Raw genomic sequence first — 123,328 nt, 5'->3', positions numbered from 1 at the left:
GAGTTGGTAAATTCAGAAAAGTAGTCGTTTCGTAGGGGATGATGAATTGTGCTCGTAATGTTTAGTAGATTATGGTTCGTTTGTATGAAACAAATCGAGTTGTTATTCTGTGAGGCTGTCGTCTTAGCAAGACTGAGTCATGTCCGTGTCCAGAACAGGGTGCTGAGTTCCAAGTTCCACTCTCCATCGCAGAGGCTGTGGCAGCAACCAACCTTTCTTGTCAAGGCTGCGATGACGGTTGCCAACAAACGCCTCTGCGATGGAGAGTGGATCATAAACAGACTGTCGAGAGCCATCTCATTGGAGCCAGCTCTGTCCTCGTTTCCACGGGACCTGTGCAATTCGGAACTGTAACGATATGGTTACGGATAGGCATCGCATTTCCACAGAGCTGCAAGAAACAGTTCCATTTGAAACTGCTAGCCGTACTTAAATGGGTCTACTTACGAATTAGATCCCAATTGAAACCTTACTCGCAGAAACGAGTAGAACGGTTACAACTTTTTATGGATCGGAAACGAGAATTCTTGAGAACTCTCTCATTCCTCCTCTCTAACTGGATACTGTAGCATAGCGGAATAATCTTTTGATTGGCTGAAGCGCTACAATTTTGAATTTATGCAAATTATTCCCCTAAGCTGGATACTGTTCTATAGACAGTGCAGTCAAGTCTTTTGCAATAAAGAATTGTCTCCCAGTCTTTTCCCTAAGCAAGATTTGCAGCTTTGTAGTCGAGGGGTATTTAAGTGACAGAGCTGTTTCTCCTTCCTTCTAACTACAAAATTTAACTTGGTTTGTTGTGGTGAATGCTTTTCGATTAATTATTTCTCTTGGTCTAAATGAACAAAGCTCAAAGAAAGAATTTGGTGCTCTTCTTCTGCTCCTTTTCTTTTTAAAAAACGCCTGGATAATGTCGCCAGAACCAATTCCAAATGGAGCCGGTCATGTGAGATGTTAACTAAGATATTAACCCCTTTGAGAGACAGGATCTTGGATTTCTAAGCCAGAACTACTTCTCTCGAAGCCTATGTCTTTATCTAACGACAAATTGGCACTGACTGTTAAATAAAACAAACGTCTTCTTTTCTGACGATAGTATCCCAGGTGAAAGTCTGCTTACTATTAAAGCTATGTTCACATTGCTCCGTATTCCTTTTTATCCGTTTTCTTATCGATCCGTTTTACCTGTTCACACTCCTCGGGATACATTGATAACGGCGTGAAAACGATGAAGCGTTCACATTGCTCAGCTCTGGATAAAAAGGGAAACGCCACGAACTGGTTTACAGACCTTGCGACTTCTAATAAGTTTTTTAAACAACCCACTGCCACTAATATTCCTCCAAATAGTGTACTAACTTCGAGTGAATCAGCCATGTTAAGAGAAGTTGTTCAAATTGGCGGGGTCTAAACATCTTGCTGTGTTGTTGTTGTTGTTGTTGTTGTTGTTGTTGTTGTTATCGTTTTCAAAAGTATCCGTTCTCGGTATTCACACTGCGTTTTGCGTCTCTGTTTTCAAAAGTCTCCGTTTTCAAAGTGCGTTTTCAAAAGTCTCCGTTTTCGCAGCGGAGCAGTGTGAACGCAAGGTCAAAACGGATACTTTTTTACCCGTTTTCATTGGAATCCGGAGCAATGTGAACGTCCATTTTACTTGGACGTATAGTGGACGTAAAGTGGACGTAAAGTCCATTTTACATGAACTATAACGAAAAAATGCATTTAAAAATGAAGTAAAAGAGAGGTTTCATAGTTGGCTCCAAAATTGGGTAGCTCATTAATAATAGCCAGAAATTTCGTCAGTACCAAAGCATAACTAGTCCTTCAGACTTGAATCTAAGCCAGTTACATTGTATAAAATGATAGGCTTCTTAACTGTACCTTCATAACCAAACCTAGAACTATCACCACACAGTCTGTCAACCTTTAAGGAGAATCCTTGAAAGAGATTTTATGAAATTTTGGAAAATGTGAACAGTTTTTGTGGAATTTTGTGAAAAAATGTTAAATTTCTGAACTGTCTTAGAATAATTTAAAATGTTAGATTAATTAAAATGTTAGAAAATCTGTGAAGTAAGCGCTTTAAGATACATGGATTTATTTGATGGAAGTAATGAAGTTAAAACATCGATATGATCATGTATTTAGTATACCACGTTTATTGGCTCTTGCAAGCCAGTTCAGGCAATTCTTATTAATACTTCAATACACCGGTAATACGCCGCAAAGCAACGTCATTATGATTCTAAAAGAAAGCATTCTTCGTCAACAACCTGTTCTCGGAGCAAAAAAAGCTCCATCTACTTTGATCGATCAAGTTGAAACCTCTAAAATTTGCCTACCTTAACGTCTTAACGCTCAACTGGAGCCTCTATCATTTGCCTTCACTGGCGACCAAGCTAACAATTCCATCATTTGCCTATGTTAATGACCAAGCTAAAATTTCTTTCATATACCTAAGTTAACGCCCAACTAAAACTGCTATCATTTGCCAGACGTTAACACAAATTCTACTTCACAATATGAGCTTTGCGCCATCAAAAATCAAATGGTAGTATTTAACAGGAAATAAACCCCTTCCTCGCAATCTCTGATACGGCAAGGTGATAAAGCTTCCAAAATGTTAATGATATATTGCAGAAGGAAAGATGATTTTCAAGGGTACTACTTTAAAGAAATGTTGAGTTGAACAAAATACAAAGGTATACCAGCAGAGATAAAGCACGCCCAGCGTCAAGTAAGCCCAACTCTAATGAAAGACAAACCCATTTTAATTATCATCATCAATGATACTGATTCAGATTCATTGTAAGTTATTAGAAACTTGAAAACGACAACAACGTAGCACAAGACAAGACAATAACAAGAAAAAAAAGAGCGATGATCGAAAATCAAAGGAAGAAGAAGGCAAACAGTAAAACAAAGCAAAAACACGCAGGATCAACCCCAGCAAATCCAACAAGATTAAACATAGCAACAAAAGTTAGAGTCAGAACGAGTTGGAATTATGTAATAAAGTAAAGATCACCGACCAGACATAAAATATCAAGGTATTAATTAGTTGGTGATTCTCAACTTCGTATGGTGGATGAATCGAAATTAACAAATACTCAGAAAGACGTGTAGGTAATATTTCAACCATATTAAACAGGCCATCAAAAAGCAGGTAATAGTGATAACAGCGTGATAATATTCCACGCAGCAACCAACTATATCCAGTCAAGTTCTCCTTATCATTTAAGCGATGATATTGAACACCAAAATGATGACATCACAAAAATCTATTTTTCGGATTTTTGAACTTTGATCTTATAACCTGAAAGAGCATTATGAGATACCTCAAAATATGCATAATCAGTTTTATGTATTACGAACTGGCAGATTTATGGCTACCTGAGCATAGGCTATTTTCCCATCAAACCTTTGTAATTTGGACAAGAGCATGTAACTTGGTACTATGAAACTAGCGAACATAGTACAAGTTAATCGCTAATAGACGAAAAGTATGAAACTAGAATTGGTAGATCATTATATGATTTATGCAGTGTGTATGCAGAAAAAAATCCAAATAAAAATTAACACGGAGGCTCAAAAGAAAAAAATCAACACCTATTGAGTCTCGTGCTCCAAGAATCTATTTAACGAAGATTTCCAGAAGGACCTTAAACTAATTGACTGGGCTTCTAAATTCCACTGCCCCTCTAAAGAAAATGAAGGTAAAAAATAAATTGTGCTCCATTACGGTGGCCCACAGGTGCCATGGCAAAACTTTCTTTTACACGGCAAAACTTTGTTATTCACGGCAAAACTTACTTTCTCACGGCAAAATTTTCTTTAGTAAAAAAAGTTTCATCTCAAAGCTCTCCCCGCTTGAGGGACAATAACAACAACAATCCAATTGGTGAGAAAATATGGAGTCTAAAGCATTGATTAGCTCTAAGTATCGCTTACACAAAGTCCGCCTTTGTCATGTTCCTACCATTCTCCATCTTTAAAGGATAAACGAACAAAATGGTTAAAAATATTGATAAAAAATTACCTAGAATCCGATACCACAACGATTTTTGAAATAAAGGACGTTAGGAGCGAAAATCAGTTTTAAGAAAAGCTTAACGAACACTTTGTCAGCGTAAGCTAAAAAAATTTATAGTAAACTAAAAGTTGAGCCTAAGAATGATCTGATTAAATATTTGCACACCCTTGGTGCCAACCAACAATTTTCAGTTAAAATAATGAGCAAAGATGCAATGCTTACTTCTCTAAAAATTCTGAAAAATTGAGTTGCACCCGGTCCAGATGAAGTTCCAACCAATCTTGTAAAAGACGCTGCAACATTTAGTGCCAGGTTATTGATGATGATATTTAATATTTCTTTGAAACAGGGAATATTTCCAATTATCTTGAACCTTGAAAAAATCACACCAGTTTTCAAGTCAGGAGCTTGAAATTAGGGAAAGAGTTACAGGCCCATTTCAGTTCTCCATTTTTTCAAAACTATTTGAAAAATTTGTACATGATCAAATATTGGACTTCTTTCTCTCCACCAGGAAATGATTATGAGCAAATTTGTATATCACAAAATTCATTCTACCATCACATCTCTGATAAGTGTTCAGACTACCTGTATATGAATATGTACAAAAATATGTCAGCTTTGCGATCAATTATTGGACCACCTTCTCTCCACCAGGAAAATGACTATGAGCAATTTTGTGTATCGCAAAATTCATTTGAGCATCACATCTCTGATCAGACTACTTGTAAAAAATATATGCAAAACTTGTAAAAATGTCAGCATTGCGCTTTTTCTTGAACTAAAGAAAGCGTTCAAGACAGTAAACCACGAAATACTAATCAGAAAGCTGCAATTATATTGAGTAGAAGGCTCTGAGGTAAAATTGTTTCGATCATTCCTCCGTAAAAGTCAAGAATACTTCCCATTGAACGGTCACAAGTCGAGCTCCCGGCCAGTTAGATGTGGAATACCACAGGGATCCTGTCTAGGCCTATTGCTTTTTATAATGTACCTTTATGATTTTGAAACTTGCCTAAAATTAAAAAAGCTAACCTGTATGTTTAGATGACAGAGAAGTTTCACCATCGTCGAATGCGCTTGGAGACGTAATACAAACCTTCCAATTTGAATTAGAAAACATTTCCGATTGGATGTGAATAAATTAACTAAGTACACACTCCGAGGACCGAATTCATGGTTATTTACCATCCTAATAGGCAGAAGAAATTGCCAGGGCTACCACAAATCTATTTGGATGGTACTAGAATAAAACAGGCTCATAAAACGAAATACCTATGACTTCCTGTTGACGATAAGTTGTGCTGGGATGAACAAGACTAAATAACACCTTACCGCAATACCAAATGAGTCCTCTCTGATAAAGCACTTTGCAAGAAAATCAGTACAGAGCATTCTATATAACAGAATCTTCGAAAGTAAAGGATGCTTGGAATAAAAAACTCATGAACGTAAATAAAGTGACGATGCTCGACCGAACAGTTATGACATGTTAAACAGCTCTCTTCTGAAGGGCAAAAAAATAATTTCATCAAAAGATCTAGCACACGAAATGAGAGGATCTCCGTACGCAAAACTAACATAACAGTGCAGCAAAAGGGGTTTTTTGCACACTGGTCTGATTGCTTGAAATGATATCTATCGATCCATTAGAGATGTCGATCCCAGTGTAAGATTTAAAAAAGAACTGAGATCTCACCTTTTGTGCTAACTGAAGTCAGCTCGGCACGAATCCATGGAAGATAAGGCAATGTTAATTAATCTCTGAAGCCCCGACCAAACGCTCTCGACATTTCATTCGACAACGCTCGACCTTTTCGCCTTGTCGAGTGCTGTTGAGTTTTATCGAGCAGTGGCGTCACCAGGGGGTTGTCTTGGGTGGACATCTCAACCTTTGGGGGGAGGGGGAGGGGGCTGATCAGATCGGTTTCGATCTTCGCACTAGCAAAAGAAAGTTGCTTGTGAAATATGCAACATCTGAAGTTTGCCAGCCAAAGTTTTTTCGTGATTTCTTTGGATTTCGGATATTTGGCTCAAATAATTTGAAATTGGGAAGTCGCAGTGCATCGACCTTACGTTTGATCAACGTTCAGATTGCAATATACGTAAAGAAATGCTAGCTCTTCAAGCAGCGATGAAGAGGAATTCAAGGGCTTTGAAGACAAAGCCAAGAAAATATTCATGGTTTTAGCAGCAAACAATTAGAATCGCAAGCGAAAAGCCCCTCACTCAGAAGGCAATAGCCTCATCTGTAATAAGTCGAGTGAAAAGTCGAATGAAAGTCGAAAGCGTTTGGCCAACCCTCGCTTGAAGAGCAATACTTTACTCGAGCGTTGACCGAGGGAAATACCGAGAGCGTAACCTTGATAAATTTGCTTGGGCTAGAGTAACCTTGATAAATTATTACAGTAACGTAACTTTTCTTTTTTAGGGGGTTAACAAAGTAACGCTATTTCCACGGAATTTTTATCCCTCAAATATAATATCCATTTTGCTGTCTGAAACTCAAGCTGGCTTGAAATTAGATAAAATATCTAGGAATTCAAGTAAAATCTGCGCAGCAAAAAAAGGTTAACATATCTCCTAACAACACTGAGGAGTCATTTCTTCTAAGAAGCATCAACCAATGCAGCTGTTTGAATTTGCAACGCTTATTCTTTGCCTGCTAGTGTTGCATCAGCTGAAATATCGTTCAAATTTTCCAAAGGAACTGAAATTTCCAAAAAACTTTACTATAGCTCCATAATTGACCCTTTTACAGATGCAAAGACTTAAAAATTGCTTTGTTAACTAACTAGAAAGTTACCTAAAGGTACTAGCTCTGTTTGACAAACATAATGGGGTTTTAATACTGTTGCTGCTTCCACCTTATTTCATTTGAAAGTTTTTTCCTATTAATTTTTTTATTATTGACAAGTTTTGATAATGGAGACGCTGAATTGCTAATTATTAATTGTTTATCAACTGCACTGCTTACAAAGTTAACTATGGGCCCCTAAAGTCATGGGCCCCTAAAGTCATAGGTCCCGGGTCAGTGACTTCCCTGACCCCCCTCTCCTCAGCACTGGGTTTGCGGTGCCGATATCGCTGTTTTTGAATGTTATGGTGTAGGCCTAGTCCCAGGCTGCTTTGTTTAGATATAACCAAAGCTAGTCTCAACTGACGAATCCTGTGTTGAGCACATAGAAAAGCAATATACTGCAGCCAGGAATTAAAACATAACACTAACATTGTGAGTATAAGAAGAACTTTCTGTTTGTATATGGAATTCGAGATTTTGGCACCAACAATTGGCCTCTTAAGGAGAAAGTTTAATTCCTCATATCCGAAATGTGCTTGGTTTTCGGTTCCAGCCGTTTACACTAGACCTAGACGGGAACGGATCCAAGTAAGTACACCTTGGAAAGCGATCCCACACGGGTCCAGATAGCAGACGGGTCCAAATGAGTACGGATCTAGCATGTCTAGTGAAAATTTTGATAACAGCTTGCCCCTTCTGGTTACAGTTTTTCCAAATGATATTTTGAAAATTTGGCATATTTATAATTCCATGACCTTGATTTTGTCTAAATATATCTGTTTGTTATATATCTGTTATCTTGTTTTAATGCCTGCCCCCCTAAGGTATGGCTCTTGCTCGAGTTCCCCCCCCCCTCCCTAGCCGACACCTACAGCTACGTGGTTGCTGATGACGCAGCCATAATATTCTATGCTTCGTGTTAACTGGTGTCGAACACCAGAAAAATTTAAGGCTTTGATTATTCACCTGTGTTTGTAACTGAAAATGTTTTGTCTTGAATTATATCGATCACTTACACACTGAATGCCTAGCCATGCATGTTACATTGAAATTGAGAGCGCTCATACGACAAGCCACCAGAAAACTTGTATCTCCAAGAAACAATTAATTTTTGTGCTATCAATGCAAACACCTTACTTCGCAGTAGGACCAAGATTTGTTTTCTAGTTGGGTTATCATTCTGTCTTCTGCCAAATATTTCTCAACGTCTCAAGGCAAGAAAATTATTGATTGGAAATTTCAAAACTTTTTGAAATTTTTTAATTACGAAACAGTCCTGAAAAAAGTTGTTAAAAGTTCATAGATAAAAAATTGTCTTTAACCTTGACTGATTTTCATTTTGCTGTATTTAATTCAGTTATATTGGAAAACAAATAACACTTATATTGATAAAAATAAGCAATTACTAAGCATATTGTTTCAATAGATCTCCATAGTATTTCAAATAAAACTTTGTCTTTGCAGTATTAGCCAAAAAAAATTTTCTAAACCCGTTTAACTAATAATTGAATACCTAGTTAGTTTAACACCTACTTAATCAACACTGTTAAAGCTAGACTATCCCAGAAATCTCATCGAGCATAGTATTCAGCAAACAAAGAAAATTCCTTTAGAAGAACTTCGAAGCCCAAAGGAGCACAATACCGAAAAACAGCCATTAGCCTTTGTCACTACTTTCAATCCCCGCAACTTCGACATTTTCAAAGTTATAAAGGAAACAATTTCAATGCTTGACGCAAGCCCGAAAATGGAGCGAGCGATGTCTAAATTCAATCTTATTAACAGTAAACGATATCCTGCCAACATCAAAAAGATTCTTTCAAGAGTCATATATTGTGCAAATCAAACAGCAGAAATATCAGCAAGCTTTAATAGTTGGTCACAAATGCGATGAAAAGAGATGTGGTACCTGTGCAATTATCTTGGAATGCAACGAAATTAAGTTTAAAAGATCTCAAGTTCTCTTTAAAATAACATGCAAAATGGACTATACTGTCACAGAATTTATTTATCTCATCAAATTTGGAGGATGTGATAATGAATATAACGGGGAAACCTTAAATTTGAGAGCCAGAATGAGAGTCCACAAGCAACAAACTCTAGATCCACAGCTACGAAAATTATTTGTGAACCATCGTATAGCACACTGCGCTATTGGTAAACCAGCGCTATTTAAAGTTGCGCCATTTTTTCTGTCAACCGTGATGACAAAATGTACCGAGAAAAAATGGAGCAATATTTCATAAGAAGATTTAAGATTTGGTTTTCCTACTGAGCAGCGTGCAATGTGCTGATTAACATAAAGATTTCTCGATCTTGGGTGTAGAGTTTGCTGTTTGTGAATTCTTACTCTAGCACGTAAATCTGATGTTTCACCTATGTATTCCTTGTCACATCCTCCGCATTGTATCAGGTAAATGACATCACCGCATGTACAGTCGAAGTTTCTTTTGATTATATATGGCTTGTTGGCGCTCGTGAAATGAATTTCATTTGTTGTAATTATGAGAAGACACGTTCCGCAGCGTTTGTTGTTACCATTTTTTTACTTTCGTGGTTGGGTTGCATTTGGCTTTGGTGAGAATCTGTTTAATGTTTGATCAGTGGCGTACCCAAGGGGAGGAATAGGGGGGTCCGGACCCCCCCACTTTTTTAAAATATGGTCCTCGAGATTTGTCCAAAACGATGTAAAACTCATTGGGGGGGGGGGGGGGGGCGGGTAGTATACTGTATGCTTGTGTCAATAACAATTGTAAAATACTTTGCTATTTTCCGTAGCTGAAATGAATCAAATAACGGGGGAAAATTTTGCAAAAAGGGCGTTTCCCTGAATTTGCGAGTGTTTGAAGGGCGTGGTCAAAAAAATTGGGGCTAGGCCCCAGACCCCCCCCCCCCCCCACTGCTGCAGCCCTGGGTACGCCACTGTGTTTGATGGTTGTCGTTTGCTGTTGATCAACTTGATATTTGTAAAGATTTTCTTTAGTTTTGGACTTGCGTCTAGAAGCTTGATAGTGTCTTTGATTACAAAGAACATATTTGGGTTCCTTGGGTTGTGGGTAGAAACGAATGCCAGGATCTCTTCACTGCTATTTGTGATTTTCGTTTTACGGAGTTCTGAAAGTGGTATAGTGGAGGCTTTACTTATTCCGTTTTCTATAAGTTGACTTGGGTAGCCTTGCTTTAGTAGGTTTACTTTTAACTGGGGTAGCCAATGGCGGCGCCAGCCACTCAGCTTTAAGCCATGCCCTTTTAACCACCAGAAAACGCCCTTTTACCAACAGGGAGCGCCAATTTTATCCGAAGGTAACGCCTATGACTAACTTTTGTTTTAAAACTGGCAGTTTGAAAATCATAGGATTACATCATAAAAAGTACGGTGCCAAAATAGTACCCCTCCCCCAACATTTTCTCATCAAATTTAGTCTAAATACGTAATCGATTCTGCTGAGAACTGGGGGGGGGGACGTGTCCCCCATGGCGCCGCTAGTTGGGATACCCATGGGATACCTTTTCCACTTTCAGCTCTTCTTCTTCTATAATTGTGCATGTTATTCTTGCTAAATTGAATGGGATGTTTCTTTTGGTATGGGATGGGTGGCATGATTTGAAATAAAAAGAACTGCTGGCTACCTGTTGGTTTCTGGTATTGATCGGTGGATATTTTGTCTTCTTTGGCCAGGATTTTGATGTCAAGGAAGTGAATTCCTTGTTTGCTTCCTTCCTTCGTGAATTGGATACTATGGTGGAGATTCTGTAGAATATCGAATAGTTTTTTTTGTAGAATCTATAGCTTCGTTCCAAATTATAAAGAGGTCGTCTAGATACCGATGCCATCGATTTATAAATTGTATTTTTATTATTTCACCATAGGTTTCTTCAATTTTGCCATAAAGCTTTGTTTCCATGTATCCCATGACAGGCACCGCGGAGCGTTGAGAAAAGTGAGGGGTCTAAAAAAAGTGGGGAGGGGGGGCTAAAACCGTATAAAAAGAGGCTTTTCTGGTAGTTTGATACTTAATATTTGGCATTTTTTGCAAAAAGTGGGGCCCCCAGCCCCCCCCTGCTCCGAGGTGCCTGTCCCATGACTAATGTCGCGTATGTTGGTGCAACCTTGGTGCCCATAGCTGTTCCTCTTATTTGTAGATAGTTTTCACCATCGAAGTCAAAAGTATTATTACGTAGAACAAGCTCTAGTCCTTCCAAAATAAGTTGTTTAGAGATACTGCCTGGTAAATTTTCAGGATGCTTCTCCACCCAAAATCTAATTGCTTCTACTTAAGTACCCTATCGAATAAAACGTGCTCAGATAAAAACATAACCAAGAATTTAACAAAGGAATAATGGAATGGAATTATGGAATTGACAAATAATAAAAACCTCATTATCAAAGAAAGTGACAAAGGAGGAGCATATATATTCATTTGGAGCGTATAATAAGGAATACGAAACATATATGCCAAACAAAAGAACACAAGATAACACATTTTAAAAAGCAAGAAAAATGTGTTATCTTTCTTGTAAAATGCGTTATCTTTTGTTCTTTTGTTTCGTATATATAAATATATTATAATCATAAGGCAAATGCTGACAGGAGGAAAATTCTTTCCACAAGGGTGCTGCCCAATTGTATCGAACTACTCTTGGTCGGAATCGAACTCCAGCTTGCTGCGTCGAAAACCCCCGCTCATTCCACTGAGTATGTATATATAGATCTTCAAAAAAAACTGCCGCCTACTAAAGATAGCCTGCCCATGAGACTTGCATTGCCGCCTACTTTAGCAGCACCTTCTCCTGTGCTTTCTTCTAACCCTCCCATTGAGTTACACTTTTAACAATAACTACTGTAATAGGCAATTTTCCTCCAACCCCCTCGCTGTGTTCACTTTATTGTAACAACTCTATTGTATTAATTCTATTGTATTTATTTTTTATACGTTGGCTCCGTTTGATTTGTTAAGTATTACTGATGAAGACTTCGGTCGAAATGTTTACATGAGAGTGTTTTTCTTGAAAATAAATATTATTTTTATTACACCTGGAGTTAGAGCTTTTGATAGCGTCAAAGAGACAGTTGTTTTGCTTTGGGAGAAAATACAGATTAAGGAAAAAATTTAGTCTTGACGGAGGTTAAAACTTGCATTATTCTTAAATTTTAGCAATTTTGAGCCTCAATATTCTTATATACTTTATTTTTATAGAAAAAGTGTGTAGTTGTGTAGTTCTCCATTCTTTTTGGAACTGCTCTCGCAAAACATCAGATAATGTAAACACCTTGTGTTACCCAGAATGCACCATTTTTTCAAGATATCCACAATGCCTTAAGCCAAGGTAAAATGTAGCAATATCTCCATATCCTTTGTCTGAAAGCGAAGGAACCTCACTGCGACATGGAGACTGGACCTAAGTCGGAGCAGAAATAATGGCCTGGCAAGTGTACGGAGAGAGGATGTGAGTATTGATTAGAAAAGGCATGATTTCACGGCTGTCGAAATGCCCGAAGTCCAAGAAAAGGAAACGAAGAAAAGATCAGATGGCTCAGCAAGCCAAAACAAAGATAGCCTGCAAGCGGAGAAGAAGGAATGGACAGAATTGGAAGTCGTTGGATCTGTGCGAAACGTTAGTCCTAAACTATGGACGTTCACTCATCTCGTTGCTTTGTACCTGAATAATAATATGCTAACGAAAATCCCTCCTGAGATATCAATGCTAAGTAGGTTACAGAAACTAGATTTGTCAAAAAACAAGATAAGAACACTTCCAGTCGAAGTTGGAGACATGATAGAGTTAAGGGAATTGAATCTGAGAGGGAACCTTCTTCGGATATTACCTAATGAAGTAGGCAGGCTATTTCAACTGAAGGCTCTTGGATTGCAAGGAAACCCTTTACCAGCAGAATTTCTGTCAATGGTTGAAGAAGTAAATGGAGTTGAAAAGCTCTTGACGTGGTTGCTCGATAACGTAACGGGTGAGTGTTTCCTGCGTGGATTTGCTTTAGGCCATGTCGTGCATCGGCTTTGTTTGCTCTAAACAAAAGCTTGCCATAATCGCTTGGCGTCCTTCACCGTCATCCTGTAAAAGATGAATGTGAAAGTCACGATATTTGTTTACAAGAAGTATGTTTTGTGTTTTCATTCAGTCTTCAATAATGGTTTTGACTCACGGAGCCAGCAAGAATTTAATTGTTGAAAATTTTTAGGTATTCATGAAAGAAGTGGTCAAGTTGTTTACGACAGAAGAAGATACCTTGTTTACCAAATTCCTTTATGATTAATTGACATGTTGCTTGGGTTTTATAGAATGATCTTTGTTGAGGCAAAACTTCTAATTTTCTTTGTTTCTGGTAATTGCATTGTATAGCTGTCTGTTAATTTTTGAAATAATATCAAAGTTGTTTTGTTGTTTACAAGTTGCTAAAACTTCAGATAAACAGTTACAGATGAGCAAGTTTTCTTGACCAAACACGGTTTCATATTTAGATTTTTGGGCTAAAAGTAACAAAGCACAATAAACTTACATGTACCTCGCTTTGTTGATAAAAATGTTTCATAACAAACATTTGGGAATTTTTTCCCATACTTTATTGTTTGTTTTATGACAAATTGCAAATGCTTGAACATTTTATTGCAAAAGAATTAAACCGATTTTACTGTACAAGTATAACATGTTATTAAAAGTGCTCTGTTGAATGTGTGTGCAACAATTGCAATCATGGTAGAATCCATGTAAACCTTATGCCTGAAGATTATTTTTATCAAATTATGAAGCTGTGCCAAAGGTTTAGCATCTTAATCCTTACAGAAAAATTATATGATGCTCTACTAGAAACTTTAAGTCATCCTTTTTGCAAAAAATAGTGAATATATATGTATGTTTATATATACAAATCATGCATTGCCCTCAACTCAGCAGCCAACTCCTTCACCTTTACAACAGCATTTTATTTTTCTTTGTCATATCCAAGTTTGCAAAGGAAATTATGAAGTCCATGCCAGATATATCTGGTGTAAGTCACATGGATACCACTCTAGACTTGCCAAAACCTGCTAGTGGCTTGATAGTATGAATTCCAATGTATAAACTGAAAAACCACAAAAGCCAATTTAATGATGTCACACAATTTTTGTTTTCAATTTTCTGCATATAAGATTCTATCAATATAGCAAGGATAAATTTTTTTCTTAATCAACATGGTACAGGCACTCTTGATAAAATGTCTAGTTGTCAAGTTAATTCATAATTTTGTTTTCATAGTCAAATCATTTTAATCAAGAGGCCTGAAAATCAAAATTTTGTCCACTCTGTTTTTTTTTAAATATTTGTTAACCATTCTATTTAGACTAAATTTTGAAAACTAGAACAAATTTTGCACCTCCTCCAAGTTGAGAAAGTTTGGCTATGCCTGTATTGGAAGAAAATACTAGGTTTGTTCAAAATTTACTCCAGGGGTGGCACCATAGGGTGGGCTGGGGTGGACATTTTTAAAATAGACATTCTAATTTTTCCAAACTGGATGAAAACATAAAGGGAGGAGGGTGTTAGTTTTCCTTTCTGAGATTGGAACTTTTTTTCATTTTGATGGTCACTTACGGTTCTTTCAGTTGACATACTGTATGCTATTTCATCAGTTCTTAGCTGATCATCATGATCTGTATATAGTGAGAAACTAAAATGAAGATGATCCATCAAACACAGCTTTATTGTTTTGAGCAGTTGGTTCTTAAAGTGTGGTCTTTGCCTTTCTTTCAGTTAAAGTTTTTGGCAAAAATTAACTTTAAAACTTGTACTAAAACTTTTTGATGCTGTAAGGATAGTATAGTTGCAGCTGCATCACCTTTTACCCTCAATGTCAGGCTGGAAAACCTTGTTCAAATTAGCATCAATGGAGAAATGACAGAAAAAATAAACAAAGGAAGCCTTGTTAATATGTTTAAAATCTTTGCTAGCTAAAAAATACCACTCTAAAATAGCTTTTTATGTTATTAGCTGTTATGTGTGTAAACCTTTGCCTATGAAATTTAACTCTTCTATTGAGGGTTTTGAAATTTGTCAAACTTTATTATCAATAATGAGCTGGATTTCCAGTAGGGTATTGCACAGGTTTCTCACCCAGAACCCTTTACCAGCTCCACCTCTTCATTGTACACCCCACTTTTTTGGGGCTTGCGTCACCCCTGATCTGCTCAAACTAGAAGCAAAACAGTTTTTCAAATATCAAGTCATACCTTTAGCTATTATTTGTTACATAAACCTCTATTTGATTTATATGACTTTTGGAAAAAATTTAATATTGGCAATGCTTTGCCAAATACACTTTTCTGTTGTCTATTGTCAATTCAGTGGACAGCAAAAATAGAGCTTGTGCCTAAGCTGTGGTTTCTGTGGAAAAAACCAATCCAAGATAAGATATTGTTGCCTAGTGTTAAATGTTTTCATTTGTAGCACTCAAAGTGTTTTGGTTGTTTCATTTGTAGTATGTCCAAGACCTCCTGATAGACCCTGGGTGCAGTTGGTGCCGGAAATATCAAAAGATGGATGTAAGTTCATGATTTTATGACACAAATTGTGTATTGATAGAGAATTTATGCTCTGTTCTTTGGTCAGCAAATGCTGCAATTTTTCATAATATTGTTGTCAGTTTTTTTAATGTCCCAATTTCCTGTAGAATTTTCAGATAGAAAAATGTTTTAGAAGGAATTTCAGGCATGCAATGTGATGCTGTTGGTAAAGATGTTGAAAATTTTAGTCATACTGTATCAGGCTTGGCGGTTTGAGGCGAGCGATAGCTCGCGCTCGCCTCCACGCTCCCCTCGCAACCTGAGGCGAGCTATGAATTGCTCTCCTAAACAGAACATGAAGGGAGAATCGCTCCCCTAAAATTTCCATTCATTTGCCCTTTTCCTATTCAGAGAACCCTGAAAAGGTACAAGGGTTAATTGGTTTATTTTTGGTAACAGCGATCTCTCCCGTCACTGCATTTTTTGCAGTTAACTTTTTGCTTGTTGGGCGGTTTTTGTTATAATAGGCATGAACTTTGATCTATTTGGAAAAAGGTGGTTAAGCGAAAGGTACGTTTGTAGCGATTAGAACCTTTCAATCTTAATAAAACAGGCATATTTTTGGAAGGAAAGTCGAAGAACTTGGTAGGAACTGTAGATTGGGGGATATAATAAAACACCAGGTCCCTTCCAGCAATAGAAACAAAACTATCCCTCAAAGAGAACAGGGTACTCTGTCTTGCAGATCAAAAGCGACAACCAAAACATGGAATTCCACTATCCAGCGGCATTTACTAAAAAACCCAGATTGGGTGAAAAACTATAACGGCGACATGTTTCGCATTTTGGCAAAGCATGATCATCGTTCCATCTAGCAGTTTGTGAATCTATCTAATATATAAACATGACAGACCGCTTTTGTGTAGACAGAAGGAGTTCGTTTTCACCTTAGGACTCCGTTGGTAACATTTTCAATAGGAAAGCGGCAAAGATTGGACAACCTCAACAGTAATGTGCTCGCGTTTTCTGATTGGCCTACTTCGATCCAAAACTGGGTATTTTAGCGTAGAGTTTTCCATCTATGTTCTGATGTTTTATACTCTGAAGAGTGTTAGAGGTATAACTTAAGTTTGTTTCAAAATTTGTTTTTCAAAGCCATTTTCAAATTCTGTACAACAAAAAGACTGTTTGGCAAGATAAATGTTGTTTTTGTGTTGTGCCAGCTTGACATGAAACTGAAAGAGTCTGTTCTTTTAAATACTTTAAGTAAAGGGGGTGCTTAAGTCATGGTTAAAGCGAATACAAATTGAAAGAAATAAAACAGCATACTCCTGACTGAGGCTATTAAAGGCAACCGACAGATACTAAAGGGGCTTAATTAACTCATCTGTCGATTGTCTTTAAAGTACATTCTATGTGTTACTGATTTAGCTCGCCTCAGCAAATGAGGGGAGCGATTCACAGCTCACCTATAAAAATACAAACGGCCAGGCCTGCTGTATCAATAAGAATTATTTTCGAACAAGATATAAATTGTAGACATGTGCTCACAATTTGTAGATAAACCTATTAGAGGCCACCATTCAAATGTTTCTGTGCTGTGATGCCCTTGCGAGTGTGAAATCCCTTGTCTACTTCCATGCCAAAAATTCAAGCAATTTTAAAATTTGAGTCAAAGGTCTCCCAAAGAAGTTTCACACACTAGAGAAAAAGCATGCCTAGGTCAGTTTGCTAAGCAAAAATCTCCTTGTTTGCACTTATATTTGAAAAGGGACTGACAAGAGATACAAGAAGTCACACTTCTAGGAAAAGGAAGACTTGTGCTAGTGACATTACACCATTCTCAATAAGGTCAATTACTTTTGTAAGCGAATATGGCTGAAAGAGCCTTGTACCAAAACCACTCTGCTTATAAGACATATTGGAAAATTATAGGAACACGTATCATTTAGGGTCCTGTTTGGTTACCAAGATAGACATTGGTTGTGATATAGTTTTTTGTCATTGAATCAAGTCTTTCTCTTTTTCTTTGTATTCATTTTTCTTGGTTTTTGATTAACGAAAACAGAAAAAATATTTAGTTTCTGCTATTCAATTTTATTGCAACCCATCTTCAAGAGAGTTTAGGTTTAGCATTTTAATCCAATTACTCTTTCTTATTTCTTATACTGTCAATCCCCCATTATTTGCTCATTTTGGCTTTGAGCCATCTTCTATCCCCTTTATTTTATTCCTTTTTGTGTACAATTTCTTATCCTGTTCACCCTTCATCCCTTTCTTCTTATGTGTTGTCATCTGCATCCCATATGGTTTTTTCTTTTTGAAATGTGTATCTAATTTTTGCTGTCTAAATTGATGTCAGTCACCAGTCTGTAGAAACTTGCCAGCTGCTAAAACATATCTTTTTTCTTTGATCCATCAAAGCTGCCAAGGAATTTAATTTCAATGTTGCTATAACTGCTATTTTGCCTGTAGAAAAAGGGAATATATATTTCCAATAATTGGTTTATAATCAAGAAGTTGTGTTAACTAAGACCCTTTTTACAAAAAGTGCTAAAACCAAAAAAGAAGCAAGAAATAAGGGATTTAGTTTTGTTAATCTCTAAAATTTCCAGCTTATTTCAGATTTTAGATTCTGCTTCTGATGATTTAATTTTAGTGCTATTATTTTAAGTTTTGGGTAATTTTATCCTGCAGATTATAATTTTATGTATAAGTTCTTGCTGTGCAGATCATATTGATATATCAAAAGTGATTATTTATTGCAGCTTTTTCATTTTTGCAAGTAAATGTACCTTGAATTACATAGCCATGTTTTTGTAGCTTTTGATCTATTGTTTTGATCATTTTTGGTTTTCTAGATAACTTCACAGTGATGTCCTATAACATCTTGTTTGAAAAATATTGTACAAGTCAGCTGTATGGCTATTGTCCTTCATGGGCATTGAGCTGGGATTATAGAAAGGCAGAGATTTTAAAAGAAATTATACAGTATCATGCTGAAATAGTCAGCTTACAGGTGAAGTGTTTTTGTTTACTTCTTTTCCTTAAAAACCAAATTGTACCCAGTTGTCTAACTGGTCACACATTGGTGTCTTTAGTATAAACCATTCTCCACAATGGCGGACACTTGGGGGGTGGGTGGGGGGGCAACCGCTCCCCCAATACTTTAGAGGACAATGGTCTTTTGCTCTAAAACAATGGGAAATGTGAAGTCATCTTATTAAAACAATAATATTCTTCATATCCTGATTCTCCATTAGCCTTTTCATTCTCTCCATGGTGGTGCCAACAAATTTTCAGCGGTGTCAACTGAGACAAAATGTCATTCAGATTTATCATTATTCAACAGGATTGTATTTCTTTTGATAACAATGACTCTGGTGCAAGTTCAAAAGCAAGGGGAGGGACAGATTATTTACAGACTGATTGTAATAATGCAAAAAGTACTTAAGTTCCTTTGGCTGGATGCCTATCAAAAAGTCTGCCTCTATGACATGACTGAATGGGGCTTTACCTTTTTGACCAAAAATCAAACCATTACAATTGGTTTATACTGCTTATACAGCACAGGAGTGCATATAGATCTCCTTTTGATAAAGGCCCAATGGTATCTAGGTTATTTGGTTATATGGGTTAAAGGTTATTTCAATCATTTAAACTTGATTTAACCGAAAAAGGACTTTAGTTATTTAGCAGTCATGTTTTTCAGACTTTATAGGAACTACATATTGTTGAGGAAGTTGAGGTCATTGCCAGTCAGGCTGCATATACAGTCTATGTAATATGAAAAAAGGCCATGTGTGGCGTTTTGCATGTCTTGACTACTTTGCACGTGTGATGGCGTGCAAAGGCATGCAATGTGGACTTCTTTTTTATTGGTCGTTTCTCATTCCTGTTGTCAAGAACTATAGGGTGCTACTTTTAAGAGTCAATAGTTAATAAATTTTCTAGAAGTAATTATAGAATCTCTCAGAGCTTTCTTCAGTTTTCTCCTCTTCCTCTATAGGTTTTATGGCAAATTCTTTGTTTTGCGCCTGCGCATGCGATCGCACACCAAATATTACAAAGACTGCATATAGATAGACACAAAAAGAGTCTAAAGGAAACTTCTAACCAGATTAGGGTTATAGGGTTACTGCATAATAGAGTTACCTTTTTTAGAAATTTTAGAAATTTTTTTAATGATAATTTTTTAGAAATTAAAGAAATGCTAGATGAAGTATAATTGAGTAAAGAATCTTTGTTATGTATTTATATACAATTGTAATTTTTGCAGGAGATAGGCACTGATGCATTCAACACCTTGTTCAAACCTGAACTAAAGAAACACGGCTATGATGGCATTTTCAGTCCAAAGTCTAGAGCTAAAACAATGCCTGAGGAAGACAGAGGCTGGGTTGATGGTTGTGCTATTTTCTGGCATACCAGCAAGTTAGTAGCTTACTGATTTCTGGCATACCAAATTTTTTTAAAGAGCCTTCTTCCCAAACACCCGGCATATGACAGGGTCTATTTTCAGGCATATTGGACAACAGAACAATACATAGCATTTTTATTGAGATTTAAAATTGATTTTAAGTTTCTGACAACCACTTCCAGGTAATTGTTAAGTTTCAAACACTGAAGGATAGTATCTAATTTTAACCCATACCCTGTGAGCAGTAAACATTAGTAATTTTAGAATGGTAAGTTGAATGACTAGAAAGATTAGGGCATATGATGATAATGATGAAACTTTTTTAATGATGATATTTACAACCCTCACTCTTTAGTTTTGGAGTTCAAGGTTTGAAGTTTGGAGACTGTTTCCTCTTTTAGTAGCCTTGCAAACTTTTAATCTTGACACATTTACTGGAATTTCTGTGTGCATTTTCAATGACAGCCCTCCTCTCTATTCAAAAATGTTGTTTGATATGGATTTAAAGGGTCTTTTTGTTCAAGTGGGTTTAGCATTTGTAGGCCTGGTAGCAAGCCGCATAACCAAAATTGTTTGGGCTAAGGTTGGGGGGGGGGGGGGTCAGTGTATGACATCTACTTTAAAGTGTAAGTGTTCTACAAATCCTCATTATAACTACATTATATTTACAATGAGATGAAGACCTGTGTGTGTGGATCAATTAATGCTCAAATATTATTCATCATTTACTAACAGCAATCATTGTCAAGTTGAGAAATTTGAAATTTGGAAGTGATTTCCAGTTTCCATCTACTTTACTGTGTTATCAAGCACCTCTTATGGATTTAAAGACTTATAGAAGAGTATATTTTGTTTTGTTTTAGGTTTCAACTGCTTAAAGAGCATCTAGTTGAATTCAATCAACTAGCTGCAGCACATGCAGAGGGGTCAGAAGACATGTTGAACAGGGTGATGCTGAGGGATAACATCGGAATCATGGCACTTCTTGAAACGATTGAACCGGGTGCAAAGCAGAAATTGATTGTCACAAATGCCCATATTCATTGGGATCCTGAATTTAAAGACGTCAAGCTGATTCAAGTTGTTATGTTAATAAGAGAGCTAACCCGGTTTATGCAAGACATATCGCCTTCATACAACGAGTCTAGCACTGGTTAGTAAATTAAATGCTTGTTTCAAACCACAATTTTGTATTCTGACGAAATAAAAGACTAATATTGCCTTAGCCAGATTTTACATAAACTTTTCAAAGTTTTCCCTCATGGCTACTCTGGATTAAAACATTGCCTACAAAATAACACAATCCCATAAAATACACAATTCCATGTATTGAGCTAGTTAAGAGGCTTTGTCAAGTTTAGTCCTGTAGTTAAATTTTGCTGGGGTTCGAAAAGCTCTTCTATCCTCGAATCTTCTGCGAAAATTCATTCGTCTTTTGTAGTCACCTGGATTTCCCAACTTAATTCCCAACCAAAATAACCTTCGAATTGCAAAACTTCTAAGAGATTGTTCTGCAACAATAAAACAGAGTGAAACTCGCACTTTTGTGTGATATTATCTGCTAAATCCCTTCAAAAGTTTTATATTTAATTACTTCAAAGCATCACTATCACTCCCATTAGCTCAGTATAAGTTCCCTTAGAGGCAATCGACAGATTCACACTAAAGTGGCTTAAGTCATCTGTCATTCAACAATTGGCCAATCAATGGTCGTGTGACTGGTATTGAGCTTGTTGATTGGCCAGTTTGTTTGACAGATGGCTGATGCCAAGTTAGTATCTGTTGACGGCCATTAATCTTAACTTACGTACAATCAGTTTCGGTCAGTTTTGTTTGAAGTTCAGAGATTTTAAATTGAAAAGCAGTTAAGTTCTGTTTGGCTTTGTTTGAATCTTTAATTTATCACGCTGTCGAGTTGCATGATTCAAGATATTGAGCAATGGAAAGAGAACTCCAGACCTGCGATAACCTAAAGCGAAACTCTCGCCCTACATGATGTTCCTGCAAAAATTGACGTAGCGATCAGTTCAGAGGTGGAGGCGCTGATATAAGTAAAAAGGGTCGCCACCTGAAGCTGTAAATTAGTACTTTATCTCTTTCTGAAAAGAAGGGGGCATATGTGCCAGTGAATATTTGCGGTTATGGATTCTGTTCTTTGTGTTTCATCACTAAAACGAATATCAAAACTTCCGCAGTTTAAAGTTAAGCAAAATACATATTGACTGTCATCTATTTGATTAAGTTAAAAGGGGGTTACACCCTTTTGGCAATTCCGGGACATGACCAATTTCTGCTTTTAGCTATTATTTTCTTGAAATACCATGTGAAAAAACTTTTTTTAACTCCACATCCCCGGTGATAGGGTATTTTCAGTTTATAAGGTTTGGAAAGCTTTTTCATCTTGACCAAGGGTTTGAAATTGCAATTTCTGATTGGTTTATATTCACATCACGGTCGTGGGAGTCAAGACTCTTTACTGATGTTCTGAATTTAGGATTTAGGATCATTAAAGTCAATGGTTTCTTGCTTTAACTAAGTGATTTTGATGCACTGTGATGTAATGCATTTTGATTTTTGTTCTTTAAATCTCAGGAAAGAATGGTCTGACAAGCCAGCCACACATCCCATCTCTGATCTGCGCCGATCTGAACTCCTTGCCAGGTTCTGGGGTGATGGAGTTCCTCAACAACAGCAGGATCTCGATCGATCATCCTGATTTCCAGCATATGTCGTACGGTGGGTTTTTATCAAAGTATGCAGGCTGCGATAACGGTATGAAGAACAACGAGCTGAGTCACCTCTACAACTTGAAACGGGCCTATGCAGGAGAGGAAATGAATTTCACCAATTTCACATACCATTTTACCGGCAGGCTCGACTACATTTTCTACACGTCAGATTATTTGCTGCAGTTGGGAGAACTCGGCACCATACCGGAAGAATATTTTAAGAAGAATAAAATCATTGGCTTCCCCCATCCACATTTTCCATCTGATCATCTACCGTTGCTGGTGGAGTTCGAGTTTCTGAACACGCCGCAAGCAACACGAAACGGTCCATCAACATCGTCATCGCAAATCATGTTTCCAAGGTAACTAGACGAAGAGCCTCCGTATTATTAGGAGGCAAACATCTCCCGAGGATATTTGTGTATATGTACATGGAGTAATTTCATTGCAACTGTAGAAAGATAGGACATGTTGTACAGATGTATCTTTCTGGAACAAGACTCGTAAGATTGGATTTTCTTTATAAAGTACACAGTAATATGGAAATGAAAAACACTGGTTTTATCGGCATAGTTTTACTTGTGATTATTCATGTGCAGAGGAGATGTCGATTTTAGTCGTATCAACTTCGTATTCACAGAGTTGCAACAAGTTTCTCGTCTATGAATATAAGATAGAAGATAGAACAGTATAAAACAAAGAAAATGAATGCATTTTCCGTCAACTTTATTAAGCATCTTGCTTTGAAGTGCTTTCAATGAAACATAAATTCTTTAAAAAATTGAACCAGTTTTCACCTGTTTGGCAGGATTTTAAAGGCCGTTAATGCAATAACAACTTTAATTGTATGTCCCTTTTTGGCGCATAGTTCCAGCTAAATTCAAATGTTTTTAGAATACATTTTCTCTCCAATAAACAAAATTACTCTTAGGTGCTTTATACGTTTAGAAGTTTTTGACAAAGGAAGAGCAAATTCTAGAATATCTGTTTAATTTTGGCCTCGGCTGACTGTCCAAGCCTCTTTTGCACTTTGTTTCTGCTTTTTAAATCCTCATTGTGGGAAATGAAGCTTTTAAAACATCTTGGGAGCTTGAATAAATCGTTTTCCAGAGTAAATCAGTTTGTATTGTCTATTGGTTCAGCAATGCTCTTGATTTTGTCGTGTGTCATTGAAAGCTTCAACTTTTCAAACGCGCTTCTGTCAACTCAATATTATTGAAGAAACAAACTTGAAAGCAATGTTTTCTAGACGAAAAGCTTTTTGCAGCTCTGGCCGACAGGTGCTTTTAATGGATGTAGTTCATAGGTTAATTTTTTTTCGTACTCTTCTGATAACTTTTAAACAACTTTTTGGTCTAGCTTGCATAGTAAGAAAACTTTTTTGCTTCGACAAAATTTAAGTTAACGAGTCTGCAAATTGAATTTCATACTATAATGTGATGATCGTGATTTTCGATAGCAATAGAAGCTTTTACTTAAAAACTGGTTTCCTTTTTTTGATTTACCGATTTTCTTTTTGAGCATAACAGGTGCTGAATGTCGGAACTTTTCCAAGCAGTTGAAGTTCGATGATTCATGAATTTTGCTGGGCTCTTACCCTTACTACACCATCGAAATACTCGCGGAAGTATTTGTCACAATTTCAGGGCCATTTATTGTTTTGATAAGACTACGCAAATGACTTCTTCATTCAATATTATAATTTGACATTAAACGATTGCGCCAAGCACACAGGTGTCTTCGTGAAGGAAATCTTTCAACGACAGATTTTTGTAATAGGCTTGACAGATAAATATGCAAATATGCACACGGGTTTACAGGCGTATTTTAATAACATTTTTCACATGTCAGTGTCATGCCAATTTGACTTGACACTGTCTTCATACTGACTATAACAACGGATAGATATTCCATGACACCTTTAGGAAGAGCAGTTTTCCAGGAACGAGCAGTTTTTTCCAGGAACGAACTTGATACCTATCTACAAATCAATGCATAAAACGTGTTTAAACGTTGCAAGATTCAACAATGACAACTGACGTCCGCTCCAACACTCCTTCAAATTCAGTAACTACGATGTATTTTCTGTACCTCCAAAGCCATGAAATTCACTTGTAATACATGCAATTTTTACCTATTGTGGTCTGCTTTAGATTTATTAGACTTTATAACTATTTTGGGTGTTCACAACTGTGAACTCAGGCGAGGTTTATTGTTTTAAAGTATTGGCAACATTGTTAATAACTGTAAAGAGCAATGGCGATAAAATCAGATGGAAAGATCAGCAGTGTAGCAGCACTTGGTAATATCTCCGGGTGTTTATCGCAACCATGGGCAAATTTAATGTCTCGTGCTGTTCGTGGCTTTCTGTAAAGTTTTTAGAGCCGGAAAGTTCGTTCCACAAAAAGTTTTTAGATTTAATAAGAATTTATAAAAAAAACTTTTCGCGATATATGAGCATTACTCGTAAAACCCATATTTCTAATTATCTTGTTTTGATCTAAAAGGGTAATGACAAAAGCAAACATCTGCTTGCTGGAGTCTGTGTTCTTTGTTTCGGTTTTAGGATAACTTTATCGCCATTGCTCTGATTTTAATAGACTGGTGTATCTGGAATAGGCCCGTCTGTTTTGTGTACTTTGTTACGTTAAGGTAAATTCTTTTGTTTTTTGCTCTTGTACACTTAATATTGACATCAGATAGTAGAAGTGTTTCATTAATTATGTTCTCAATTGTAATCTCTATTATTTGGCTATGAAAATGCAATTTTCTCGCTTAACTATACTTTTGTGGTTTTCAAACTCGTGTTGATGACAAAAAGTCACGTGACATCTTCACGAAAAGTGCACAGTGTTCAAGAATATTAACTCGATTGTTTAGCTACTTCCAGGGTGCTGATGAAATGTTTTCCTTTGGGAGTTAACTGTGTTAAGTTTTACTTTATTAAACCAAAGGAACCAGCTTTCTACCCTCTTTGTGGTAGAAGTAAATAACACATTGCAGTTAACACCTTGCTAATGGGATCCTTGAACCAGGAGTTAAACAGCTACCTACAATCACTGGCAAAATGTCTTGAGAGACTAACGTAGGGTTTCAAAGGAAAATTCAGCCACCCCTCCCCCTAGGAACAGTGCTGATTTTCTGTAGAGAAAAGAAAGGGGTTATGGAGTATGCTTTTTCGTGTGGCTTGTTTGATATTTTCTATACTTTCAACATTGTTTTGGGGAGAAAGGGGGACGGAAGTAGTAGTATTCGGGAAAACAAATGAAAAATAGAAAGGCATAGCGCAAAGTGTTGGGTGTTCCAAGTAATTTTGACAGTGATTGTAGTTAAAGTGAAGCAGTCTCCTACACCTCTACAATGTCTACAATCTGAAGTCTAAACGGAGCCCAACTTTTGTCCACTTTGAGAGATTTAGGGTACTAGACGCACATCAACCCATCAAGTATGAAGCACGCATTTATAATTCTAAAGTGTCAGGACATGACCTTGCTTGTTCGCGACCTGGGTCAGGTAGGGGTCCTTTTGCAGGCACTTGAGCTGAAGGAATCGTCAAATTGACAGAAAATTGGGGAAAAGGCAATTTTTTCGTTAATCTTACGCTTAAAACATTAAATGCTTCCATGATCAAATCAGAGTAAAATAGATTCATTGATCAAACCTTTATTTTGGGTACCATGAGCCTCCACGAATCGAGTCGAAGAAACGAGGGCCACTGAATAAACGATATGGCTTATCACTTTCAGATCTCTTTAAAGCAAATACATGCTTTTGTTTCCAAGTTTTTAAAGGTAAATAATGCGGCTATATTCTCCCGGCTTTTATGCTTAGGTCAATTAAATACTTTACTCGTGACACAAAGTTTAACATCTGACTCACCAAATTTTTTGACAAAAATTGCTGACTTAACTTTTTGCGAGTGGCCCGCACCGTCGCTTCCGTCTGCATTTTAAGGACTGGTAACGAGGGTCAGCGGGTCTCGCATTAGTTCCATTTTCGCGGAACGTCGTTTTGACTGGAAAGGAAGTGACTGGAAATTTTCAATATCTGTACTCTGTGAGTATTTCCATTCTGTTATCCAAAATGTTGCCATGAATTAATAATTGCAAAAGTATGTTGTTACTTTCACTGCTACACAGAAGGGTATCACATTAAAACCGCATCCACATTGCAATGTGGTCAGCAACCGACTTTTAAAACAGGCCTAGCCTTAACTTTTGCATTTTTCTTGTCTTGACATTTCTATATAAAAATAAATTTAGCTCCTACCGTACAAGATTAAAACTTCAGCGCATAGCTAACGTCAGAAAGTTATTTGTTGTTAACTAAACTATTTCTTAATTACTTGTTTTGTTTCTTAATAAAAGGCACGTACCTCGTCCTCTCGATCTTTATTGTGTTCCTCCAACCAGGGCCTAATCGAATTCGTATTAAAACTAGATCTGAAGATTAGCCCTAACAAACCTTATGCATTCATTTTTGAAGCATTTCGTACCATATGACTCAAGCCTGTAGTGCTCTGCATATTGCCGCGTTTTAGCATCAATTTGCATCATGCGGTCTACGCCTAACCTTAATAGGGGGCCTATTATAGGGGGTACTGAAGTCGCCAAACCGTGCAAAAAAATCAGCCAAAATCCGCAATCCGCAATGAAATAAAGCGCAAAGACGCGGCCGCGTTGCAAAACGTCCAGAAACGCAAAAAGCCAATTATTTGCTAATAAGAAAATGGATACATTGCTAGAAATCGCTGTTTCTCATGCTATCTCTCCATGGTATGAACACAAATCAAAGTTATTGTTTAGATTTCCTCTCTCTCTTTTGTCCTAACTGACAGTGGCTTGTCCATTTTTACGTTACCCCTAGAGCTCTTTTCAACACCCTTCAGTATGGAGTTATTGCAGCCAGAAGCTGCAACAGCGTCATAAAAGCCGTAAACCGTTGGGAATATACACCGAAAGACGCAAGACGCATCTTTTGCTGAAGCCGCAATCCATAGAAAAATCATACCCAAATCCGAAGGCCGCGCGTAAAAATTGGGTCCAGGCCGCGAAGCTGCAAACCTATAATAGGCTCCCTTAATAAGTCTTATTTTGTAACAACAATACGACATTGACAGGCATGTGGTGGGTAAATTCCGAAATATATACAACTAGAAATAAGAGACAAGAGAGGAGACACACTTGTTTATCCATAATTTGAGAAAGACATGTTTGTATTCCAGCATTTAAAGACAGCATTTAAAGACTACTTTTTGGAAATCCACTGCAGGTGTGCAAAATGTTGGTATTACAAATATACCAGCACTTTAATTGGAAGGGCAAATGCTAAAATAGAGTTTTCTGAAGTAATTGTGTAGTCACCAGGCCATCAAAAGTCTCAAAAGCTATTCAACCTGTGCAAGCAGACTTGTTTAATTACTTTCTTCTAAGATCAAAATGCTGTTCATGACAGTTATTTCAAACCTTAACACAACACAATCTAAAATTCCCTGTGCACCAGCCATGATTATCTTTGCAACAAGGTCAGCCTATTGTTAGAAAATGTATCACAGTGATTCTTGCATGGCAGACTAATTCAATATTATTCAGAACTAACATTCAATATCTTATGGACAGAATAAAGTTGGACTTGATTAATAAGTATTGATTAAAATTTCTTTTTGACTATTATTTATTATATGTTTATAGCTCATTATTTAAATTTTCATAATGGATTTTAATATTTTTTATTTCTTTTAGACTAAATTTTGATTATTTGTTCTTTTGATTTGTGAGCCAAACTAAAACAATTTTTCAATTTCAGTTTGTAATCCACATAGAAGATCATTATACATGCATTCATACATATACATAATTTGCCTTCCTTCAGAACTGGATGGAAGTTTGATGTGTATTTTATCATCATCAACCCTTAAGTTTATTCTTAAAATACAGAACCACAATTGGTAATAGGTGTTTCGACAATAAAAACATAATGACATAATTGTTTTCCATACTTGTAGTCAATATGAGTTATCCTCCAAATTATGGCGGTGGGAACACAATTGGCTTTGAAGGAGTAACAAACAACACTGGCTACCCACAAAATGGACCTGGCTACCCATCTGCAGCACCTAGCCTTGGACCTGGGTATCCAGCCGGGCTTGGCTATCCACCTGCTGGCTCAGCTCCATATCCACCTGTAAGTTGTCAGTTATGATATCAGGGTTTGATCTATAGGCTCAATCAGGGCCATCAAGAAATGGGACAATTTGCAAGTAGAATTGAAGTAGAATTCCATTTAAGAATAGAACAAATCAACTCAACAAGAGTATGCCTACAAAAAACAAGTGGTTTTAAAGGATTGAAAGAGAATGACTGCAAGAAATATTCTGCTATTTTAAGCTAATCTCAGATGCTTGAATGCAAAATTTTTCTGCTCACTCTGCCTGTATGGTGCCTAGCCTCAAATACCTCTCGCCAGCCCTGGGCTGAATTATCTTATTTTGTTGTTTAATGAAAATTCCCAATGAGTAAAATGAGAAAAAAAGAATAACATGATTTTGTGGAAATCTTGGATGATTGAATACTACTAGCCAATTTAAACCAAAATAAATGTCTTAACTTGTTCAAGGAATGCACAGATTTTAAACAACATATCGGCTTTGAAGTCAGTTTATGGAAATAATGTAAAACATGATGTATGGACTTCTTTCTTAGGGTGGAGCTCCTGGAATCCCAGCACACCCATATGCTCCTCCCCCAGCAGCCAACCCATATGGACCCCCAGGACAAGGTAAATGCAGAAATTAGTATTGCTATGTATCAATTAGCAAAGCTTTATGACTGATAATTATTTCAAGTGACCCCTTTGATACTTTTTTAATGTAGAATTCTTTAATTGTGAAGTGCATGACATAAGATAATAACTCATTGTGCCAAAGATTTATCTCTTCATTAGCTGGACAATAGAAAGTCTTTACTTCACTTTAACAGATCAACTTGTAAGTTGCAGATCCTTGGTTAGCTTGACTACAGAGAGAGCTCCTCCTTAAGAAATTCCCTCCACACGATTGATCTTACTTTCTTTGTTTTCCTGAATGTATATGCTAATAATTTCACCTACCGATGATGTTTTCTGTAACTTAGTCTTATTTTCTTGTAGTTTAGCTAATTTATTTGTTGGATTTTCGTGATAAATTGAATGTAGTAGAATTTAAAAATTAAACTGAACTGAACTGAATAATTTTTCAATAATCACCATGAAATGAGAAATAGTACTTGCCTAGATAGGATAAGGCTGATTTCAGCCAGTAAAGTTCTGTTCATAGGGGAGACTGTCTTGAAGATGATTCTCAGTCTCTTTGTAGACTGAGAAAGTGTTTCACAAGCAGCCTCTTGAATTGTTATTCTTACTCCAGTACAATCTCTTAGCTTTAGGACAAATACTGTTTTAAAACAGCTATGGGGAAGATATGTGGGTAAAAGGCAATTTACAAAGGAACTCAGAGGGTTTATAAAATAATCTTTTAAATTTTTGCACATTTCTAGTTCATTGGCACAGTTGAAGTATTTTATAAAATCATGTTGCATGGCTCTGTGTGGTCTCAGATCCTATTGAAAGAAGTATTTAAATTTCATTTCATTTCTGTGATACCAATGGATACATCCTTTCTTTCTTCAACAACAATGTGGATTAACCTCCTTTATTGGAATTGTGACAAATGATGAGAATCCTCATTCAAACTAATGCAAGGAAATATTTGAAAAGCTGCCACTAGTTCCCGGAACTCAAAAGCAAGTGTTTGTTAGATGTCATACAGACTACAGGGAACTAGATAGTCAGCATTGTGGCTGGATCTCTCATTTCTTATGCAATTAAACAATGTTATAAAATTAGAAATCAGGTCCCATCTTCTACCCTTTTCGAACTTTACTACCTAATTACTTATAAATTTTACCAATTTCATGCAGGAAAATATCAACCAATATTTAAACTAGAATATCCGAGATGCAATTAGTGAAAACTCCAAAACATAAATTTTTTTTGATCGGTTCAATAATTATGATGTTGCTACCTGATAATGACTAAATGCTATTATAGGACTTTAACTATTTAATAGAAATGAATACCATAACTCACTTTTTGTAGGCATGTCTCCTTACAGTGTCCCCCCAAGTGCACCAAACTTGAGTTTTCAGGTAGAAATCTTTTTTTCATACAAAATGTATTTAAAAAATGATAAATTGTATTTTTATGTACATTTTTTTTAGTTTTAGCCTATGTTGATGCCTATTTGAAATATCACAAATTTTCTTGTGATTTATGAATTTTTAGAATCAATAAGTATTGATTTGGCATTTGAAAAACTTCAAAAAATGTAAATAGCTTGTTTTCCATTCAAAAGGTTTAAAGAATAGTGTATTGACAATTCTTTGTTCCTTTTTTATCTGTTAACTCTTTTCCACTCTATTCTTAGTTAAAGTTGTCTTTGTAGAAACTGGGGAAGGAATCATGTCCTTTCCTGATGGAAATTACCCATTTTTATACTGTTTATAGTACCATGAACTGTCTGGGAGTAGTTAAACTAGATAATAAGAAAGTCATCAATTACGGGTTTGAAATAGTTCCTTCTAACTGTAGAAGGACCATTCCATTCCTTACAGTCTTTCTAACTGTAGTAGAATATGTCAAGTGTCCAAAACCTATCCTTAATTTTGCTTTCGTATTTTGTAATTGGACCTTAAATGTTCCAATTGAATTAAATCAAAATCGTTTGGATAATGTGATTTTAGGGTGCTGCATATGCTGCAAGTGCTTTTAGGCAACCAGTTGCCCAGAATTATGGCCAACCATTCCAACCACAACCTGGATATGCGCCAAGGACATATGATTATCAAGCAAGTCAGCCACCACCACCTACCCAAAATTATCAACCATCGCCAATGCCTGGGCCTCAACACCAGCCCCCTGCTCCTCAACCATCATATCCTCAAACTCAGGTATTTAATATTACAAAATAAGGTCCAAGTATTCTCCATTAATAATGCAAAGTCTATGATTTTATGTAATTATGAATAAGATACTAAAAGAATTTTAAGTTTATTTTTGTAAAACCACAAGTTCACGCAGTGGTGAAGCATGAATACAACATAAAGCTTGAAAGCATTGCCGGTAGAAAACACATAAAACTTGTTCAACAGAACGTTTTAAAAAGAAATCTTTTTTGTTCTTTCTCCGGTAAATGGAAAAAGCCAAAAATACTCTAAATCAGTTTTGTTGGAATGAAATTCATATTGGGGGGGGGGGGGTGTCTTCCTATTGTATTGCTCCCTATTCAGTACACCATGTAAAGGAAATATAGTACAGTTTGACAATTATTGGGGACTCCATCCCCCAGCCCCCTGCTTACTGACAGCTTTGCAAAACATTGTAAAATGCCTCAAAGATGCACGGAACATGCTGCAAAATGCAACTTTTCATAACTTTAAGCTTAGTGTCCCTTTCAAAACCTTACAGAAATTGATTGAAATTCAATCCATTTTTGGTTGGCCCTAACGTCAGTAATTTTCTTCCAGTCCAAGACTGGTGTTTGTTTTCTGCAAATATATATGTATTGTCCCATAAACAGATTAATACTAAGATACATATAAGAGCTTATATTGAGACCATTCACATGGTTTTAATCTTTCAATTTTAATATTCAAACCAACCCCTGTATTTGTTGCGTTTTAGGCAATTTTGTATGCAGTTTTATTTTAATTTTTTCTTGTCTGTGTGTAATATGTTTATCGAGTTTTGTCAATTTCCCTCTCTAGTCCCCACAACGCCAGCTTCAGAGACATGCAACTCTTCCTTCAAAGCTTGTACGTATTTTTGTTTATTTTCTTTACTTGCATGGCTTTGAGAAGATAAACTCTCGGTCTCATCAAGTTAGGGTTACACAGCACGATTGGTCATATCAATCTTTTTGTATTTTGCATCTGAGCACATTTCAGCGAACAATGGCTAAAGCAGAAATCAGCCTTGTACAGTACAGAAGTTTTATGTTGCGATCTGCTAGCAACTTGTGTCGCAATGCCATTCTCAGAAAAGTTGCAAGAAATTTACAGTGTTTAACGCTAGATATATGTTGTCAATTCTTTTGTTGCCACCACCATCAATTACTGTTTGATAATGCCAATTAATATGTATTGTTTGCCCAGCTGTGAAAGCTTTTTTATGGTAATTATTCGTTTCAGATGAGTTCCCAAGGGACAGTTGTTGATCATTCACCATTTTACCCGCAACAAGATGCAGAGGTGCTTCGGAAGGCAATGAAAGGCTTTGGTGGGTATCGACTTTTGTCCTTCCGATGTCATATGTCTTATTTCGTATGTCATATTTCATATGTCATATTTCATATGTCATATTTCATATGTCATATGTCATATTTCATATGTCATGTCATATTTTTTGTAAAGTGTGATTGATATAAAGTTTCGATGAGCTCGGAAAGAGCCTTATGATTGATTACTGTCCTTTTTTCTCAGGATGTGATCAAAAGGCAATCAGTCATGTTATTTGTTCGCGATCAAATAAGCAGCGACAGCAGATCCTTTTGGAATACAAAACTGCACACGGACGGGTAGGATTTCTTTACAAGTCTCTCTTGGGGTGGAAGCCTTTCTTTTGATACTGATGCTTAACTTGATTGCATCGCCAAGTAATTTTTCAAATGGATAAGACTTCCCAAAATAAAACAGAAAGAGCGTTTAACCTAAGATAGGTACAATACAAGAGATGCTATTAATTTTACTAGCCTGTTTGATGTGTAGCTGTTTCGAAGTTCTTGGAATTTTCTCTTCCGTAAAGCCATTGTAAGTATTTATAAGGTTTGCAGTAACATATAGTTAAGGTAACGGCTGGTTATGGTCAGTTCCCGCTTGGAATTCAATATATATTACTACTCTTTCCATGTGATCATATTGGGGAAAGGTAGTTCACCCATCTGGTTTTGTTTCTTTTTATTTATTACTTTAACTCTCTTTGGTCGTTTATTAATGGTACTGGGAATTTCTGTCCAAGGTGGGACTTTTTGATTCAAAAGCCAGGCAATGGTTGTCACTTTCTTAATGAAGATCAACAGGTTGCTAATATATATCTTGAGAAGAACCTTTGAACGTGTTGCCATCAAACTACAGTATATTTACAATGCCCCTGCTGAGTTTGTTTGTGTATTAATGGACAAAGCTACTTTCCATAGACATATACCAAACTTGGATGGAAACTGAGATGGGGATATTCGTAAAATATAGAAAAGACTTCTATTAGACTTTTCCTAGAATTATCTTAAATATTTTTCTAATTTGCAGGACCTGATAAAAGATTTGAAAAGTGAAATCAGTGGACACTTCCAAGATGTAATATGTGGTTTAATGAGGGCCCCTGCTGAATATGATGCAGTTTGGCTCAGAAAATCAATGAAGGTAAGAGAGGTGGCTTATGGTCTCATATGATTAGGTCTATCTCTAGGGGTCCAAGATACCCAAGAGCTTGGAAATATTATCCAAGGTATTTGAACAGTTTGTATTTCATGTGCTGTAAGTTATCTCCTCACACCTCCCAGTGTGAACAAAAATAACGAGGCGTAGTTAGAAATAACAAGTAAGGGTGCGGATGGACTCTGACTTGTTACTTGTTAAGGAAGGAAGAGTTATAAATGACATAGATGAAGCTGTAAAAAACGATGAAGGGAATGTTCTATTGTATGTGATGCGTGAACATTGGGTATGTCATAGCGATTGCATGCTCAATGAATGAGTGGGAAGTTGTAGAAAATGGCCTTAGTTAAAAGTTAAGATTAGCATATGTCAAGTTGATATTTTCTTACAACGACGTGAATGTTTTTCAAAAGAGCCTACTGTCTATTGATTCGGTAGGGACTGGGTACTGATGAAGACACACTGATAGAAATACTTTGCACCCGTACTAACGCTGAACTCAGGCAGATAAACGATACATACACAAAAAGTAAGTATGTTTTCAAATCTATTTCAAGTTTTTTTTAGCCTTTTATTGGCTTCTTAAGTTTTGAATGTTGGTTGAAGCAAGTAGATTTTAGCCAAGTCCATACATATATGGACCTTTCTCAGTTTATCTAAAAAAGTTCGAATTATACAAATGGCCTAGTACAGTGATAGATCCTAATAATAGAAAACTAAAGAAGCAATAAAAGGTATACAATTCAAACCATTTGTAAGTAATACATGTTCTTTTCTGCATGCTGAAAGCGTCTCTCCCGCATGTCGAAGTTTGGTTTGCATGCACCCTCAAACTTCTATTCACAACCCCCTGCATATTCAGAAGTGTTCCAAAGTCTTGAAGTTTACTTATCGACATTAAAGCTTTAATGATGGATTTTTTATTATAGTGTTCAGTCGCAACCTTGAAAAAGACATCCATTCGGAAACGTCGGGACATTTCAGACGACTCTTAATTGCGCAAGTCCAGGTCAGCATTTGAATTATTGACATGAAATACTTGGGTCGAAATGTCGTGAGTCGAGAGTTGCCTATATGGAAAAACTGTTAACGTCATAGCAACGTGCAGGCCCTGATTCTTTTCCTTTTAGTATGTTCGACTTATCGGACTCGAGTCGGACTTGTCTCAGACTAGACACAGACTTGAGTCCGACTTGAATCTGTGGCTTTAATCGAAAAAACGCTTATGTCGAAATAGAATGTACGTCAGGATTTTTCTATGCGTCTTTATAACTTAATGGACTCACGTGGAACATGAGTCGAATATTTCCAAAGTCAAAAAATCGCTTATTTTTTTTTAAATTTAATTTACATTAATTTACACCATGTCTTTATTATGCGTATGTTCGACTTCTGGGCCTGTGAGTAAATTCACTTTATATATAAAGCAGTATTTGTCACAACTGTTTTGATTTATACAGATTTCTTTGTTTTTGAAATTAATAGCTTGATTTTATCATTTCATAGAAACCCCATACTTTGCACAGTTGTGAAGAATTTATTTTTCTTTGAAGCAAAAAGTACTGTCTTTTTGTGATGAAAGTTTTATTATTCACGACTCTGTTAAATTTCCTTTGGTCAAACCAAAATCTCTATTTATTTTCAATTGTGGAAAAATATAGACCTCAAAGATAAGAAGAGTAGTATGAAATAAGAGAGAAGATTTAATAAGGGCTCGAATCGAAATTTAGATCCTCTAACACTTTTGCTCATTTTTATCTTTTATTTCAAAATTTCTTTAATAGTGTACCGATTTTCAAAAAGGTACTTCAAGGTAGCTCATTTCTATCAGCTCAACTCATGTACATCCATCCGATAGTAAGATATCGTTAGTCGATTTGACCAAAATGAACTATGCTGCTTCAAATCCTTTGATAGAACGATTTTTAAATGAATTTTAGGGTGGAAGAGATGAATCTCCCACTGTCGATCAAAGGAAAGCACAACAAGATGCACAAGTAAGTTATTTGTAGAGTTGGCTGATCTGTCTATCATATTAAAGAACGAGTAAATAAAAATAATAATAATAATAATAATAATAATAATAATAATAATAATAATAATAATAAGACCATATTTATACAGGTAAACTTGTTCAGCAAAAATGAGTTTGCTGCTATCAATCAAGGACCTGTGAAACTAATCTACCTAATGATAAAAATGTTACAACAATATAGTTTAAAAAAGTTTTTACAATAATTAAATCTAGAGAAAAAGTTAAAAATCAAAGTCGATATCCTTGCAGCAACTCTTGAACTTTAGTATAGATGCTTAGGCTGCATCTTGTAGCTACAGCAGGAAATGGATAGGCCATCTATGGATACCAGCTCTACAAGAGGACTTGGTTTAGCCAATTATTTAAAAATCTTTTTGGTGATTTCAGTTAGGTCCTAGCCATCTTTCACCAGTAGTCGTTACGCAATGCATTGCTTTTCACACTAGAGTCAAATCTTTCTTTGTTCCTAGCAATAAAAATTTTATATATATGTATACTTCTTTCTTCTAAGGAATTGTATAGAGCAGGCGAAGGAAGGCTTGGGACAGATGAATCAAGGTATATGATTTTTCCTGTGTAATCTTTGTCATTGATTGCTCCAGAGGTCGGATTGAACACAATTAATCACTGGTCGTCCTGATTGCCTAAACTCGGAACACTTTTCTATAAGGACAATCGTGATCACCAAAATCATCTTTATCATTGATCGCCTCAAACATTGTTGAACTGATTGAGATGATAAGGTGATTAGGCGATCAATTAGTTACCATATTTAGACAGAATGGCTCCAGAAATCAACTGACAATCATGGGTTAATCATGGATCACTTCGGTCATCTTCATTGAGTCGTATTTCTCGCGAGTAATTTCATAAAATCGTAATTTTCAAGATGGATGATACGTTGAAGAGTAGATATATATCTATAAAACATCGCTATCAAGTGAACAACAAATTACAGCCATGCAGTTTTCTGAAATGGATTAAAAAGAACTCCACATTACAATCCGATCTTCAATATGACGCCTTTAGTGAGTCTCTTGTTGATACAACTAATAATATGTATACTTAAAGGCATTTGACACAGATCAAAGTGGCTGACAGCCACTCTCGACCACGAGAGGTTGACCAATCAAATTGCGCACAGAAAAAAACATGTGAACAGTTTCCGCCTTGTGGTTTCACGTAAACAGTTTCCAGTTCCTTTCTTGGGCGCGTGCTCTGATCAATTTGGCCTAAGTTATTTTTCGATTCGCTGTACTTATGCATGTCAAATGCCTTTAATGTACAAAAATGGTATAGGTTTCCTTGCAATCCTAAGTTTTAATTTATGCGAGGATCATTTGAAATTTGAAATGATTACTATTTGTTAAATTCAAATACACCAAAGCTGTTGGAATTCGCCGTTCACGATCGCGATGTTTGAAGCCACCTGTGTATGCAATTTGATTTGGTTATCTTAACAACAACTCTTTCGTAGATTTAATGTCATATTATCGTCAAGAAGTTTCCCGCAACTTCGTGCTACCTTTGAGGAATATAAGAAGGTAAGATGTCATTCAAATTTTGTAAGAGGCTCGAGAACCTTCGTTAATCCCGCTGTCCTGTGTCATTATAATCTTTCCCAAGAACCTTCCTCCGGATAAACACTACTTCTCAAAGTTTTTTCTTGTGGTTATGTATGTAAAACTTTAAGCATTTCGCAGAAAAACAACTTGGTTATATTTTCATTATATTTTCAGATATGTAAATACCCTATCGAAGCTTCAATAGAAAGAGAAATGTCAGGTGACTTGAAGGATGGAATGCTCACAATAGGTGAGATAGATACCGTAGTGTTTTAATGATTTGAACTTAAGAACCATGACATTTATGTTGTATCGAGTTAGTGCTCAGGTCTCTTTTAATTGAATATATAGGCCTTCCTCGTAGTGTGTATAGATTTTATTGCTCAGTTCTTTGTGTTTACGAAGTGTGTATTTTACTTTTTGTTTGCAGATCATACTTTTTGCTTATCGTTTATTTCTCCTTTATTCTTCGCACTTTTCCCTTCCTATCATTTTCTCTTTTTATGATTCTTAAATTCAATCTTTTTTCTCCAATGCCCTCGTCGTTTTTTTTAATTCCATTTTGTGAATTGTATTTTCTCCATCCACATAATTTGTATTTTTCTTTCTATAATTTAACAAATACATTCCTTCAAGTTCAGGCTGTTGAAAATGTTTCGGCATTAAAAGACCATTAATTAATGATTGTCTACTTAGAATTTGTGTATTTACCTATCTCTACTAAATTCGATGCTATTTGTTTATTCAGTGAAATGTGTCAAGAATACCCCAGCATTCTTTGCGGAGATGCTTTACAAATCTATGAAGGTGTGCTATTTAGTTTTTAATAGAACCGACTTTATATGATGTCGCTTTTTTAAAAGAATCTAGCTTTACTTTTTCTCACTTTTTAAGAACTTGGAATGTCTCCTAGTTAATCTATTTATTTTTCTAGGTTATTATTGTTCTAAGTATGATCATAGATTGCAGCTTACTGGAGGGTCCTTTCTAGTTTGTTTCAAGCTGTGAACGGACCTTTAAATCGAAATAAATGTTCTAATTTCGTTAAAGGGCCTGGGTACTGATGACGACAAACTAATCCGAGTTTGCATCTCAAGATCGGAAGTTGATATGGTTCAGATTAAACAGGAGTTTGCGAATATGTACGGGAAGACCCTTGGAAGATTTATATCGGTAAGTGGCTACTGCTTTATTTTCTTTTGGCTACTCATATATAATTGACAATTTTCGCGGGACTACTGAAGTTCGTAGTCAATGCAGCACGCTTCATAATTCAAAATATTGTTGTCTGCTTATAAATACTTTGGTATTTTTTATTGTTTAGATAATCTAATGGTCTTCAAAGTGCCGGATGTTGGTTTCTGGACTTAATCATCTATAACAAACTTTGACCCATTGTTTATTATCATACGTGTGTCGTTGTGAATTAAGCTCTTTTTTTCCGACATGTCTCCAATCATTACTCATAGAATCTCAGGCATTTAAAGAAACATTGTGAGTCAAGAGCGATTTAGACGGACGTCTAAATTGGCATCTTTTATTTTCGTTGATTAACACATTAAAGCTAAAAACCAGTGACGTCAGAAGCTTTGCCAAGGTTGGAGGGGCACATTCACTAAAGAGACATAATATCTGAAATGGAGGCATTTTCTACAAATTTTAAGATGGGAACTTATAAGCAAAACAGCATTTTTCCACAAGTTGGGACACTATTTCTGGCTATCCTTACTAGTTCTGAGGTCTCTGAAACGCTGACCAAAAATCGACAATATATTTTTCTTTTCGGCCATACCCACATGATATTATGTTGAATTATGCAATAAATCATAGTAATTGGTTTCTTTCTTATTAGGACGATACCTCTGGTGATTATAAAAGATCGCTATTGGAATTGGTCGGTGGCCTGAAGTAGATCAACTTTCACAACTGGCTTCTTCTTGTAGATTTTGTAGCTTTGTAGTTCTACGGGAGAATGATATCTTATTAAATTATGCCATAGAAGTATATTTTGATACATAACATTTAAGGGTTTTATTTAGTTATTTTGATTATGGTTCCTTCTTGCTCTCCTTCATTCTTGCTCCCATAGATTTTCTAGAATAAAGTGCTATTCAAAAAAGGAGCCTTTTGGATCCCAATGTGGGTCGTAGCCAGGAAGTAGAGTAATTCAGTAAAAAGAAATTTCCTTGTGAGATAATTTTCATTGTGTGAGAGTCTTCTCTCCTAACGATCTTTTGTGTCCCTGCTAAAAGAACTTTTTTAAGAGTCAGATTTTTATCCGTTTGTTTTGAAGTTGAATATGAGATTGTGACGTTGAATGCATTTGCATTAGGTTCTGATCTAGAAGTGTGTTTTGATGAAGAATTGGGTCAGTGGTACCTAGCTGCCGTGTTGTCTCCGTGTGACAACAAATAAATGGTTCAGAAAATAATGAAAACCTTATGATTTGTCAGGCCCTAGTAGTTACCCAAACACTAAATAATTGATCGAAGAACGACAGCCAAAAATCTCTCTTATTTTTAGGTATTTGCAGGGAATCACTGTAATCTGATACTGAAATGTTATTCTCTTCATTTGCCTTTAAAGTTAGCTGTTAGCAAAATATTTCCAGAAATGCTTTAAAATATTCGGTCAATTTTGGTACAAACGAATGTTTGTATAAATCAGGTAGAAGCATATATCCGATTATAAATATCAGTTATCAGAACCAGAACAGTTAAGAAAAATATAAACGAATGATGTGGGCCAAGCCATATTCTACCAGTTGGTAGTTTCATTTCCAAACTCTGATGATATTTATACCCAGAGCGTTATAAAATCATATTGTTTTAATTGTTTGTGCATTTTACATAACAATGTAATCAACAAATTATGTCTGCATCCTTTTTACCATGTTAAGCAGTTTCGTCAAGGTACCTCCAACGTATTTTCATGAAGCATACGGCTGTACTTAACCATACGAACGGTTAACAGCTGTATGCAAATATGAAACGAACACTATTTCACAGATTAATATTGCCAATATTTTATCAATTTTACGATTATTTTTACCGCGTGAAGTTTTTTTAACATTTATTCTCATATGAATATAACACGACTTTAATTCTGTTTCTATCAGTGTGTTATGATTTTGTGGAAGTATATTTGCAGTTTTAATTGATACTGATCGTCTTTATTAACCTATATTGTAACTGTATTTATTTGTGTAATATTAAGTGCTTGTGTACCATTGTCGATTGATTATCAATTCTCCTACTATATTGTCTTTTTATGAAGCAATGCTTCATAAAATTAACATCAAAATAATATCAAAGATGAACGTTAAATGATTTCTGGGCTTCATTAGATATTTAATTTATGGTATGAAATCAGGTAATATGAAAATTAGGATTTAAGCATGGGGGCTTTTTGAGGCTAGTGGCTTTTTACCGATTTGCATTTCCTGGATGGGCACTACTTCTCGGAAAAGGGATTAAGGGTTGCTTTTTCAAATGGGTAAGAAAGAAAAACGAGTATCTAGGTGTACTTTTATTTTTTTTCTTGAAGATTTCTTGGCAATCCTTGATGTTTCTCCATAGTGAATGGTTAAAGTATTTGATGATTTTTGAAAATTTCCTTCCTTGAAAAGTTCTTGGTGTACCTTCTACAAGTAGAAATAAATTAATAACAGTTGAGGAACTGTATTTAATGGATTTGTCAAGGATAAAAAGGTATGACACGATAATGTTATTCATCGTTCTGACTATAAATAGATAGAAAATTTTAATAATAATGAGAAATTGATAATGGTAAATACAAACGTCGTTAAAGGGGCAGTTTGTTTGATTTCTGAATATCGTCAAAATTTTAGCCTTAGGTGCAACAGCTCCAATGGTGGTTTTAGTGGTCCCGGGGGCTCTTACATATATATGGTAGCCAAAAGGGCCCCGCGCCTAAACAAAATTAGAAACTGTGAAAAACAAAGAACCTGCATACTTTGCTTGCCACGGAGTCTCTAGAACGGCTGCTGAATAGCTCGTGTTTTCAATGTCCAACCTTCAAAGGCAAACTTTAGGATCAAACAATATGCAAGAAGATAATTTTTTAATTAATTAAAAGCAGTTTTAATTGTCATAGTAATTGAATGTTTTTAACTTTGCTTTTACAACCATTCGGTTTTAGTGAACATGAAAAACGTTTTGGCTTTATAGTGTCAGAACATTGCTTTCCTTTCTTGCTCTTTCGGAACCTTATTCTGACGTTTTATACTCTGAGGAATGGGTGACAAAAGAGCTGTCAGTATTGTAATAGGGTTTTTTGCAAATGAATGCATCATCGAGACAAACTGGTCCTTTGATGAGAATTGAGACAAAGATACAAAATCATAATGTTCCAACGTCTATCTTCCGATCATGTTATCTTCCCGCGAATAAGGTTAATAAAAAGTTCTATGCTTCTTTATGGTTGTCCCGTAACGTCGAATCGTTCTCGTAAAATCGGGCACAGTCTTTCACAATCACTGTCCTCGCAAATACATCAAATCGTTCAGAATTATCCCAATCGTCACGCGCGATTCTATAAACAACAATATGTATCCTACAAAAACCATAGTTCGTGTCGACAAGGTCTTTCACAAGCGTCTTGCCACATAACATAAGTAAATCATCGAGAACCTAAAAATACATATAGTCAAATCTTAACCCTATGGCTCTTAACCATAACTCCAACTCCAACTAACTCTGTCAAATAACACGCCCTAAATATAACATAAAATAAACAAGAACTAATTGAAATACTACGTAGCTACGTATTTACATAATAACATAAGAAATACATAAGAAATAAATAATGAATCTAAAGGTGCAATTAGATAACAAAAGGAATCATAAACAATCAAATGTACAAAAGTTGATAAATTACTATAGTAACAAGTAACAAAATAAACGAAATCTAGACTGGCACTATTACAGTATGTTGTACAATGTTTACTTTTTTCAAAGCAATTTTGAAGCATTGCTTTTGTCAGAGTTTTAAATGCAATGCTTTTGCTTGCTGTTGAGGTTAACATATCTTTTTTGCACTCTTGCACTCCTTTTGCTAAAAGGAATGAGGAAATGGTGGTTGCCCACACTCACGTTCTCTTAGTGGGTGGGAACGCACAACCGCAACACAACAACAACGCTGGTCCATGTTGCTGGTCAGCATTTTCTGCCGTCCTGCCTTTGTGCTGCAACTTGTCACTGTTTACGAAGGGCCAAATCTCTTTACCTGACTCACTGGGAAGCTTGACGCATCGTTTGAGAGGTAAGCATACTCGTGTTTAGATAAGCTAACTTAATTCTTTTTTGTCGAATTTACAATTCTAGAACTCCGGCTAGAGTCATACAATTGTCTTTATCCTTTTATTAAACTGATAAGAGAGCAACGCCCATGACAAAGTTTGGCCTAAATTGATGCGCAATTCTGGCAATGTAAACTACACAATTTTTCACAACTTAGCATTATGCAGCATGTAATTAACACGTTTTAGGTGTTCTTGTTCGAGTTTCAAACAGCTCGATACAATGCCATGGATCATGTAAATTCTTCCTTCTTGACATAGACGTAGCATTTACCTGAATTTATGCTCACCTTCAATTCCTTCCAGAACTACCGAAAAAATGGCATATCCTCCTCCAGGCGGCGGCTATGGCTACCCTCCTGGTGGTGGAGGGTACCCTCCCTCAGATCCTGTAAGTATTCAATAAAACCTTTATTTTATTTTAACTGTTAGATATTAAAGTGGAATAAAGGATATTATCTGTAAAGCCAACTCTCGAATCAATCTCTTGATTATGAATTCGTATTAAAATTCTATCAAGACAATTTCATCTGAAAGATTGACTGTCTTTAAAATATTATTTTTAAATTGAAATGTCTTTAGAATTTAAATACGAATTCATTATCAAGAGATTAATACAAGTGTTGGCCTTTTTATTCCATTATAATATCCAACGGTTAAGAGAAAATCTTTACTCAAAATTATTCTAAATTTGAAAGAGGTTGACTAAGTTCAGGGACTTATACCATTGAGAGATTAAAACAGAAAACGAGAGAATAAAGCAGCAAGTTTATTTTAGAAATCTTGACACTACAACCAAATTTTAGGGCTTGATATTTGAAATTGCTCAAACTGTTTGGCTACAAAACATAACTTATTGAATTAAACTTGCCTAAAGACACTTAAATGTATGATAGACATAGATGCATTGTCCTTGCTGTATATGCCATGTGACACCATTTATAGGAATGCTTGTTGATTGATCCCTATATTTGTTTGGGAGACAAATCTAGATTCCTATTGTTTATCTAATTGTTCTTTCCATTTTTCTAAACCAATTAGAAATAGCATCATATGGACATGTACAATTGGCTGAAGGCAAAATTTACAGATGTTTATGTTATTCAATCAAAACTATTATTTATCATGGTTGCATCTAATTAGCAAAATTTTGTTCTTACTCTTCTCATAACATCTTTTTCTCCAAATTTCCTTTGGCTTTTGATTCCCATATTCCCATGATTCCCAGGCAAATTCCCATATTGCCACAAATGTTTGCAGTGTGAAAACAATGACATTGCCTTTAACTGCTCATATGTATTTGATGCAATGTTTTGACTAGCTGATGACATCATTCAGACAAATGCTGGTTCCCCTCCCCACCAAATATTAGTTTTTTTCTTTATTTTAAGTTGGTACAGTTTCTAGCTATGCATACTAAGCTAATTAAAAACAACTATACCTTTAAAGCCTCTGCCAAACTAACTGAACCTTTCATTGAGCAACGCTCAACATGCCTGCCCAGTGAGAAGTTTGGTTCATTTGACCACTTGCCCGGCTTTGCTCAGCCCTGCTCAGTCCTGCTCAGAAATGTTTGACAGTGATAAAAAATGTTGAGAAAGCTATTAAAACATTTCTTGCGTTGTCATTAAACAACTCCTGCTTACCTTGCACCAAGAAGACCTTGAGAGTCTTTGTTGATATTATGCTCACTAAAAGGTTTAATTGTGTCATGAAAGCTCTGCATTATGACAACATAAAGAAGGTATTTTGATTTGCAATAGTTTTGCAATAAATTTTTATTTCTCATTGCGGAGGCACTGGCATAAATCATTCTTTGTTCATAGAATTGTTGGGTGCAATGTTCAGTTCGTTTGTTGCAGAGCAGAGCCGAGTAGATTTGCAAATGTTTAATGTTGCTCAGTGTGATTTTCAGTTCGTTTGACTGGCTTAAACTGAGGGGACACTACAAAGTGTTGTTGATTAGGTTTCTGTGGATACAAAGACAATGCTAGATGTAAATGACAGAGATCCAATGAGGAACATGATTACAATTCGACAATGGTACTTACAGGCTAACCATGTTTGTTATTTTCAGATGTATCCCCCAGGTGGAGGTGCGTACCCACCAGTTGGCGGAGCCTACCCTCCTGGAGGACCAGCATATCCCCCTACTGGAGGGGCATACCCACCAGCTGGAGGTATGCCTCCTGGTGCACCTAACTATGGTGCCCCACCAGGAGCAGGTTATCCTCAGCCTGGCTATGGTGGACCACCTCCAGCAGGTAAATTTCCTTTGTTGGCATCTAATGTTACACTCAAAAACGTTTTCTGTCAAATTCTCATTGCATTGAGATTCAATGTTGGTTGCTTTGACAATTTGAAATGCAATTATTAATAAATTAGGAAATATGTATATGTTTAAAAGAAATTATAGTTTCTTTCATCTTGCATCATCAGTCTAAACATATCTGTTCTTTTATTCCTTTTTTGACATTGTTATGTGTTAGTTAAACCCATAAGTACAAAAAAATATGGCTATTATACTCATTGCTATAACTCCTCCACAGCGGCAAAATTATTGAATGGACCTCCATATATAAACATTTGGAGTGACCCCCCTGGGGTACAAGCATATCAGTTATGAGCATGGCTTTTGTCACTTTTGCCCCTACTATAAACAGCTCATTTTTTTTCTAAACATTTTTGTGGTCAGAGCAAACAAGTGTTTTCATACTTTGCCTAACAGCGGAGGCAAGAAATTAACTTCTCACCTCCTAAAAGATATTGGTATTTTGGTGGAATAAAAACTATTCATGGTGTAGATTCTTTTTTTAAAATAATGAAATAATTAGGGTGTCATTGGTTCCCAGAATTGTAGTTTTCCAAACTCAAAATTTTGTCTTTATTCAATGTTTGATTTTTCTGTTTAAACATGCTCACAGATTCAGAAATTTCTTACTCATGATTATTTACTCTCAAGTTCCTAATTGTAGGGGAGTCTAATAAGGAGGGGGTTGGCATTTTTTTACAAAAGCCCTTAAATGGGGGAGGAGTAATAATAGATTAGGAGTGGTGTTGATAAATGGAAATGGACATGCAAAATTTCTGAAAAATAGAGTTTACCCACCTCCCCTACAATTAAGAACTTGAGAGTAACTCAAATCAAGCCACGATGCTTTGTTTTTATCAACACAGTTGCCCCACCCATTATAACTTGAATAAATACAGGTTTTATAGGTAGAAAATGTGAAATGATGACATAAAGATGCAGGAATTGGTTTTACTGATTTTAATTTGCAGCAAGATTTTACAATTTTTAAAGCTTAACCAAAGTTATTATGTTGTTTTGTAAACTTAAACTGACCAAATTTGCAACATTTACAAAACCTTTAGCTTCAGAACCTTGTGCTAGCATCATTTTGATTCCCCAATAGGTAAATGTATGATCAATCACATGGTATCCTTGTGTGATGGCAACAGGTTGGCTCAATTCGGAGATTCTTAAAAGTTATTCAACCCCTCAACCCCCTCCTTACAATATTATGTTAAGAAAACAAACATTAGGCAGAATTTCAGATTCTTTAAATATGCCAGGGCTAATTTTCTCCTACTGTACCTTGAGACTTTACTATGCTATAATTTATTGAACTTTTGCACAAGACCAAAGAACTTCTGATTCAACTCTTTTTTATTTTTGTTAGGAAATAAAAATATCCCACTTGTTTTTGCACATCAAAATTCCTGATTTCTTATTGTCAAGAAGCATGCATCATATCTGTTAAATTAAATGATCCCTAACATTTGCATTTTCAATCTTCAGGGTTCACCACAGGTCCCCCAATGCCACAAAGCTCAGGCTATGGTGGACCAGGAAGCTATGCACCACCACTAGTATCCCAGCCTCCTGTCTCACAACCCTATGGTGCACCGCAACCAGCACATCCATACCAGCAACCTCCAGGACAACAATATGGTGGTCAGCCAGGCTATCAACAACCTCCTGCACAAGGCTATCAACAGCCTCCCACACAGGGGTATCAACAACCTCCTCCACAAGGGTATCAACAGCCTCCTGCACCAGGGTATCAACAGCCTCAAGCCCAACAGCCAAAATCGCAGGCCTATCAGCCTCCTGCCCAGGGGTATCAGCAACCCCCAAGCAGACCTGGTAAATTTATGCTCTGTTGATTTCCTGCTATAACTTATAAGCTTTGTAATCATGATTTGCCTCACTTTCCTTTACTCCTTGGGAAGAGTTAGAGTAACAGTAATGATAATTAATAATTATGTATCAATATTTATTCGGGCTTACTTGGTCAGCCAAAAGCAGCTGCTATAATTCAAGGACCTGTGTCCAACAAAAAGTTGTAAAAATTTTATTTCCAATAAAAGGTTTTAAAGATTTTAAATTGAAATCAAAGTTTCTGTTATATATTTGAAAATCAAATAAGATTTCTGTATCTCATATGAAAAAAGATGGATCTTTCCAATAACCAAAAGCGAAACTTATTGGTATAGTTTATTGGTACGTTCTACAATACTTTTTAGAATCTCTGTCTGCTGTTTGATTTTTATAATCAATTACCAACTGATAAAGCATATAAGTCTAAGCATTTAATTGGTAATCTGTTTTTTCTTGCAGCTGCCCAGCCATCAACAACCAGCAGTGCTGTGAGTATCATTTATTAACTTTTTAAAATGTCTTTTAATTCTTATACCCACTAATTTTTCAAAATCTTTAGAAATAAATATGATCATTCTTTGAATTTTTAACAGATTTGGATTAGTCACTGTGTTAAATACAGAGAGGAAAAAAATCAATTGGAATTTGGCTTCATTTCTTATTTCATTGCAGCTAAGATTCCTTGCCAATATGCAAACCTCTTAAATAATTTTTACAAGACTGTTTGTATTTTATAAACTGGTATAAAATTTTTTCATGAAGCCACCCTATTTTGATTTTCTGGTGCTAAATTTCCTCAATCCTTGTTACAATTAACTGCAAATGCTGTTTTCAATGAATGTAAAATGACTCCTCCACTGCCAAGAAAATATTTCATCTCTACCAACCCAGTATCTTAGTTCATAACTTTTTTCTTGAAGCCTCCAACAAGTCAGCTGGCAAGCATGTCGCTGAAAATGGTATGTATTTCTTCCAGGAAAGAAAGTTTTTACATTTGTTTATTCCTATTTTTTATTTGTTGTTCATGCCTATCATTTATATTATGATGTTCTTTTCTGCCTCTGTTTTGAAGTCCCAATCATAATCAGAACCTAGAGCTTTGTTTTCCAGTCACTGTTTCTTTACAGTTTTTATTCTTGGAGCAAGATATTATATCTTTTTCTGTAATTGAAATTTGTTAAAAGAAACATGGAACATCCAGTGCCTGGTAAAATAATGCACTGCAAAAATATTTATTTGTGTGCTGATTCTTTTCCCTTGCATAAGCGGCTTTTCAGTATTTTTCAATGAGTGAAGATTTGTTTTATCTCTTTGATTCTGTTTTATTTCAGCATCTATCATATCTAGTTATGTGACAGCTCATTTCTCTTTATCTTCAAACAAGGCAGGCTCCAACTAAATTTTAATAAGGGATTTAGTTCAGCATTTTGAATATTTTGACTTTATGTGATGCAATTGAAATAACAAAAGTATTTTGCTCAAATAGTTCCTTATTTCTGGCATTGTTGCCAAATGTTTCAATGTCATAGAATAGAATTCAGCTAATTTTATTAATACCCCTGCACTCCAGTTCGGTACATAACAAATATTAACATGTTTTGCAGGCATTCCATGGAACTATTGTTCCAAAGAGTCCATTTGATGCTGAAAATGATTGCGAAACACTCAGAAAGGCAATGCGTGGCATGGGTAAGTCTGTCACTACCACAAACAGTCTTTGTTGTTTAATGAATTAAGGGTATCAATTTTCTGACATTTGGAGGCTTTTAATGTCTGTAGCAACTGTTGGACATTTTCAGACCAAGCTAACACTAGATCAGGATAGTACCAAGGCTGTTGTAAATTGTTTGTAAAAAGCTTTCTTGGGCTCTTTAGTTTGCCAGTGTAGCTTATAATCATTATGTATTCTCGAAGTATTTCTATTTTTTTTAATGAGCATCCAAAAGTAGTTTTTAGGACATTGAGAAGCTTATGCTTATCGAGCAGTGTCCTGGTCCTTCCTCTCGATGTGAACACACCTAAGGAAAGCTTTGTCTGGTATTTGATTTGATATAGTGATGTCCACCATTTTAACAGATGTATCTTAACTCAGCTTGTCATGCTTTATTATATTTCTGCAGTGAACAATCAGTAATTTTGTCATTTGATACCACAATAAATTTTTGGAAGATCAGTTCTTAAATAGGACTAGTATTGACAACATAGTTATCAATCTTCTTTTATTACACCAATTCTAAGTGCGGTCTTATTTGGACATTACACCAAACTTCATTGTAAGACTTTTTAGTGTATTTCAAATTTACCATCACAATTTTAGTCCAACTTCAATTTTTCCTACGGTTCATGCTTGCGTTGAAGCTTTTTTGATGATTTAAAGTCATAACAGATTTGACTGCAAAAACTGCTGCTCAGTGAACTCTTTTACCCTCAATTTGAATCACAGTCGAATCCCTTATAAAACTTCTTACTTTACTCATTTTCTGAAGTAAAAGATGTTTATAGTGCATAGAAGTTTAAGTATTTTTTAAGAAGAGATAATAATTTAATAATGTGTTCATGTATCTATGTTGTATTTGGATAACATTCATCTCACTAAATGGTGGCTCAAACTCTAGGTACTGATGAAGCAAGCCTCATCGAGATTCTCGTAACAAGGTCAAATGCCCAAAGAGTTGAGATCAGAAAGAAGTACAAGACAATGTTTGGCAAAGATCTGATGAACGATCTGAAATCTGAGCTCAGTGGCAATCTAGAGGAATGCCTATTGGCAATGATGGAACCACATAAGTTGTATGACGCTAAATGCCTACGAAGAGCCATGAGGGTAGGTTCTTGGAACAAATTTCTTTTTGTGTGACAAATCAGCTTTTGAAACACTCTTTGCCGAACTGCCTTAAAGTCTACATTGAAAAATAATTCCCGCTATAAACTTACCCCAAAGAAGTTGCTTTCTGTAAATGCTTAGTTCCATGTAATAATAACGCATTACGATTTTGTCTTTTAAATATATCATATGTAGATGATTTGACATAATTGTTTTGTCACCAGGGTGCTGGAACAGATGAAGAAGCACTTATTGATATTCTTTGTACAAGATCCAACCAAGTAAGACAGCAATACTGTGTGTTATCTTTTCTGTGATATCCTTTAAGAGCGATCAATTCCTTTATTAATAGGTCCCTCGAGGAGTTTGTTTTTGATAGGAATTGTCTGTCCATTCATGTCGCATTCAGCATGTTTTTATCACATCATAAATATTCCTAACCGAGTGACAACACTGGCAAGTTGATCCAACGTAGATACAATAATACACGATAATTTTTGCTACTTACACACCTTTTTAACTTTCGAGAATGATTTTAATTACGGAAACCATGTGATATCCGTCAAATTCATGATATCCTTTTACCCTTATCAGGGATTGCATTCAACCTGTTGATATCTGATTTTTCTAAAACTTCATAATCAATGTTCAAGCAATCTTCTAACAAATTGAATAGCTTGAAATTGTATGTAGCAAGTGATGCAATCTTGCTCTCACAGTCACACAAGTATCCCGTGGTGATTTTGTCCCTTTTCTAAGAATATTGCAAAATCTAGAGCTTTTTCTTATTGGACATTATTTTGTTTGCAGGAAATACAGGATATTAAACAAGAATACAAAAATTGTAAGCATCCTGTCGTTTATTGATTATAATGACTAATGAATTATAGAACGAGGATGGCCGCTGACTAGTGCGAGGGTGACCCGTGGCTATGGCCGGATGCCCATGGCCGCGTGTTTACGGCCGTGTGGTTACGGCCGCGCGCCTATGGCCGCAGACTACAGATCCAAGGGTCTCCGGTTTGAGCTCTTGACATGACCAAACTTTCACTCAGCGTAAGGAGAGTCGCCAGCTCTCTGTAGTTCCGTTGATAAATGGTATAAGTCAATTTTCGACTGCTCCTAATTTGGCAGTGTTCTAGTATTATTATCATTGTTTTAAACAATTTATTTTACGTTGGCAAGAAAGAACAAAAAATACATATAGCTAATAAGCTAATTAACGCCAACAAGGAAATTTAAAACCTACTTTACAAAGTCCATACTAAACATACAAAAACCCTAGATCTTTAATGAAAATATTGCACTGTCTTCAGATGCAAGTATTTCCATGCCATAATTTTATTTTTCTTTTGAACTCAACTAGTGTATTGGAATCTTTAATTTCCCTTGGTGATGAGGACCACAAATGGTGACCTCTGTACTGAATATTCTCTATACCGTATGATGTTGTCTTAACTAGGTTTAATGCGCAAGTATTAATACTGAAATATGTTTCATGATGGGTTGTTTAAGTTCTCTCGTTATTCAAGTCATTGTCAGTGTCAGTGTCAGCATTATTTGCTGCTTTCTCAAAAATTGTAAATTGTAAATATTGAGACGCTTTCGGCATGTCCTTGTTCTGAGATTAAACGTAATTATTATTTGTTTTTTATAAAATAATAATAATAATAGTTAGGTTTTAAGATGAAATTTAATGGTTATAGAGTGTATTGAATTTTGCATCACATTAGACTACCAGAGAGATTTGGAAAAGGACTGTGTCAGTGAGACAAGTGGACATTTTAAAAGGCTTCTTGTTTCAATGTGCCAGGTAAGACTGGTGTCACTAATACCTAAATGTTGTTTAACGTTTATTTTTTTCTTTAGCAACCGGTCTTTGTAAAAACTTTTCTCAAATCCAAACATGATATTAAAGTTTAAACCTAGTGATGTCTCACGCATTCAAAGGAAGCCAGAGTATGAAGAAGGCCCTTGTGTTATCAAGCAGGAAAAGCCCCATATTTCCGTACCTAAAACCCAGTCAATTTTCGGAAAGAAAAAATTGTTTGAAATTGGATCGAAGTTTTCTTTCTCTGTTTTTCCTGCCTCACCTTTAGGTTTTGTGAGTCCTGACTAATCTTGTCTCTTCTTACTCTAATGCGCAGTACTGTGAATAGCCTCTTCATATTTACAGCTGTCTATACACATTTTCATACACAGACACACAGAACTTCAAAATCATTATATTTTGGCCAACAGCGAATTGAAATTAAAGCTGCTTTTATGATGAAGAAAATGTAGAATTGATCTAAGTTAGTGTATGATATATCTTTCAGGGCAATCGCGAAGAGAATGAAACTGTTAACATTGAAAAGGCGAAAAAAGAAGCAAATGACTTGTTCCAGGTAAGCAATAACCGCCGAGGGGCATTTGTCGTTCAATTAAAATTGCACAACTTTCGTGGAAACTCTCTCGTTTTGTTTGTAAATCTTTCATACCTTTTTGTGTTTTTTTAAATCCCGTACGTCTTTGCCACAGTGAATTTTTCACCGATAACCGACCTTCTTATCTTAAAAGGACATATGTCGCTTTAGCAGTTGGCTAATACAACAAAAACATTTGGACTGGAATTCTATTGTTTCGTGACTTTTCATTTCTGTTTCATGAATTTTCACTGCCTTAAAATTTTCTCCTCGATCCCATGCTTTCTGCTAATAAAAACAAATAATTGCACTGCATTAGGCAATAAGTATCACGACACACGTCCTTTAACATTTTTGGTTCAACGAAAATCATGGCAATTATATATGGGCTGGCTGTAAGACTTTGATTGTCCGCTTTGTCTCAATACTCCATGGTTGCAGAATCATTGAGAGTGTGAAAAGGAAAATAATAAACACAAGAATCAAAAGTAAATCGTATAATGCTTTTCTTCAGAGGGTTTTTTATATCAAGGCAGGAAACAAGCGCAGCACCCTCATTCTGTTGATGGGCAAAATAGTCAGCATCTCATGTGACGCCGTTGGCTTTTTGAGTTTATTATCGTCATATAAAAAACTGACACAAGAGATTTCTCTCATCAAAGACTGACACAAGAAGGATTTTTCTATCTTTTTGAATTTCTAATGGAAATTAACACAATGAGAGTGGCTAAACTAGACATCAATTATGGTAATATTTTCTTAGGAGTGAATATTATAGGGCACTGCTTGCCCCCTCTGCCCCTCCTTGAAGAAGGCAGGAGGGACAGCTGCCCCTGCAGCACCTCCAGGGTAGGCGCCCCTGCATGATACCAGTGTTTTAAGTCACAGATTCATCTCCACGTTATTTTCATGATTTGGTCATCACCTTATCATTAACAGCAAATGAGCTGTTTGCAATATTGAGATGCTAAAGACAGCGAATTTCGTATACAGAATTTTCGTTACCTTTTCCTTTATCATTACCTAACGAAGAGAAATTCATGTTTACAACTTTGGATACTGCTATTTATGTTCTACAATGACAACAATTATAAAGTTATTTGATAATTTGTTTCTGCATTCTGTGTATCGTATACTACTCAACGTAGCAATTTTTGTGGTACCAATGCTGTTTGTGTCTTAGGCCGGTGAGAAGAAGTGGGGAACCGATGAGTCGCGTTTCAATGTAGTGTTAGTCACAAGAAGCTATCCGCAGCTAAGGGCTACTTTTGATGAATATGTCAAGGTAATTTATTACGCAAGGATTCATATTTGATACATTGTTGCCATTAACATATTATGTAAAGAGACTTAGTGCCGTATTTTATGTGATTGTCAAATCATTTTACCTTCTGCACTTTTTTCATTTAAAAATTCTATCTTTCAAATGGGAGTTTTTTATCTATTTCATACAGTTTGAAAGAAATTATTCGGTAAATGAATTTTGCTTTTATGTTAAAATGAAGAAGAATTTTGTTAGCAGAGTTCTGAAAAGTACTCGTCCTTCCTCTGGGGAAATTTTCTTCGAGCTTTCACATCTTTCACAAGAGAAAAATTTGTGGGATGTTTGTCAATGAATTTTTTCATCGTTTTGCTATTTTTCACTTATTGAAATATTTTTTAATCTTTTTTAATTTTTTCATTTTCTCATTTTTTTCAATTTCTTTTTAATTTTTTTCACTTTGAATTTTTTCATTTTTTTCAGTTTCTTTTATTATTTTCATTTTCTTTAATTTTTTAATTTTCTTTTATTTGTTTTCATTTTCTTTTATTTTTTCATTTTCTTTTATTTCTTTCAATTCTTCAATATTTTTTAACTTTTTAAATTTTTTAATTTTTTTTCATTCTTTTAAATTTTTTGAATTTTTTGTTTTTTTAATTTTTTTCATTTTTTTCATTTTTTTTCATTTTCTTTTTTGTCATTTCTATCAAGCTCTGTTTACACCGTTTGTAATTTTGGGAAACATTTGGTAATGGTTATTGAAGAATTCTTTAGAATAGAACAACAAAAGTTTTTCATGAAGATTTTAAAAAATGTGTCTTTGCGCTAGTTTTTCATGTTTTTTATCAGTTTACTGAAATATTTAATCATTTGTTTAGCGAGAGGTAGTTTCTCTGAACGAAGTTTTGGCCTTTTAAGTATTTCAAAATATTACTTATATATAGAAACATTTTATCAAAATTGTAGATATCACAACGGGACATTATCAACAGCATTGATAGGGAGATGTCTGGGGACTTGAAAGCTGGGTTCAGGTGCATAGGTGAGGACCATATTTACGTCACTATTGTCATTACGTCAGATACGTCATCGTCATTACGTCAGATTGAATTTTGAAGCAATTTCCAATTGTTATATTGACTGCAAGCAGTAAGTGACCAGGCCATTTTAGTTAGAAAACATACCTTATCAGAGAAGGCGATAGAGAAAAATGAGTAAATTTCTCACAATAACTTTATTTTTCCTCATCTAATTCTCCCTCGACTTAATCTATCCTCGATTTTTCTTCTTCTTGCCAGTATTTTCCTCCGATTTTTTCCCAAGCAAGTACCAGAAGTAATTCTAATAGACTATTCTATTGTGGTTTTTGTAGTCATTGGTTCTGTTTTATCTCTTTTGTTTAACTCTGTTGTTGATGATTGAAGTTACATTATATTGCATGGAAATTTTTGTCCGGGAAAAGCGAGTGATTCGAAAATTTTGTCGTAGAAAATCTGCTGAATGGTTGCGAGTAACTAAATTTTTCGACAACATTAATTTTTCCCCACTTCTCTTTACCCAGATTTCTTTTAACCTCTATAAGGTAACCTGTCTTGGGGAAGGTCACATTGGAATCTTTTCTCGCTCACTTTTCCTGTAACTGTTAAGATATTTACGGGAGCAGCTACAACTTCATTATTTGTGTTTTTTGGAGTTGTCTGTTTCTGTGAATTTATTTTCGTAGGGTCTTGGGTGTAAAGGTTACAATAGAATGATCTTATATATTTTTTAACCCGAACTTCTTTAAAATTTTTCTGAATTAAGCATAACTAAAAGTGTTTCTATGAAACGAGATAGAGAGAACTAAACAGAAATATGTCTCAAAAGATATAAACAAAACATGTTGGCATTAGCAAATGGCCTGAGCCCCGTCTGACACGGTTGCACGTGTGGTATTGATTGAAGTCTTCCGCATTTCTTGACCTGTTCCTTTCATAATTTCTTCCCAGTTCTCTGCGCTCGCAATGCACCAGAGTATTTTGCCGACCGACTATGGAAATCTATGAAGGGTGCTGGTACAGATGACAGCACATTGATCCGTGTTGTCGTTTCACGGTCTGAGGTAAATTTCTTTTTGTAAAGGGGTGCTCTTTATTGCCAGCAGGCTGACGGAGATGCTTTTTGGGGGGATCTATGGAGATTCTCTATCCCCCTTTAACTCTTGAACATATTGATGTATCATGTATGTCATAATTGCATTATTTTACTGCAGTAATTGCAGACAGTGTCAATTAAAAGCATAAATTGTTAGATTATTGTCCTGGCAAGATAGACCGTCCATGTGCCGATTCTCGATTGTTTTGAAACCAATGGTAGCCTTGATGATAAGTTCACGTAAATCAAACTGACTTTGACAGGAGAAAGCTTCCTATTAACTGATTTAATTCGCAGATTACAGTGTTTCTTTTATGTTTGTGATTAGGGAACCAATCTATGATAGGGCTGTTGTTTTACCCGCAAATAATGAGGCAGTTTTTGAATCATCTATTTTAAACAGGGACAAACAGCAAAATGTGTTCCATAGTAGCCCTCATTCTTATCTTTGTAATTATGCAGTTACATTCTCGACGTGAGGGGCATTCCCACTTTAATTTTTTGTGACTATCTTAATTCCTTTTTACTCAGCGTATCAAAATGGTGTTGCTTGGAGATTTGTATTTCTTACAAAAATATTCTCACTTTTTATTTGAGCTGTTTGGAGGGATATTTCTTTAGATGTAAAGATTATCTTTTTTGAATGTTCCAGACTTTAAATGTAAAGAATGCTCACGGTGACATTTCAGTTTCATGTATGAAGTTTGTTCTGATGAATTCCAATGGGTTTGTAGAAACCAGACAATCCCCCTCCCCCCTCCCCCTCCCCCCAACACAATATATTGTTGGACAATTATTTGGCTGACAGCTCTTACTTTTTGTACCAAATAGATTTGCTGTTGACTGTGTTAGCTTTTAATATATGTCTCTTTTCAGGTTGATCTTGTGGAAATCAAGCAAGCATTTTTGAACAAGTATCACAAAACCCTTTACAAGATGATCGAAGGTGATTGCAGTGGTGATTATAAGAAGCTTTTGCTGGCCATTGTCAAAATGAACTGAGGATTTGTTACAACTTTCTAACATTGTTTTGAACTGTATACGTCATACTATGAGATTTGAGTCCGGCAGTAGAACTGTCTAGATATCCAACATAGATCATTTTCTGTTAAGTGAAAAGTCTTACAGATCAACAAAAAGCTATTCAATTGAAATCTGAAAATTTGCACTTAAAATTTTGCACTGGCATAATTGGAAACTGGTTAGAAAATTGTATTTCTTTTTAATTCATTTTTTGTTAGAAATTCTCTTTCACAGTTGAATTTTATTGAGTTAAATGGGATAGTACTAAATCAAATTTGTTTTTTTTCACTTGCTTGATAATTTTGTGACAAATGGGCTGTCTATTCCGAGCGGGTCTATAATATCTTTTTCCTCTCAGTCTAATAAAAATTTTCTCATAAAAACTTTTTCAACGCAGACCAAATGATTCTTAATCTTTCATGTGGGGTAAGCGTGTTCAGAATAAGCCTATCACTGCCTTAAGATGATTTGCAAACAATCTTCTGGTGGTACAAAACTTGAAAATATAGGCAAGCAGCAATGATTGGTCAACCTAAATAGTCATGTGCTCGCGTTTCTGATTGGCCTATTTCGATCCACAACTGGGTATATATATTTCCTAGCGTAGAGTTTTCTATCTATGTTCTGACGTTTGAAACTTTGAAGAGTGTCAGACGAAAAGCTTTAGTTTACTCAAATGTTTGCTTTTTTCAAAGCCATTTTAAAATAATTCTGATTAGTAAAATCTTCACCAATTCTTAATCTAAATTATATCAACGACAGAATTACCAAATTTCAATAAACTGCTTCGAGTCACTTACAATATTTAGAGAACAAGTAAACGTCACGTTGTTTGTCGTCATCAGAAAATACACTGCTGAATTTGAAAACCGCAACGTGAGAGCCAATGTAACTGGCATTCTTTTGGAATAAAAAACCCAAAAGATACGAGAAAAGATTGACCAGGCATCAATTACCAGGTATCTATTTTTATTGAAAAATCTGAGGCATCACCTACAGTTTGGAAAGTATTTCTATTGGTGTCCCTGAAAACGATCTAAATGATTTGAGATGTGGTCCTTCGATTAAACATAAAGACGGGGTAAAATATTCGGTCTGCTACACCAATCATCAGGACGTTTAACAGTGTTTTCGGAAGCACATTCGGACCAACATTTCATTGATATCCACATGGTGGCCCATGTTGTGATGGGTTAGCTGAACGCACCATGTTGCCTCTCTGTTAAAACGAGGGGCAAATCAATCCAAGAAAATCTCGTACACTTTTTGAGAAAATCATATTGTTTTATCTGGAAATCCCTGGAAATCCTTTTGTTTTAGGGAAAATCTCGTATGCTATTTGGAAGAGTGAATTGCTCCTCGTGTTAAATGTTGGGTTAAGGCACTGTGTTGCAATGTGCATGTACGCAGACAGTATGTTTTGTTCTTTGTATGAAAACGATAACAGAACAATGACCGAGTAAAGCATTGTTTCATTGCCTTTAAATTTTTTATGGTTATTGGCAAATTTTCCTAAATTGGAATTGATAATATCGGGTAATTTATCGGGAAACTTTGCACGTTTTAGTAACAGGAGGGAAACACTTTGAGATCCCTAGACCATCGCGACACCGGAAAACTTGCTATCAGATAGAGGCATTGTCCCCAATCGAGGCTTCTCCGAAAAATTTTAATTTGCACTCATGTGACCCTACGATTACACGGCCTGTCATAATCGAACGAGAGAATGCGTAGAAAGGGTGGTGGCTAATCAAAATGAAAGAAGGAAGTAAAACTTAGCTTAGCTGTGATTAAAAGCCTAATTTTTGCCGTTTAGCTGTAGCAAATATGTCTATTTATTACGCTGTTATTGCTCGAGGTACCACTGTCCTCGTGGACTACTCGGACGCCTCGGGAAATTTTGAACAGATCACAACTTCAATTTTGCCGAGAATTCCTCTCGAGAATACAAAATGCACATATGTATCCCAAGGGTAAGCCTCAATTTCATGTGTTGATGTTAATGCAACGAATGGGATTATTGGTACAAAGAACGCAAAGGGTTTTGATTGGGGCAAAGGGTTTTGATTGGGGCAACAAATATTAGGGTATCAGTCATGGATCTTCACTGATCTGCGGCCTGTATGATGAAGGGTGGGCGTGCTCCAGGCTGATCAACTGTGAAACATCAGAGACATGGAAATTTACAGTTTGGAAATAGGCCTACATCGATAGATTGAAAGTTCTCATATACTATCAACATCTACATATTAATCAGAAAGGCCTATAAGGAAATATTATATCCCAGTAAACAATTTTGAAGATGAGGTTTAACTGTCTTTAGAGACTGGTCAACTAGGATAGAATCCGTCTTTCTTCCCTGCAGAAGTTCGACATTAAGTTTCGGTATCAAAAGTGCAGAAATTTGGTAATGGTTTTTGGTATTTTCAAATTGGTGATTAAGAAGTTTAGATTATTGCAAAAATATACCAATAACAGAAAGCAAAATAGGAGCAATGGAAATTGAGCGACCTTTTCTAATTTCCAACGTCCTAGCAATGATAACGGAGAGTATACTTCCTTTCTAAGGGTACCATTTGTGTTTCTTTTGCATCTAATATATGTCAAATTCCAATGTTTGTGACAATCAAATAATGCTTTCAAGAGAGTATCATTTATCTGATAGGCTTTCTTTGAACTTTTTTTTCTAAAGGTACCAGTTTCATGTTGTCGTGGAAGATGGAATCACCTACCTCTGCCTTGCAGATGGTTCTATGAAGAAAAGAGTACCATATGCCTTCCTTCATGAAGTATGAATCATATTCCCTTTTTGCCTTTTTATACCTTCATGGCCTTCCTAGGAAAGCATGTGATCACACTCACATGCAATGGTACAATGCCTCCAGACACTGAGGAGTGTGTTTAATTTTTGCTTGTTTTTAACTGTTAATTTGAAAACAAATAAGGCATGGAAAACAAATGAGGTCGGTGAAAAAACAAGAAATTTTTTTTTTATATGTTTTTAGCAAAGAAAAGTAAAGGGGTCCCAAAGGAGCTACTCCATGTTCCTGTAATGGGGCAAGGATGGAATTATTGAATTATTGGCTGAACAGTTGAATGCCTTAGCAATAAGTAATATGTTACAAAGATTTTGTGATTGTGCGCAAAAATTGTGACAAGATCATCAGGCGTCCATCATACAAAGATGCTGCAGCTATTTCGGTAAAGCATTTGCCAACGGCCCATATTGTAAAGTTTGCTTTATGCATGCCATTGGTTTTACTTCAGTAATTTCAGTATTCCTACTTCCAGCTGGCTTATGTAGTATGGTTATGCTTATGTAGGGGGTTACAGGCCTGGCCGTTTGTATTTTTATAGGTGAGCTGTGAATCGCTCCCCTCATTTGCTGAGGCGAGCTTAATCATTAACACATAGAATGCACTTTAAAGACAATCGACAGATGACTTAATAAGCCCCTTTAGTATCTGTCAGTTGCCTCAATGTAATAGCCTTAGTCAGGAGTATGCTGTTTTACTTCTTTCAATTTGTATTTGCTTTAACCGTGACTTAGGCACCCCTTTACTTTAAGTATTTAAAAGAACAGACTCTTTCAGTTTCATGTAAAGCTGGCACACCACAAAACAACAATTCTTTTGCAAAACAATCTTTTTGTTGTACAGAATTTGAAAATAGCTTTGAAAAAAAAATTTTAAAACAAGCTGAAGTTATACGTCTAGCACACTTCAGAGAATAAAACGCCAGAACATAGATGGAAAACTCTACGCTAAAATACCCAGTTTTGGATCGAAATAGGCCAATCAGAAAACGCGGGCACATGACTGTTGAGGTTGTCCAATCAGTGCCGCTTTCCTATTGAAAATGTTACCAACAGAGTCCTAAGGTGAAAACGAACTCACTTGGACAAAAGCGGTCGATCATGTTTATATAGTAGATATATTCACAAACTGTTAGATGGAACGATGATCAGGCTTTGCCATTAATGCCAAACATGTCGCAGTTACAGTTTTTCATCCAATCTGGGTTTTTCAGTAAATGCTGCTGGATAGTGGAATTCCATGTTTTGATTGTCGTTTTTGATCTGCAAGACAGAGTACCTTGTTCTCTTTGAGGGATAGTTTTGTTTCTATTGCTGGAAGGGACCTGCTGTCTTATTATATCCCCAATCTACAATTCCTACCAATTTCTTCGACTTTCCTTCCAAAAATATTCCTGTTTTCTTAAGATTGAAAGGTTCTAATCGCTACAAACGTACCTTTCGGTTAACTATCCTTTTCCAAATAGATCAAAGTTTATGCCTATCATAACAAAAACCGCCCAACAAGCAAAAAGTTAATTGCCAAAAATGCAATGACGGGAGAAATCGCTGCTACAAAAATAAACCAATTAACCCTTGTGCGTTTTCATAATTCTCTGAATAGGAAATTTTAGGGGAGCGATTCTTCTTTCATGTTCTGTTTAGAAGAGCAATTCATAGTTCGCCTCAGGTTGCAAGGGGAGCGTGGAGGCGCCTCAAACGTGGAGGCTATCGCTCGTCTCAAACGGCCAGGCCTGGGGTTATGTAGTTTAGTATATTTGTTTGACAGGAATATGCTGTTTTTTTAGGGTTTTGTTTGCACCACAAATTATTTATGTTATATAGTTTTCTTATGAAAATGGAAAACAATCTGCCCCTTTGATATTTCATTAACAACTTTTTTTAATGGCACATAAAAAATAATTTGGAAAACAGCAGGATGTGATAAAGGCATGACATGTTCAAGGGTTACACTTAAAAACAGAACGACATTGCTTTGAATTTAAAGATGGAGAAAACTTCTACAAAATCATTGTGTTTCAAGGGTTTGTACTGAGAAGTTTCATGCCATTTTCAAATCCTACCATTTTCAAAATTGTTTTCATATCTTTTTTGACAAAACACAGTCACAAGTGGGGGTCAAATATTGAGATTTTTCAGGGGTTCCATTGAAGCCTACTACCATGGGTGGCTAACTGCAACTATAATGTTTTTCAAATAGCTTTAGACTAAGTAAAGATCCCAGGCAATATTCATAAGCTTTTCATCATTGATATGTCACAAGATATTCTATTGTTACAGTTGTGGGAGAACTGGAAAAATTACTTGAGAATTAGGGTTTTTAAGGCTATGTAGCCATATGATATGTAGCTAATTTTTTTATCAAAGTGCCAATATCACTCCAGCACATGCCTGTAACAGTCTAGGGGTGCAAAATGGCACGCTTGTGCTAATTTATTCCCAGGAAGACCTGGCCTTTTAAGGTAGCCAAACAGTAAATGCACATATGAACACACATGATAGACAGACAGGAAAGATATACAGACGAGCACATATGAACAACATTAATACTGAGTTTTTCTGCATTTTAGAGGAAACCATAACATTGCTTACAAAAAACTTAATCATTCAAGTTATAAATAAAGTAAAATGTGGAAGCAGGAAATAATATCTTCCAAAATCTATATGGGAACAAAGGGGTATTGCCATTCAATACACATCTTGAAAACATGGTACTTCTCATGGTTTTATAAATATTTCATTGACCTGAATGGAATTTTTCATAGATCAAGAGACGTTTCACATCAGGAGCATTGAAAACAAGAGCAATGGTTTGCAATGCATATGAACTGAGAAGGGATTTTGGGGAAGTTCTCAAATCACAACTTGTAAGTCAACACAAATATTGTCTGTCAAATCTCTGCACTCCCCTTTTGAAAGTATGCTTTTAGAAAATGAATAGATTATTTAGGGTTGTGAATCAGAGCATGTTTGAATTATGCCATGTTGCCCTTTTCATTATTAAAGCAGTGGAATTTAAGCTTGTGCTTTCGTTCACGCTATGCTGATTAGTGGCATTTGAATCTTGTCAAGTTTTTTGCTTTTAATAATCTGCATTTACATTCATTTGGTGCTTGATGATTGCATTAAGCATGAACTTTTTTGCATTTTGGAACCATCTTTTTCTATACATCAACCGTGTGCAGCCCTACTTAAACATCATCAAGAATTCTTTGGCCGACAGGTATATAATGATGTGCATGTATACAGAACCTAACAGCTTCTCATAGATGATATGGATGTTTTTATTTTTTTAGCTAAGATACAATAAAGGTGATTTTGAAGATCCAAATCTTGCAAAGATTCAGCAGGCCCAAAAAGAGGTTGATGATGTTAAAGGAATAATGACTACAAATATTGGTAAAAAAATTATTATTATTAATAAACACCAATCAGTAAAAGAGCAGCTTATCTGACCTGTCCCTGTAAGCTTCTTGTAATATGAAAGTGTTATTGTAGGCATCGATACTTCAGTTTCTGATACTTAAATTTTACAATATTCAAGTGCTAGTAAAGCTGTCCGAGAGATTCATACCAAGAGATTCACAAAAATTTAGAAACAGGCACTGCCATTGTAATAGAGGAGATCGATAATCTTAATCATTGTCTCCCTGACCTAATATAATCTTGTTGGATCCATCTGTCATGACAGTCAATAGGAAATTTCCTCACCTTTTATTTTAGGTAAAGTATTGGAAAGGGGAGAGAAGCTTGAAATTTTGATTGAAAAAACAGAAGATTTGGAGGCTTCAGTAAGATAATTTTTATGATATATTTTATTTAAATTATAACTTTTTTGAAATAGACATTTGAGTTTATAAATGGCCTGAGCATCAGAAAGAGATGGCAAAGATTAGTAGATAGTGCCATTTTATTACATGGTTTTGTTTTAACACACACTGAAAAAGTTATATATGAAATTACTTTGTGTCTTTTCTTATGCATGCATTGCATGATATGCATCAATTGAACCCACATCATAAGATTTTTGATCGTGTTTGTTTCCCACAAAATAATGCAAATAGGGAAGTATGCGGTTTCTTGTTTGATATTTGTCTAAGTTATAAAAACTGTGCTGGTGTAGAAAGCTTTCTTAAAGACTTGTAAAGAAAAAGACATATATAATATTTTCTTCTCGAGTCAAAAAATGGAGCAGGTATCTTGCTGCTCTGCATTCATTAACCATTGTATTGCAAAAAGCAATTCATAGTATGCTGAAAACGAAAGATAAATCATATGTAAAAAGGAGGAAAGGTTTTTATTTGTTGATTCAGAGACAAACACAAACAAGGCAGTAGAAAGTGGACGATGGAAGGAGGTTATTTTTTCTACACTAGGGGGCAAGAGGGGTACATTAAGTAGTATTTGGGAAAAGAAATGGAAAATATAATAATAAGGCTCAAGTTGTTGGATTTTTGTAGTAATCTTGACTGGCATTATATTTGAAAATTTTCTTGGGCCTAGTATTTTCTTATATCAACATAACTAAGGGGGCTCCAAAATCATTTTCATAGACACACAGCAAAGTACCATAAAAGCTCTTTTAAGCTCTTCTTTCTTTTAAGCCCCCTCTCTATTAAGCCCCCACAAATCAAGCAACAATCTGAAATAAGCAAATAAGCCCCCTCTATTAAGCCTTCCTCTTTAGCCCCTGATCTAAAACAAAGAAAACATGAACATTGACTGGGTCTCATAATTGTTGTGATGACAATAAGATCATATAAAGATTTAGTTGTAAAGATTTACTTATGTGCATTTGAAGTCAGTCAAAATTTGTTTAGAAGATGTCCCAGGGGTTATCAATTGATCTCTCATGAATCTTATGAAGATTAGGACATTATGATTAATTACTTTTTAAAAACTTATGAAACTGCTAGCAAAGTTCTTTGAGAACATTTAAAGTATGACATTTTAATAACAAAAATGCATGGAGGATTTTTTATAACAATTAAATTATTAATAAAGCCCCCCTCTCTTTTAAGCCTCCCCCTCTAGGACTGACAAAAATTAATAATCCTCTTGGGCTTAATAGAGCTTTTACAGTAATTATCAAGTCTTTTTCCAATATATTCCAAAGTATTTGAGACAAAAATTCAATTACCACCATACCACTCCAACTCAACTCTACTCAACTCTCACAAGGACTATCATGCCAAACCAATTAGTAAAATCCAGTCCCTTGGAGCAATGCAATTTATGCGACTTGGTTCTTTTAATTGAAATTTTAAGCAACAGATTTCTCAAGTGTGACGTCATAAAAATCCATTTTTATAATTTTCGAATTTTGACCACATAACATGAAAGAACACCATGAAATACTGCCATATATGCAAAATCAGTTGAATTGATCAAAAATTGAATGAGCTATGGCCAATAGAAGATTTGAAGTTTTGGCTTAGCTCATAAAGTTATTCTTTAGCTGGTTTTTCAGATTTAGAGGTATTTCATTATGCTATTTCAGATTATTGGAACAAATTTCAAAAATTCTAAAAATTGATTTTTGTGACGTCAGCACTTAACTCTATTGACATTTTTTGTAGTGTGACCATGGCTTTGGATGTGTTTATTATTTGGCCCACTACATCTTCAACTCACATCCCTTTTCCAAACAATTTTACATGCTTTTGATTTTGCATTCTAATATTTTGGAGAATTTGGTTCACCAGGTATTATCTGCGAAGTACTTTGGGAGTAATATAATAAACAAAATCAGAAAACGGATAAAGTTTCATGTATATATTATTTATTAGCGAACACCCAAAAAGTGTATCATACTCTTCTAAATACGCTACCTTACTGTTGATTTCTTAATTATTTTTGTTTTCTCGTGCACATTTTGTAATAAAACAGAGTTTTCTTGCCTCTTTTTTCAGTAGTCAACCAATAACTGATGGTCAATGCCCTTGAAAGATTCCAGGGGAATTCTGATTTCGTACCTATTCAAAGGCCAATAAATCTCCCCTGAAACTGCTAGCTATCTATCTTATAGATTTATATATAGATACTTTACACTTTATTGATATGCCTTTCCTGTATATATGCATCTACTGCAGAAATGAAATAAGTGAAAATAAACGCAAACTGATAGTAACTATGTCCGATGTTTGAAAAAATCGTCATACAAATACCAATATCTGGTAACTAACTACAAAGTAATAATTTTGTTGAACATGAACAATTTCAATCTTGTGACACAAGTTTCTAAACCAAGAAATGAAATCTTAATGAGATGAAAGTTCTTCAGCTTTTTTCAAATTCCTTTCTTGCCACTTGCTCAGAAAGCCGAAGCGTGGCCAGAGATTTTCCCAAAGCTTTTTACCTTACTTTTGAGATTCCAGGGTAGATTAACCCTAGATCTGCGAGATAACATTCGCTTAGTGACAAATTTGATGTGGAATGACCAACTCTACTTTTTTCTTACTTTAAATACAAAAATCTGCAATCAGAAATTCAAAAATTTGTAACTATTTTCTCACATGTATCACTCTTTTCAAATTTGCATAATTGTTTTGAGTTTTAGATATTTTGTTGTCTTGTTGGTCTACAAGCCTACCTAAGGACTAAAACATAACGAATTTTAGGTGAATTTAGCAAAACCGACAGTTTAAAGCGTCATTCACGCTAACTTTGGGTTTTGTTGCTCCACAGTTGATCAACTGTTGATGACACTGTTGCATCCGCTATAGAATGTGTGTCATCCGCTATAGAATGAACGTAAATCTGAATATACGTCATAAATTTGTGTCACAAGTTTGTTAGCTTTTTGAAGAATGTTGTCAAAAGTCCTAGAATATTTGGGGATTTTTTACCAGTTTCTTTTGTCAAAATTAAACAAAGGACTTACTAGTATTTTGGCACAGTATAATCTACGTTGTTTTCTGCAGGCACAAACTTTCAAGAAAGGAACAAAGCAGCTGAGAAGAAAATTTTGGTGGCAGAATACAAGAAACTGCATAATTCTAATCGTCGTTGTCATAATTTTGCTAGGTGTCATTGCACTTATTGTCTTAGGATCGCTTGGAGTTCTGTAATTCGTTTAGAATGTCACCCAAAAGAGTTGAAACGTGGCGTGTATATGCAGCTAATACGTTTTTGTACCGACAAGATAGTCAATCATTATGTAACCTTTTGTTTATCACTGCTAGTATTTTTTTCATACATTTTGGTTCGAAGATTTGCTTCCCTGAGTTAACTGGGTCTTGCAAGAGCACATTTCAGACTTTTATTCCATGATAAGATTAGTGTTAATGTTCTTTTAAACACTGATTACGCTCCCTTGAATTTATTTGCAGTTTTCTCCTAAACGTTATTATGTAGATTTATCCCTCCCTCTAACCCCAAGGAAAGTCTAATATTTGCAAGCAAATTGGACCTTTTTGTATTTTTCTACACATATGTCTTAATGGCATGTTGCTGAACATTTTTTTTTAGTATTTTTTCACTATTTTTTGCCTCGTTTAATATTCATCGCGAGCTGCACGTGTTCAAGGTGCTGTTAGTGTTTTCACCCGCTGCATTTCAGCCGCTGTTTCCGAAGATATTTGAATAAGCTGTCATATAAAGAGTTTGAAGGCTAATAAAAACCTACACTTGATTAGCATATTTTTGAAAGTCAGTACTTTTATAAACGAGTTTACATTTAGTTACTTTGTTGCGGATTTGTAGAGATGTATGCAAGTGAACGCAGAAATCGAAATTTTCACATGCAAGTATCTGTTAAATCCCCTCGTTTATATAAGCTGTGGTGTTTGCTGGCCTTAAATTTCACTGCGTTATTACTTGTTTTTTTCAATCCTTGTCTGTGTATGCTCGTTTGACAAGTTGTACGATATCTTTCTTATTGGCATAAAATATATATTTGAAGTATTATATCTTCGCAGGCAAATTTGTTGTGCTTAACAGCTGAATATTTCTTGCAATTATTAAATTCAATAAAATGTTAGAAAGCAATTGTTATTTTTTCACTCTTTTATGCAGATTATATAAATTTCTCAAAAGTTCAGGTATATCCTGAGATAAGTACTAAGTTTTGAATCCTAAAAGATAAATACAATGTAACAGTATTTTCTTTCACTTGCTTGCGAAGAACTACATTAAAATGCCTGCCAAACAATTGGAACACCGAACAATTTGCGTTTTACTAAAATGCCACTACTTCTGCTCCCCCACCCCCTCAGAACAATAATTAAGTTTCCTTCTCTACCCTGGGTGCCAGAGCCTCAGTGAGAAAGTGGATCGGTGAAAGAGAAGGTAGATGACCACTTTTCGACCGTCAATCTCACTAAGGATGTGGGGCGTGGCGGACGCACACAGGGTTTTACATCGGCCATGGGAAATTTTGGGGACCCCTATTATTCAGAAACGGTTTTTAAGAGGTTCTTACTTTTTAAAATGGGAGCTCTTCTTTTAACTTCGCGTGTACGTTGTGCCTGTTAGTTAGTCCGTCCGCCACTGGGTGTGGCTGGGGCATTTACCATTTCTTGACCGCAACATCGGTTCGGATGCTTGTCTCGTTGCTTTATTCGTTTGCATTTGCTTCAGTTTATTTTTTACATTGATTAAAACATTACATATATGAATTCAGCATTGTTTATATACCGATAGGCTGCCGGTTTACAAAATGAAATGAACATACAATTAAGTAACAAACATAATGTTTTTAATAAGTGATGCTAGATAAATTGTTTCTAGTGTCAATGTCACCCATTTCACCAATACGGACAACATGTTGTCGGGACCTAGAACCTCTTATACAAATTACTGCAGTTCTAAGTAAGCAAAAACTCAGCTTTCTTTTGATCCAAGCAGAGGTTTCACTAACGTTTTGGTGATGTTTTTCAGCAATTAGTTGCGACACACGTTGGAAAAATTTCCTCGTGTTCCTTTATTTGTTTCTTTAATTTTTTGTTTTTGAGCAGCGTCGGAACGAGACACTGTCATGAAAACGAGACATAGCCGTTACAATCAGCAAGAAATGCAATGGCGGAAAGTTTGAATGAGACATTTGTTATTCCTGTGAACAACGGAAACGAACAGTTGTTCTCTGAAGATTCACTAGTTGCTGGGGATTCAACGAGATCATTGCTAACACCTCTCTATGCTTCAGACTATGAAAGTATCTCTAAAAGGTTAGTTAAACTACTTTACACACTGTTACGTCGCAGAAACGGGGACAGCTTAGGCCTATTTTCCGACCGCACGATCGAAAATCACATATGATGTATGCAACAAACGATGTATGCAACAAAAAACTGTTTAATGTTTTGAACTCATAATCAAATTCTGTTTGCAAGACAAGAACCAAAACAATACCTCCGATGGTTTCTGGCTTTGCAGGAAAAACTTGAACCTCTCCGAACGACCTTCACTTATTACACGAAGGTGCTTTCTCCGAAACAGTTTGGATGACTGATGCATCGTTTTGCTTCTTAATTTATAAATAAAAAGAGCGATTTACCTCATGTCTGCCCAAAAGTTCCATTTAAACACAGGACAAAGATTATAAAGATAAGAACAAGACAACTTGTTTCATGAACAACCTGTTTATATCAGACCTGAGATCCTGTCTTGACTATAATATATAAAATAAAACTATAGATATATAGCTACATTTGATAATAAAATAATAGAAATCAAGCAAACCAGATGTTGATAGTATTTACTAAAGCCAGGTTGGAAAACATGTATGATCTTGGCTATTGTAGCTACGAGCAGCCCAGGTTGGTAAACATGCCAGAGTGCAAAGTATATTTTGTGTGTGGGGAATTATTTTCTGTCGCTCACGCTTGCGCGGGAACAAATCATGTTGCAAAATGACAGGTTAAAAGCTGCGGGATTTCATTTTAAAATGGCACTTTAAGTGCTCGAGATTAGGCTATGCGCGGAATTCACACAAAAGTCAATGTTCCAACTGCTCGGATTAATCCAAATTTGCAAAAATGCGCGGACGGGATTTGAGCAAAAAAGCAGGCCTGGCCGTTTGAGGCGAGCGATAGCTCGCGCTCGCCTCCACGCTCCCCTCGCAACCTGAGGCGAGCTATGAATTGCTCTCCTAAACAGAACATGAAGGGAGAATCGCTCCCCTAAAATTTCCATTCATTTGCCCTTTTCCTATTCAGAGAACCCTGAAAACGGGTTAATTTGCTTATTTTTGTAACAGCGATTTCTCCCGTCACTGCATTTTTTGCAATTAACTTTTTGCTTGTTGGGGGGTTTTTGTTATGATATGCATAAACTTCGATCTATTTGGAAAAGGATAGTTAACCGAAAGGTGGTTTGTAGCGTTAACCGAAATAGTCAAACGTCGTTTGTAGCGATTAGAACCTTTCGATCCTAAGAAAACAGGAATATTTTTGGAAGGAAAGTCGAAGAAATGGGTAGGAATTGTAGATTGGGGATATAATAAGACAGCAGGTCCCTTCCAGCAATAGAAACAAAACTATCCCTCAAAGAGAACAGGGTACTCTGTCTTGCAGATCAAAAACGACAACCAAAATATGGAATTCCACTATCCAGCAGCATTCACTGAAAAACCCAGATTGGGTGAAAACTATAACGGCGACATGTTTCGCATTATTGGCAAAGCCTGATCATCGTTCCATCTATGTAGCAGTTTGTGAATCTATCTACTATATAAACATGGCCCACTGCTTTTGTGTAGACCTAAGTGAGTACGTTTTCACCTTAGGACTCCGTTGGTAACATTTTCAATAGGAAAGGGGCATTTATTGGAAAACCTCAACAGTCATGTCCTCGCGTTTTCTGATGGCCTATTTCGATCCAAAACTGGGTATTTTAGCGTAGAGTTTTCCTTCTATGTTCTGACGTTTTATTCTCTGAAGAGTGCTAGACGTATAATTAAGTTTGTTTCAAAATTTGTTTTTTAAAGCCATTTTCAAATTCTGTGCAACAAAAAGATTGTTTTGCAAGAGAATTGTTGTTTTTGTGTTGTGCCAGCTTTACATAAAACGGAGAGAGTCTGTTCTTTCAAATACTTCAAGTAAAGGGGGATGCCTAAGTCACGGTTAAAGCAAATGCAAATTGAAAGAAGTAAAACAGCACACTCCTGACTGAGGCTATTACATTAAGGCAACCAACAGATACTAAAGGGGCTTATTAAGTCATCTGTCGATTGTCTTTAAAGTACATTCTATGTGTTACTGATTTAGCTCGCCTCAGCAAATGAGGGGAGCAATTCACAGCTCACCTATGAAAATACAAACGGCCAGGCCTGAAAAAGTATACCCAAACTTTGCAGTCTGGTAAACATGTATGATTTTGTGGGTAGTTCAAAGTGATCAATGGCACTTTAACAAGCAGAAACATTTGAGCAATGATGCCCATATATACATTACTATACTATACTCGAATTCATTGATATTTTGGGTCACTAGAGCACAAAAAGTCCAGCGTTGCATGCCAAAGGAATAATAAAGAGAGGTTTGCAAGCAGAAAACATTATGCGAATGAGTATTTCATGCTAGAGCTTGTTGAGAACTGTTACATATACTCTGCAGACTGGGCTATATGCCTTTTGCATTACTACATTGAATTTGGTATCTATATCATATAAGCTACAGTGATGTAATTTATACTGAAAAAAGTTTTTTCAGTTTCAGTAAGGCTTTCGAGTGAAATATCACTGTATTGAGCTTAATTTACTTAGTAACCATCTGGATATTAGATATAGCTTGTATCAATAGCTTCTGTGGTCTTGGCAAACCATTTAACTGTCTTTTTTCTCACTTCAGATCAGTATCATCTGCATCAACATCTAGATCATCTTCTAAATCATCATCATCATCAAGCTCAAGCAGTAGCTGCTCTAGTGAAGATGAGGCATCGGATCAAAGTTCTTCAACAACCTATGCTAGTCTAAAAAAGCACAAAAGGTATATTGCATCATTAAAGACCCCTCAAAAGAAAGTACCACCTCAGAGTTATGGTTATAGAAAGTCCAAAGGCCCTCCAAGGTATGGAAATTTGATGATCATGTTGTCTTGTGTGCCAGAGAAAGCCAATCACATACAAATGTTATACATTCAACCTGCTTGCTAATAAAGAAGTTCAATTCAAACTTTTGATAAAGAAAAAACCACAAATTCTAGCTAAAAGATTTCTAGAAAGACTATTTTCAAAGTTGCAAATTTATATTTGGTAATTGCAATAATTCTGAGCAGGCTCTAGAAATAAAACTAATAGACATAACAGTATGCAAAGTTCCTTGACTATGAATGTTTCTACTCTCAGAAAAGTACTCTAGCAGCCATGTTCAAAATACTCTACAAAAAAGGACAACATTCTTTTGCAAATTGGGGCCAAACTTTTTTTGGTTTAATTGCAACAGATATCTTTTAAACCCATCAAATAGAAATGGATCTGTCTACCATTACCCAACTTGTTTTTTGTATCTTTGTAATGGCTTTGACAGTAGATGATATATACAATATAACCCTGCATAGAAGAACCCTCTAAGATAGTAGGTAGATTTTGAAACCTTGTCTCAATAGGACATACAGGAGCAGCAAGTCAGGCCCTCTTACACTTTGTTAGTATCTAAAAGGTGTTTTTGTACTGGGTACGACAGCCACATAAATTCGATCATAGAAATGGAAGATAGGAAAAAAAAACCTCTGCTTCTCCCCTTGGCTTTCTGTTTACAAACTGGAAACTTTGTGGCTCTGGTACCCAGGGTAGTTTTTAAGCTGTTTTGGTGAGAAAAGATGGTTAGTGTCCTTATATTTTTGAGATGGAATATCAGTGCTGTTGCCTGATATGGGTGTAATAAGAAGCCAGGGAATCCGTGCTTCTGTACTTTTCTGAAATGCAAATTGGTTACATCAAAGAGTTGAAGATTTTGTTATAAAGCAAAGCTCAACTATTTCACTATTGCTACGGTCTCTGTCATAGTAACTGGTGAATTTATGGAGGGCTGCTGCTCCTGAGCAGGACTGGAACCATCTGTAGATGACTTTTCTGTCTATAGTGAACAAGGATATAGTCCCTGTGAAAGTTTTGAGACCACACATTCTTCATTTACAGAAAGTGCCGCTGTTGTAAAATTTCAATTTCAAAGTTTTTGCAATACCTTTCTTACTTGACGATTATGATCCACGTTCAGGTACATAGGTTACATGCTGTCTGTCGTGTCGTGTGGACCTTTCTGTGGTGGACTTTGCTTCTCTATCCAAGAAATATTGACCGAACAAACTTGTTAGTCTGTCTTGAAGCTCTGTCCTTCTCAATCCTCTGTATTTTCATCGATATTGTCAACAACAATACCCTTCAAAAGCATCTTATCTAGTAAGGATTATTGCCAACTGAAGCAATATTTGTCTGTTTGTTTGCAGTCTGAGAACTGCCAATGTCGACCAGCAAATGAAGATTCTTACAAAATCCTGGGAAGAATGGATAATCGAGAAAGCTATTGAAGATCTGAAGAGAATTCAATTGAAACGTGAGCTTAAGCAGAAGAAGAAGATTGAATATAAATTAAAAAAGGAAGAGAAACAAAGAAAGGAAAAACAAGAAGAGGATAACAGAAAAAGATGGCTTGCTGAAAAAAATTATGAATACGAAAAACGAAAAAAGGAATTAGCAGCACAAAAAGAATTTGAAAAACTGAAAGAAGAACAACAAAAAGAAATAATAAGAACGAAATCAAAAATTGCATATGAAAGATGGTTAAACGAAAAGGAAGAGAAAATGAAAGAAAAAGTTTCAGAAGAAAAACAGAAGTCTTTAGAAATGAGAGAGAAAGGAATTGAAAGAAGAAAAGAGAGTCAACTGGCGTACGAAAACTGGTTAAGGAGTGCAAAGGCTGAAAAGAAAAAGAAAGAGAATCGGAAAAGAATAAATGAAGAATCTGATGAATACTTCAGAAAGTTGACAGGTGCAATGCCGAGCTTTGTTAACCCAGAACCTTGGAACGGAACTTTAGAGCAACAAAAATTATACCCTTTTTTGAGTTTAAAAGAGAAAAAACCTTACCAATCACCTCCGCTACTTTGGAAAGATTATTACGAACGACTGGACAAACGTAGATAAAAGCGAATTTAGAGGTGGCTTTCTGTTCTAGTACACCTGTTTTTTATATGATTAGCCGTATAAGAAGCACGTGTTATCTTTACGGTCATATCATCTCAGGAAACTCATAATTATTACATTGCATTTGTACTGTGGTCATAAAAGAAAGCTCATTCGTTGCTCATTTTGCTCTTATTGTTTTGAAAGGATTACACCTAGATATGAATTTCAGTATTGAGTTCTCCACTGTTCTATAATGTGCGATGCACGTCAACTTTTTAGGCTTAATACGGAGAGATATCATTGTTTTTTCCTTTGTGCTCCTTTTGGCATACAAAGAGGAGAGACTTATCTGTAGAGAAATTTTCATCAAAGCTTGATGTTTGCTTCCTCTGTAAATTGTCCGTCTAATTGTATTTAATGATATGCAGGTACATGAGTTTTTAGATTTTAGCTATGTATACAGGATTGGCTCAAATTTTATTGATAAACTGGGTTGTTTCCATGGTTATTTAGCTTTAAAAAGTATTGATTATTATAAGTCAACAATAAAAGAATTTTAAATATATTATTTATCAAAAGTGTAGAAAACGACTACTCGCAAATTCAAACCTCACAAAATACGATTATGTATGAGGATTGATTGTGTTTGTAGAGTAACTATTCACAGAGCCTTTAACCTAACTGTAAATACTTTCATATCTTCATAAAGACGCTCAGGGTTAACACTTTCCAAACTCGTCATTACTGCTTACGTTTTGACTGGTATTTTGTAAATTGCTATGTGAGGCACGCTATCCATGGTCGAAACCTAAAATTGAACTAGAATCTAAGTGTAAAATTAGAAAAAGATAAGTAGTACCATATCAGTTAAACTGGATCAATGTTATTATCATAAAATTGGCATTTTCAAAGTATTTATCATCTAAGTTTCTTTAACATCCACATCGAAGGTTGCAAATGTGCAAAAGCCAATATTTTTCAACATTTTAATCCAATTTTGTTGTCTAAAAGATTTTCTAGTATTAGTAGCTTTATTATGGAAATACTTTACAATTTTGAAAATTGTCTCCGCTATCTCTGCTAAATGCCCTGTCTCAGTGACGACTTCCATAGCGATTAACACCTTTACTTGTGTGGTAAACTGAAACAATTTGGTCTATAGCCTCATACCCAAGTAGCGCTGATACCGTCTTAGCAGCTTGTGTTTCCAAAGAATACATAGCTGGGACAATCTTTCACAACATCCTTGGGAAATGGTGTTATTTCTTTGACTTACATTCGTTTTGTCCTTGTGCCAACTTTTCTATGCAGTCTTCAAGTGCCCTTGAAAATCAATCATTCGAGTTTTTCCTTTCTCGCATGTTCATACAATGATTCCACCTTTCATAAAACTCGAAACTAGAAATGCCTATAGCCTACTTTTACAAAGGGATAATAATTCTGTTCTTCCAATTTTTATGTAACCAGCTCAAAACTTCGATAACTTTGTCAAAACGTCGACATAAACTTTATGGTACATTTATACGAAGATAGCTGGATGGGAAAAAATACGAAGAAATTGAGAAAGGCAAGGAGATGAAGGAAAATAGACCAGGCTCTTTGCTTTATTATCGGAGCTAGGCTTTCAAAAAGCTGTGTAGTTTCTGACTTGTATTAGCTCTTGGTTGGCATGCGGCGGAAAAGATGAAAGAGAGAAATAGGCCATTTGATCTTGCTAAGAAGGGGGAATTTCAAACTTCCGAAAAAATTCAGATTTGATTTTAAAAGATTTAATCTCACATTGTGTCACAAAATGAAGCTTCTTCCTATCAGCTGATATGATATTGTCAAGCAAAGCTATTCTACAAGAAGTTCTTCCATGACATGTGAGCATATATTTTTGGTCATCCAAAATCTTTCCATTCATTTTATGTAGTTAGCCCATTAACAGTGATTTTATAGTAAGTGATTATGCTTTTTTGAATTTTTTAAACACGTCTGTTGTTGATCCGGCTTGCTTAATGTAATTGATTTATTATCAGATTCCTTCCGATTTCTTCCTTGACCTGAAGATTTATTTCACCCAACCATTCCTGCCAAAAATTCATTTCTCGTCATCCTGGTGGCGAAATCTTCCCTAAAGAGCAAGTTAAATGGGCTGGGTCACTTGTAAGGCCGCAGGACAATGTCGTTATTTTGAAGCTTGTGGATGGGGTGAATCCACTACAGCAGCTGAACTGATATTTGGTAGGGAAGTGTATCGCCGCGCATCGTGAAGATCTCAATGTTTATGACACAACAGATATTAATTTTGCATTCCAAAATACATGTAGAATTATTAAAAACATATATTTGGAGAATTTTGAATGGATCAGTCCATAAAAAAGAAGCCTGCTCGCAGTGCAGCGGGCAAGGAGAAGAGAACTTCATATAGGGCCGTTTGGCTGAAAGGACAAAGACGCGTTTATTTTGAAGCACAGGTCCACGAACAGTAGAAATTGCTGAAGACTAATGGAAAATTCAAAAACGACCCAGACCTGGTAGCTTATCTGATCTCATAATAATAAATATAATGATAATAATAATCAATTTATTTACAGTAGGCGGGGATAATATAGCTGTTTATGTACAATTTGTGTATAAGCTAATTTAGGCCTAATTTGCAAAAATTTAGAATAAAAAGCAATTAAGAATGAATGATTAATAATTACATATATACAAACTAATTTAGGCCTACTTTACAAAAATTTAGAAATTAAAGCAATTAAGAATTAATAATTACATTTATAAAACAATTAGTTAATTAATGAAAGAAGAGAAATTGAAGATTCAAAAAAATTAAATTTCACAATGCATTTACAGGTAAAAGATGTTTTAAAATTTTCAAACCAAGACGACTTTTTTTTATTTTCTAGTAATCTCACTATAATTCAGGCGACAGGAAAGGTAGTATTCAGACCTACCCTACGTACTGAATCTTTCTTTGGCCTTGTTAGGCCATATATGAATAGGATTACTGCTAGTCATCGTCTTCGCTCTCGTCTTCCTCCATTGAAGCTATTAAAGATGTAGACAGCGCTTCAAGCATTATTTCATCGTCCGCCATTGTGTAAGACAACGATTTGTAAACAAAATCCCTGATACACGCAGGCTGTCCCTCACAGAACTTTTTTTTACAGTTACGTGACCCAGCCCCTTTAAACCCTTTCCATATGTCTGGTCACTGAATATAAAAAGGGACTGCAGATAACGATGGTGCAAAGAGGCACGCGGGGCAAAAATGTCATTGGAAAACAAGCTTCTCTTTCTTGCTCTTGAAGTAATGCACTCTTAATGCAGCCATTTCTTGTCGTATTTTGTGAATCCAGAATAATGTAAAGGGGATTAAGGATTTTAAAGTTATTTAGTAAAAAAATTCAAATTATTAGAAGGTTTAGAAAGATACGTCTTCTCCTTTTGTGAAATCATATCGATTTCGGTTCTGTCATGGCAGTCAAAAGGAGTCTCTTCCGTTAGAAAGTCATAAGATTAGCCCCAATGGTCGTGGTAATTTCACGTGACATGTGAAATTATAGACTCAGTTGCTTTGTGAGGGAAGGGTCTGAAAGGTATTTTTCGATTATTCTTCGAATTCCAAAATTAGTTTTAAAATTGGTGTGGTCGCTGATCTGTAGTAGGATGAAAAGAGCCTAGCCTTTTCCATGATGACTGCCTTTATCCTTTTACTATAACGGTTCGTTTAAACAAATTTAATTGTTAGGCCTTTTTTGTTTATATATGAGCAGAATTTAACTGCCATTCAATTTTTAGATAAACTAGGCTGCTACAATGGACATAGCTGCATAGAATGGTTTGTAACAAAGAGCAGCTTCATTATGACATAACATAACCCATGTTGCACGCAACTCAAGCCGCAACATTGCGGCTTTATTGCGGATGTTTGTTTTTTGTCGTTTAAATCGGACCAACTTTGGAATTGTTTGTTTCTCTTAAAGCCTGCTTAAGGCTTTCTGTTGCGTGCTTTATCTTCAAGTTTTTAAGCAATTTCTTGAAGGAAATTTTTGCTTTTCGTTTTGCCAATTTAACGGATACATGATAATCTAACTTTTTACATTAATGCAAGGGCCTCAGGATTAACGTCATTCTCTCTTCTTTGTAATCAAGAATTTTCTCTTTCAGTTTCCAACTCAAACAAAGCGTATATGCCTGTGTTCGTTGCTACCAGCCCTTGTTCTCCCTAGGCTTGATTCACAGGAGAGAAATTATATTTCCAACTTTATGTTAAACCTAGGTTGGCAAATGTCGTGTAGAAAGGGCTTGAATCCACAACAATGAAATGCTAGCAAATCATAGCTTTACGTTGATGACTCAGTTATATGGTATTTCCTGCTTTCTGTATCATTTGCCGAAACTTCTGCCATTTAGCTTAAAGATACCGAAGTTCAGGTAGATGCTTTGTTCCTTCACATCATGTGATCAAATCTCCCTAGTGAGGATCACACCTCAGCAGCTGGTGGCCTCTTTTTGGCGATTATAGTAATCTCCGATTGACGTTAGCTGAAGCACCATGATATTTGTTCGATCAAGCTCTCTCTCTCTTTCTCTCTCTCCAATATGTCGTTGCATATGTCACTACCAGACTTGTCGGAAACGAGCTATTTCGAGAAAAAGATGGTTTTAGAAGAATTATAACGCTTAGAGCTGTTGCTTGCCGGAATCTCGACCTTTATTACTAGCTAACGAAATCAGAGTGCACAAATAAGAACGACCCGTTGGCAAATGTGAGATATTCTCTAACTCAATTTACCGAATCATGTGGACACCGTTTGTCTGGTGGCTTCAACTCAGTTCGGCCAAGTCAAAGCGGGTATCATCGATGTTAAGTATCCTGCAGGCGCGATTGTCACATGCGCAATAAACACACTTGGCGGAGTATAAGAAAACCAGCAAATTCTGAAGCCGCTTCTTAAAGAAGGGGCCATTGAAACAAGCTCTATCAGCGACGTGAGAAAGCGCAGCACAAAGGTATTGCTACCTTAAACATTTTTTTATTTTTCCTTCTACATTTAGTTTTTGTACTCGTGTTATAATAATGAAATTTGTATATTTAGTTTTTGTCCATTAAACGCTCGCTCAATTTTGGTGTTTCAAAACTCTGCCCACAATTTGGAATATAAGTTTTTAAGATAGTTTGTCACATTTTTCACCTTATTTAAATAACGTTTTTGTTATTTGGTATTGATTTCTCTGGTTTTTTTCAATCGTTTTTCTTTGCCTTTATCTAATGAAATCCAGCCTCCGTAGACAATTGATATACAGAAATGCGTAAGGATTAATTAAGTAATGCTTTGTGTGTCAAAAAATTAAGCTTTTGAATATCAAGTTGCAATTATGAAATTTTGAAATCAGTATTTTGAAAATTCTGCTTTGCTTTTGAATCTGGATGTGTAAAAGGCTTTTTAAGACAGGTGCTATAGTTAGCGCTGACCTTTTTTAAGCGAGTTTCTAAACAAGACGTTTAACTGCGAGAGACCTCATCGAGCGTCAGTTTATGATCGGTTCTGTTCAAGTTTATGGAAGGAATTTTAGGAAATGCATTTTTGATCCCTAGCAAATGAGCAGGTAATGTTTGAGGCTAATATTTGTCACCTTTATAAATTTTCAAAGTTTTAAGAATTATCATGACATAAGTGTGTATTTGTTTCAAATCTTTAATGGACCATCGATAATGAATCCAGAAATTTATTTACAGGATATTAGAATGAATCATAAGGAAGAGAACATTTTTTAAGAATCTTGTTTCATCATACTCTGATGAACAATACCAAGGCCTGAATCATCTACGGCTTTTCAAATCACCGTTCGTTTATTATTGTTTATAGTAAACCTTTGACCTGAAATTCATTGCCACGAAAAACTTAAATATAGGTCTTTTGAATCAAAAATATATCTCGTTTATCGTCTGAATTTGGCAAAATTGAAGTATTTAAAATTTACTAAGACATTGATCGTGTGAAACGTTTTAATTTGTTCAACCAAATTCATTTTGTCAGCAATTACCAGCTCTAACAAAAACTTTGTCGAGATCTCCGCACAAGAGGAAGAGATCCTCGTGAATTCATAAGTGATTAATACATGACGTTGTATGTCGTATGACGTAGGCTATCTTAAAATAAAGTCCTTCCATATTTAGCAACAAAGCGGAAAGTATAGACAATACCCAAATACTGTACCTTAAGATCACATATTCTCTTCCATACGCAGATACGCTAGGTGGAAATTTTAAAGAATGGTTCATATATGTGTTTTTACATTGAAAAGTAAATATGCCTTCTCATCTTTTTCCAATATCCATCTTCTGCTTTCAAAACTGTTTCTTACAGTCTCATTTTTTTCAATATCTAGAGAAACGGCCCCAGAAATATGGCAATGATATGCTCAAAAGCTTTGATTGTCCTGCTTATTGTGATGCTTACTACAAAACCAGCTGGATCCCACTTGATGCCAGGACGAGAAATCCACGAAGAAGGGCACAGATTGATGATCAATCAGAGGTTGGAAGTCTGGAGACGATTACACGAGAAGCTAGCAGGGGAGTGTAGAATTCAACTGAAATATATAAGAGAACAGATCATGGTAAATTTATTTGAAATATTTGAGTTCGTTTTTGGTACCTTGAAGTGATCAAATCAACGTGAATATTAAAGCACTCATTTCCCCTGCATCTCTTACGTTTTTAAGCTTATAAATTATTGTTGTATTTGTTTGATTGAGATTGAGAAAGGAAATCGAGAAGATGAATTGTAGAAATATGAGGAAACAATTGAATGAATGAGTTGATAAACAAATGAACGAAAATGTAGACGAATAGAACAATGAGCGAACGAATACGTTAATGGGTGAATGAATGAACGTATGCATGAATGAATGAAAGAAAAAAACAAATGAATTAAAGAAAGATGAAAGAATAAATGAAAACTGATAAATGAATAAAAGGAGAAATGATGAATCAACAAACAAACGTGGGAATCAAAATAAGAAGGAGTAGATAAATGAGTAATTGAGTGAATCAATATAGTAAGAAATTAAAAAGATTAAAGAGAAGACAAAAAAAGAATAAAAAATAGAAAAAAATGAAGTTATAAATGAATAACTAAAATTAGGAATAAATTAATAGGAAGGAAGAAAGGGAGGGAGGTATTACTCGTCACATTGTTGCAGATATTACCTTAGTGCTGGCAGTTATCACCAAGGCTTATGATCATACCGTGACAGTAAATAGCGCCGGCATACACTTGATCGTTTGGTGACTTCTCTAAAGGTGTGCGTTCTGCATTTACTAAGTATCCTCTAACGGCAGCTTTGTACATTTATATAAGACTTTAACTTTTTTGCCACCTGTTTAATCGCAAAAGCATGTTACCGTCATTTTTTAACAACTATTCTTTTATCCTAGAGACAAAAAATGCTAAGCAAGGCAACGATTGAAAGGCGCAAAGCAGACTAACTGAAATTCTTTCTGCTATATGTAGTAGATTTGTTGTAAATCATGCATAAACTGGAAATTTTCATTCATTTTCTTCATACTTCTGTCTTATAATATATCCTTGAAAACTACAATCTTTTCACTGAGACTGCTTTGTGTGGAATGGTCGCTGATTCTTGAGTGTATTGGCAGCTGTTTTGAAACTAAAATTGTTGATAGCCAAAAATTGATTAACCATGCTTTATGGAACCTGTTGTTTTATATTAAGGATTCCGTTACTAATCGACAGTTTTCTTCTAGTAAGAACAAAATTAGCACGCGGTGATAATTTTTTGAACGATTCACTGCCTCCTCAAAATTCTTCTGATTAGCTCTTTGCCGCAGTTTAATTATGAGAAACTTGATCGTGGAATTCGAACAAAATTTGCTTCGGACATGCTTCGTCAAGTACAACAACACCCTGATAAATTTCACCCCCTACATTTAACTACGTGAGCCATATGCGAACCAGAACATTATTCTTTGATGGGATGAATTTGAGCCCATTTTTTAATAGAAGGGTAATCGTGTGCTCGCTTACTACTTTCTTTGATTCAAACAGACCGACTGCCTGAAATAGAGGAGGAAATCGGTCAATCCAGTGATGTTCTCACGCCAATTTTTTTGTAGTAAAAAAAATGGCAAGAAAATCCTCCATGGCAATCCTTATAATGAATACTACCCTATCCGACTCAAACATTTCAGCAGTGATTTTTGCGAGAAGTGCACCTTACAACGATTTCAAAAAGTGTACAGGACTATTTTAGAGCAATTGGATTTTAGGTGATTTTTCTCGAAATAAAGGGATTTTTCAGAATAGCGTATGCAATTTTTGTGGAAAATGGCGGAAAGACTGCATTCATTATGATAGGCAGAAAGCATAATTTAAGCAAATTGAACACAAATTCTATAAAGATCGCTGAGGCTGAAGTAAAGCCAGTCTATTCTTAGAGAATTTTTGAAACAATGAGCGATGAAAGCTTGGTTTTAAAAAATCAAATACTAAAAACTTTTTTTCACTGTCTGCCAGATTGCCAAATACAGGCACTGCAACGCGTGCATGATGCAGCAGCTAGGATGATAAATGGTATAAAAAATATGATCACTTTCACATCACTCCAGCATTAAACGACCTACATTGGAAACCTGTGACACAAAGGACCGGCTACGAGGTTTGACGTACACATCGCTAACATGGTCCCGTCTTACATAGCGAGTAGGTTCTCGATTCAAGCACAGAGAGGAGATACTCTTTCAGGTCATGTATGAAACAGAACATTCGGAGACAGAGCATTTCTAGTCGCTGTTGCTATATCCTTGATTCACCTACCATATAGCATTCATAACGCAAAAAGCATTTTTTGCTTTTAAATCCGAATGGGACGATTCTTATTTTCTATTGCTTTGAAAATTCAGCTCATTCTGGAACGTTGTACTTGTAAATATTGACAACGTATCTAAACTCTAGTACAGCGCTAAAAATAAATACCTAGTAGATTTTGGCACTTTGTAAAAATTGTCATTATAATAATTATTAAAATTGAAAGACATAGATCTTATTAGTTCTCGAAAGAGCTCTTATAAGAACAAGAGCAAATCATTTTCTACCAAAAGGTTTTCAAAAGCCTTATTCGAACACGCCGTAGAATTGTGTACGCGATGAAATTGTCAAGACATAAGAATCGGCCCCAGTAGCCATCCTTGCATATCAGTGTCAGTTGGCATGTTCCATTATATATCGGCGTGTTCCACTTTATACAAGTAGATTTCTTGTATAAGTAGATCACTGCTTGACCCGCATGCAATTTAAGGCTTGAAAAATGCTTCTAATATCAATGAACCAATTTTCCCTTTAGGTCTGGATCAAAAACCAGAATTTTAGTCTATAAGTTTTGATGGTGCTAGTGATGAAGATATCAAGTTAAAACTTTTGTAAGTGATCTGACCGTGATTAGCGACAAATATTTTCTTGTCAAATTTTTTAAAACCTTTCAAACTATATATTGTCTTAAACTCTCAATACAGGCACAAATAATATGAAAATCCGGACTAAATGAAGTGTTGTAAATCCTAATTTGAACTAAAACAGTTCTAACAATGAAGCTGGAAATTAAATTGTCACATCAAAGCGCATGGGGGATTTGTGGGTACTATTAGGGAAATCTTGGATATTATTAGGGGGATCTAGGGATTATAAAACAGATTAATATAATACAGTTTGTACACTATTCATACTTTTGAAATGCATTGGAAGACGGCCACCCCCACACTCCCTAAAAAATGCCACTGTGCAGAGATCTATATAATAAATTATAATTCAGCCTTCACTGTTGATCACAAAGAGCTATTTTTAGCATCAGCTGCCATGGTGATACTTATATATAAACAGGTTGACGATCTTCTTTTTTGTAAAAGCTTCTGTACATGTTGATCTTTGCTCTTGACTATCCATGTGCTCAAGAGCCCATCAAAAATGACGTCATGATCCCAGGTTTTTATCTCAAATTCCTAGAAAATTTCTTACAGGCTTGTAATTTCTTCTGCTTTCAATCATTCAAGCTAATCAAAAGATTCGTACCTGGTGGTGATTTGGTTACATTGCTTAAGCCTTACAGATAGCCTCAATTGTTTTTCAAATTATGTGATTGGTCGGCTAAACAACAAAGCCCCAGGTATTCCTTTCTGGTTCAAAATAATACAAAATTCAAAGACGGGGTTTGTTCTTAACGTATATTCGATAAAGCATAGAGGCACTCGAGGGGTAATTCACTCTTGTAAAAAGTCTACGAGATTTCCACACAAAACAAAATAGTTTCCAGGAATTTTCTGATAAAACAATAGGATTTCCTTCAAAGGTCTAAGTGATTTTATTGAAGTGATTTGCCTCTCGCAGGTACTCTGGTAGAGTCTCTTTCAAGGGGTTGGTCTTTTGCGTCATTCATACGCTTCGAATGCGTTCTTTGGTTCGTCATTATATAGTTTAAACCCTAGCTTATGGCGTTTCCATTTTGCTAGAAGGGCAACAGGTGACATGTCATGAGGATATTGAAACTTGGGAGTTGATTGCAGTTTTGTCTATGTAAATTGAGCTTTATGAGCAACTTACTGCCAAAAATTCAATACTGTTTTCCTTTCATGCCTTTGAATCAAAAGAAGAATTGTATGAAGTCATACGACGTTGACACTCCCCGCATAATTTTAAATGGATCTGAAAGGTCGCGGCTAATGGTAGTAAGGGCAGGTTCTCTATGAACAACACCTGTTAAGATCTGTCAAGCGTGGCCTTTTCTAAAATCCTAGTTAGCTTTCAAAACAATCCTAATATTCTGGATAATTCGTTTACAAAGAGTAATTTGTAAATCAAAATCAAATTTCTTGTATGACCAGAGAAAATTCTATGTGTTAAGAGTATAAGAACGGATTAAAGAGTTGCCTTTCTGGCCAAAGATTATGAATCTTGTTCTAAGGGAGCTTCAGTATTCAGGTATGCATAATTCAACTTTGTATAAGAAGAGAGGTTTATTTATTTTCTTTGTAGATCAATGTGGGCTTGTTTCTGAAAGAATTTCAAAGAAATGTAACTTTTTTATTGTGCTACAATTGTATGATTTACTTTTTACGGTGCTTGTTTGCTAGTGGGAATCAACTAGTTTGGCCTAGTCATAGAGCAGTCAAGTCCTTAGAGCAAAGACAAATGTTTACATGTTCTGGAGTTGATGTATTGTGAACAAATTTCTTTGCCTATTACGAGCAATATTTTAAGATTGTTGTTAATATTGCAGCTGCAATTTAGTCCAAGAGGTGTAGAAAAAATAATTACAATTAACAATCCATGACTTTATAACAATAAATTTTCGACAGCTTTTCCAACTTCAAAATTGTTAGATAGAAATTACTTTTCGCTAGACATTTCGCTGATTGTGTTTATCAACTTGAACGACATCTTGGACAAACGTTGATGCCATCATTCTAAATCTTCATCAATCTGTATCAAGCTAATGATAGGAGCCTTAAGACTTCAAATGATGGAATGCAAGCCATTTTTGTCTTCCATTGTTGACATCAATGATAATCTGAACATCTATCTTCAATTTTGCTAAGATGATGCTACCTGAAATTTAATTTAGAGATTTTCTCTTTATATTTGAAATGCTCAGGTTGCATTAGGTGTTTGTATTTGCCAGCTCAAATCTTTTATCGTCCAAAATAATCAGATACACATAAGTACAATTCAAAACTTACTATTGGCAATATAGTTTTGTTTTTAACCCTTGAGCTCTATCCTCGAATGACAACTATTTTGAAATTTAAAATGGTTAAACAGAACAAAGTTTAAATTGAAAAATATGAAAATTGTTTTATTTTTCTTTTCATTTTGTTTAGCAATTAGCATTAATCAAGTACGAAAGCTCATTGCAATGCTTTAAATTTAAAAGAGAAACATTTAAAGACAAACAGAGAAACTTTATGTCAAGTTACCAAAAAATTATAATCATTCTCTTATCAAATCGAAATTTTTTTTACGCTGAAGTTTTGCTGTTAACTTTTTGAATAATGTAGTTTTTCAAGAAATTAGGAATTTGCGGGCAGATATTGCAATATTAGACGTTAGATAATATTTTTTATATGATAATGCTGTAAAAGTTTTGGCAGATTTGTCAAATGCGTTCCACTGATTACAATGTTAAGTTATTAAGTGCTAGTGTGACTGTTTTCTTTACGTGTATTTAAAGGAAGGAAGTTACACCGAAGTCTAAGAGAATTGAAATTTAATCTCTCTGAATCAATATATTTACTCAAATAAGGGGAATATGAAAAGATCTACATATTTAGCTCCAGATTTCTACGGACATCTAACATTAAGCATAATGAAAACAAGTAGATGACACAGAGGTTTTGCCCAGTGTCACAGCTAAAACAAAAGGATGATAAGACTACTTGAACCAAAATAAAAATCTGAACTGATACATAAATGCAAGTTCTGCGATGCACCTGCACTTTTTCATCACAGTCCGAAAAGCAATCAAATATTAGTCCACATTTGAAAACATGGTTGGTTTGAATTCGGTAGATTGTACAGAAGAACTGCAATGGAAGACAGGGAAATTTGTTTCTATTTTTGAGATAAATTAGATAACTGAAATTAAGGAACTGAATGAATATTTTTATCATCAGCCTTCAATTCTGAGGAATAACTTACAAGAAAATGTATTCATTTGTACACATTTGTGGAATGGCAATAACCACCAGCATAAGGAGGGTAGAACTTGGAAGGATGTAGCGTTTTGGGTGACATTCTTCTACTTATGCTCATAGAAGGTAGAATCTCGCATATAAGGTTCTACATTTTTGTAGGAGAACCTGCATAGATTCCTGCTTAATAAAAACTTTCGTTTAGTGGTTACAGATAAGGTTCTGATAAAACTTGTACTTTCTAATTGCTTGTCAAGATTGTCTGGTATGTCTTTACTTCAGATCTTTAGTTCTTGTTTTCTAAATCATATTTTTTCTGCATTTGTTTACTGATATCCATGCTAGAAAATGGAAAATGAAATTTTTTCATCATTTAAACGCCAGTTAAACAATAATGAAATCAGATTCTTAAAGTTTCTACTACTATGAGTTGGTAAATGGTTGCAGGAATTATTCGTTGCAACATCTTGCTTAAGGTGGAACTTAAAAACAGACATCCTTATGCCTTTCATGTTTATCATTTCGATGTGTACTTCTCCTTCAAGGTAGATGATGGTACTGTGGTACATCACACTCTATTTTGGTGTAATTCTCAACACCGTTGAATCTCAAAGTAAGTAAACTTTTGTTTTCAGCTTCATTAATTATAACTGTTTATAGAATCCAGATAGGCACGTTTCAGTTTGTTATACGAATCGTCAGGAAATGACACTAGAGAACCACTGTTTAGGGCTGGTGCTCTAGCTATTTTCCCGAACCAATGAGAATAGTGTCATACCTTCATGCGCATTAGGGTGAAAGCTTGCAGAAGAAACGTCCTCCTCCTGGCACTATACTATATAACTAAAACAATTATACATTATAATTGCACCATGTGAACCAGCGTTTCATTCATATTTTTCTCAAGATATTTTTTTCAGACATTTTCTTCGTCTTTTCATTTGAGACTAGCTTATTCCAATAAAAGCTACTAGTTTCTCTATCATCAAATACAATATGCGATGTGAAAATGACGTCATGGATTTTAACTGCGCATATACATATAATACAAAACTTTGAAAACCAATAAAACAGACCTTTGAACAAATGCTAGTTCTTCAACCTAATAAGAAGGATCCGTTGGTATGGGAGCAAATTCAAATTATTGCTAAAGAGGGAAAAGCCTGAGCGAACTCCCATTAAGGCCTAACAGGGGTAAAGTCTAGGTCAAATAGAGCCAAAGCTAAAATGTTAAAAAATTACCCTAAATTGATAATCTTTTTTAACAATAGCCCTCAAATGGTAGCATAAGAACGGAAATCATGTCCTTTGTAGCATCCATTTCTTTATGCGCGCCTGGTCCTTCTTTGACAAATTTCATCGCCATCGACTGTTGTTGATTCGGGAAAGACAAAATCTTGTTCATTATGTATAATAAAAAGCATGATAGCAAGCCGTTGTGTTATTATCAAAACTGGGTGAATTGGTAAAACCCTCGAATCGACTGGACCCCTCTGCCAGGCCTTAATCAGAGTACCTCCCCTGGGAGGAAAGTGACATCAAGTGAGATAAAGGCTTAAAAATATAGACCGTGCGTTTGAAAACAGCTGAAGCAAAGTAAGAACATTAAATCTTTGAAAGAAAATAGAACCAAATTTGAACTTTCTTGTCCTTGTTTTCCACAAATTTAAATTAATTTTGAATCAAAATGGAAGCTAAAAACACTCCTCTTGCATTTTTGAAGCTATCTGTTTTTAAACATTCCCGAGTGCGTAAAAAATTCCTAGTGTCATAAGGTGCCAAGTAGACTTTGCTAATGTATTGTGTTTTTTTTTCTAGTTTTCCAGTATTTCATCGTCAACTCGAACGATGCAACTGCCAAGGTGATAGACACAGTGAAATTGCCAACGTGCACCCATATCGACCAGAAAAAGAACGTCACCCTAAGGGGTGGAATAACATCAGGGAAGTTTACCAAGCATGGTATAGTCAAAAGTCTACAAACATGCATTGATGCGTGTTGCCAGGTACATTTGTTATCATTGTTAACTTCTCACAAGGCTTTACACCAGAAATAATAGCCTAAATAAATGGAAGTTGTGTTATGCTGTGGGTTTTCGTTATTGCCAGTTTATTGACTACATCTCATGCATATATTAGATGGACGTCCTCTAGCAAGGAACGAACACAATTCATTCAATCATATTTTTGCTTCCTTTTATCGTTGTTTTTACACAACGTTTTCTTCAACTATTTAGACATTACAGGAATATAAATTCATAAACTAGACATAACAAATAAACGAGATATTTTTCTTTAAAAGTAGCAACGATGTTGAAGGAAGATTAAGTGTAATAAAATGGTTTGAATTCCAATCAGAAAATGTTGAAAATTTTTACATAGATTGTTAGCTGTTAATTGGGTTTTGAATTATGGTTCTTTTTGACAGTAAAATGCAAGCAACAACAACCCAAATGGAAAAAGATCTTGGATATTTTGAATCAGACCTGCGAGTTTTTGACTTTACATCACCCCTAAGTTTCTACGTTTCTTATTATGTCTTTTTTTACAAAAATGAGCAAATCCCGTGTCTTTTACAAGAATTTTTCTCCTTTCATCGTTAATGAAGTCACAACTTGTTTCCATATGATCTTTACTCATAGTGTGTGTTTCCTAAAATTCTCTCTATAGGACCCAGCTTGCAACGTAGCCTTCATGCCGGGTCGTATATGCTACACAGTGCAATGTTTTTCTGAAAAACTCTGCGAAAGCATCCCAGCAAACCCTTCGCAAGCAGCTAATGGTAGCGTGCAGATATCCCATATTGTTAGAGGCGGTGGCACGGGTGATGACGTCGACGAGTTCAGAACAAAATTTGGCATCAATAAAAATCGATGTGAGTAAGAAATAAAATTTTGTTGGCTTTCCAATCATCTTTCCTAGGAGTTTAAATCAGGCACCACGCATCAGTCTAAAAGCTGGGCGGGCTGAAAAAAGCGTGCCATCTATAACGCCATAAAACGCCCTTTTTAGAAAATTCTTGCTTATTCTATCGATTTTTTATAAAAAGTCTGGTTTAAAGAAGATATCAAAAACATAGATAAAACTCGCTTGAGAATAATAAAACACCAAGCTAAATAAGGTAAAAAATAAATCATATCATTAAACAAGACAAAGCACCTAGAAAATAAGCAGAAAGGGTTCCCAGTCAAGCAAAATAGCTACTTCTTAAAATCTGTTAGAGTAAACTCTCTAAAGTTGCGTTACGGTAAACTTTCCAAAAATTTATCTAACCGATTATTGCGAAAAAAATGTGAGGGGGGGGGGGGGGGGTTAGCCCCTGTTAGCTCAATGGTTGCGCGATGTCTTGTTGAATCACCAGAAAACTCGATTTATGTGCCAAATCTTTATTCACTAAATTCATTGCACAATTCGATTCATTTTTCAACAATTAAGTCGGAAGTTGAAGTCGGACAAAAAAATTTATATTACACTTCTAGAAACTACAATACAAAAACAATACCAAAAGGGGCATGAATCTTAATAACAAACCTGTGGCCATTCACAATCATCTCAAAGCCTATTCCAAAAATGATGCTAGGATAAGGGTGAATATATGCCAGGCGAGGCAATTGAAAAGACTTTAAAAAATTGATTCCAGGACGGGAAGAAAAGTGAATTCTGTGAAATTGGTGCTTGGAAGAAAAGTTCCCAAATAATGATAAATGGTTAGCAGTCTCTTCAAAGTTGAAACAAAAGGAAAATAAACAGGAGACTGGTTTCTGAAAACAGAATTAGATACTTTTTTCACTCTTTTTTGTTATCGACACGCTTACTTACGCTAGGATGAGCTTCGTTGTATACACCTCGCAGTTTCTTGATAATTAAGGGTCGAAACAACAAACGGGGGATCTGGAATGAAGATGTCATGAGTGGATTCTTCTCAAAAATAATAATAAGCGGCAGACACGTTTATTCCCGACTCGAGAGTAGTGTCACAATACGTTTCTTTTTGCTGAAAACAGGATCAAGGACTGAAAAATATAATTAACTTGGAGAATAGCTAGTAGCAAGCCGTATTTTATTAGTCCAGTCTTACCCAGGGTTCTGTTTTCCTTTTAGCAAAGAAAAAAGATGTCTGCGTTCCAAGCCGTGTTGCCTATAACTATACTCTAGCAGGTGGACGCTTTGCAGGAGAAATGATGGACCTTGGGCCTGTTGTTGATCCAAAGGACTGCGCGCAGAAATGCTGCGATCATGTATCATGCGAAGTAGTGCAGATTTCCCGCGGGAGATGTTTTGCTTTTGGCTGTTATACAAAGGAATTGTGCCAGAGTAAAAGAATTGAAGGGAATCCAACGAATGACTCAACCTTGATATATATGAATAAGAGGAATGATGCACGGCAAAGTGACAAAGGTACGAATACAAAGTTGATTTCATTTAATCTAAATTTTACATAGCGTCTCTGTCACCATTAGCATGCAATGTTCTTGTTACTCTTTAAGATTCAAAGAAAACTACGTCACTAAAATCAGTAAAGTTGATAGATATTTTCATGCATAACAATTCAAAGCAAAGTTTAATTCACCAGAGTCTAGGTTTTTCATCTCCATTTGATATTTGAAGACAAGTACCTTTTCATTGTTGATAGGAATGTCTAAAATAATATTTTTTATATGTCTAAGTATAAAATCACATTATGAAAATTTACTAATTTGATACAGTTATAATTTAGTCTTTCAATGTGCATATCGTTTGGTTTGTTCTTCCTTGTTCTCTCTATGGGAGTCCTTGTTATCGATGAATCTTTGTTGCCAAGGATGAATTTGAATCAATGCGTTTTTCTGTTCACATCTTTTACTCTTTTATCTTCATCCCTCACCTCCTCTGTTAATTTAGTCTGAACTTTAGCAAACTAGAATTGACAGCTTGTTCAACTGGCCAACTTTCATGTTAGCCAATTGAAGCATTCTTTACAAAACTTCAACTGCTTTGCTGTCCTTTGTATTAGCACTCTTTTTGAAACCTTCTGTTCTAGATTCCTGCGTTTTACCCTGTGTTCATGGCCTTTGCACTCGCAGTGACACATGCATGTGTGATCCTGGTTTCAGTGGGCCCAGCTGCAATCAAACCGAGACTGAAGGTAACGATACGAGACAACAGTACCTCTTATGATTAATTTTAGCTACGCTTGGTACATAATGAGCCATGACATGGGCAAACATTCAACCACACTGCTTTACTTTATCTCAAAAGCATCATTAACGGTCTCTTTCTTGTAAAAGATTGTCAGAGAGTAATGTAAAAGAAAATTTTATTTTATGTCTCATTTCTTCAACATATATATAAAAATCTTTCAGTCTGAATGTTCTGTGTTGAATTGAAGGTTGAATTGAGTACAACGTATCTTTAATTTCAGCAAATGCTAAATATGCAAATAAGTCTTGAAAAGTATTTTTTTGTCAATGGATCTCACTGCAATGAAGTTGTTAGAGCAACAGAAAGCAATAAAGAAGAAATGATGGAAGAATGCTTGTCGTAAGCTGTGTAAAAGAGAACGATAGAAAAATGTTTACAATTTATGAAAAATTTATGTTTGCAAAAACATATCAAGGTTATCAAGAAAAAAATTGAGTTTCAGCACTAGGTATTCACTAAATGAGCAAGAAACAAAAATTCGCCAAAAAGTTGCATATAACTTTCAAAACAAGAAGCTTCAAGTACGAATTGCTCTTTTGAGAAACATTTTTCATTTTTGCAAAAATGTTTACTGAAATGGCGACCCTCCAGTTTGATAGGATAGATTGTGATTAATTTACTAAAAAAAAAATTTAATTTAATTTAATGGAAAAATTGTGTACTATGCAGGAAGTTGCGACCCTCCTTGTGGAGAACATGGCATCTGCCTTTTCAACGACACATGCAGCTGTGATGAAGAATATACTGGCTATAAATGCGATAAGAAAGGTGAATCACCACTGCTATGCTTAAAATGATTGCTTTTAGTTTCCTGAAAGCCCGAAGACTTCTAAGTTGATTTATTATTCCATAAATTGGAATCTTGCAGGCTTCGAAGTACTTGTTTATCTGATTATTCATTGTAATTTTGAGCTTTTGCACTTCACGTCAGCTTCTTGAGAACTGCACGGAGCAGCGATATCATTCTACTTAGAAATTCCTCTTCTGGGGTTTCCATAAATCAAACGTCATGGTCGAACTTTAAATATCTAAGTTGATTCTCAAGTCATGATCCTGAAGTTTAATATCACCAGAAAGTTTTTCATACCTTCTTCAACAAAATTAAATATATTTATATTCTGCACGTTTAAAAGGAGCCTAGTGGTGCTCATACTGCTGACTTCCTTGATACATTTTGCATTTGGATTTCTTTTCTGTTTCAGTTACATGCACAAGCCCTTGCTTTCATGGTACTTGTATACGAAACAACGAGGGAACCACATCGTGTAGATGTGAAGATACATGGGAAGGTCCATTTTGCAATGAGACCAACTCAGGTGGATAGACCTATTCAGTCATTAATATATGCGATGCAGTGCTTATTCAGTGACATAGATGTCAGTTTAGAATCTTGATTTAGTGTCGTATCTTCGATAAAACTATGGTATTGCTGTTTGGGGACGATGAAGTTCCCTTTTTCCTTGTTATGATAAAGTGTCTGATGTCGAATAGACAGAATTGCACATGTTTTGATGTGTAGAATAGGATGATTGCAAATTTCAAATTCAAATTTCACGCTTAATTCTGCTGTTTGAGGACATAATGTTTTTGGAAATATGTTGTTGGCAACTTCTGTGTAAAATTTTTATCTAGAAGTCAAAGCCGCAAGTACATAAAACCGCTAAGATACATAAGTTCATATAGAGGGGCACCCTAATTAAAATCATTTCACTTTGGCAGATATGTCTTCTTCAAGGCAAATCTATACGCAACAAAGGGTATTATCAGTTGCATAATCGCTCATGATAAACCTTCTTATCTTGACAGCATATTTTTAGCATAGAATTACCTGGAATATGTTCCCCCTATGAATGCTGGATGTTGTCATATTTTCAGCATAGAGTTTTTAGCAATTTTGCTGTTCTGGTAGTTAACCCTGGCCTGCAATTCAAATTCTGCATTTCATGAAAAGAAACTTCCATCTACATATAGATTATTCTTATAGATTTGAATGCAACAAAATACTTTTTTCAGCAGACATTTTGAAATTCTTGAAATCAAGAAAAGCATGACATGTGTCAATTTAGTGCTCCTTCATAATTCACTTCATTTTTACAGATAAGGTGGTTCTGGCCTCTTCTGGGGAGGAAGTCTTGTTTACAGATGTTAATCCTGAGGCGGAGATGGATATCAAGGTAAATGAATTGTGTATATTAGTTCAAAATATCTTAAAATCGGAGGTAGGCTGGGAAAAATACTTTTAAGGCATCGATTCTTGTTAAATAGGCCTCCTCTTTATGTATCGTCACTAAAGTCTCACGGGATTTCTGCAAAACGTTGTTTAAAACTGTTCGTTGACGATGCCTGTTTTCAATATAATTTACGAGGTAACAACATGTGATCAGCTTTACATCCACCTATAATAGAATAGTTTGCTTAAATGATGACATCACAAGATTCTACTTTCAGAATTTTCAAATTTGGATCTCACAACCTGAAAGAATATCAAGAAGTACCTCTAAATATCCCAAATTAGTTGTATGTCTTACGCATTGTCTGAGGTATGGCCACATGGGCACGTGCTCTTTCCGCATCAAACGTCTGCAATTTTGCCCTTGTCCAACACAACAGTAATCCGTGGTTAGCAAGCTTCAAATCTTTTATTGGTCATGTCTCACCTGACTTTTGACATGTTTAACTGATTTTGCATAATAAGCAGTGTTCTTTGAGGCTATGTGGTGAAAGTTCAAAATTAATAAGAGTAGATATTTTTATAACGCCACAATTAAGAACTCTATTTAATGTATTCTTTTTAATTGGCAGATTCATGATTCCCCAATGGTCAAAGACACTGAATCGATTTCTGCGTTGACAGTTGCAATTGGATGTGGTTTGGCAGCTGCTCTTGTAGGCACTGCAGCAATCGTGTTTATCGTGCGACAAATATTTGGTAAACGCACTGTCAGCAGTTACGAACTACTAGGAGACCCTATGCATAAGTATCATTAGTAACACACGTGTGCAATATCTAAAACGCACCATTGTATATTAAAGTGTAAAAGGGAGTGTGTACCGGCCTTCAGAAGCAGTAGTAGTTTTAAACTCATCGGAGCAAAATGGCCTCGCCATTGGATGACAGTATCCAAAAAATAGCATTCTGTTCAAAGAATTTGAAGATTTTGATGAAAGAGTTCCAAGAATTCTGTTCCACATCACGTGGTGTGAATAAAACTAGAACATTAGGGCCAGGTTTTTTAGGTGCCTAAAGCTAACGAGATGCCCACAGTCAAGGGCATAGTTTCTAAGCATACATGTCATCTATCCTTTATTTAATATTTGAGAATCGATATTTTTTGCTAATGTATCAATGCTTAAATCACTACGCTATCTTTCCACTCTTGTAGTCTTCAAAACAACTGCGAATAAAGCATATCCCAAATTCACGCATATCCCAAATTCTCAGAAAAATCACAATTTCGAAGAAAAGTTTTTAGTTTTTAAAGCATAATGTTGTAGTGAATTTTCGTTTCCCTTTTTGTAAGCTTAGTTTAATATATCTCCTGAAATCATAAAAATGTGGGCCGCTGACAAATTATGCTTTAACAAAGATTTTGGAGAGCTTATTAACGGGACAGTGCATCCTCATTTATCTGAACCTCGACCCGAACCTCGTTTATCAAAACCTCGTTTATCAGAGCCTCGTTTATTCAAACCTTGTGTATGCGAGCCTTATTTATCAGAACCTCGTTTATCCGAACACCGTTTTAGGTGTGATGTTTTGTATCCGCATCTTTCTTTATTTGGAAGAATACTAATCAAATTGAGCTAATCTCCAATCAAATTCGAACCCTAGAATGAATCCAGGAAGTTTCAAAAGCAGCTAAATGAGTTTAACTTCTTGAAATCTCTGTTAGAAAATCTGCCTGTGATACCAATGAACGTGTGTGTCAGTTATTATCTGAGCAACATATACAACATCAAAACAAGGATATATGTCTTATGTTAAAGTTGCTATGCCAATAGAATCAATGAAAGCTAAAATGGCATTTTAACTTTTTCTCATGTCTTGTGCATGATTTTTTTCTGAGCATAATCTTATTCTCGCTCATTCGAACTTTCGGCTTGTCCGAACGGCTCTTCTCAGGGTTCAGTCCAGGCTGTTCGGATAAACGAGGGTGCACTGTCTTAGGAAGAAATCTTATTATTCAATATAAGCGTGGAAAAAGCCTACAGCTCAGTATAAAAGGCATGCTCATCAAGAAATGGCTGATAACTATTTGCTTTAATGCAAGTTGAAGAAAATTGTACATAGAGTAATAACGAACTTAAAATTCAAACTTTGATAGCATAACTGAAAGATTAAACTATAAAATAAACAACTTTGATTTTCTATGAGTCTGTTTGCTGACAAGAATATATTCAACGAAATATCATTGATGGTAGAAATGCTAAAAATCTAATTAATGATTTTCCTCCTCGCACGTACAAAGGATGTGTTAAATGAAGCTTATTTCACACCGGCCACGTCACAATTTGCTTTAAATTATTTAGACTTGTCTTGCAGTAGGTCTGGAAATTTTTCAATTTTGGAGAAAAGAGTTTTTAATATGAAACAACATTTAATCTATTCTTCATGATAATAATTTATCGAAAATCAATTTGACTTGGAAAATAAGCCCTAATTCTAAAGAAAATGATGCTTTTTAGAAGATTGGATTTTTTGTGAAAACTAAGGCTATAGGCTTGAAAAATTTTTAAATTTGAAGAAAAAGTTTTTAATATGAAATACTCTATAATCAATTTTTATAGATATTAAACTTAAAAAGTCAGTTTGAGCTATAAAGATAAGCTTTTTTCAGAACAATTTGTGCTTTTAAGAAGACCAGATTTTGATGAAAAAAGTGAGACTATAGGCTTGGAAAATTTCTACATTTCGAAGGAAAACTTTTTCGTATAAAACAACATAGAATAAATTCTTTATGAAATCAATCTATCTAGAACCAATTTAGACTTCCAAAATCAGTCCTATTTTAGAGAACATTTTACTTTTTATGAGCTTCAATTTTGGTATAAAAGTAAGGCTTAGGATACAAATTGTAAAATTAGAAGAAAAGTTTCTGCATGAAACAACCTGCAATCAAATCGTCATGATATTAGTCTATAAAAAATCAATCTGGACTTATAAAATCAGTCTTTGTCTAGAGAAAAACTTGCTTTTAACAAGACTAGAATTTCGGTGAAAGTGTAAGGCAAAAGGCTTAGAAAATGTTTGAAATTTCAAGGAAAGTCTTTTTTCATAAAACAACCTACAATAAATCTTTCATGGTTTTAATCTTTATAAGATCGATTTAGATTTAAAAAACAAGTGCAATTTCTAGAAAAAATCTTGATTGTCGTTAGACTGGATTTTTGGTGAAAATTTAAGGCTATAGGCTTTGAAATTTTTCTAAATTTGAAGGAAAAATGTTTCCGTACAAAAAACCTACAATCTATTCTTCATATCTATATAAAATCAATTTAGATTAAGAAAACAATTGCTAATTTAGAAAAAAATTTGCATTTTACGAGACTGGGATTTTGGTAAAAAAGTAAGGCTATCAGGTTGGAAAATTTTTTTGAAATTTGGTTATAAAATAACCTTTAATCGATTCTTCATGATATTATTCTATATAAAATCAAACAAGTCCAATTTTAAAAGAAAACTTTGCTTTTTAAGAAACTGACTTCTGGTGAAAAAGCTAGGCTATAGGTTTGGAAAAATTTTGCATTTAAAAGAAATTGAAAGAATTTTCTTGTATAAATTAACCTACAATCAAAACCCCATTGCATTAATTTATATAAAATCAAGTCAGACTTGAAAAATCAGTCCTATTTTCAGAGAAAATTGTACTTTTTACGAGCCTTGTTTTTTTGTTAAAAGTAAGACTATAGACTTAGAAAATGTTTTTGAAAATTGAAGGAAAAGTTTTGTGATCAAATAGCCAATATTCGACTTTTAAAGATTTTAATCTCCAAAAAATCAGTTTGGACCTTAGATTTGGATCAGTTTGGATTGATTTTTTTCAGAAAATTTATGCTTTTAAGAGGATTAGTTTTTTGGTAAAAAAGTAAGACCACAGGCTTATTGCATTTTGAAGGAAAACATCTTCCTATAAAACAACACTTTAAAAAGTCCTATTTTTAGAGAAAATTTTGCTTTTTATTAGACTCGATTCTTGGTAAAAAAGTAAGTCTATAGGCTTTGAAAATTCTTTAAATTTGAGGGAAAATTATTTTTTATGAAACAACCTACAGTCAATTTTTCATGATATTATTCTATATAAATTCGATTTAGATTTGGAAGATCAATCCTGTTTATGGAGAAAAATTTTCTTTTTGGAAACTAGATTTTTGTAAAAAGTGAGGCTATAGGCTTGGAAAATTTTTGAAATAAAATTTGTTCATCATAAAACAACATACAATCAATTTGTTATGATACTAATCTATATAAAACCAATTTAGTCTTGGAAAAAAATTCCTATTTTTTTAGATAAATTTGCTTTTTAAGAAAATAACTTTCAGCAAAAGGTAAGGCTTAGAAAATGTTTGCGTTTGGAAGAAAATTTTTATTCTTCATGATATTAATGTATATAAAATAAATTTTGACTTGCAAATGAGTGCTTTTTTTGCAGCTTATTTTGCCTTTTAGGAGACTGGATTTTTGGTGAAAAGGTAAGCCTATAGGCTTTAAAATTTTTTTTAAATTTGAGGGGAAATTACTTTTTATGAAACAGCCTATAGTCAATTATTCATGATATTAATCTAGATATAAACTCATTTTAGACTTTAAAGACAACTATTATTTTTAGAAAAAAAATTACTTTTTATGAGAATTGATTTTTGGTGCAAAAGTGAGGCTATAGACTTGAATATTTGGAAGGGAGTGCTTGGTTTTATGCACTGCGTGATGTTAATTTATAGAAATACAATTTGGCTTAATAACAGTGTCGAATTTTTTCAGTAAAAAAACATTTCATGAGGCTTGACTTTTCGTTTGAAATGTTTCTCAAATTGTGAAAAGAATTATTTTGTCTTAAAACAAAGTAAAACTGATTTTATATTATGAGAAGCTGTTTTCACTAAAATTTGCTTTGATATAAGAATTTCAGTCTCTAGGAAAAAAGTTTTTTAAAAATTTTATTTCAATTGAAAAGGCAAAGAGAATGCTTGAATTTGCTTTGAATTAAAAAGATACTTTTTTGTTAGAAAACATGACTAAGCTAATTTTTTAGGATTTGGAGCCAAAAAAGTGGATTGGTTTAGAAAATATAGTTTATCAAGAAAAACAGAAATATGCTTTGTTATGAACGTACCTTTTCTTGAAGAATAAAGGCTTTAAGATTGAAAGTATTTATGAATTTTAAAAGTTTTTGTTCTATTAATCAGGTAAAGTTTTTCTTAACAATCTAAAACTATAAAAAATAAATTTTGCGGGGAGAAAGCACTTGTCGAAGAGAACTTTCTCAGTGAATTCCTTTCTGGTAAAGAGGTAATATTATAGGCTATTAAAAATTTCGTAAAGTTTTTATTCTAAAACAAAATAAACTCGATTTTTTATGATGTAATGCTATTCAAAATAGAATTGATTTTGAAAAAATATTTCCATTTTCTAAGAAAATAAGGTTTTAGGGCTGGCAATTTTGATGCAGTTTAAAGGTACTGATTTTTTTCGTTTACAAGGAATTCTCAATTCTATATGACCTGAACCTATTAAAATTCAGATTTTCTCGGAAAAAATGGCTGCGCTTCTTGAGAAAAAAGCTTTTTTAGAAGAGACAAACTTTCGTAAAATAAAGCTATAGGCTAAAAATGTAAAATTGTTTTTATACCATCAAAAAATAAAATTGATTTGGAAAACGAGCTGTATTTCGTAAGCTAGAAGCTTTTTAAAGAAACACACTACCAAAAATTAATATTCAAACAAAATATTTAAAAGATTCAAGTAGTTTGAAAATTGAAACAAACTGCAACACATAATTTCAAAGACCCCATATCAGTTGTTTGTAATGACACAAAAGCAGCTGGAAAAAATAAGCTTTCGTCTTCAGCTCTTTCATACTATCTCATTTTACAAAACATTAATGAAAATAACCATAATATTTAATATGATATGCTATTAATTTCAATATGAAAATACTGAAAAACCATTTGATTATTTTTAAAAATCGAACAAATCATATTTACAAAAAAATATTTTCTGATGTAATTAATAGTTCCTTGAAGGTTAGCCACCTGGTCGGTCACAGTTTAGCATCACGTAGAATTTTGATGTTTCTTTAAACCAGTCGAGAGTGCCCAACAAATTTGTAATTTGAAAACCCCTGTTTTGACTATACCTCTTAACGATGAAGACTCTTTTAGCAGAGCACATTGTTGTTGATTGTATTTCTTCACCATACTTACTCAATGTATCTCGATTTCAGACGGTGGACTTGCAGCACGATTGAAGACCTCTTCTCTAAGCTAGTAATGTACGGATTTTATTTTCCATTATGTTAACGATCCCAGCTTCGTTTTCTAAGCATCTCAATCTTTGCAAGCTTTTCTCTAGGTATAGTGTTTCTTTTGTCGTCTTTGACAGCTTGAATGGTTCTTCTTTTGTCCCAAACCATTGGACAGTTCTCTCCTTCACACGCTTCAGTGCTGCCTGTGATGGACTTTGCTAATGCGCTTAGATCTGGCGTCGAGTCACAACAACTCTGGGAGCATGCTGGTGCACAATAGTCTGAGCAACCAGATTGGCATGTTGACACAGGTGGAGGTGGAGGAGGAGGTGGTGGAGGTAGTAGCATAGGAGGTGGCATTGGAGGAGGAGGTGGAGCACAGCAGGCTGCCGTGCATGAAGGTACACAAGAAGCAGGGCAGGGTGCAGGACACATCATAGGCATCGGGGGTGGCAATGCAGGTGGGGCTGAAGGGAGGTTTACGATGATAGGTTTTGTTTGAATGACAATTGGTTTAGGAACATCGGCATTGCAGCAAGAAGGAGTACATTGAGGGGCACACGATGGGGAGCAGCCAGGGAAGTTTCCACATACTGATTGTTGCAAAGGAATTTGTTGAGGCCCTGTGAAGGTGATTGGTAACCTTATTGGCATGGGTGGTGGGGGTAGTGAAGCAGCACAACAGGCCGGGCTACACGAAGAAGTACAGACTTGAGCACATTGTGGAGGGCACATGGGAACTGGAGGTGGCATCGGAGGGGGTGGCATCGGAGGGGGTGGCATCGGAGGCAACAACGGTCTTGGAAAGCAGCATTGTGGGGAACACATCGGGGCGCACTGAGATGGACAACCCATAGGACAGGTATTAGCAGGAAGAGGAGGCAGCTGTGGCAACTGAGGAAAGCAGCATTGGGGATTACATTGTGGGGCACATTGTGAGGGGCAGCCAAGAGGGCACGACTGTGGTTGCATTATCGGTGGCATCAGAGCTTGTGCAATAGATTGTGCCATCATCTGCGCCGATTGAGCAGCGGAGCAACAGCTGCTGCTGCAAGCAGGTGCACAACTTGCAGGGCAGGCTCTTCCACAGGAAGGAGGCGGTGCAGGTATTGGAGGGCCAGCAATGCTTGGATTGCAAATATCATGGCTGCCTATACAAGACGGTGGCATGTTTATGGGTTGTGGATTGACTGGCGGTGATTGCGCAGGAGCCGGATTTCCGAAGATGACTAAAAAATATGAAATGAAAATATGAAAGAAAACCACGAATGAAATAATTTCAAAAATAATCCAGTTCAGAGCAAAGCGTCGTTATCTTATGTTGCACTGGCAACTAACCTTTATATTGAACATATCTCTTAAAAACATTTCCCAGACCGAGATTATTAACGATGGCTAAGAAATTGCTATTTGTCTTAACTCTTCTTTGACAAAGATACCTGAAACAATGCGTACGAAAAAGTAACAGGGATAAGATGTATAGCAAAACTTCAGAAACACACTGAAACTTGTGGAATCTACTGTAGAGTTCGATTCGTCGATATATCATGCAAAATATAAAAATTTGTAAATTTTCGTTGATGAAACTTGTTTTGATGTGCTCGAACAGCCATACTGAGCATTTTTGTTGCTACCTTGCATCTAAATAGCTTCTTTGCCATTAAGGCAAAAAGAGACAAATCAACGAACCTGATTCATGGGCGAAGTTAGTGCTTCGCAGTCTTTCAGGTATACAACATGTGAATTTACACGATGGCAGACACAGCTTCTCGCAACTTGGATTACACATTGAGCCATCTTGCGGCGGTGCTCTAGGTGGTGGTGGCCTTGGCGGTGGCTTCTTCTTTGGTTTCCTCTTCTTTGGACGTGGAGGAGGTGGCGGTGGAGGCGCAGGTGCCATTTGTTGCTGTGGTTGTTCCATGGGAGTTTGCATGACTGGTATTGACATCGGTTGCATCGGAGTTTGTGAGCAACAGTCTATCAAACAATTTAAGAAACAATTAGATTTGGACTGCCACGATCTTGCTTCACTACGCTAAAATTCATATTTTTCTGAATACCCCCTCTCTTCCTGGAAGCAATGTTGAAAAGTATCGGTTTTATAGCCTAACATTCATTCAGCAATGTTTTATCGCATAGTTTGAGAAATGGACTTTTTAACCAGCATATTTTTGGGAGATATTCTGTATTTTACGGACGGAAAGCATTCATTTGATCAATACAGGCTTTGGAGGGCTGCAAAGCGCCATGGAAAAGGGCAAAACGATAGAAAAATAAATAAAATTGTCTTATTTGCTTGATGTGGGGCAAGGGGCAGTCACCCGAAACCACCAGTGTGACGCCTACGCCCCCACATTCCGGTATCACTGTTCGTTTAGTTGTTTATCTACTCATACTAGAAAAGCTTATCAATGAATAAATACCGTAGCTGCACATTGGTGCACACTGCGCAGCACAACCCATCCCGCAAGGAACAAATTCGGCTTGCATTTGAAACGAGACCTCGGGTTGCTGTGGTTGTGCCATCATTTGCTGCGGCATCATTTGTTGCTGTGGCATCATTTGTTGCTGTGGCATCATCGGCATCATTTGCATCTGCTGTGGAAACTGTTGTGGTTGGCAGCATTCTGCAAAGGAGAGAAATCATTAAATAGAGAACCCACTATAGTACTTTGTGCCAACGACATCCACAAAAATTGGCTTTTCCTTACTGACATTTTAAATTGCTTGGTTTCCAAATGGCGTTAAAAACAATTAATTACCTAACCGTTGCCTGTTTTCCAGAAACTTGATACTTTAGCAGACCCCAACATTTCCAAGCATAACAACACTTTTGCAGAACATTCAAGTTCATAAATTTTCGAAGCATCGATCGTTGGCAACAATACAATACCTTGATTGCAAGCAGGGGCACACTGTGGAGAACAGACTGGTCCACATGGCAGACTACGCTCTGAGGCCGCCTCTTCTGCAGCCTCCTGCTCAATATTTTTCTGATATGCATCGATAAGAGGCATAAGATCAGGATGGTATTCACGTGACTGACCAGAGCAGCAGCTTGCTTTGCATGATGGTAAGCAAAACTTTGCACATCCAGGATGGCATACCCAGGAGCCTAAAGAAAGCGTATTGAATTTTTCATTTCACAATACGATTTCATTGCAGATAATTTAAAGCAGATGAATGAACACCATTTAGTTGCTGAAAGATATCGAGTTGCTTGATGGCATACGCAGTAAAGATTGTTGTTCATAATTTGTTGAAATCACCAGTCAGACATCCAGAACCTGTTTTTCTCCCTATATTTTTCAATAATTGATCCCTAAATATTCTTATCACTACAGAAATTGCAGTTTACATTGCAGTTTTAAAGTTCTTCCAATTTCATCTTTAAATTTGTCCCTATATTCTCCATAATTGGTCCCTAATTATTCCTATCAATTCAAAAATTATAGTTTACAGTGAAGTTTAAAAGTTTTCCCCATGTGATCCCTAGATTTGTCCCAAAAATCTAATACCCCTTTTAGCCAAAACGATGAACGATAAATTTTCGCGAAATATAGATGGAACGAAAAATAGATGAAATAAAATTTTGCCAACTTTCATTTTCTTTAAGGAAAAGCAAATACATACATAATATAAAATAAAGTATAAAATGTGAAATAAAACCTTACCCTAAAGAGGGTAGAAATAATACAAAAATTTAAGAAATAATACAAGAGGTCTTCTGACCTGCATCTGCTCCTAAATGCTAAGTAAACAGTTTGAAAAAATCTTTGTTTGGTTATGGTTGCTGCCAAGTGAGCCTCCTGACACTGACACTTTGAGATTTATGTGGATTCTGTCACATGTATTTCAGTTTCGTTCTCTCTCTTTGATAAGTAGAAGGTATGAGGTTTTCACTAAAGTTCACTGGCAATTAGGGTGACAAAAAACGACAAAAAGAATTTGCAGTAAAATTTTAAAGTTATGTTTTAAAGACCCAACGTAAACTAATGTTGCCATAAAACGTACAGAGTATATAGCTTACGTTTAGCTGGTTGCAACGACTCGCCTCTTTCTGATACCATGCGCTTTACATGGTGTTTGCTTCCTAAAAGAAAGATACGGGCCTAATAATATAATGGTAGACTGACTTCCACATACCTTGAAAGTATGGGACAGTATTAAAGGATTGAAAAGGGATATGCTTGAAAGATAAAAAGTGTCTTTGATTCTTTTTACCTCACAAGAAATTCTTGTGTTGTTGGATTGAAAAGGAACATGCTTGAAAGATAAAAAGTGTCTTTGAATTTTCTACATCACAAGATATTGTTGTGTTGTTAATCATCAATCATCAAGACGTTTAATTCCGAGGACACAATTTTGAAGAGTATTCAGTTGAATAGGCAGGGATAGAGTGGAGATTCCAATTAAAATCAAAGCTTGCTAAAATTTTCAACAAAGTAGTAGAGTTTCCGAAATTTTTCACTAAATCTAGTGCTTCAGAATGCCTTTCGCAAAACCTCTGCTTCAATTCACCGCAAAGAGAGGTTTTCTGCTTGATGAGTGGAGACATGTACGCAGGCCCGGGGCCTAAGGAGTCTGGGAGAGCCAAGTTGGAGAAAATAACTATCGTTGGGTCATGTATACTTTAACAGTTTGTAGCACTAGCCCCCCAGAAAGTTCTCCTGGCCTCGAGCTTACATGTACGTTGTGCTAATAGGCGTACCACACCACCCACTCCTCAGCTCTCAGTATAGACCACCTGCATCAACTTGCTTCAGGAAAAAACAAAAATGACAGAAATTGAGAGGAACATCTAGAGGCACTACATTTTTCATCAAGAGGACAAGCACTCAAAATGATAACTTTGACTTGTCGTCGGGTCCTATGTAACATACTAACTAGGGGGCAATTTCCCTTCCAACCCCAGTGATTTTTCATCGTCTAAAACGATAGGCTATTGCTCGCATCGTTGCATAGACAAAGGCCTGCTCACACCAAAGCCGGTTTTCTTTCGAAAAGGCGATGCGTGTAGTAGCATGAAAGTTATAGACTTGGTCCTTTCAGTTCATTTTTTGCATCAATAAAGAATTTAGTAAATCTGCATCATGAAAGCAAAGAGCTAATGTTTACTGCTTCTGTCTATAAACAAGTTATGTCCTTCACCACATATGCCCACAACTTTAATGATGATGATTCTGAAAAGGCATTGACTTTAATTTCCAATATCCGCTGAGACATCACAAACCCAAAATTACGCCACTTTTTGCGTAGATCTTAATCTGAAGAAAAAAGCCACCTAAATCAATGCTTTGCAAAGTTCTAAGCCCTCGAACATCATCAAAAGGACGCGTATTAAGTAATAACTGATCATTCACTTAATAGAAATTTGTTGGAAATATACGAAGCAATTTTTTGCTCAAATCAAACTTTTTCTGTTAAAACATAACATAAAATAAATGCCACGAAGCATTTATGAACAGTAAGCAAGAATTAAACCTACCCCCTACCCTAAGTGCCAATTTCTCATAATTTACTAGCCCTGTTTTTCCATCAGGTCTGCAGAACATCTGCAATGGTCACCAAAGCTACTTTTAACACCCGAGCAGATTCAGCCAATTGTCGATAATTTTCAATTTACGCCTAAAGCAATAGTTAAATCGCCCCCTTCTCCCAAAACGCTTTTGGAATTGCACCACAACCGTATCAGCTTCAAAATTTACAAGTCACATTCAAATTGTGCATTTCTATGGAGATTAGCCCAGCATTGTTTGCAAGGGGGGAAGGAAAACTGCCTGAGTGAATGAAAAAAAGTATCTTGGTGTTTAAAGATTTTTGGCAGACATTCTGGGAAATATTTAAGCTGTTAGGAGCAAAAAATGACGTTTGTCTCTTAGTTTTCTCTGCAAAGTTGACAAAGCAGCGATGTTACTAGAAAGGGTGTTTAGGTACGTATGCAATCCATTGAATCTTATAGAAAAACTATTCTATAAGAAAGTGTCAGCAACTACTAGTTTATCCATCTTTTTCTCCGTTAGAGCTTTCTGAGACAACTAGAAGCGGGAAATTCTTTTAAAAAGCTATTCCTTTATACCTCAAAGAAAATTATTTTTAGCAAATTCCCTTAATGTATAACCTTTCAAAAAAATGCGTTGGTTCTTTAAGAGCAAACTTTGAAAGATTATCCAAATCTTGTTAAGAGGCTTCGCGTCCTAGACCCCAGCTAAATTGCTCAATTACAATGAATCTCTTTTCCAACAACCTACAAATAATTCTAGTTACGTCTGTGTGTATTTACTCACCATGAAGATGCCTTGCTTCTGGCAATGCTACGATGCTTGCAAGGACGGCAAGCAGAGGTAGGAGCTTCATTGCTTCCTAGGGGGAATAAATACTTATGGAATCAAATTGTCTATAGAGCATGCAACATTAACTATATGGTATATAATATGGCGATCAAACTTCGATTTGCGGTATTGCTTATGCTTCCACACGTCAACTGATAATACCTTGGACAAACTTCTATTTAGAAGAGTCTGTGATACTATCTCAGAGAATATATTAATTTGTCTCACTTGAAATACTAGAAAGTATTGCAAAACAAATAGATAAACAAAAACCCAATTTTTTCAGCACTACGGAAGCAATTGTAAAATTCTGCAGTAATGCATACTCAAGTCAAATTTCAAAACCTTAAGTTAGATAACGTATAAACTATCTGGAAGAAATTATCTAGCCTATTCTACGTAGTGCCATAGTGATCAAACTAGGACTAGTCCTGGCGAAAGTTCCATTATATAAGCGTCTGTGCACCGAAAACAACGGGCAATTTAGCAATCTTCGATGAAATGTTTTCTTGATAATAGCGAATTTCTGTTAGTTAAGACAAAAAATCTATGTTTAATATTTTATTAAATCAAATAGATGAGATACATAACATTCAGATTAACGGTTGTTGGTTAATGTTTTGCCAGCTTGCATGCAAAATTTAAGAGTCTCAGAGTCTCAAATGTAGAAGAAATTAGAACAGCTAATACTCTAATACAAATGAATTAGAAAGTTTTTAATAAAACAGAAAATAAATACTCCTTACCTCATACCAAGAATCAATCCATAAGAAAATTATATATAATATTTTATTTTATTTCAATTTTTGCAAGAATCTTGCAAAGGAAAGTAGTCCCCAGAGCAAGAAGTCACTCGCTAGCAGGTATTGCTCATTGCGTGTTGATTTGCGTCAAGGAACCCATTCTGATTAGCCAATCGAAAACCTGCTTTGAACAATGACATGCGAATTAGACCAATCACGGATGCTCATTTTAATTTGTAACCAATGAGCAAAAATAAAACCCTTGATGAATTGTATCGCTTGATTGAGCACTTGGATCAAAATCAAGATCACTCCATACATGCAAAGACGTTTGTACATCTGTTTTCCATCTAGCGCAAGCACAGGCCATCAAAAAGTGTTTTACTATTGATTTACCGCAGGGAGCACGGGGGCTTTAAACTTCTGATTATCTCCCACAAAGTACTTTTAGCCATCTACTGAATTTCTTTTACTTTGAGCTTTTAGCATATCAAGAATAACTTGTTTTTCTTCAATCCACCTCTTCTTCCAAGCTTTCCGATCATGGTAAATGACTTGCGGTCCTTTCCGATGCAACCGTCTACCATTAAGATCAAATTGTCGTTTCTCAAATCACGTTCAAGTTTTGGAGCATCATCTTTTTACAAAGCAAACTTACTCTAATTGGATATTTTCTCAACATTCCATTTATCATAGCAGAAAACGAAAGAGAACAACTTGGAAGTATAACATTGATCATAATTTCAAATTTACCTTCAATCTAAAAGAGAGCATATAATGCTTGGTATCATAGCAGAATCAGCGATAGCATACAATTTAATATAAAACTGACAAGTGTCTCTTAGTACACTTGTTCGGCGGATCTAATTAAAAAGGGGAAAGAAAGAAGAACATAAATGTCAGGTTTCTTGCCTTGAAGTGGAAATTGGGGGGGGGATTGGGGGGCAAGGCTAACAAAAGTGGGGGCAAGACTATTCTTTCACCATATAATGCAGTTTTGGAATTATTTGTTTTGCAATAAAGTGTAGGGGGTGTGGGGAGTTGGCGTGGGATTTGAATGTTTCCATTAGAATAAAATCATCCAATATTCAAATGTTCTTTTATTGACTATACACGAATAATTGAATGATAATGTTCATCTTGAGAAAAACGTGTTTTCATCTAGGTACGCTGAATCATATTGCAAAGGAACACTTTGCAAGCTAGCAATAAAGATCTTATTATGCAGTAAAGGTTTTTTATCCGAGCAAATTCAAAGCGGAATTGCACCTTCACTATAGTTTTATACTTGAAGAAGATAGTGTTCAAAACGAGGTTCACGAAGGAGAAGGAGGTCGGGTGTTTAAATCTATATCATGAAATTTATTCTTGAGGCACGATACTTGACTGTAGAATGATATAGCCGAAGAATAACAATTTACTTAACAATAAGAACCAGAAGGCGACGAAACTGAAAAGTTAAGCACACACCCTGGTCACCAAAACCAGAGATATAGATCTATGGGATATATCCAAGAATTGTACAAAATCACTTGCAAGTTATAAAAATTCTAGCTATATCTTTGCAAGCTCAAAAAGTAACGACTTTTGTAGAAAGGAACCTGTTGGCAAGAATTGGTCAACGTTTTTTTATCAGGCAATTGATTTTTGGATAGTTGGTAAGAATGAAAACGGCTAGCTTTTTTAAAGAAAAGGGATTATCTAAGCAACCACTATTCTAAATGATATAGGATAAGGAAAAACAACTTATTAGACTAAAATAAGAATTTTGCTGTGTCCTTCAAATTTCTTGCTTATAAATTACTCAAACTGACTTTGCCAGACCCTGTGAAGGACATGGACATGCATAGGGACATGGAGAATCGAATGATTATAGAACTTTCTTACGCTAGAGTCGATTAGAACTCATAAGATGCGAACATTTGTGAATTAAACAGCAAAATTATAAAAAGTTGCTCTCAGTCAAGAAAGGGTAGCATGTACCGTATACAAATTACATAGTTCTAAAAAATGCTGCAGCATTGTTACTTATCATATAAAATTTTATATACCCCTACAACAAAACATTATTGGCACTGTAGTCATATACAAATGACAAATGTATCTTTGAAATCAAAAGGATCTCATCTCTGCATCATGATTTCTATTTCTTGATTATAGCAGAATTTTAATATCACTATACAGATAGCCATAGATGTCAAATCGTAGAGTATCAATCAAGCTTCAACATCTTGGTCTTTAATTTCCCATTAGATCTACAATGTTTTTAGAACAGCTTTGCAAAGCTTAAGCTGAAAAGGGTTTCTTCTTAGAATCGTGTACGTGTGAGTCATAGTAAACATCTCTGGTCTTGATGCTCCTGCAAAGAAATATAGTAATTTTGACAGCCACACAAGCGATTTTGCCTAGCAAACTTGCAAGCAAATTTGGTATATAAGGCGCTCTCCGATCCCCCAACCCAAAAACGTTAAAAAAATAAAATATCAATAATTTTTACATTTGCAATATCTGTGTTAGAAAATAAAATAACAAGTATGATAGAATATTAAATTCGTGAGAATGTCTTACAAATCGAACTGATCCAAGCCCAGTACATCTACAGTTGTTTTCAAGAATATTTCAACGACGAGAATTATAGTTCATACCTTTCAAGTTTAAATTCCTAGATGTGTAAGATCTATAGTTGATCTACCAAGCTATATTGTTTCTATTGTCCTTTCTATCATAATACTCAAAAATTTAAGACTTAGGTAGTCCAAATTAAGCGCAGAAGTCTTAGGAGTGCAACACTAGATCACATACCTTGCCACGTACGGATCCAGCCTTCGCAATTGCTCTGTTGTGTTTAATTCAGGACCAAAATCATGAACAGCAATGCTCTTTGTGAATCCATTGTCAGCTTGCTCCATCACATTTCCCTTTGTATTACCCATCCTTTCTTCGCCTTTTAGCGTTTTGTCATAGTACCTGAGAAAAAACAGGTTTCTTAGCAAACGCCTCTTTGTTTTGGTGGGAAAAGGGCAGAATGAAGGCAGGAAAAAGATTAGAGAGATATGGTGCAGAAGTTTGAAGAAGCAGATACAAGAATAGCACTGTAATTTAATTGATATGGATTGACAGTCTCAATTTTTATAAAAGAATATAGTGTTGTTTTGATAGCTTTTACTTCCAATTGCAATCGCTAAGCTACAAATCAATGCCACATTCATATATTTTTGCCAATTGTTTTGTTTTCGAGATAAAATATTAGTTACAAAGATACACAGATAGTAAAATTGCATTAGACTACATTGCTGATTCAGAGTCAATAAAACTCAACATTCGAATACCATTATCAATATACAGCACCAGTATACGACTAGCCATCATATTTGGTATTTGCTGTTCAATTAAAGTTTTTGATGGTGCTGTGGAGATTTTCTCACTAGGACCTTTCAATCTTATTGCAGATTAATGAACACTTATTCGTCAAAAACAATGAGAATAGCATTTTGTTTTGTTGTCTTTACTTGATTTGTTGATAGAAGCTCAGTCATCCTCAGGCCATATTTAGCCCCTAAAGATCAAGGAGTTAGAAAATTGGAGAACAGAATTATCCTAATGATAATTTCGTTTCTTCTGCATGCTACTTCTCAAAGACCCAAGATAAAATGTTCATAACTTTTTGAACAGTTTTTCAGTAAATTCTACGCAAACGATTTTACTAATATGCTTTCACTAGAAAATCTGAGCATCATCTAGGGTCTATATGTAAGAAAAATGCTGCCTCTAGCCCCTGTGCGTCTAAAGGCTGTGCATGCTATCCTGAATGGACGAGAGAACAGCGCCCCAGTCATGGGTAGAACTGTAGTCAAGGTCTTTAAGAATTTTACCGTTTACGTTCTTCTAAACAGAAATTTAACAAAAATATAAGGGTATTAGTCTCAAACTGGCATTAGATCGGGGAGGAGATCGGAGTAACATTAAAGGTTTGTTTCTGACGAAAAATAAACTTTCTGCAGCATAAATAAAGGTAGGTATTGCAAATCTTAATGACGAAGATAAAAATCGGTCTGTGTTACACAATTTTCCTCAGTACTGTATAATCATTAGTACTAATTTTGCAATTATGAAACAAACCTGTTATAATACTCTGACTTGAAACGCAACAGAGATAATGGGGCTTCTGCAACCGGCACATATTTGTAATTATTTTCGGTATAACCAGTCTCTTCCTGCAAATTAAAGGAAAACAAATATTAAGAAAGATTTCAAGATACTTTCTAAATGAGCAAAATAGATAAATTGTTGAGATGTTCAATTATTTCTAAGAAATTTTGTAAAGACAAAGGTATAGATTAGTTTAGACATTTATACTTCTGATTCATTTATTCATGGTATATATGTAATTCAAAATCAAAATCATGCAACTTGAGCAGAAAAAGATTTTTCATGTTCAGCGATAACTGGAAAAAAAGCTTTGAAGTAACATGCAAATCAAATCACATATTTTTTTAATTAAAAAGTACGAGCATCGTTGAAACGGCTAGTACGAGCAGGTGAGAGGATTGGGAACTAGGGAACTGGTCACGTGTTTCATGAGACAGATAAATTTCAATTTGGAAAAGTGCGAAAACCAAGAAAGTGTTCGGGTTAAATTAAAGTTGTTACGTTGGAAGTGATAATAGGAAGGGACTAGGATTTTAAAAAAGCGTCAAAATTAACAGTAAATCAGGAAAATTGAATAATGATCAATTAAACTTATTAGAAGTCATCATAGGATTCACGCCATCTATTTACCGAGTCACGTCTAGTCACATTCATTTTATTTGCAAGAAAAAAATTTCGATGTTTAGTGCTTTAAATTTTTAACACTTTTGGTAACTTTAATATTTATTGTTTTTAAGGGTATTTTGTTGATGATTTCATCAGTTTAACACTTGGGGTCCTGATCTTATCTTTTTTGCTGAGAAATTTTCCAACAGAAACTTGTTGGGGAGAGTTTTCATAACTGCCAATTGTGAGAAGCATCAATGTTTCTATTATATAAATTTTTTTGTGAAATTTAATTCAGAAGGTTCTCTTTTTTTAAACGCTGCACTTAGACGAGGAAAATCATTCATATTTTCTGTGTCTAAAATTTTATACCAACCAAGCCAGTCATATTCCTGATAATTTAAAGCTATGGGTTTTTGTGAAATTCAATTGTTTCTTATTTTTTGGGTTCAAGCACTGAAATTCTTTAATTATTTTTGATTGTCCAGAATTCGTTTCTTACCTTGCTTCCAAGGGTAACATTTCCAAGCTTTTCTGTCATCGTTTGCTCAGACCTCGAGCGACCGCGGAAAGCTGCACCAGACAAACTGAAAAAAAACAAAGAAAACCTGCTTAAATGACAGTATTACTTCGAAAAAAAGAAAGCGTGCTGTGTTTGTGGACAATTACGGTATCGGAAAAAATGCAAAGTAAAAACCTCTTATTTAAGGAGGAATAATTCTCATCTAGTTTTTAATTGGGTCAACAATAAATGTTTCTTATTACGATACACTCATACCTAGTTTAAGTGTTATAACATATTTCGTCTATTCGGTTATTCTTTCATTCATTCATTCATTCCTTCATTCATTCAATCATTCTTTCATTCATTTCTTCATTCATTCTTACATTCATTCATTCATTCATTCATTTAAACCTTTCCTTCATTCAATCATTCCTTCATTCATTAATTCCTTCCTTCCTTCCTTCATTCATTGATTCATTCCTTCATTCATTCATTCATTCATTCATTCATTTGCTCATTCTTTCATCATCGATTGTAGCAGTTGACAGTATTCAATGATATTTGAGTTACTTTGCCAAACGATTTAGGTGTACCCAGTCAAAGTAGACGGTGGTGCAAGATTTTCAATAAGCCTAAAATCAAAAAGCCAGCATATCAAGATGGCAAATATGAATATACCTTGGATATTGTTTCGCGTAGAGCATATTGGTGTACTCAGCAGGGTCTTTCTTCTTTATCTTTTCTGCCACCAGTGGTTTCACATGCGACAGTCTCGTATATACCTTCGAAAGATGATTGTGAAACGGTGTTAGGTAATGATGGATGGGAAAATATTGAGACACGTGCCTGCAATCCATGGGCGGTAAAAAGTAATTATTTCAGTGAAAGCCGGGAACGTAATATTTGATACTTTTGCAGCCGAAAAATGAAAGTAATTTAATTGTATTGTTTCAACAGTGATTAGTCAAAAAGACATTCCTAGAATAATAAAGGATAACAACAATAAAAAAATCTCAAAAGACACTTTTTGGCATTATTCGTATATAAATATCTTTACCTACTATCTATCAATTACACATATCAAAGTAATTTTTCTTCTTGCAGAAAGAGGGTATCGAGAGAGAATCGCTTAAGACAAGTGTTTGAACCGAGAAAAGCCACAAGAGCAAATAGATTAGAAATGGGCATCTCAAAGCCCAAATTCGACCCATTCGACGTTCATGTCAGGGCCATATGAGTGTGAGGTCAACAAGAATATCAGTATCTTTATGCAATCTATGTTATGATGCTTATGTTGTGCCATTTGGTTGCTATTATAGCGAAAATCGCTCCTTTCTTTGCCACTTGACCTACACCATGATTTCATATAATTATTTTAAACTTGAGGTAATGCCTCTAGCTTTCTGATAACCAATAGCAGCTAAAATTTAGCATGATTTATTGCTTTTTACGTTAAGGGAAAATTAATATTGCACAGAATAAAGCTACCGTTGGTTTGCCCCTCTAAAACAGTCCAAGTTTCTCATGTGCTCCCCTGTAAAACCTAGTCACCCATCCCTTGAATAGATTTTCATATTCGATTTCAAAAGTGATGACGTCACAAAATCTGATTTTTCGAACTTTTGATTTGTAATAGCTTTTGAAAACAGATAAAATTGTGCAAAATTTTCTTCGATATAGCTGCATAAGCATAGGGTCTCTCCCATCAAATCACTGTAATTTCGGCTCGTTTTATAACTTTATAAACAAAATTGAAAAGTTTCAAAAAACATTTTATGACGTCATTTTATTCTGATCACATAACTTGATCTGTATTACCTCTTCCTGTCGCTGAGTGAATTCTCCTTTCGGTTTGATCTCGCGTGTGTACCCTGTGTCTCTGTCGGAGCCGACGGCTATTGTAGTGAATGGTTCCCCACCCTGAAATATAGTACAGTGGCTTTGCATGAAGATCTATACTTACTGAAGTAGCGAAAATTGGCTTGAAGAAATGTTTAGGCAAAAAATGAAAATTGTATTAAACAATTTGATGGATTGTTTATGTCAAGATAGTTTTGAAAAAAATATATCTCAGATTTTGATAAAAATGCATTTCTTAATTCCTTTTACCCAACTTTAAATAAGTACAGCATAGGAAATAAAACAGACATTAAATAGTGGCATTCAAATAGCTGATAAATACTGATTTGCACTGAGCTTAGATACGAATACTCAACAGCATTCAATCAAAGGTTAAAATTTCTGCCCAAATGGCATGAGGTAATGCATGCCCAAAAGACTTTTGGTGACGTTTGTTGATGAAACGCACTTATATTTTGAATATATGGCAATTTTTGGCATAATTCAGATATGTTAACTTTCTAATGATACCAGGGGCAGATCCAGAGCAAATTTGAAGGAGGGGCATTTGGCAGTGGGGGCGCTGAAAAATTTTCAAAAATTGGTGACGAGAGTACGATGTATACAGCAATTTCAGATACATTTTCGGAATAAACAACATAACTTTGAGGTAATCCTTGAAGCAAATTAACCTATCGGTCTCAGAATCTTTTTCATCTGATTCTCAATCTTCGAAATGGACGCAAAATTTCCAACAGGGGCGCCAAACTTGCTTCAACTCGTTGAGAGAGGGGCAACTGCCCCTAGTTGCCATGTGGGCAATTGCATTATGTGTGCAGCTATATTATACAAATAGAGTTATCTCAATTGGATTGAATGCATTTTTGAGAGAAAACATCTCTAAAACTCGGAAAAAATTCAGTCCTTCGAATCTTTAAATCTATAAACAACAACACCGGATTAACTTAAGAAAACTGATGTGAGTATCAAAAATAAAGAGAAATTTCAATTAGGAGCCGAGGGAGCTTATGATTGAATTCTGTAACATTTTTTTTCATTTGTAAAACCCTCGTTTACACGCTCTCAACATTTGACTGAACATGGCTCCATATCAATGTTCAGTGGAATGTTTGGAGCGTTTAAACACTTGTTCAGCCTTTCAGATTCGTTCGGTGTTTTTGAGTCTCACTAAGGTCTCACTTAAAAATGCATGGCAGAAAAAGGTGTCGGCACAAGCTCATTAGATTCATTAGGCTTGTTTTGATGATCTTGGCGCGCAAACTTTCAAAACAGAACTCAGGTGAACATTACTGAACAACGCTTTACAAATGTTAAGCCATATTCACCAAGTATGGAGAGCGTTTTCACGGGGCTTAAAGGCTCTTACCCAACCGGCACGCTTTGCTAATAAAATTAAAAAACCGGCCTACTATCGTACTGTATGAATATACAAAACACAGTTAATTTCTCAATACAACTGCGGCTAAGCATACCGGTTGCGCAAGAGCCTTTAAGACAGCGTATATACAGGGGCGGATCCGGAGCAAATTTAAAAGAGCGGCAGTCGGTAGTGGGGGCGCTGAAAAATGTTCAAAAATTGGTGACGAGAGTACGCTGTATACAACAATTTCAGATCCATTATCAGAATAAACAACATAACTTTGAGGCAATCCTGGAAGCAAATTAACCTATCGGTCTCAGAAACTTTTTCACCTGATTCTCATTCTCCAAAAAGGGCGCACAATTTCCCAAAAAGGGGCGCCAGACTTGCTTCAACCCCGGCAATATATACAACTATAAGATCGTCAGGTTTTGATTCTTACGTGAAGATATGTTGAAGGTCTGAAGTCAGTTTTCATCATACTTGTTCCAGTTGGGCGCCATGTGTACCAGCCCTATAAGAATGGCAGCTTCATTGTATATCATGGATACAAATATCAACAAAATACATGAAACATATTTTTATGGATACTAACTAGTAGATATTATTGTGCAATTTAATTTGTGTCATTGCAAATGCACCTGCCAAATTTATCTCCAAAAGATTATCATCGTTGCGGAGAAAGTTTCCTATCTCTCTTTAAATCAATTGCATTTTTCAAAAAATGGCAAAATCCTCCTACTTTTTGCAAATCAGACGAACTCCATGATATTTTGTGATAAGGCCATCTAGCTGCCCTCTCGTGCACTGGTAACCTGTGAAAAGTGGCCTCTTCAACTTTTTACCAGTACATCAGATCTTATTTACATGGGATCAAAATGGTTTGAATTTACACGAAGATAGATTTCATATTAAGCGTTGATCTCGTTCTCGACAGGAATAAAGAACTTGCACAGGATTTCAAAGTCGTTTCATCAAGAAAGATACTGATGTAATGAACATGTTACATACAGGCAACTTTCCGTCGTGAACATCATTCGGCTTAAAGGTGATTGGTTCATCATTGTAGGCGTGTGTGAATCCAGTCTCTTGCTTTGGTCCGACTGTTTTTGTTGATAGATCAACTAAAAGTACAGAAAATTTTAAGTAAGTAATTAATAAATAAGTGTTTCTACTGAAAAAATGCAGTAGTGAGGGTATTCCAAAGGAGGGGGGTGGGAGAATTGTTCCCGTGCTCCTTTTGGAAAACAACAAATGTTTCCGTGTTCACGTTGATCAAAATAAAAAAATGACCCCTCAGAGACCCTCAGTAGTAATACTTTGTAATGAAAATGATGCAAAAAGAAGATATGTCTGCACGATCTAAAGAGGGTGGTTTGCAAAGTCCTCAGAGTTGCAAAAAGAGAATACTTTACAAAGGGGTTTAAATCAACGGCAATCTTGTTATTTTGTTAATTTAATTCTCGATAAAATTACGAGAAGCAATCTAAAACTTGCAGGGAGTAACTCGTGAGTAGGAACCTTATTATTGTGAACCTGAAAAACAATTTGATGTCCTAGGTACATTTGTGTTACTATTGACCCAGAGGAGAATCATAATAGGGCTCAGCCCACACAAAGCTAATCTTCTTCATGATCTTGTGTTGAGTGGGAGCATTCAAAGTTGAAAAATATCTGACCAAAGAAATAATAGATACTAATGTAATATGCAGTTTTTGCTAAGTGCAATGGCGTTTATAGGTCATAGCATATGACATATGAATGAATGTGTTTTGCAGCAAAAATGGCTTAACAGGAAAAATCACAGTTATTCCATGCATATCTCAATAAAGTGGATCACTCAGGAAGCAGGATCCTGTTGACTAGAGATAACAGTGCAAGATAAGTTTCTTATCAGGGTTTTTAAGGTAGTACTTCACTTAATTGGATTTGAATATTTTAATATTTTTGCTCCTTTTGTGTAGGAAACATTTGCTTGTGAAGTAGCTCTATTTCATGGCAAATAAAAAGGATTATAATAAAAAAGTTTCACTAACTTACCTCTTTCACTTGGAAACCCTCTGAAATTTGCTTTATTTTCTGTTGACATAAACTTTGGGCCCTAGAAAATTTTATAATTCAATGACGAAAGGAAGAAATTTGTCTACAAGAAATTATACTTGAAACTCATATCTAAGATATAGTAAATACCTGATAGCAAAAATTAAAGCAATTGAAGAAGTAGACTGTTTTTCTATCTGCAACTAAACGTACATGGCTTTCTTCAATGTTAGCTCCCATGCATCCAATGATTCCTTGTACAAAATCTTCAACTTTCTTAGACAGATTTATAAAAAGAGATTGATTTTCTCTTGCTTCTGTCTTTTTCTACAGTTTGTTACCATAATATTTAGCTTTATCAACTTATATAGCTGCTATCCTTGCAAAATCTTCTTGAAGCAGGCATAAAGCCAGTACTGAAAAGGTAGGCAGATAAATGGAGCGAAGCCAAAAAGGTTTTTCGGAGTGGTACCATATTGCTTTTTGCCAACAAAAGGGCGTGTCACACTCTTTTGATTGTGGTCATAAGAAAAGTAATTTTATATGTTGCTTTTATGTGTTTCTATTTCAGTATTCAGAACTCTATAATTTCAAATTGAAGCATTTTTAGTGTCATAATTTGAAAGTTAAGTTGCTACAGAAATTTTAACAAAAAGATTAAAATTAAACTACAGGATGAGAAAAAAATATGTGCCCACGCACAAAGTATGGGGGAAATTGACCTCCTTTAGCAACGTCCCTGGGGGAAATGCTGACCTAAAGTCGGTTTGTAATGGCATAAAAGAACCTTCAAGCAATGTCCCCCCCATGCCCGCCTTTGGCTTCATGCCTGTCTTGAAGATAAGCAACACAGCCATCTTTCTGCCTATTCGCATTGCACCTTCTCTGCCCCCTAAACATTGTTTGTATTTGATTGCAAATGAAAATAAAAATAACCATGATTTTGAAATACTAATTATGCAGCGTTTAATTTTTTGTTTTTCTTTCAGGAGAAATAGCTTGGCCATTGGGTAGCAATATAATGCCTCATTATTCAAAATAAATAAAGCAATTACAAGATGTACTGTATTAAATACACAATTATAACTGTTAAAGTATAACTCACGTGGCCTGCATTTTCTATTGATATCGGGTCTTTTCCTTTCAAGTCATAAAGTCGAGGCTTCACATTTGGGTAAACTACTCCTTCTTGCTTTGTATCCACAAAGACTGATCTTACCTGAAAAGCAGAGAAAATTTCAGTTTCACACATTAAACAGTTTTTGAGGGTGCAGAGTGGTGAAAAACTGAGTTCATGTATGACCTTTGGTACCTATGACCAGGAATTTTTCAATGAACTAATAGGGGGAGAGGGCAGGATGATTTCTATTCTGGTATTGACAAAAAATTTTGTTCTAGACAAATAGATTGCTGTTCTTTTTTTCAAAGAACAAAAGATTGCCTCAGATTGGTCTAACAGATAGTTTTAGCATGAAGAAAAATGAGATGGGTTAGAGGGAATTTTTGACTACTCTTATCAAAGGGTGAGCTAAGATCTTGTGATGAACAAGATCATGGTTACATTAAATCACTTTAACTATGAAAAGATGTTCAAGCTGGGGCACCTGCTCTTACAAAGACCAAGTAAGCAATATCTATTCTAAATAGAAAAAGCTTGATTAAATTTAATTTTAATTTATATAATGATGTATAATTGAGTATAATTATGCATAGCTTGTATAATTAAGATGTTGTGTAATGTATGATTGGCTTATTCAAATATAAACCAACTATATAATAAATACATTATATCTAAATTGACCTAGATCAAATGCATTATGCATGCTTTGCAAAACTCAATGATTATTCTTTTAATTTAGAGGACAAGAAGTATTCATCAATTTACAAATGGGTAAACTATGTGGGTACACTTTCAAAAAAGGTAAAGACAAAATAACCTGCAGTAAACGTTCAAATTTGCTAAAAATATGTTTGTTGTTCAAACCAACTAGTAGGCTCAAAATATGTAGTACTAAAGTTACCTTCTTTGTTGTAGGGATAGTTGGTGATGTGTCATGAACAAATCCACTTTTTACCATATAAACTTGCTTTGGAAAAGGATCTTTGCCATCAGAGCCCTTTGACCCTTTGAAATGTTTCTTTGTCAATGAAAGGTAGTTATCAGTCAGAAGCTTCCTATAAAGTATAAAAAGAAAGTCTGGAAGAGTTCTAGGTGAGGGGGGGGGGGAGGGGAGGGAGCAAGACACAAAGAAATAGAGCAAAACAATAATAGTAAAGTAGAAAAAAATTTCAAATTGTGTGAGGGCATGGGGGCAACAGCCCTGTTGGCCCAATGCTCCAGATATATTGAAGGAATGATTATTTTTATTATCTCTTTCTTGATTTCTGATTATTAATAATAGCATTACCTACATTAACAATACAATTGAATTGAACAAACTAAAATCCACAATACAATCCAATACACATATCTGCTATCAGTTCTCAATTTTAATACACTCTATGGGCTCTCTCTTTTGTTTTCAGCTCCCCTAAGAACAAGTTTTTGGAAGATTTTGGTTGAATTTTGTTTAAATTAATCACATCTGCAGCAAAGAAAGCTTCTGTGTACAGAAGCCTTTTACTTTTGTGTTCAATTAAATAAATAACAATATTGTTATTACACTGAAAAATCCATACGAGAAGCTGCAACTTTAGCTTTGTTGCAAAGTAAATAGAAATGAAATTGTCCATTAACCTTCTTAAATACTGGTGCATCTGCTTTCACTCTGAGTCTAAAGTTGCAGTAGAATGAATTTGGAGTTTTCAGGATTGTCTATTATTTTTGCATTATAATTTTTGGCCGTTAGAAGCATAAATTGTGGTTAAAACTCTTTATTATTTACGTTTCATGGATGAAATCTCGCACTGATATTTATTTTCCCATATCAAGTTTTCCATAATTGACATTATTTCTGTTCGCATTCATTAGGCAAATACAGCGATATGAAAAAAGTTTAAAAAGATTGAAACATCCTGAAAATTGAAAACAATATTTGAGGAGTTAGACTTGGAAACTAGATGAATATATATTAATTATTCAGATATTATATGATAAAGAAAACTGGGCTTACCCCATTCTAGGGTTGTCCATTTCATCGATTTTTCGGCTGTAATAAACACCAGGTCTAAAGTTACTTTGGTAGCCAGTTCCTTTGTGTTTGCCTGTCCTTGGGGAAAAACCTTCATGGCCATATCTGTTCGAATATTCTGTTATGTAGAACTTTTGTGTGATAGTATCTGGTCCATGACTTGCTTTAATGTGTGCCGTTACTGGCCCATATGGTAGAGGACCCATTATTATCCTAATGAAAAAAAACACATTAGGAAAATATTTCGAGATTGATTGAAACAAACAGTATGCCAAATACTAGTTTCGATGGAACTGAATTCATTGTGCTTTAGTAAATGAAAGGTGCTTGACAAATTGCGAGATCAGATATAGGTACTGCAAAAGTATTTGAAATGCCCATCCGCTAAAAAAGGATCGTTTTGTTTACACAACAAAAGTAGGCCGAATACACGACCCTATCAAAACTTCTTTCAACTACCACAAATCTTAAGAAAATAGTTGCTTAAAATATCTCAAACTTAAAAGGTCAATGAATATGTAACGAAAAATTAAACGGTTAGAACAAATACCTAGCTCTCTGTCAAACTCTTTGGAACAACTCGTATCTTCCCTTGGTGACTATGATAAGTGGAGCATGACACCGATCAAAATAGCGTCCATTGCTTAGCAACAGTAGTAGCACGGTCTCGTATTCAAAATACCTCGCTATCAAACTTTCAATACTGAAAATTAATATAACTTGAAATTAAGGTAAAATTATACGGGTAGAAAGCGTAATACTAGATGAGATGTTAAAATATATAATGATAAAAGATGGATTAGTAAAGATACGAAAATGGTTTTTAAGTCCATTAGGAATAAGAGTGCAAAGTTTGGAAATATATGTTTTTCGAGGAAATTTTCTTAGTATTGTCCTTAGGTGCGTAGAGAAATTTAAATGATATCAATGTTGTGGTTATCAAGTGTTGTTATCTTTATTTAGATGAAAAGGGACTGTGGCCTCCTGGTCATCTTTTCTGGATTTCTGAAGATGTACTTTCTTCTTTACATCGCGGAGATGTTCATCTAAACGGACGGGATGTCACCCTAATGTTGTGAAGGTCGCATTAGGTGTAGCTGTTGCAATATGCAAGGCAAGGGGAAAGAAATTCCTGTGCTTCTTGGTGAATATCTACGCTTGAATTTATAACGGGCTTTGCTCATAGCGTTTTTTTTTAAAATTTACTCTTTCCTCGTACAATTTTGTTATAAATTCAAGCAACCACGTAGCTGTAAATGTCGGCTAGGGTGGGCAAACTCGAGCAAGAACCATACCTGAATAGAGCAGGCTTTAAAACAAGAAAACAGATATAGTTAGACTAATCAAGCTCATGGAATTATAAATATGCCAAATTTTCAAAATATAATTTGGAAAACTGTAGCCAAAGTTGTTTTCAAAATTTTCATTTGAGGGGCACAGCCACCCAGTGCGCCCCTGTAGCTACGTGGCTGAATTCAAGTTATTTTATTGGTGTAAAACCTTGGAAATCTTTTGTATTGATGGAGTATCTAAAAATGATAGTCTGTGCACGGTTAAAATTTAAAAATGTAGAATACGAAGAGAATGAAAAAACGTGTCTGTTATCAAACGGGCTATAAATCCCTGGAGACTTATTCTTTCTCTGAAGACATCCCCTTAATATTCAAATTGAGGAGGGTACAGTCAAATACACAGCTTTATCTGCAGGAATTTTGAGCATTTTTCTAAGCTGTGAGCTTCAGGTTATTTGCTGACAAGTAATTCGACACACAGGGCTCTTCAGAATGACATAACTTTTAGCTAATCTTAATGCTCACACTTCAACATTTCTGAACAGAATATGTTTCTCGTCATTTATCGTAAGAATTAAAGTTGTTGTGCATAAGATAAAACCGTAGGAAATATTTTGAATAATAAGCTGATATTCCGAACTTTTCTTAATCCATTTCTAATATTTTGGAAATTTATAAAATATTTACATAACGTAGCGGGGCTTTAAGATAAAGTCTAGAGATTTGCTTGAGAAAGCGTTGCTAGTCCCAAGCATCTTTAAATTGGACAAAAATCCAAGCTGACTTCAAATTATTTATTTAGCATACAAAAATCACGGAAAAACTTACCAAAATAGAAATACTGTACTTTGGCAAATGTTGCAAGCACTCTTACTCTTATTCTTCAAAGATTTTCGATGCTTAAAGTTTTAAAATGTTTAAGTGGATGCTTATGTTAGTTTCTGTTACTTTATAAAGGAGAAATTATGCTCTTTAAGCAAATTTCATAGTTACACTTTCTTCCACTAAACAAGAATTGTGTTACAAAAATTTGGAATTTTATTGGTTTAGCTACTAAAGTATGAAAACTGGAGTATACATTAAATGCTACATAGGACTCCACTGGAATTTCATGTCCTTTTTTTAGTTGCTTAGAGTTGTTTATCTGTCCCCTATTGTATTATCTTCACTCTATTCCTCATGTCTAGAGATTCAAAGCCTCTTATTGCCTGTATCTTAGTCTTTATCCTCGGATTGTGAGGGCTACAGCTGTGAAAAGGAACACAAACAGCTGAGAAGAATACGGCATATGCTTGCAAATGGTTTCTCCCATGTTCGTGTTTCTTTGCCTAGTTGACAATTTTTATAATTGACTTAATTGGATGGGGAAAATTGACTTAAGACGATATGTCGAGTATATCATTAGAATTTCTTAACAA

The 123,328-nt window shown here is 35.4% G+C and overlaps 8 protein-coding genes across 9 annotated transcripts; 6 read left to right on the top strand and 2 right to left on the bottom strand.

Moving 5' to 3' along the window:
- Positions 1-12,195: 12,195 nt before the first annotated feature.
- LOC135695152 (CCR4-NOT transcription complex subunit 6-like) lies at positions 12,196-25,253 on the top strand. The gene is made up of 6 exons (XM_065214174.2): positions 12,196-12,795; positions 15,302-15,364; positions 18,187-18,344; positions 19,605-19,759; positions 20,609-20,898; positions 22,338-25,253. The coding sequence occupies exons 1-6, from the start codon at positions 12,321-12,323 to the stop codon at positions 22,838-22,840; spliced, it is 1,644 nt and encodes a 547-aa protein (XP_065070246.1). The 5' UTR covers positions 12,196-12,320; the 3' UTR covers positions 22,841-25,253.
- Positions 25,254-26,382: 1,129 nt separating this feature from the next.
- Positions 26,383-39,573, top strand: LOC135683035 (annexin-B12). The gene is made up of 18 exons (XM_065198169.2): positions 26,383-26,530; positions 28,479-28,657; positions 29,176-29,251; positions 30,608-30,657; positions 31,252-31,458; positions 32,275-32,322; positions 32,698-32,785; positions 32,989-33,083; positions 33,811-33,924; positions 34,378-34,468; positions 34,869-34,948; positions 35,880-35,936; positions 36,486-36,532; positions 37,452-37,518; positions 37,714-37,789; positions 38,288-38,346; positions 38,590-38,712; positions 39,392-39,573. The coding sequence occupies exons 2-18, from the start codon at positions 28,484-28,486 to the stop codon at positions 39,449-39,451; spliced, it is 1,512 nt and encodes a 503-aa protein (XP_065054241.2). The 5' UTR covers positions 26,383-26,530; positions 28,479-28,483; the 3' UTR covers positions 39,452-39,573.
- A 3,101-nt stretch (positions 39,574-42,674) lies between these two features.
- Positions 42,675-56,944, top strand: LOC148958145 (annexin-B12-like). Its single transcript, XM_089113504.1, has 16 exons — positions 42,675-42,822; positions 43,166-43,250; positions 44,937-45,123; positions 46,662-47,009; positions 47,484-47,512; positions 47,945-47,983; positions 48,629-48,713; positions 49,640-49,848; positions 50,073-50,129; positions 50,659-50,692; positions 51,582-51,661; positions 52,167-52,235; positions 53,437-53,538; positions 54,481-54,556; positions 55,503-55,615; positions 56,524-56,944. The coding sequence occupies exons 2-16, from the start codon at positions 43,179-43,181 to the stop codon at positions 56,647-56,649; spliced, it is 1,626 nt and encodes a 541-aa protein (XP_088969630.1). The 5' UTR covers positions 42,675-42,822; positions 43,166-43,178; the 3' UTR covers positions 56,650-56,944.
- Positions 56,945-58,338: 1,394 nt separating this feature from the next.
- LOC135682588 (vesicle-associated membrane protein 7) lies at positions 58,339-67,470 on the top strand. Its single transcript, XM_065197587.2, has 6 exons — positions 58,339-58,643; positions 59,363-59,459; positions 62,251-62,352; positions 62,782-62,884; positions 63,209-63,276; positions 66,409-67,470. Exons 1-6 carry the CDS (start codon positions 58,498-58,500, stop codon positions 66,553-66,555), a joined length of 663 nt encoding a protein of 220 aa, XP_065053659.1. The 5' UTR covers positions 58,339-58,497; the 3' UTR covers positions 66,556-67,470.
- A 150-nt stretch (positions 67,471-67,620) lies between these two features.
- On the top strand, positions 67,621-84,145 carry LOC135682479 (uncharacterized). 2 transcript variants are annotated; one of them, XR_010515705.2, is made up of 5 exons: positions 67,621-68,652; positions 71,275-71,496; positions 72,874-78,556; positions 79,937-80,167; positions 80,988-84,145. XR_010515705.2 is itself a non-coding variant. In XM_065197469.2 (3 exons), the coding sequence occupies exons 1-3, from the start codon at positions 68,504-68,506 to the stop codon at positions 73,568-73,570; spliced, it is 1,068 nt and encodes a 355-aa protein (XP_065053541.1). In that variant the 5' UTR covers positions 67,621-68,503; the 3' UTR covers positions 73,571-79,929. The 2 variants fall into 2 exon arrangements, 1 of the variants encoding a protein (XP_065053541.1); XM_065197469.2 differs by lacking the exons at positions 79,937-80,167; positions 80,988-84,145 and having other exon boundaries at positions 72,874-79,929.
- A 235-nt stretch (positions 84,146-84,380) lies between these two features.
- Positions 84,381-95,788, top strand: LOC135682395 (uncharacterized). Its single transcript, XM_065197307.1, has 10 exons — positions 84,381-84,540; positions 86,795-86,862; positions 88,068-88,255; positions 88,920-89,124; positions 90,351-90,647; positions 91,270-91,374; positions 92,100-92,198; positions 92,633-92,746; positions 93,528-93,604; positions 94,233-95,788. The coding sequence occupies exons 2-10, from the start codon at positions 86,799-86,801 to the stop codon at positions 94,416-94,418; spliced, it is 1,335 nt and encodes a 444-aa protein (XP_065053379.1). The 5' UTR covers positions 84,381-84,540; positions 86,795-86,798; the 3' UTR covers positions 94,419-95,788.
- A 4,149-nt stretch (positions 95,789-99,937) lies between these two features.
- On the bottom strand, positions 99,938-107,127 carry LOC135696090 (uncharacterized). The gene is made up of 7 exons (XM_065215370.2): positions 106,971-107,127; positions 106,180-106,255; positions 103,923-103,985; positions 102,786-103,007; positions 102,316-102,519; positions 101,582-101,869; positions 99,938-101,121 (listed from the first exon to the last, which is right to left on the bottom strand). The coding sequence occupies exons 2-7, from the start codon at positions 106,247-106,249 to the stop codon at positions 99,944-99,946; spliced, it is 2,025 nt and encodes a 674-aa protein (XP_065071442.2). The 5' UTR covers positions 106,250-106,255; positions 106,971-107,127; the 3' UTR covers positions 99,938-99,943.
- Positions 107,128-107,976: 849 nt separating this feature from the next.
- LOC135696100 (stabilizer of axonemal microtubules 4) lies at positions 107,977-121,309 on the bottom strand. The gene is made up of 13 exons (XM_065215381.2): positions 121,169-121,309; positions 120,601-120,831; positions 119,509-119,662; positions 118,593-118,706; positions 117,488-117,548; positions 116,459-116,571; positions 115,890-115,961; positions 114,046-114,147; positions 112,906-113,009; positions 112,225-112,309; positions 111,087-111,181; positions 109,770-109,934; positions 107,977-109,326 (listed from the first exon to the last, which is right to left on the bottom strand). The coding sequence occupies exons 2-13, from the start codon at positions 120,822-120,824 to the stop codon at positions 109,254-109,256; spliced, it is 1,362 nt and encodes a 453-aa protein (XP_065071453.1). The 5' UTR covers positions 120,825-120,831; positions 121,169-121,309; the 3' UTR covers positions 107,977-109,253.
- Positions 121,310-123,328: the final 2,019 nt, after the last annotated feature.

This window comes from Rhopilema esculentum, chromosome 17 (genome assembly GCF_057945365.1).
Source record: "Rhopilema esculentum isolate cy_ngs chromosome 17, ASM5794536v1, whole genome shotgun sequence".
NCBI classification, from domain to species: Eukaryota; Metazoa; Cnidaria; class Scyphozoa; order Rhizostomeae; family Rhizostomatidae; genus Rhopilema; species Rhopilema esculentum.
This window is presented reverse-complemented; position numbering and strand designations above follow the sequence as displayed.

Excerpts from the sequence above, each read along its gene's own strand:
- LOC135696100 (XM_065215381.2), bottom strand. The coding sequence starts at position 120,824 with ATGGGTCCTCTACCATATGGGCCAGTAACGGCACACATTAAAGCAAGT. Across the intron at positions 119,663-120,600 it reads ATGGACAACCCTAGAATGGG|GAAGCTTCTGACTGATAACT; the intron begins GTAAGCCCAGTT and ends TATACTTTATAG. Across the intron at positions 109,327-109,769 it reads CTGGATCCGTACGTGGCAAG|GAGCATCAAGACCAGAGATG; the intron begins GTATGTGATCTA and ends ATTTCTTTGCAG.
- LOC135695152 (XM_065214174.2), top strand. The coding sequence starts at position 12,321 with ATGCCCGAAGTCCAAGAAAAGGAAACGAAGAAAAGATCAGATGGCTCA. Across the intron at positions 12,796-15,301 it reads GTTGCTCGATAACGTAACGG|TATGTCCAAGACCTCCTGAT; the intron begins GTGAGTGTTTCC and ends TTTCATTTGTAG. Across the intron at positions 20,899-22,337 it reads ATACAACGAGTCTAGCACTG|GAAAGAATGGTCTGACAAGC; the intron begins GTTAGTAAATTA and ends TTTAAATCTCAG.
- LOC135696090 (XM_065215370.2), bottom strand. The coding sequence starts at position 106,249 with ATGAAGCTCCTACCTCTGCTTGCCGTCCTTGCAAGCATCGTAGCATTG. Across the intron at positions 103,986-106,179 it reads AGAAGCAAGGCATCTTCATG|GAAGCAAACACCATGTAAAG; the intron begins GTGAGTAAATAC and ends TCTTTCTTTTAG. Across the intron at positions 102,520-102,785 it reads TGCCCCTGCTTGCAATCAAG|AATGCTGCCAACCACAACAG; the intron begins GTATTGTATTGT and ends TCTCCTTTGCAG.
- LOC135683035 (XM_065198169.2), top strand. The coding sequence starts at position 28,484 with ATGAGTTATCCTCCAAATTATGGCGGTGGGAACACAATTGGCTTTGAA. Across the intron at positions 33,084-33,810 it reads ACAAAACTGCACACGGACGG|GACCTGATAAAAGATTTGAA; the intron begins GTAGGATTTCTT and ends TCTAATTTGCAG. Across the intron at positions 34,469-34,868 it reads AAACGATACATACACAAAAA|TGTTCAGTCGCAACCTTGAA; the intron begins GTAAGTATGTTT and ends TTTTTATTATAG.
- LOC148958145 (XM_089113504.1), top strand. The coding sequence starts at position 43,179 with ATGGCATATCCTCCTCCAGGCGGCGGCTATGGCTACCCTCCTGGTGGT. Across the intron at positions 47,984-48,628 it reads CAAGCATGTCGCTGAAAATG|GCATTCCATGGAACTATTGT; the intron begins GTATGTATTTCT and ends CATGTTTTGCAG. Across the intron at positions 52,236-53,436 it reads AAGCAAATGACTTGTTCCAG|GCCGGTGAGAAGAAGTGGGG; the intron begins GTAAGCAATAAC and ends TTTGTGTCTTAG.
- LOC135682395 (XM_065197307.1), top strand. The coding sequence starts at position 86,799 with ATGATGGTACTGTGGTACATCACACTCTATTTTGGTGTAATTCTCAAC. Across the intron at positions 86,863-88,067 it reads CAACACCGTTGAATCTCAAA|TTTTCCAGTATTTCATCGTC; the intron begins GTAAGTAAACTT and ends TTTTTTTTCTAG. Across the intron at positions 90,648-91,269 it reads TGCACGGCAAAGTGACAAAG|ATTCCTGCGTTTTACCCTGT; the intron begins GTACGAATACAA and ends CTTCTGTTCTAG.
- LOC135682588 (XM_065197587.2), top strand. The coding sequence starts at position 58,498 with ATGTCTATTTATTACGCTGTTATTGCTCGAGGTACCACTGTCCTCGTG. Across the intron at positions 58,644-59,362 it reads TGCACATATGTATCCCAAGG|GTACCAGTTTCATGTTGTCG; the intron begins GTAAGCCTCAAT and ends TTTTTTCTAAAG. Across the intron at positions 62,885-63,208 it reads AATAATGACTACAAATATTG|GTAAAGTATTGGAAAGGGGA; the intron begins GTAAAAAAATTA and ends CTTTTATTTTAG.
- LOC135682479 (XM_065197469.2), top strand. The coding sequence starts at position 68,504 with ATGGCGGAAAGTTTGAATGAGACATTTGTTATTCCTGTGAACAACGGA. Across the intron at positions 68,653-71,274 it reads TATGAAAGTATCTCTAAAAG|ATCAGTATCATCTGCATCAA; the intron begins GTTAGTTAAACT and ends TTCTCACTTCAG. Across the intron at positions 71,497-72,873 it reads AAGTCCAAAGGCCCTCCAAG|TCTGAGAACTGCCAATGTCG; the intron begins GTATGGAAATTT and ends GTTTGTTTGCAG.